The following is a 144,179-nucleotide window of genomic DNA, read 5'->3' as shown; positions in this document are numbered from 1 at the left end:
ATTAACCGAACACTGGCTATTTAGTCTTAATGAATTATTCCCACAACAATAAACGTTTTTCTGTGGATTTTCCAGACAATTTAGGTAAAGTATTGCACAATTAATGCTCATTTCTTTGTTTAGATAAGATTTAATTAGCTCTGCTTTTCTGAGAACCAGGAACAGATTTATTTTCAGTGATTTAAACACTTTCTATAGCCAAACTACAGGAAAAAAAAAAAAAAATAGAAGAACTGATCCCCCTTGAAAGAAAAAAAAACCCTATCTACAGCTTTTACCAATTTATACAGACAGTAAAATAAAAAAATAAATAAAATAGATGAACTGAACACGTTTTTTTTTACAAAATAACCTCTTTATTTTGATAATCTTTCAAACAGATAGGTATCCATTTAGCTAACAGCCATTTTGTTGTTTTCTGGTAAAATTTCAATAAATTCAATTGAAGTTATTGAATTAATATTGGGTAGATTATGTTTTCACTCTGAGCTAATCCTCTACTATATTGAATTTATTTATTTTGACATTACCATTGAAATAAATAAGCAATTAAACTGGACATGCACGTATCCTTAGTCAATAAAAATATTCTTGAAATTAGAGCAAATTCACTTCAGGGAATGCTGTGGATGGATGAACAAAGATAATAAATGTGATACCAGGGTATTGTTAAGGCTTGGAACCCAAATTAAAAGTTTAAAGTTCAATCATGTTTTAAAATTCATGTTTGCATTGCTTTAGCTTGACATCAAAGTTTATAAGATAATTCCACATAATCATAAAATGTTAATGGTTGATGTTTATTAGATGTAAAGTCAGCTCATACTATAAGTTACAAGTGAAAGGAGGTGTTATAACTAGTGCTCTCTTGCATAGTATCCTACATCACATTTTCTCTTGTGACAGGTGGTTCAGATGGCTATCTTGAAGTATGATATTATGTCAAAACCTCTTCTCTAATCTTGGAGAGTAGGGAAAGATGAGAAACTTTGTTGGATATGAATGCTGTATGGAGACTTTTCCTTACATATGGTCAATAGTTTCATCAGACAGGAAGTGAGGGAAATTCTTTACCAGGGGTAAAATTAGAAATAATGAATCTGACAGGGTTTTTTGCTTTCCTTTATGCCTACTACAATTTTTTAATTTTCACGGTGTGGCTGTTGCAGACTTTCCCTTACTTTTTATTTGATAAAAGCCTTATAACCATAACAGTATTGCCTGGTACACACAGGCTGAATATTGGCAGGGACATTCAGCCCTTGCATACAGCAGTCAGTCCGACAGAAGCCATCCGAACGTCCAGCTTCTGTAGAATGGTCATCCTGGAAAAACATCTGCGGATCGGCCGATGGCTGCGAGCGCTGACTGGTATGGTCTGGTACAGTCCCCTTGTGAGAACACGAAAGCTCACCTGGGAGATCTCTGTACTAAAATCGCATCGTTAGTACAGCAACCTACCCCTTGGCTACTCAGCTTTTTTCGTTCAGCCCAGCAGGCATAGTGTGTACCAGGCATAAGTGCTGGAAAATCTCTCTAGCTAAGACCCAGCAGTAAAAAACTGATAATGGTTCACACCCCTTCTCCAAACTATTAAAAAATAAATTTCAGGACATACGCTTTAATTTGGGACTGAATTAGATCCTATTAGTTTGATAGAGAATCGCATAGCAATCCACCATGCCCATACTGAGTAGCAGTTTGGTGCACTATGTGTAAAATGTTTATGCAAAAAGTTTGGACCATATGTGAATTTTGATTGTGTCAGTGTTTAGGATGCCTCTTCCTGAGCACGTAACATATATGCAGCAGCCGGAAAAGCCCTAATGCCCAGCAGCCGCACATATGCTTTCACAGCACTCTGATGTTGTGTGCTAAGAAAACACTGGGACAGCTTTTGGTCACAGCTTCTGAACATTGAGCCAGTGAGACACACTTCTGAAAGTGCATAGTTTTGAACAGCAGTAGTTTGCAGAAGGAGTTTGGAGACAGACAACTATCTTTGGTTAGTACCTGTGTTTGAATTTAAGTAAATCTTTTTTAAAATGTCTGGTTTAGTTCAGTGCAATACTTCTTTGGCATTTGTTTTTCATAGTACTTTTTGGAAGCTGTGGATGCTGTCCCATTTGTATTCAGGTGGGATGCCATTGCTTGCCTAAATTTCTTGGTTTGTGCCCTGCAGTCTGAGATCAGGAGGTTGTCTAAGTCAATTTGTTCTGTTGAGCTGCCCTGAAAAAATCCACCTCTTCCATAAAGACTGCACATTAGAAGGGCACTGTGGAAAACTGTTGGGTCGGGAAGAGTGAGGCCTGCATGTAGCTTTTAATGTGACACTGCTTAACCCATATAGTGTTCTTTCTGGGTTAGAGGCAGATACAAAGGTTGCAAACATAGCTGCTTGTAAGATTGGCAATACCATATGTAACCATTTAATACAAGGTTGCAAGCATTGTGGATAAGGCTCCTAAAATGAAAAGTTATTTTCTTGTTGTTAATTCAAATGTAAGAGGAGTTTCTTTAGGAAATCATGTGCAAGTGTCAAAGGAAGTTAGATGTTTGCCTGGTCCTACTGTTAGAAGAGATACAAGGTGCATTTTACTACTATATTTTCAGAGGTCTTACCTGTGCATAATGAACAACAAGAGAAAGTACTTCAAACAATTCATTGTTTGGTTAAAGGATTGGTGCAAAGCTAAAGGTTTTTGTTAAGTTAGTCATGATGCTATCAGGTGGCCTGACATGAGAGCTATACAAGAGAGATTGTCTGCATCCCTCACACAAGGGCATTGAGCTTCTTAGTATGGAATTTAGGAGTTTTTTGGGCATGTATTGGGGCCAGATATTTAATAGATGAGAAACATTTCTGTCCCCCGTAGGTTAAAAAAAAATGAGAGGTTTGTATTGCTAAGGACTGGGCTGATGGGGTGGTCACTTCCGTAAATCTTTCTGGTGGTAAAATAAAGCAGTAGATAGCAGTGTTTGTCATGTCATGTGCACTAATGCCGTAGTTTAGGCAACAAGCTTTGTGAGTCGACAGCTCTTATATCTAGGGACAACTTGGACCTTGTTGCAAAAACAGAGACATGGTTCAAGGACCTAAATGACTGAGGAATAAAAATACCAGGGTATATACTATACAGGAATGGCAGAGCAGGGAAGAGGGGAGGTGGAGTTGCCATATATGTCAAAAATAGCATAATGCTAACATTATTTAAAAAAACAAATGAAATACGCCTTCCAACTAGAGAGGGATCTTCCTTTAGCATTTGTGCAGTATTCTGGAAAATTTTCATGCTGACAAAATTTTTTTTTTTCAATCAAAAAGGTTTTTATTTTGTCAAACACAATATAATGCATAAGATCAAACAATCAAGTGGATAGAACCTCAAACCAGTAGAGGTTCGCACTGGCAATTGCAATCAGGTAACAGTCAAGTGAGTCAAAAGTAGAACATACATATAAAACTAATCATGCAGGATAATAAAACCCAGCCATATACCAAGGTGAAAGGGAGAATGGGACAACAGGGTGTGACTTTCATGTAACCATGCAACATTCCCTGCCACATAAAACTCAAACAGTTAAAAACTTGGAGGAAAATGGGAGAAGACCTGCCACTATCCACTCCCCCCCTAAGGGGATTTGGGGATTGTTAAATACCTGGCCAGGACGAGGTCTCCGAGCACCATAAAGGTTGCAAAACATCCGGAGACACCCTCCTGGGTCCAGTTGAGGGGGATTCCCAGACTGATACCCAGGGATCCCACCATTCCTGAGAAATAGTCGACATAGCCCTCAGGGTCCATCTCAAGAGTTAAAACCAGAATTTGCAGATGGAAGGGGGCAACAGTGACAGGCAAACCCAACTATATCGCCGACTGTCATCGGTTGATACATCACAACATACAGACACAACAAGAAAGGGGGAAAGAAGAAGAGTGGGTGGGAATAGACATAGCGTAGGAGAGGAGATAGTCAAAGGAGGTAGTCACCGGGGGAGTCAAAAAGTATGCAGGGAAGGGGAAAAATCAATTTCATACTACAATGTGATCTTGAAATGTAGTGCCCACGGCTCTCTGGCAACATTTTAAAACGTATAAATCAAGTGTCTATAATATCCAATCCAAAGGTGGAGATTATCCAAGAAATAAATAAGTAGGTGTCAGGGAGGAGCCGGGTGACGTCAATTCTGGTTTTTGACCAAGACCGTAAGTACTAGATCGAGATACTGAATATCATCTGTGGACCCCGCGGTCGCCTATTATCTACTGAATGCAGTGTTTTTAAATTGTGAATTACTTTTTAAATAAATAAATGTTGATGTACTACAGGATGGCGTTGCCTATTGTCTTTTCATGAGCGGAGTGCTGTTGATAGAAGCTAGAAGCTACCCATTCCTTGAAAGGATTTAACCATTATCTCTGTGGAGGACTAAGATTACCTTGGGCTCTATCTGATTGTGATTATTACTCTGTATTAAGGTGAGCGCTATTGCACTTATTTGGTAGTTAACGGTTGCCGGCTTTCTGGGACTTTCTCCCTACCTATTCCACAAAGGAGACCTACTTATTTATTTCTTGGGTAATCCCCACCTTTGGATTGGATATTATAGACACTTGATTTATACCTTTTGTTTTTTAATATGTATGGGTCTTTCTCACGGAAGACTTCTTTGGGACTTTACACTTGTTTCCCTATATATATACATTTTTTGTGCACTATGTATACTTTATGACGAAATGACATCTGCATATGACAGTTGATTATGTGCACATAACTTCATTTTTAGATTCATGTTATATATATTTACTATTTCCTGTGTTTTTTTAGTGCTGATTTTATATTCTCTTAAATTTTACTACTGTATGTGCTGACACTGCAAAAATTGGCTGCTATTAAGCTCTGTAACACAGTCATTTTACCTCTGTTCACTCTCTCATTGGTTAGCGCATTGGTTCATTATTTCCATTAACATTTTAAAACAAAAGCTGACATTACTTAATACCTAAACTAAAACAGCCAATATTCACTTCTAGCCCGTAGACGAGAGAGCAGGCAGGAACACCCTAACCCCCCCCCCCCCATCCCCATCCCCATCCCCATCCCCATATCCATACCCATACCCATACATCTGTCTCCTCTTTTTTCTCTTCTCTTTTCTTCTCTACTCTAAATTTGATCCCTTGCCCCCATTCATACATTCCAATCCAACCCCCCTCCACTACATCTCCTTCCATCCCTTCTACCTTTCTTGAAAATCTTTCCCACTTATACCATTGATCCTAATAAAGCCTTAGGGAATCTAACACATACACACTATTATCAAATTCACTCAGTCTTACCAAAACACATTAACTGGCTTCTTCTTCCTGAAGACCTCTAACCCACATAGGGATACATAAACAAAATTCCCTCGCCCACCGATTACTGATGATTATCTCAGGATTCCATCTCCATGCATTGTTAGGTATTTCACTGAGCTTCCATTGTCAATTAGCCAGTTTAAATCTAAGTGTTTGATGTACAAATGCCCACTCATCATGATTGTCATCAAAAGAACCTCAGTGACGAATCCTTCGCTCATCCACGTCTCACTTTGTTAATATCCGACTAGAAAAAGTACAACCAATCTCATTCTCTCTACATACTCTAGTTGACAATAATACTGTTGTTAATGAAGATTTACTTCCCTTCTACGAGTGTTGAAGTCTTTGACATCTACCTTAGGACATGTTAATAAGTTGAGTGTAACTACAAACTTTGTTCAGTTACGATGTGTATACCTTGGTTTATTTATTCTGTCTTTTGTAAAATTCAATAAACATTATTAAAACAAAAAATAATTGGTGTAGTATACAGACCCTCAGGACAGACTGAATATTATGATAACTTGTTGATTGATGAGAACTCAAATGGCAATAATGGGTGAGGTTTTGATTATGGGGGACATTAACATGCCTGACATTAACTTGAATTATCAAACTGCTATTACTTTCAGGAACAGGGATATAATGGGAAGCACTGAATGGGGCTTTTTTAAAACAGTTAGTAAAAATCCCAACCCGAGGTGATCATATTCTAGACCTAATACTGACAAATGGGGATTGACTGTGTAGCAATATTTCCAGGCATTGGGCCTGATATGGTTCTGCCATTGTTACCGGTAACACTTCCAACACATTTAGGTTGAAAACCCTAGTGTGAGAACTGAGACAATGACCATTCTGGCATCTTTAGTTTGTTTTGTTTATTTTGTAATGGGGATGGGAGAAGGGATGAGTGGGATACTCATCTGGCTCAACTAGGTTCAAATGGAACACTATACATAAAAATGCCTGTTAGCGCTGTCTTGATGCCAACTGAATGCTGGCCAACACTCCCTGGCGCTTGAAAATACTGTTCTGTTGAACTGTGCTGAAACTTCGACTTTAATACTCAGATTAACTCAGAAGATCCAGCACTGTAAGACATTTGACTCCTGACACTCTGTTTAGCTCAAAATTCCGGTGAACAGCTCCCTCTAGCACTTCACTGACTGAGGTAGCTCTTGTAACTGCTTGTGCTGCTGCGACTCTTAACACTGTACACTCCACACTGTACACTTAACTCTTCAGGGCCCAACCGCTGGCACCCCCTCTGATACTTCAGGGTCCTCTCACTAGGAACCCCCTCTAACACTTCCGGGTCCTCTCACTAGGCACCCCCTCTAACACTTCAGGGTCCTCTCACTAGGCACCCCCTTGACACAAGCTGGTTGCTGGATCCCTGGGACCTTCAATGGAGTGGTCTCCTCTATACTTCAGGCAGACCCTCAGGGGCAATTCACAGTACTCACAAACTTGGCATGCTTTCCTGGAACTGAACCCCTCTACCTCCACTGGTCCTTGGCACTCCGGATCCTCTCTGCAGCTCAGCTCAGCTCTCTCTCTGAACTCTCAGGCAGCCACCTGAGACATCCGATCCTTCTGACAGGAGGAGAAACAGCCGTACCCTCCCTCCTGGGACTCTGCTTACCGTCAAAGACACTGTGTCATGCTTTCCCCTCAAACTTATACTCACTCCCAGAATCCTCTGCTGCAGAATCTACCTTCTGGGGTAGATACAGGCCTGAATGAACCGCTGATTGGATTTCCTCCACTGCCTAATGAGAATCCTCTCATGAAGCCAAAACACAGAAAGAGGAGGAAATTGTTAAATCTACTAAGAAAGGAGATAAAACCTTGTTTAGGTACATTAGTGATAGAAGGAAAAAATACAATGGGATCACTAAAACAAAAAATGGGCAAATCATTACCAGTGACGTCACTTTGACGCTCCATGCCAACATAACTTTTGTGGGTCACGGAAAAAGTCTCTGCTGTGTGCTCGCCATTATCTGGCCATTTTTTTTCATGAGGGTTAACTTCTGCAGCAGCCACCATGCCCTCATCTACAGGCTGCTCTGCAGCCCCACCTGCTGGCACAGCAGAAACAGTGTCCACCTTAATTTTGTGCATAAAAGCCTATTAGGGTCATTAGGATTAGCTTTTTACCCCAACTATCCCAATTCATTGAATATGCACTCCATTTACTGGCACTCCTTAGCACCAATCCATTTGCCCAAGGAGACACATAACAGATTGGCTTAGTTACATACTCATTACACAAATCATTGTGAATCATGGCAGACTTTGGTAATCCATGACTCCCCACAGCAGGCTGCAATACACTACCCTGCTCAGATGGCGCTTCACAAACCTCACACACCTTGTCATTTTCCACAGGTTGTATTAGTTACCTGCACACTTTCAGTATTAGCAGATTGCACTAACAAATTTACAGTAAAAAGGTGCAGTTCCACCAGAGTGACATCACAGTTGTCCAGGGGAACCTCCGGCTCCAATATATGGAGTTCCCTTGAGATTTCTAGGAACAACTGTGCTGTCTTACCATCAGTTGCTATGGGCTTTTACTCGGCAAGAACCTGGGGTTTTCCCAACAGCAGTACATTTTCTATTATCAACATGGACAGCATTTTTACCTCTTGCAGGCTGTCCTAGCCCACTATCAACTTGAGACAGTCAGACATTAAATACCTCACTATTTCCCTCTTGAGAGCTACACACAGGCGCAGGCTTGACTTTAACCCCTGCATCCCACTGTACAGGGCACTGTATAAGGGAAAAGTCACTCTCAAGGGCACATTCAGTGGTCCCACTAACTGGGGTCACTCTCATTATGGACAGTCTCATAACCAGTCCTTTTTAACATGAAATCAGCGATTCCAGCCATCATTTCATTAAAGGCAGTCTTACCCACCGCAGTAGTAGGGGGTCACCATCTTCATTTGCGTACAACGTCTCATGAACTATTCCTCTGCTGCACTTTCACTAGCCACCCCTCTCTGCTGGGCATGGGATGAAATTACAGTAGGCATCTCCAACTGTTTAGCACCCCCTGCAGACACAACAGGAATCTCCTCCTTGTTGGCAGGGGGGATTGCAAACATATTTGCATGGGAATCTGGGCTTGCAGACAATGACTTTTGCCCAGCAACATTATATCCAGCTGTATTCCATAATGTGGGACAAGAAAAAAATGCCATGCCCAAGTTGACCACATTCCAGGCATGGTACTTGGTAACTTTCTCCTGGTAGATCTGTTGCTCACTCCTGGCACTCAGAGCAGGCTTCCTAAACACAGATGCAGACCTTTGTTTTGTTAGGTTGCTTTGCACTGGAGGCTGGGACGAAGGGCACTTGGAGACAGCATGCCCCCACACACTGCACTGCAAACAGCCTTCTTCCCTCCTTGTCTTATCCAGGCTTCCAACACTGCCTCCTCTTTCCAGATGAGAACACTGCATCTCCATAACTGGTCTATTTGCACCAGTTTTGCTAGGGACAATAGCAGCAACAGCCTTTCTCCTTGGCAAACTGTTCAGGCATGGATGGGGCTCGTTCAGGCAGTAACAACCCCTCTAGCCACAGAGCTCTGTCTCTCATTTCAGCCATTCTTGCTTCTTTCAGGAGCTTTGACTGCCCCATCTTCACAGTCGCACCACAATAACTTTGCACAGTCCAAGAAAAAAAAAAGAAGCGCTGTCCATAAAGCAAGTTGCTTTTCTCTTGCAGGTTCTCCTCACCTGCACACACAGATTATGCAGTCTCTTGCGCCAAAACACAGTTCATATAACAGATGAACTTACTTTATTGTAGGGATCTCAGATTGTGCCCAATGCATTCCTGTACCAGTTGTAGGGTCTTTCTTCAAATGTAGAGCTTTTAAAGGACACCACCACTCGCTTTTCTTCTTTTTAACGGCTTTCCTCGCCCATTTTTATTAAAAAAAAGTTCATCAGGCACAAAATACCAGAGTTTTCCTCGCAGGGGTTTTCAGCATTTCAACTGCTGCTCTGGCCTTAAACCTCAGGCCCTTGTCTGTCTCCTGCAGACTGATAGCTCACCAACTGGGTGCATATACAGTGGTGATCGAAAGTTTGGGCACCCCAGGTTAAAATTTGTATTAATGTGCATAAAATAGCCAAGGAAAGATGTAAAAATCTCCAAAAGGCATCAAATTACAGATTAGACATTCTTATAATATGTTAACAAAAGTTAGATTTTATTTCCATCATTGACACTTTCAAAATTATAGAAAACAAGAAATGGCATCTGCAAACTGCAACTAACGGGCCAAGCCCAACCCCTGTAAAACAACCCCACACCATAATTCCCCCCTCCACCAAATGATTTGGACCATTGCACAAAGCAAGGTCCATAAAGTCTTGGATGAGCGAGTTTGGGGTGGAGGAACATGATTGGCCTGTACAGAGTCCTGAACTCAACCCGACAGGACACCTTTGGGATGAATTAGATTGCAGACTGCGAGCCAGGCCTTCTCATCTAACATCAGTGCCTGAATTCACAAATGCTTTTCTGGAAAAATGGTCAAACATTCCCATAGGCACACACATAAACCTTGTGGACACCCTTCCCAGAAGATTTGAAGCTGTTCTAGTGGCAAAGGGTGGGCCAACTCAATATTGAACCTTATGGACTAAGACTGGGACGCCATTAAAGTTCATGTGCTTGTAAAGGCAGGCATCCCAATGCTTTTGGTAATAAAGTGTGTGTGTGTGTGTATATATATATATATATATATGTATATATATATATATATATGCAATTTTCAACAATATTCTTTTACAAGGTTAATTTTTTTTGTTCTTAGTTATCCAAACTAAATTATTATAGTGAAAAAGAATGTTTTGTGAAGTGCACTGCATTTTTTTCCATCGTCTTTGTTTGCCTGTTGTGCTGGGGACACTGAAAGCTGTTCTTTTAGCCTTGTCAAAAATTCAGTAATCGTGTTTGCACATCAGAGGATACTATGATGCAATTGTTAAAACAGCATGCTTTTTTGGGGATGTGTTGCAGTACACTTCTAAGTTTGTTATGTTAATGAGTTTCATACAAAACCTGTGAAAAATATAATTAGCTTGGCTAAATAAATGTCAAAAAAGAAGTCGAGTAATATGTATTAAAATGACTCAGCAGCTGCAGGGTGGCAAAAAGAAAGCCAGAAAGTGTCCTAGTAATTTAAAATTAGCAGTGTTTAAAAGTATAATTGTCAGTATAATTCATATTTATCAAAAAAAGGAAAACATGCATGCTCAAAATTAAATGTTTATAAAGCACCCTACTTATTTTGGCCATAAAGTCTTCCTCTCGTTCAATATGTTCTTTCCTCATGCAGATCTGTTCATGAAGATGACATCAACCTTTTGGACACTGCCAAGATATCGAATTTACTAGACTGTTACTCACAATATGTCCTCTGCTCACCTAACATATTGAGCACTTGTAAGCCAGTATTTGAAACATTTTTGTTGTGCTTGAGCAGAAAAAACACTCAAACATGTAATGGCAGCTACTATACATGGTTTATGTGATAAAGTGCAACAGAATTGAAAAAGATCTAGTATATTTTACAAGATTTAAACATCTGGTATATCATAGGGAACATTAAGAAATGCTATTTGTGCCTAAGCAATACCCAGAAACATTTACCTTTTCTTTAGAAGTCCTTCTGTAAAATAGCACGGTACTTCCTAGTATTGTGAGGGTGCCTCTAGGCACTCCTGTGGCTATCTCCTCATAGCAGGATATATGCAGTGTAAGATTAAAGGGATTGTAAAGGCAGAAGGTTTTTTTTTATCTTAACCACTTCAGCCCCGGAAGGATTTGCCCCCTTAATGACCAGGCTATTTTTTGCGACTCAGCACTGCGTTATTTTAACGGAAAATTGCGCGGTCATGCAACTCTGCTTTAATTTAATTTAATTAAATTTTTCTTAAGTTTAGGCCAATTTGTATTCTGCTACATATCCCCCCCCCCCCACTACCACAAATTATGCAGTCGAGTTTCCCGTATTTGGGGAAATCACAGGGGTCAGCACAGCCGGAGTGCAATGGCTGAGCCTCGCACTGGGAGAACCACCTTCGTGATCATGGTATCTCCACTGCCAGGTAAGTATATTTTTGGTAAAAATAATCCAAAAAAGTGTATTTTAATTGGTTTGCGCAAAAGTTATAACGTTTACAAACTATGGGATAGTTTTTTAGACTTTTTATTTATCTATTTTTTTTATTAGAAATGGCGGTGATCTGCAATTTTTAGCGGGACTGCGACATTGCGGCGGACAGATCTGAGCCCTAACTGACATTTTTGACACTTTATGGGCACCAGTGACACTAATACAGTAATCGGTGCTAAATAATATGCACTGTTACTGTATAAATGACACTGGCAGGGAAGGGGTTAATACTGGGGGTGATCAAAGCAGTTAAATGTATGCCTCTGTGCTCACTGACTGTGTGTAGGGGGTTCTGTGACAGGCACAGACAGATCGCAGTTTCAGCTTAGCTGAAACTGCTGATCTGTCCCTGCCTGTCTGAGAGAAGATCTGCCTGCTTTGTTTACATAAGCAGGCGGGTCTTCTTTCCATTTCCCAGATGATCGTGGGAGGAAGGCAGCGATCGCCGCCTCTGCTCCCGTGGCCCGCCTCCCGCTGTGGCTAAACACAGTGGGAGAGTGCACTCCAGTCACGTAGTACTACGTGACTGGACGTAGCCGCTGCCACAGTTAAAAGCTGACAGATTGTCAGCAAGTGATTAATGCATTCTGTGTGAAGCAGCCCCCTTCAGCCCCCTTAGCTGGATACATATTTATCCAGTGATGTTTCAGGAGAGTCTAAGCTGCCTGGGACTCCCCTCCTCATTGGCTGAGACAGCAGCACAGCCCGATTGGCTCCCCCTGCTGTGAATCAAAATCATTCAGCCAATCAGGAGAGAGAGGGGGCAGGTTGTGGCTTTTTGTCTGAATGGACACAGGGAGCTGTGAATCAGCTCGGGTGCCTCCATAGCAAGCTGCTTGCTGTGGGGGCACTCAACAGGAGGGAGGGGCCAGGAGAGGGGAAGAAAGATACGAGAAGAGGAGGATCCGGGCTGCTCTGTGAAAAAACCAAGTGCACAGAGGAGGTAAGTATAACATGTTTTTTATAAAAAAAAAAAAAGAAACACTGCTGGATTTATGAAACTTGGAATGAGATTTGCTGATGTCACTACTGTAACTGACGCTCACTGTTGTTCTTGCAGAAAGCTTTAGCATTGGAATACAAAAGTTCTGCCTCTACTAAAATACCTGCCACCATGCAGAGACAAAATAGAGAACAAGACATTGTAAGACAGTAATGGAGAAAAGATTATCGGCAGGGGGACCAAAGGAAATACTGCTGACTATCCCTTTGCCCTCTGCCTGTCTTTTTGGGGCACAGAATCCACAGTTAAGGCCCGTACACACATAGCGATTGTCGGCCGTAAATATTCGGCCGTCGAACGATCGGTCGATTGTCGGCTTGTTAGTATGATGCTTCCGACAACCGACAGTGAATTTTCGGCCGAACAGAATCTGGCGTGCAGACTTTAAAATTTTTGTTGGCCGTCACCAGAACGGCCGATTGTTCGCCAGTCAGTACAGAATTCGGCTGACAAACAGCAGATTAGCAAGACTGGGCATGCTCAGAAAAGAAAAAACAAACGGAAAGTTAACCATCACATGACATCACTTCTGCAGTCGGCTGTTGTTGGCCGACAAAATTCGTGTGCAGTCTTTAGCACTTTTCAGCCGACAAGACAGCACCGGACAAAAGATGGCCGATCGTTGTGCCGACAATAGCTACGTGTGTACGGGGCTTTAGTTCATTTGTAATGCCAAGACTGACATTTCATGCTGACCAACATCTTTGCTCAAGTCTTTGGGAAACTGTCACCCCTGCACGCAGCCCACATCTTATATGTGCACCTTCCAGGCAGTTCCACCCAAATCATACCCACTGTTCGGGCAGTCCTGTTCAAATAATACCCACTTTCTGAGCAGCCTAATTATGCTGGAAATACCCACTTGTGGTCACAATCTCTTTAGCTAATATCATTTTTTGAGTTACTGCACATGCTTTATCAGCACAGAGGACAGAGATGTGAGATTCTCTCAGCAAAAACATAGAAATTTGGTATCTATGTCGCTGAAACTTTACTCTTTTAGTGTAGAGGCCATTTATTGGCACTCACCCATGCTATGAAAGTTAGAACATAATGAATAAACTGCTCTAATCAAACAAGCCACCCATATGTCACAAGAAGAAGGTGCAGCTTCACACCAAGGGACAGAATATAACCTCACCAGGGGTACCCTTAAAGGGGTATAGACTGAACTACATAAAACTTCCATGGTGACAGCTGGAGAATTGACAGAAAACCAGGCAAATTGACAAACAGTTATATAAATTCATAATGTATGAAGGGTTCAGGTTAGAGCACCTAGCAGACAGGTATAGTCATTGTACAGAAGTAAAGTCAGGGCTGGCAATACCAATAGGAAGTGTCTTGCATTGGCCAAGAATAAGAAGTACAGTGTGAAGAAAGTGGATAGAGTTTAAAAGTAACAATGACCTGGAATTCTAGTAAATGTAACTGACTGAATATTGCAGATGTGCTAACTTGCATAGTTTTTAACTCACTTTTTTTTCTTTTTTTTTTATGAATTTCCCATAATGTTCTTTGGTTTGATCCAATCACAGATGGGAGCTTCTCTGATGTGCAAGTAATACTGGAACTTTTACTGGATTGTGTACAGTTACTGCTTTCTGTTGGTTGGTTCTTTTTCTCTATTTACAGTAGGAAGTGGCATACATATCCTTAGTAAAAACATAACAATCATAAGTCACATTTATCATATGATTATGGCAACACAAGGGAAAGCCAGTGCAGGAGTGATCATTCTGCTGTTCCTATAATCCACAAGATAGGATCTTGTAAGGTTTAAGGGCAGAAAATGATTTCACTGTTTCAAATTTCAAAAACAAATTGCTGTTAAAATGTGTTGTACATACAGTATGAACCCTACATCATATACACCTCTCTGTACATACCTCTTAATTCCATTAAATTGAAACTTTCAGTACTTTACAAGTATGCAAAAATAAATTCCTGGCATGTCAGAATATACAAAGACAATAACATGTCTCAAAAAAGTTGTAAGTTCTATAATTAAAACAATTCTTGAGTTCCATTCAAGTGACTTTGCCTAAGCTAGAATGATGTCATCTGTTTGTGGCAGGCAGAAAGACACATTTTTTTCTGTCTTCTATTCAACATCAATTAGACTTTACCATTATGACTCTGTAGCAAGTACAAAAGTAAGAGAGTGCAGCATACTGCATAAGTATGTCTATCCTGTGTTCATTGTGAGCCCAGTCTAGATCTGCACAGACACCAGAATCTACATGGCTGTGTTATTTCTGAGTCAGCATTTTAAGCCAAGAAGTAGATGTATACCCTATGATGACTGCTCAAAGAAGGCCCTGTGTTTCTTAAGAGAAGGGAAGATAAATGCATCATTGCAGAGATCAGGGATTTCTGTCAGAGATAATAAAATTTTTTAAAAAAATCAATCTCATCACTGAGCAATGAGAGTCATCACTATTTATTTACCACCTATTATTCTTATTCACACAATTCATCTCACCTATTTTGCTATTTGAATTTTAGGTACTGCTTTTAACTTGAGTAGATAACTATACAGACCAGTAAATGTTTTTGTAATGTGAAAATAAGTAGTACATCAAACATTCAATAGCTGATGATAATTTCATCTTTTTTGCAAGAAATAAAAATTCAGTTTTAAGTACCGATACGGGTTTACACACCTCTGAATATTATATAATTTGTATCATCAAAGTTTTTAAATCAAGCATGCATTTCAAAAATGAATTTCCATAATATGCAGACATATTTAAATTTCTGCTTCAGGTACCAGTTCTTTAATTCTAGCCCAAATGTTCCATGCTGATATCCTTTCTTTTTAGATTTGTCCTTAGAGGTACATATAAATTGCATTACACATGGGCCGAATGTTGGCCGACTTTTAGCCCGTGTGTACGGCAGCCGGTCTGACAGAAGCCAGCTGTTTGGCTGGCTTCTGCTGAAGGGTCATGATCAAAAAAGGTCTGGAGTGTTTTGGCAGGGGAGCTGTCCCCCTGTCAGGACACAATACCACAGCAGTGGAGATCGCTGTACTAACTTTGCATGGTTAGCACAGTGGCTCCAACCTGAGCTGTCAGTTTTTTTTCGTTCAACCCAATCGGTTGAACGAAAAAAAAAAAAAATACTGGAAGTGTGTACGAGGCTTAAAGGTATATAAGCACACTGCAACTTCACTGCAACCCCTGAGTATTCCTGGGTTTGTACATTACAAGTTGAATGCTATTGTTTTCCTTGAAATGAGGCAAAACTAGGAGTGTCCCCTTACTCCTCCCAATTTTATCAATTAGGATAAACACACACATATAATACAGCTTAGCATATTTGTTAATGAAAAGAGTTTTCTTGTAAAAAGAAAATGAAGAGGTGCTCACAGTGTGCCTGTCTGTCTTGCCCACCTCTGCTCCCTTTCCCAGGGGAAGCATTAGAGTTTCTGATCTGGTCTGTGATGATTGGAGCAAAAAGCATGAATCCATGGACCCAATTTTAAACTTTTAGACCTCACCAGGCTTAATAAGTAGTTTAATAAAAATATATTTTTACTTATAAGGTTGATTTATACCTTTACTTTCATTAATTTTTATTCATTTCAAAAGAGTAGTACAAGTGTACAAAATTACATAAAAAATAAGCCTGTTAGGAGCCTACATAGATATAACAGGAAAACATTTCCAGGTTTTAGAACATCATGTAAATAACATAGAAAAACATAGAAATACAATCAAACAGTTCAACAAACTTTAGGTCTGACAGTGTGTATTATACACATAATAGTGACATTGGAAATCTATACGGTATCAAACATAAATACAGAGCTTTCAGCTCTTCCACAGTTTTTGGTGTAAGTCAAATATCTTTTGTCTTCCTTGTTTATTACCCAGCAGATTCTCATACCTGTGGTATTGTTGTACTATCTCTATAATTTCTGATACACTGGGCGATAGATTCGATCTCCATTGTCATGTTATAGGTAACCTAGCAGATAACAAGATATGAGTCACGATTTTGAGACAATTAGATGGAAAAAAAATCCACTCCCAAATTCAAGATTGCTAGGTGGTGTAAAGATACCAATGATATCAGAGATTATATAATATTCCAGAAACTAGCTAGGTGTTTACAAGTCCAGAAAATATGCATGAGATGTTCTGTATAGCCACATCCTCTCCAGCATTGTGTAGAATGAGTAGGAAAAAATTTGGAGATTCTGTACGGTGTAAGATACCACCGCAAAGCAATCTTTTGGGACAATTACCAATAGTTGACACATTTAAAAGCCTACTATATTGGTCTGAAAGCTAGCTGCCATTGTTTAGCATTGTGAGATTCCCCTAGTTCAGTTGACTTGCAAAAGAAAAGTTTTTCTTGGAGAAGGTTGCAAAAGAGGGGGATACCTTTAGTGGGTAGCAGAAAAGGGTTATAGTATTGCCATGCCTGTTTTAGTAGAAGAATCTCAGAAGATTTGGCTGAGTGGACAAAGTAAGATATGCAAAGGTATGTGTAGTGGGCCTTCAGAGGCAGTTGAAATTCATGCTCAAGCTAATCAAGGTTTTTAATGCATGATTAAAGTATTAAAGGTAGTAACACCTTTGTTGCACCAATCTCCCAAGGCTATGTTTGGAATGAGGGACTTGAGAGTGGTTAAAGGGATAGGAATTGATGTGTTGTTAGAAAGGAGGTAGGTTGAAGTGTAAAGGGCAAACAGTATGTATCCTTGGGTAATACAAACCACTATTGTTAATAACAGTGGATGTGCTCCACCCATAATTTCCCATACCATACGGTTTTTCAACCAGGGAGCCACGCAACTTTACAATGATACTCAAAAAGTAGAAGCAGAAAGAGTGGTAAAGAAATGGCTCAACACAGGTTTTTTGAAAAATGGAGTAAATGAAAAAACTTTATTGAAAATATATCACATAAAATCCAACATATCTTTGAATAGGTACATATGGATAGCCTGTGAGATCTCTCCCATAATAACCTACCAGAATAAGAAAAAGCTGGGAGGGGGGGTTTTCTCACTGCTATATACAAAATGCAAAAGGTATTTTCTTGACTCTCTGTTGATCTCTCGTTCAGCTATTTCTTGAATTTTTTTTTTTTGAAAAAGATGTTTTCTTGTGTTTCTTTTTCCCCTTACTAATATTCCTCACTCAGTGCTGGGTGTTCTCTCTAGGATTGAGGTTTAGTTTATATTTTTGATGCATTGCAGTACTTCTCTCTGACCGCATGATGTCCCTGCTCTGACGCCTTTACCATGCCCATGCCTCCTGCATATCTGTGTTGATTAAGTTGGGGTGAGAACATCTAGGTTTAGTAGCTTTCATGCAAAATTTTTTATCAGGGAGTTTCAGGGTTGTTAAGTTCCCACATTTAAGAGGAATGGGTAGAGTTCTAAAAAGATATAATATTTTGGGTAAAATTAACATGTTAAAGGAGGCAAGATGTCCCGACCAGGAAAGCTTGCTTCATTGGTTCATTTATCTATAAGTGGGAGATTGTTAATGTCTGCCAATTGTGATGTATCTGCTACAAGTAGTATTTCCAGATAGGGAATGCCTTCATCACTCCAGGTGTAGGAAAAGGACTGGAGCCTATGCTTAAAATTGAAATCAAGGCCTCAGTCCAAGTGGAGTGATTTTGTAAAAATGTACTTTGTAGTAGGGGATTGGACAAAAGGCTGTGAGAATTTTATGAGCTGATGCTAGAGAGGTGGCAGGATTTGTCATTAAGACAATAACAATGTCTGTGAATAAGTTTAGAGAATAGTATTTATGGTTAAAGGTAAACCCTGAAATGTCTGGATGTGATCTGATGGCTTTGGCAAGCAATTCTATCAAGAGGTTGAAAATGGATGGAGACAAAGAGCATCCCTGGTGTGCACAATCTGAGAACAAGAGGGGCTGTGAAAGAATATTTGATGTGTAATAGGGTGGTGGAGTACAATTCCAGAATGGCAGACAGTATAGGACCCACAAAGCCAGATTTTTGGAGCCTCTTAAGCATGTTGTGCCAATGGATTCTATTAAATGCCTTTTCTGCATCCAGGGAGAGGAGCAGAGAAGGAACTCACTGGGCTTTAGCATGGTGTATAATGTTGATAACCCTATGTGTAGAGTCAGAGGCTTCTCATCCAGAGATGAAGCCTGTTCGGTCAGGCTTGATCAATGCCGCTAATATAGGTAATGATCTATAATGATCTATAATGATGATAATAATAATGAGCTATAATTTTAGTGTAAAGTCAGTATTGAGCATTGAATTTGGCCTAAATTTAGTTGGGGAAGTAGGTTCTTTACCAGGTTTGGGTATGGTGACCATATATGCTTGAAGCGTTTCAGTAGGGAATGAGGCCGAGGACATTGCAGCGACAAAGACCAGAGACCAGAGACAGAGCAGGAAATAAGATAGACTGATACTGTTTGTAATAATCAGATTATACAAGCTATCGGGCCCAGTGGATTTGCCTTGTGGGAGAGTTTGGATAACTTTAACAATTTCAATAGGAGTGATTGATGCATTAAGTGTCTGCAAGTGAGAAGATGAAAGAGAGGGTAAATTAGGTGAAGCGAGAAAAGCATCTATGTGCTCATCAGTGGGCTGTGGTGTAGCAGGGTCGTTCTATAAATTATAGAAGGAGTAGTAGTAAATGGCAAACGAGTCTGTTTTTTCTTTTGGGTTAACTATTTTATGCTTAAGATGTTGGTGTATTAAGTAGTTGATTTTCATTTGCGTTTTCCTTGCCTTCAGGTGTTGTGCTAGAAATTTTCCACCATTATTGCCCATGAAGTAGTGCGCCAATTTTATAAATGTAAAATTCTTGCCATATTGTTCAACTAGCATGAGGCGCAGTTCAGCGTGCACTTTTGAGAGAGTTTGAGACAGTAATTGGGAAGGGTTGGATTCTAGATTACAAATCTCCTTGAGTAAGTGGTCTACTTGCATGGTCCTCTGCCTCTTAACTCGCAAAGACTTTTGTAAAAGGATTACTCTAATAAAGGCCTTATGGGCACACTAGAGGGTAAATGGATCTGAAAAAGACGGACTATTAAGTGCAAAGTACTCTCATAGATGCTTTTCAATTTCAGAAGCATGTTGGGGAGAACTTAGCAACCCTCCATACAAGCATCAGACCAGGAATGTGGGTTTCTGTCACAGATATAGAAAATGAAGTGTGGTCTGACCACTATATATCGTGAATGACGGAAGAAGACACTGATTGCAATAACAGCTTAGTTATCAATATCATGTCAATTCTATAGTAAGAATTATGCCTCAAGGAGTGGAAAGTATAGTCATGTTCATCGGCGTAGTGACCCCGCCAAACTTTAAACATGTCTTCTGCAAGTGACTGTAATGCTGGTGGGGGTCGTTTAGGGCTAGACCACATGTCAAGTTGGGGGGTCCACTGTTAAGTTGAAATCTCTGCAGATAATGAGGGAGCCCTACTTAATTTTGGAAATCTTGTAGAGCAGTTTCTTCAGGAAGTGAGGTTGATGTGAATTGGGTACATACAGGTTAACTATAGTTAAGGGTTAATTGTTAAGCTCGCACAAAATAATTCTATATCTTCCATCTGGGTCAGAGATTAATTCATGAAGAGTAAAGGCCCCTGACTTTTTGATTGGGATAAGGACATATTTTTGTTTGGTTGGGGCAGAAGCCAAGAATATATAAGGAAAGTTCTTAAGCAAAAAGGTAGGAGTTGTTGAAAACTGAAAATGTGTCTCTTGGACACAATGTACATCAGAGCTCAATTTTAGGGCCTCTTTCCATAGTGTTGCAGTTTTTGTGGGGCGATTTAGCCCATGAGCATTAAAGGCTACCATTTTAATCACCATGTTACTGAATGAGGAGAGTCCGACCATGTCTGGATCTGTGTGGTGTGGTTCCCTCCCAATGCGTGATGTGGAGGCCATGCAGGCATCTCATTAGGGGGCCTCCTAAAGAGGTATATGTTTGAGATGCACAATATATCTGCTGAGATGTTTAAATTCTACATGTGTTCTATTGTTTGCTCATTGAGGCGCTTGTTGTGATGCACCTTGGGGGGTTATGCTGGGTTTTTCTCGCACTCTGATCTCTGATACAATGGATGTATTTATGGAGTCCCTGTGGGACTGTTGTGTGTTCTGCATTTTGTTTGCGTTCCACCTTACAGCTCATTTACGGGTTTAGGGGCCACCCTGGTACGCATTTTCAGTCCGGGGGCAATCTTCGACAATGTGGGCGTACATCACTTCCGCTGTTTGGGTGGAGGTCAGGGGAGATCTTGACATCCATTCAGGTACAGGGGAGGTCTTGACATCCATTTGGGTACCAGCATCGTGTGTGTTGATATGTTTCCACAAACATCTTGATAAGGTTTATGTTTACCGATAGCTGCTGTTTGAATACCTAATGCTCTCCAGCGTTGGCTGTAAATTTTTGTAATTTATTTTTTAATTAGCTTGGATTGAAAATCCTTGTATGTTCTCACTGACTATTTCAAGTCCCTGGAGCACTTATTCTAGCATCCTATGATATAAAGTTCAGTTGTAAGCTGGTATGTGAATCATACCATTACTTTGATTATCTTGTTATCACTGGCCCTTATCATATACTGGAGCTGGGTTAACAGCTTGTATATATATATATATATATATATATAATTTTGTTTTCCTTCTCTTCCTTTTACCCACAGTATATTAGCATGTTATTGTTTGGTATTAATCCACACCTTTTGTTTTTCTCTGCAGAGTGAGTTTGACATCTGATGTGGCTATTTGTTCTATCCCAGTTTGATGGGCTGCTGTCCTTAAGTTAGGTGTCTGTTAATGGTCTCCACTTAACCTGAACGCACCTGATTTGCTTGTAAGGTCATTTATAATATATATTTATGTTTTTTGTTTTGTTACTGACATGTGTTTATTTCCTTTTTTTGTCATCGGACAGGGTAAGTTATTCTATCTATCTATCTATCTATCTATCTATCTATCTATCTATCTATCTATCTATCTATCTATCTATCTATCTATCTATCTATCTATCTATCTATCTATCTATCTATCTATCTATCTATCTATCTATCTATCTATCTATCTATCTATCTATCTATCTATCTATCTATCTATCTATCTATCTATCTATCTATCTATCTATCTCATGAATGTTGTATATATTTACTGTACTTACTTTGTCTGTAAATACTACGTATGTCCAGTCAGTTGATCAGATTAAAGCCCTGAAGAAGCGGGCTATACCGTGAAACATGTAGGCAAGCTCTACGCTAAACCTGACTGTTCTCTTAATACCTGATTTCATATAAGGGCCTGTATTTGCCCTGTGGATGTAATGCCTTTTTGTAAGCATTTTTTTGTAATAAAAAAATTATTTCATATGAAAAGGTTTTATATATTTGATGACTGTGTACATATCAGGAGGCCACTGCTAAACACCCATTCTTTGTGCATCTTCTAGTCTTTATTACTGGGATGGTGATCTACTGATATAAGGCTGTTCTGGCATCTTGGCCACGCCCCTCTTTTATACCATATCTCTTACATAGCAAATAAAATAATTGTTGCATTAGGATGCCTCAAATTACTGGCTGCTTACTTTTCCTATTTCTACAGGTTAGAGTGTATGGAAGCCGCTTACAGCTTGTGCACCAAGACCTCACCTCCCTTGGCAATCCGGAAAATCATTGCTTTCTCGTTGTATGGCCATAAAAGGAAGTACCGAACAAAGATTTTCATGCCAGAATTACTAGGTATTGTTTTAATGACAGCTGTAGAAAAATTTACATTTGCAATAAAAAGATGAATGTTAAAATGTGTAATGTCGAGTAGCAGCAATTGTAGTAATCTTGTTTAGATCTACTTTCAATTAGTGTTAAAGATATGATAAAGTAGAATTCAAACCTGACATGCCTAAAATATTTCCAACCCTCCTCGTACCTATCCTGTATACCGGACTTCTTTTAGTCTGCTCAGGTCACATGATCCTGCAGCTCTGACTCCCCTGTGTCAATGAGTGGTGACTGCAGTGGAGAGGTGGGAGCCCCAACAACAACAACTGGGCCCTGGAAGCCTTTCGGGTGACATCACGACTCTAGGAATTCTCAGCCATTGTTGAGAGCTCCATGAAACGGGGTAGCCAGAGCTGCATGAATGAGGGACTAGAAATAGTAAGTGTTAGAGGTTAGCGGTTAGGTTTTATAATGGGTTTTAGGTAAAGGCATTTTATTTTTTAAAGGCAAAAGAGTTTGTGTAATAAAAAGTAACATGAAGCATAGAGCAACAACCAGTGATAGAGGGTCTTTAAAATCAATAGATCCAAATAAATCCATTTTTGTTTTACAAAGAATATTTTACAGCAAAAGATGCAAGCACAATTAAAGCTGAACTCAGAGTTACTGTGAAACATAATCCTCCAGTGCCGCTTCCCCTCTCCCTACCCCCATCCCCCCCGCTGTGCCAGAGTGCTAAACGGTTGGTTTTATCTAAGGGGATTGGAGTAAGGATGATACTTACACTATCTCTTGCATTCCCAGCAGCCAATGTTTTTTTTTATTTACTCTTTAATGCTCTTGGATGTCGGTGGGCCCTTGTGTCTTCATGTACCATGCAGGACAGCTGCTAAGAATGGAAACTGCTATAATTTATAACTATCTTTTAGCAACCCTTTGACTTGACTAATCAATTGGATATTTACAAATGAATTCCAGCTATAGATAGTTTTACATAATTACATTACTCAAGCTTGGAATGTAACTATGCATAAACCATACCCAAGGTATCCTTGTAGAATCTGGAAATCACTGTAGTAGGCGCCACTTCTACAATGATTTCCACTAGCTTCCAGGACCTCTATGATTGCAAAGCATTTTCTATTTGTACATGGTGGACATCATGAAATCAAAGCCCCGCCTCCCCATGTCATCCAATCAGAGAAAGCTTTACATTCATTAGGAAAATGCAAAGCTTTCAATGAATGGCACCCATGCAAAGAGGGCAACCTCCTGTGTTCACATTGCAACAGGACAGCAGCTTGGCACAGGACCCAGAAGCCAATGGGATCATGGTAGTAGAAGTGCCTACTACAGGGATTTCCATCTTCTAAGGAGATTTAACAGGTATGGTATATGCATATTTACATTGGTCCAAGTTGGACCAGTGTAACTATGTAAAAATATCCCTACCAGAAATTAATCTTTAATGTTTTAATGTTTCTCATAAACTCTAGGTTCAGGTAAAAGCAATTTTATCACCTACCCCCCCATCCTTCTTCCAATCCTTCAAGCAAATCATTTTCTTTTGCTTAACTCTTTTATTGAAGGTGTGTGATTCATTTCTCAGGACAGACAATGCAGGTTCTATGTCCCCTATCCCAGGAAACCCAGGATTCCCAAGAATAAACTTTTCAAGATATTTCATCAAGCCTGCCTGAGTTACACAGTAGACTATGTACCGTGGGATAGCACTGCTGCCCATCCCCCCATGCACTGACTAATGCTGAATCAGCATTAATTAGCAGCAGCACCACATGGTAAGTTGACTTTATTCATTCCTGAGAGTGAGAGATATCCCTGTTAACACTGGAAGTCCCTTTGTTGCTAGTGCTATCTCAGACTACATAATAAGAGACCAAATTTTGTCCCCTGGACTCTATCGCTGGGTATCCTGTCTACTTTTACAGGAAGCCTGCTGACAGCTGATGACTCATCTGTTGTTAAGGATGCAGCTTCTTAGCTCACTCCTTAACAACCAGCAGCCATTCACTATGCGCTCAGCGAAGCGCTCAGCGGGTGAACATCATGCGAGCTCCCAGAAAATGCAGGTGAACAGCCGAACCCGAACAGATGCTTTTCAGGGCTGAACTGATCTCTATCTGCCTCATTCAATATGCTTGACTGTTTGACAATGACAGAGCTATAAGACATACTCCATAACTCACCTGGAAAAAAGCATCTGCCAAGAAAAGCAGATCCTCCTCCTCCTTCCAGGCAGTCATTAGCCTCCCTTCATACATGGATAAATGGATGAGGCACAATATTAGATCTAGGAAATAGATGTGGTTTATTTTTTGTATAGTTGAGATGATAAAAGCATAGCATTGGAATGGTAACAGAAAAGGGAGTGCTGGCTGGAGCCCGGGCAGAGGTTGTCATAAAACTCCTCACAAGATTTTGCTGTGATGTGCTACTTTTAGGACTTAATTTTGCCACTTGATGTTTTGAGCTGGGACAAGCTTTGTCCTTGTTGGCATTCCTAGCGGTTTGCCATGCCAGAGGAGTCTTGACTCTTGAGCAGAACCAGTATTTTTAAATGTGTTGAAAAATATCTTAGCAAGCACAATCTTATCCTTCATTATTCAATGGAGAACAGGGAAGAATCAAAGTACCACCTGTGTGTTATCATCACTGGCCAAACCTCTTGGTTTTAGAAATCCAGCAACTCATTCAAGGACAGTCACATACTTTTTCACAAATGATTATTGAAGCTCACTGTCTATAGGCAGATTTTGGCATATTGAGAAAGAAGAGTGATTCCAAAAAGTAGGTGTTTGTCCAGCAGGGAAATCAACCAGACATAACAAATTGGATATACTGTATGCTGAACAGATTGTTTTTCCAATAATGCCTTGAACTTATTCTTTATGAGATAAAATTACTTCTCAAAGAGGAGAGAATGATGAGAAAATACTTGGATGTGCACAAGTGCCAGTTCCTGAAAGTATTAGAAATGTGTAAAGAAGTGGCTGTAACAACCAATTTACCACAGTTGATTACCCCACAAAGGGAAGACTAAATGTAAAAAGGAAAAGCAATTTGTGTAGTGTCTAATTTTGTTGTACAAAGCTGTTATTTTACGTCATGTGACACATCCACTTTAATTAGACAAAACGGAAAACTCTCTTAAATACATTTTAGTTACTCATTTTGAAATTTATTCTGCAATTTACTGAGTTGTGTTTATGCTTTTAAGGGTTTTAAGTGTTAAGAGTTCTATTTGCACTAAGCAAAAAAGTGATTTTTTTTGCTGGGGAACGTAGCAAGAGGAAAACAATTACACACAAAATACTTTTAGACAGTAACATCAGAAATAGGGAAGAACCATAAAAAAATGGTCTTCTGATTTGCATACAGCACACAAAACGAACAAAACAAGCTATATATTATTTAATTGAACGTCATGATTACTCATATCCTCTCTTTTACCAATTAAGATACTTTTTGTGCTTTAAGAACCACAATAGTAATTACCCTGCTTATATATACTTATGGAGTGACTAAATGTTTGTTTTCTAACCTACTTTTATGTTAGATAATATTCATTTACCTAAACTAGTTGAATGATTTTAATTTTACTATGTAAATGTAGTTAAAAAGATCAGTAATGTGACATAGTAACTGTCTAAAAAATACATTTTAACGATCTAATAAATAGATTAAAACTTACAATGCTTTGTTAGAATTTGAAGCATTCTAATATAGTTTAATGCAAGTTATAATTCTGCATTATGATTATTTTTGTAAAGGTGGGAATGTAATCTTGGCATACTCATTTAATGACTCTAATAAACTGTTAGCTAAAAATTATACATGATGCTCTGTTCTTAATTTAGTACCCTTTCTTATATTAAAATGGTATTTTACATAGTTACATAGCTAGTCAAGTTGAAAAAAGACACGTCCATCTAGTTAAACCAATAGAAAACAAATATTTAGAATAAATAAATAGAAAACCTCCATATACAGAATCCTATATTCACAGTTGATCTAGAAGAAAGCACAAAACCCTATAAAGCATGGTCAATTTGCTCCAGTGGGAGGAAAATAAATTCATTTCTCATCACCCAGAAGGCAATCAGCTATTCCCTGTATAAATATTCTCTGGTGTTATTAGCTATGCTGTAAATGTTAATATCCAGTTATATTGTCTGCATTTAGGAATGCATCTTCCAGCTCTTCTTTAAAACAATCTTCTGAGCTGTCTACAACTATTTTTTGAGGAAGTCTATTCCATATTTGCACAGCTCTTATTGTAAAGAAGCCTTTTTATATGTGAGGTTTCCTCCAGACTTAAAAAGCGCTGACTTGTCCTTTATAATGACCTTTAACTTTAAGCTAAGTTAACTGAATAGGCCACTTATGTATTTATACTGGTTATCGCCTCTTCTGTAGAGAAAATAAAATCAGCTCAGCTAATCTTTCCTCATAGTTGAGCTTCTCCATACCTCTTATCAGTTTGGTTGCCCTTCTCTGCACTCTCTCCAGTTCTTCATTATCCTTTTTGGGAACTGGTACCCAAAACTGAACTTCAGACTCCAGATCAGGTCTTCTTTTTGATTTGCACTTGGGCAAAATTATGTTTCTGTCTTTGGAGTCTATACCTCTTTTAATACAATAAAGTATTTTGAAATCTTTAGAAGCTTCAGCTTGGTATTATATGCTATGATTAAGTCTATGATCTACCAGAACATCCAGATCCTTCTCAATCATTTACTCCTCCAGTGGTTATGTTCTTGGACTATATGATGCATGCATATTTTTAGCTCCCAAGTGCATAAATGTACATTTGTCACCATTAAACTTAATTTGCTACATTTTGAATAATTAAATGGTGCATTAAAACTTTGTAAAATGTGCAGGCATGTTATGAGTTAGGTCCAAAGATGTGCATGCCACCTCCTGTACTAAATTCTATTATTTACATCAGACAGGTTTATGGTGCTACCAGAGTAGACACTTAAGGCTCAGAGAGGAGAGAAGCACACACAGCAGCTTTGCCTGTCCCTCTCCTCTGCTGACCATTCATAGAAGTATTTGTAATTTGTGAATTGGTTCACATAACATAAAAGTTTCTGTGATTGGGCAGGGGGAAGGGAGGGGTGGGTATAGCAGAAATATTGACTCACTTGCTTAAGGAGCAGAGACCAAAATGTCCAGTATGAATGTCCCTAGAGCTTTAAATAGCAATAGCTGTCGACCAGGAACTCCATTATCCTCCCACATGGAAATCATAAACATAAGTCCAGCAGGTGGCATGCACCTCGTTGGACTTAAATCATGCACTTTTTACAAAGTAGCTGATTTACAGGAGTTTAGCTTTAGGCTGGGTTCACACTATTGCAAATTGGATGTGGGTTTCTCTGCATCCAATTTGCATGTCAGGTGATTGTGACTGGCTCACTATGGAGCCGGTTCACATATCTCTGGAGCGGCTCCGGTGCAAATTGCACAGGAGTCCTGTGTGTCTTCTGGTCCATTTCAGGTCTGAATTTAGCCCATAATTTGGACTGAAATTGGACCTGAAACAGTGAACAGGGATGCACCAGACCCCTGCTGCGAGCCACTCCATGAGGCAGTGTGAACCCAGCCTTAAGGTATGTAATTTTGTTTAAAAATGTATTGTTACCCTGACTCTGAAGAGGTTTGTTAGGTAGTAGGATTGAAATGCAGATATTGATATTGTGGTACATTTTAGCTGGCAAGTTTGTTGCTGTCTGTGGTTTCAGTGATATTTAGCAAAAATAGAGGTCATCAGCACTGGTTTTGAGTTTTATATAAAATCCTCAAATGAATCAATTAATCAATATAAGAACAAAAGTTTCTATAATATTATCCCCTACTTCTTCCTCAATGAAGGAATCTATTTTGTAAATACCCCTTGAGTTATTTACAATGCTTTGTGAAACTCAGTCTGGAGAACTTCTTTAGGATTGAATATTATCTTACAGTTTGTACTGTAGAAAATGAGGAAGTAACTGTAAGCTTAGCTCTGACCACAAGATTGCATCTCAGAACATTTACTTAACTGTAAAAGTGAGTTGTTTTTGTATAACTAAAATTATATATATATATATATATTGGAGAATTAGCTATTGTGGTCACTGAACACACCTTAGGTGAAAGGGAACCTGCCCTTATATGGAGGTAAACCATAGGCGGAGAGTCTCGTGTCTTAAGGTAATTAAGGTAATTCAATAGAAAGTAGTAAAGGTGATAATAAGTAGCAGAAGTATAGGGAAATAGAGTTACTAACAGTTAATGGTGTCAGAAATTTTGGTTAGGTAGGACCACCTTATTGGTTAACCCCTATAACGGATTTACAGTGGGTTAGTATGTTAAGTGTTTATGAAAGAGAACCAGATGGCAGCTGCTTCAATGTGTATGTCCTCTCTGATTGCTCAAACATATATTGTTGCATTGCCTGTGATTTTAGTTTAGTATTTTGGGGTGGGGCGTGGCTGCCCAAGGTGGCTAAATTCTTTAACTACTAAATTGCACCTGGGTTGTCTCCTTAGGTAGCGCTAAGAGACGCACTTGTGATAGTGCTGGGAACCATTGGAAGCCCAGGGGAGGGAGGCAAGGAGGGGCCCAGTGCTGGGTTTCTTTCTATGGTGTCCTGTGAGCGGGGGCATGTCGGTGTCGCTTACTGACGTGACGTCGTCGTGCCCCGCATCCACACGCCGCGAGTAACGGTAACGGACGGTCCTCACCTCACCGCACCAGAGACGAGTTTCTGCTTGTTCTCTTCTCCCCTCTTCAGATGCCCTGTTTCTTGTCAGTAGTTTTTGTGTGTCATATTCATATGATACATTCATTTCTTGAGAGGAGCTGGATTTCAAATAGAGGCTTTGTCGATTGTCGATTTACGTCGAGCCATACATTTATATAAAAACAGGTGCAGCATGACTTATAAGTGTAATAAGATGTATATTTATAATGCACCATTTTATTAAAACTACATTCTGGACCAGAAGATATTCCCCCTTAATGACCATGCCATATTTTGTGATTCGGCACTGTGTTAATTTAATGGACAATTGTGCGGTCGTGCAATGCTGTACCCAAATAAAATCGATGTCCTTTTTTTCCCACAAATAGAGCTTTCTTTTGGTGGTATTAGATAACCTGTGCGATTTTTCTTTTTGGCGCTATAAACAAAAAAAAGAGCAACAATTTTGAAAAAAAAAAACACTATTTATCACATTCTGCTATATAACATTCTCAAAAAAAAAAAAAAAAAAATCTACATTTTTTAACATTCTAGGCCACCAATTTGTTTTGTGATCCTTACCTTAACTTCCCCTGTGAAGTCCTTGCACTACTTACAACAACAGCTAGACAGGTTTGGGGCAGTTTCCTATTACAAACTCAATGTAACTAAGTCTATGTGCTTGCCGCTCCCCTTGTCTCCTCCGGTAATGAAGTCCCTGAAATTGAAATATCCCTTTCAATGGACCACTAAGTCCCTCCCGTACTTGGGAATCTCTTTGGTGGCGCCTGCGTCTCTAACCTATCAGACTAACTTCTCTAAATTGCAGTCAATTGTCGCAGGGGATCTGCAGCACATTGCATCCTATGAGCTTTCCTGGCTGGGACGCATTGCTGCTCTCAAGATGTTGGCGCTTCCAAAGATATCGTATTATTTTAGGACGCTCCTTATAGCGCTGCCGGAGTCCTTTTTCCGCTGCATGGATAAGCTGTTTAGGAAATTCCTCTGGGGGGGCAAGGTACCCAAGATTCCATACTCTACGCTGCTTAAATCTAGGTCCAAGGGGGGAGTTGGCTTCCCACGCCTTAAGTCCTACCACTCAGCCGCCCTATTGGATCAGGCGAAGGCTTGGTTCGACCCGGCTTTGGACAAATTGTGGGTGCTGCTAGAGAGGGCAATGGTGGCGCAGAGACATCTACCGTCTTTGCTCCTTGCTGCTTTGATGAAGAGGGAAGTGTATACCCCCACCTGTCCTCCTTGCAGGCTACACTGGGCGCCTGGGGGGAGGTGCAGAACTTAGTAGGAACCCCGAAAATTAAGAGAGAATTGACACTGGCTGCCTATGAATTCCTCCTTCCCTCTTTGAGAGTTCCGTGAAAAACTTTCCCGGACTCCTTCACATACTATGATGTCCGCAAGCAGGTTTGAACCCCATCTTCTTTCTTCCATGCACAACTACACCATTATCATATTAAGTACCCTAACCCAACTATTGAGGTGCCCTCTGAAATCTGAGATTACTTGCATACAGAGTACCGTAAAACGAAAGGGTTGTCCTGGTTTTACCATAGCCTACACCTCCAGCGTGGGTGGAGTAAGTCGGCTAGCGTGTTGGCTTGGGAGAGCGACCTCTTAGTGACATTCTCGGAGCGGGACTGGCGGCTGACCATTCGCTCCTTCTATAAATTTATGCATTGCACTAATCATTGGGAGGTGGCTCTCAAAATCCTCCACCGTAGTTACCTGACACCAGTGAAGATGGCAAAGATTTTTAAAGACGCATCCACCACATGCTGGAGGGGTTGCAGGGAGAAGGGTACACTATTCCATCTATTGTGGCAGTGTAGGAAGATAAGAGGGTATTGGGCAGCGGTGTTTGCACTAATTATCTCCGTAACTGGAATATCGTTGTCCATGTCCCCAGCCCTCACTTTATTGAACTTGGGTATAAATGAGTTCCCTCGTCCACTTCGTTGTATAACCTCGCATATACTCACAGCTGCTAGGGCGACTGTCACCGTGGCGTGGCGGTCGGCTCTTGCACCCACGGTGGTAGAGGTTACTAATAGGGTTAAAACCTATTACTCTTATGAAAAGTTCTTTGCCAATTCCAATAATAGGAGCCTGCTGTTTGATCAAGACTGGAATCCTTGGTTACTAAAGTACCCGAGTTGAGGGATTTGCCTTCAATTCGGGTTTAACCTTCAACTGATGATATTGCTAACCTCCCTGGCAGTATGATTCTTTTGGATTTTAGGTGCTGAAAGCGGTACCATTATTTTGCATGTAATTCTTGTGAATGAGCAGCCCAAACCAACTGTATACATTTATTATATATATATATATATGAATGTATACATATATTATGTATATATATAGATATATATATATATACATATATACATGTATATATATATATATATATATATATATAATGTATACAGTTGGTTTGGGCTGCTCATTCACAAGAATTACCTATATATATATATATATATATATATATTTACATAAAAAGTGGTGTGTTTTACATTTGAATTTGCCGCTGGTTCCACCCCCCGGCGGACGTCACGTCGCCGGAGACGGAAGCCGGGGCTCGCAGACGATCGGGAGGGAGCTCCGCCGCCGCATACCGCCCGCATACTTCGCTGGATCCCAGAGAAAAGGTAAGTAAAACCTCTACCAGGATCCAGCGATCTTCCTAGCGCTACCCCGAGTGTAGCTCGGGGTTACCGCTTTTGGCTCTAAAATCTAACCCCGAGTCACGCTCGGCAATACCGCTAGGAAGGTTAATGATGACACATGCTTATATCTGAGGCTGTTGTTTAGACTGTCCGGTTGATAGTCTTTATGTCAAATCGTATGATTATCTCATGCGTAATGAGCTATATTGCACTATAGTTACTGTTACTTCTGGGTGCACCCCTTGCTAGTCTATGAGTAGATAAGGGGTACCCTGGGGGCTGGGTCCCGGTTCCTGCGGAGAGGGGGGGGGTGCCTGGCCACAGTATTGTTCCCTCTTGGAGTGGTCTGGGTGGCCCAGCCCTCCTGCTCGAAGTGGGGGATTCTGGCCTGGGTTCGGTCTCCGGGGGGCCCCGCCATTGAGGTTTTGGGGGGCACTTGGTTCATTTTCATACAGCATTGTATGGCGCATCTTTGTGTTTTTATTGTTTTTGTTCATTGCTGTATTGCCATTTCGTACAAGTGTACTGTGTTTAATGTTTGGTGTTTTGAAAACTTAATAAAAAACACAGTTTTGTGGTGCTATTTTGGTGCCAGTTCTCCTGGACATAGAATAGTTGCACTCTCAAAGATACATAGGTCTGCTCGCATAATTTGCTTTTTGTCCTTACAGGATGCATAAACAGGAAGTGTTTTTTTTGGAATTAAAACTAGCTTTAAATTGTTAGTTAAAATACTTTTACAATAAGAGAGAGAAAATAAAAAGAGTACAGCTCATAAAGAGGTTCAGAATTCAGGGAGTATTAAAAGTAAAGATATAATAACAAACAAAATTTGGAACTCTTTGCCCAGTGTGCAGAATACTTTGATATTAGATGCCCTCAACCCATTTACAAATGTGCCCCATGCTAGTACACCCATGTTGGGGATTATTGTAACCACTTCATTAAATTTAGATGGCTGTGAGTTAGGGAATACTGCGTATTTCCCTCTTCAGCGGAGAATACCAGAAGCTGTTTAGGATAATGGGTGTTTTTTATCTTACTTTAAGTAGAATGTTGTCCCCAAATGCCAGTGCTCTGGAGTATGATGGAACAATTAGTGCCATACCTCAAGAGTCCATGTTCCTTGACAGAGTGACACATCCTGAACCCCAAATTTTAGTGGATTTGGGTTACTTACATGTACAAGTGTGTCTATTAAACCCCTGCCTTCGAGAATAGATTTGACAAATATGGTTGAACAGCTCCTTGAGAGTTTATAACAGACAGGACATTTTTGCAAAGCAGGGCCAAGTCTCTTACTTACTTAATAGGGGAGATAAAAAAGGGAAGGTGCCAATTTTTTTCTGTAGAGATGTCTCTTTATTGCCTTGAGGAGGGACACCTATGTTACGATATGATGCTGTTGTTAGAGATAAATTTGGTTTTAATACAAGTTGCCTGGAAATGAATTGGTTTAGGTTGCAGAGCTTACGGCTATAAAACAGGTTTGTATAATAGGGAAAAGTTTATATATATATATATATATATATATATATATATATATATATATATATATATATATATATATATATATATATAGGTTTATAGATTTACAGTATGTTTTTATTACATGTTATAATTTGTCTGGTTTTTGATTGTGGCTGATTGTTGAGAGGTTTCCAACAACTATTGGTAAGTTTATGGAATGTGTTGGGCACATTATTAAGCCCATGACAAAGGCACCGTTAAATTGGAATTTTATATGGTAAACATAATGTCACTACTAAATTACATGTATTTAATGGTACCAAAATTCCTCTCCTGAGGAACCTAATCAGATAGATTTTAATCTTAAGAAAAATTAAATTGTAAATTCATGGAGAAGTTAAGTGTAAAATAATGTTTTAATGAAGGTGTAGAGTTCTGAATTAAAAAAATAATGTCTTTCTTTGTTTAACATTTTTCGTAAAATTGCAGAAGTTAGTTTACTTCAGTCGGTCTGAAACCACAAGTGAGAAGGTGGGATATATATAAAAAAGGTGTGAAGAGCTGAATTTTCTGCAAAATTCCTAAAGAAAAAGAATTATAGGAATACTGTCCTGAAATAAAACAGTTTTAGCTTATGGCTGGTATTTACAGTCATACTTCAATTGTCTCATTTACATTTAAGCCCCTAATAAATAACTTTTTGTTGAAAGTGCCTGTGGTCGCATGGATGCAGATTGGGAGGGCATTTTGTGCATCAGAATAATATAATTGCCCTGAACTTATTCCAATGTGTACACTAAATGGCATTAGGGTATTTTCTTTTTGTATTTAAAGAAACCTGAAATGAAAAAATGATGATGAGATTTTTTTTTTCTTTTTTCCATAAGATTTTATTGAAAGGGTTAAAACATACATGGAATAAGTATCACATGCCTAATAATAATATAACAATGAACAAAAAGAAAATGTTGTACATTATGAGCGATCATAAGACAGAACATATTTTAGCATGTTTACATGATATATAGAGATTTATTTTTTTTAAAAGATGGGGGGGGGGGGGAGTAAGTAAGGACTTCACTTTGTTGTAAAATTTGCTTATTACTATTGCTCTTCCGCCGACCTAAGGTAATATTAGTAACGGTACTGAAGTGGAATCTTGGGGTGTGAGAGGAAAGATTAGAATAGAAATGTGAAGGAGAGAAGAAAAAAAAATAAAGGGGTAGAGATATGGGAGAGGGAGAGGAGCTAGGTGGGATGGAGAAGAAAGGGAAGGGGCACCCACACCCCCTCTCTCTCCGTACTTGAGGAATCTTATAAGCTAGCATTACGTTATATGTATTATGCTTATTTTTTGTACTGAGTTTATGATCTTGTTATGAATAATTTTCCTATATGGAGCCAGAAGGGAGATGTTTAAAATGAAAAAGACTATAATAGACTAATGGATAAATGGTTTATATGGGTCTATGAATAACCCACTATCTGATTAGGTCGATGTTGTCTTAAAGCACTGTCAGCTATACCAGGTTTGTGTAAATTTGGAGATTTTTTCTTGTGATATACTGGTGATGAGTTCTTCTATTTTTTCCATATTGTTAAGTCTCTGAATCCATTCCTCTTTCATTGGGATGGTCCCAGAGCGCCAATGGCATGGTATACAGTGTCTCACCATATTTATCATAAATATCGCTAGTGATGTTAACTTACCTGTAAAAGTGAGTTGTTTTTGTATAACTAAAAATGGCATATATATAAGTTGGAGAAAATTCTCTTGTGGTCACTGAACACAAACTAAAAAATGAAAAAAAAAAGGGTAAAAGGGAGGCTGTCCTTGTATGGTAGTAAACCACATGCAGAGAGTCTCATGTCATATCCTGTTTTGTATACCATATAATACTGTATGAAAATAAACAAGCAATGCTTTTATGACACATGGGGTTTGGGTCTAAGTGCATTACTTCAAAGGCATTGTAAATATCTGGGCATGGCGGAACAGAGAAATGCCGGCAATTTATGCAATTAAATAGCAAGTAGTAAAAGTGATAATTAGTAGCAGAAGTATAGGGAAATAGAGTTACTAACACTTGGTTATCAAAAAAATCTGTAATAGTTCATGATACCTTCTAGGGTATTGTGGGATCTTTAAACTGAAATCCAATATGGACATTAAATATAGCTATTCAAAAAAAGCTGCAACACAATTGTTTTTTTTTTTCTTTAATGTTCTTTTATACAAATAACACCTACTGCAGATTAAAATGTTTGTTTGTTGGAGCAGAAACAGCTCCAGACACTGACCAGAAAGGAATCATTGTATATACACCCAAAATTATTAAAAGAGCTTAGTGGTGAGCTGGCAAAACCATTAACAGATTTATTTAACCAATCATTAGTAACAGGAGTCGTCCCGGAAGATTGGAAATTGGCAAATGTCGTGCCCATTCACAAGAAAGGTAGTAGGGAGGAATCGAGCAACTATAGACCAGTGAGTCTGACATCAATAGTAGGCAAATTAATGGAAACCTTATTAAAGGATAGAATTGTGGAACATCTTAAATCCCATGGATTGCAAGATGAAAAACAACATCGGTTTACTTCATGGAGATCATGTCAAACAAATCTTATAGATTTTTTTGACTGGGTGACTAAAATAATAGACGGTGGAGGTGCAGTAGACATTGCATATCTAGATTTTAGTAAGGCTTTTGACACTGTCCCACATAGAAGACTTATCAATAAACTACAGTCATTGAGCATGGACTCCCATATTGTTGAGTGGATTAGGCAGTGGCTGAGTGACAGACAACAGAGGGTTGTAGTCAATGGAGAACATTCAGTACAAGGTCATGTTACCAGTGGGGTACCTCAGGGCTCTGTACTGGGACCAATTTTGTTTAATATCTTCATAAGTGATATTGCAAAAGGCCTCGATGGTTAGGTTTGTCTTTTTGCTGATGACACAAAGATATGTAACAGGGTTGATGTTCCTGGAGGGAAACGCCAAATGGAAAAGGATTTAGGAAAACTAGAAGAATGGTCAGAACTCTGGCAATTGAAATTTAATGTGGATAAGTGCAAGATAATGCACCTGGGGCGTAAAAACCCAAGGGCAGAATATAGAATATTTGACACAGTCCTGACCTCAGTATCTGAGGAAAGGGATTTAGGAGTAATTATTTCAGAAGACTTAAAGGTGGGAGGACAATGTAATAGAGCAGCATGAAATGCCAGCAGAATGCTTGGATGTATAGGGAGAGGTATAAGCAGTAGAAAGAGAGAATTGCTTATGCCGCTGTACAGAACACTGGTGAGACCTCACTTGGAGTATTGTGCGCAGTACTGGAGGCCATATCTCCAGAAGGATATAGATACTCTAGAGAGAGTTCAGAGAAGAGCTACTAAACTAGTACATGGATTGCAGGAAAAAACTTACCAGGAAAGGTTAAAGGACCTTAACCTGTATAGCTTGGAAGAAAGAAGAGACAGAGGGGATATGATAGAAACTTTTAAATACATAAAGGGTATCAACTCGGTAAAGGAGGAGAGCATATTTAAAAGAAGAAAAACTACCACAAGAGGACACCGTTTTAAACTAGAGGGGCAAAGGTTTAAAAGTAATATGAGGAAGTATTACTTTACTGAGAGAGTAGTGGATGCATGGAATAACCTTCCTGCAGAAGTGGTAGCTGCAAATACAGTGAAGGAGTTTAAGCATGCATGGGATAGGCATAAGGCTATCCTTCATATAAGATAGGGCCAGGGACTATTTATAGGATTCAGATATATTGGGCAGACTAGATGGGCCAAATGGTTCTTATCTGCCGACACATTCTATGTTTCTATGTTTCTATAAGGGCATCCTTATTATAGAAAAAAAATATTGAAAATTCTATATTCTGCACTATGTGAGAATCAGTATGCTTTTGTGAGTCTGCAGGATATGGCTGCAATTGCAGGTGTGGCTGTGTTTTATGGATTAGAGTGTGTAAAAAGTTGTATTAAGCATTAAAGGCAGATGTCCCTTTCTTCTTGTGCATCATGTGATATGTCACATGATATGGGGAGACAGGAAGAAGATTTTTCCTTGTAGGTGCACATCTAAATTGAGAGCCAGATGGGTTGGGATGCAGCAATATATGTTTCAGGATGCAGAGTCCTTCAGTGCCCACTCGGTGATGCTAGCACTGTCTTGGAGACAAAGGGATTGATTTACAAAAGACAAATACAATGTTCACTTTGCACAGAAAGTTGCACTTTGCAAGAGAATTCACCCCGGAGTTTAGTGAATGAGTTGAAGCTCTGCTGTCTTTCATCATCCAATCATGTTTAAGTAAAAATGCTGGGTTTTTTTGCACATTTTTAAAGTTCTGGTATAAATTCCCTTGCAAAATGCAACCTCCCTTGCAACTTGACAAGCCTTTTGTCCTTAATATATCAACCTCAAAGCCTTTTAAATCTGAGCTACAGACAGATACAGAGAACACAACAGAATACCCAATATATTTATTAAACATTATTGTAAGTTTAATTTTTCTAGTTCAAGTACCTTGGTATCAGCCTTCAATGGTCCCCTGTAAAATAGTATTCAGATGAGTCAGGGTCAGCATAAGGAGCAAATAGGATGTGATGTATGCACATGTGCTAATCAAGAACATAACAGGAGGATCAGTTTATCTGCTGCTCTTACACTCAATCACAGGTTGAGCAGAAAATGTGACCAAGCTGTTTTGCTTACTAGCAGGAGAGAAAAATCCGCTTGCCAACATTGATGGGTTGACTGGTATGGACATTTAAATTCCAGGACTAAATAGAGTTATAGGAATACAACCTTTTGGCAGATAAAACAGCTCCCTTGCTTGAAGTCCAGTTTTAATGCAAATATTTACTATGCAGAAATGTAATAATATATTAGATTAACAATGCTGGTCAATTTTCTATCTTCCCTCGAAATAGTGATATCTGCTTTGTAGTATCACAATGAAATGAATGATGCGGTTTCAATAACAAATACATGTTTATCAGTGTCTGAATTCTTCACAATATAATTTCCAGCTGGTTTGTTCTAATGCAAGCAAAATGATCCTGCATGTTACATCATTAATTGAGGTAAATGAGTACAACTCTTTGCCTGACTTTGCAATGGACTCTGTGTAATAACCCACCCAATGAACTATAGCTTGTGGTGCTTAATGATTCAATTCCTGATTATTAAGTCCTAACTATCACGACACTAAGGCATAATTGACAGGAATATGTAATTGATGCACTTTTTAATCACCTTATATCTCTTTACTTAGGGTTAATGACTCTAGTTTACTGTGGTTTAAGGGATTAGTTCAATGGGAAAAAATTAATGAATCCATTTGTTCATGCTAATTGCATGGAACGCTCAGATCTTAAATACTATTTATTGGTTATTTTTCAAGGGCTGCAATATCTTTAAATCTGAAATAGAAATTAAAGCATTTTTTCTTAATTTTACACTAATCACACAACTTTAAAATTGAAATAAATTGAAATATATATATACATGACTTTTAGTACACATGGCAGGAGCAAGGGCCATTCTGTATCAGCGAGAAACCGTGGCTTGTCCAGATTTCCTAACAGGTCCCTGCTAATTCTTTGCCAAAACTAGCTGTGGATGTCTTCCTTTTAATCTCCCATAATGCCTTATTCGATTATTGTCAATGCTCTCCAAGCGTGTACTGTCCCTTCAAACATCTAATTCCCTGAGCTAAACAAGTCAGTTGAGTCTTAACCGTGATACGGAAATCAAACAGCAAAAAGGGGGGAGATTTTCCATCTGCACCATATACTTCTGCACTGAATTTTAACTGGATTAGTGAGAAAAAGCATAAAAAAAATGATGATGACATGTGAAACTTAACACGGGTAATTGGGTAAAAAGATTTCACTGGTCATTTTAACTGCACAGAGACATGGCTTGGATGATCTTTTGGTTATGCTACTTCAATTTAAGGTAAGTTAATATTACTAATTATAATATTCATGCTATTGTATTATAACTGTATTCATTTTTTTATTTCATTTATAATACTGTATGATGCTACAGTATCACTATGTGTCAGTGTATTGTAGTACATATGCATACATTATCGTATGTCATTTTTGTGTACTGAAATTGATTGCAATTTAACTGACTTAAGAAGTTTAAAACAATTGCTTTCCAATATCGTAGGGCAAGCACAGGTCTTGGAGAATACACAGTTCATGACAATATTTACTCTGAAAATATAACTCGTATCTTGGATAGGCTACTAGATGGTTATGATAACAGACTCCGTCCTGGATTTGGAGGTAAATTTTGTGAGCAAACAACTTTCAGTTAAACTATGAAAAATATTAAACTGCAGTGCCTAGTTTAACAGTAGTTATTTTTGGACCTTATATATAATTGATATGTTTAGTTATTTTATATTTTATTTGATAAAAACTAGTACATTTCTGTAATCATTATTATAATTTCTTGACATGTCTATCAGGTCCTGTAACTGAAGTCAAAACTGATATCTACGTGACTAGCTTTGGTCCAGTTTCAGATGTTGAAATGGTAAGGGTTATTTGGCTGTTTTTCCTTAAAAACTATTGGCAGTATATGTTTGATTTTAGTGTTTATATTTGTTACATTACTAGGGTGCTTACATTACATTATGTTGGTACAGTATACAAGCAAAGTGATTAGAGCAGATTACATTGTATAATCTTCTTGTCAATACATAGCATGTCACAGAAGGTACTAGTGTCCTATATACGTACTTAGTAGTTCTTTCTACAGATGTCTCTTAAAAACTGTTGGATTTAATATAAATCCTGAACTATGACAAAGTAAAATACATTCAAATAGTTAAACAAGTTTAAGATCTAATATCAGTGCCAGCATCAAAAATTAAAAGTAAGGAAACATTGGAGTTGATTTACTAAATGCAAATAGGCCGTGCACTTTGCAAGGGGGCTGCACTCATTTTCCCAGAAGCTTAGGAAATGTGGCAATGCTTCACTTTGTAAAGGATACTCAATCAGGTGCAAGAAAAATGTAAAAAAAAGTTTCACAATTCCTAAGCTCTGGGTAAATCGATTGCAACTGGACTTGCACAGTGCACAGTCTATTTGCCAGTTGGAGAGAAGAGGACTGATTTACAGTTCTCTCAGGTTTGATAAGTACTCATTTGGGACCTGTATTACATGGACTTTGGCCCTGAAGGGTTTCACATGCAAGGGAGTCTTGAAAAGCATCAGGAAGCAAGCAGCATTTGATAATGAGGTAGTGTGCAGTGGTTCAAAGCTGTGAACAAGTGTGGACTCTCTGGAGACTGGGACTCTGTGTTGTTGGGCTATTGTAGCTTGTCCTGTGACCTGAAACAGATGGGAATCCTAAACCCTAGTTTGGGACATAGATACTGGCGGTAAGCTGTGTTGTGTGGTTTTGTTTATAACTGGACAATGAACAGTTTGCTTCACTTTTACTGAAAAAAAAGCTGTTTTTGCGAGACCAATAAGGGGCTTTTTACTTTTACAAGCAGCTGGCTGGTGAACCTAAGTTTGGACATTACATGTTGTCATGCTGATCCTTTGACTTCACATGTTCTTTTTTTTAAATCTCTTTATTATTAAAAAACATTATTCATATTACATCCACATTCATAAAAAGAAAGAAACATACAAAACCGGTATACCTTAAATACTACTTTGAACCTAATCCTTTCCCCTCCCCTGCCCTTACTCCTACCCCCCCCCCCCCCAAGCCTCGCACCTCCCCTCCCCTCCCCTCCCCTCCCCTCCCCTTTCCTTTCCCTCTTTTATTCTCCTTCTTCTTCCTTTCTCCTCAGCTCTGTATATCCCCTTGTTTTTTTTAACTCTTTCCAACTATCCCAGATATCTTTACATTCCCCTCTCTCCTCTTCTCTACTACATCTTAGGTATTCTAAATTTCTTATTTTTTCTCATTTTTAATTCATTCACTAATAGTCGGTGCTTCTTCTTTTTGCCAGTGGAGAGGTATTAGACTTTTCGCTGCATTCATCAAATATGGGATTAAAGTTATTTTATATTGTTTTACTGAGCCTTTTATAGCATGGAATAAGCAGTACCACGGTTTTTATGGTACCTCTATATTTGTAATATTCTTAATTTGTACTAACACTCCCTTCCAGTACTTTTTTATTTTCAGGCATTCCCGCCATAAATGTGACATTGTTCCCAATACCTTACACCCACGCCAACAGTATGGTGACTTCCCAGTCTGGTATTTATGTGCTTTATCTAGTGTAAGATACCATCTAGACATGCATTTATAGTTAATTTTTGCTGTAATAATATCTAAAGCAGAGCCATGTACCATCTTCATACTTTTTTCTAATTGGTAATCTCCCCCCCTGTATTCCCAATTCCTTTTCCCACTTTTCTATGTATGGCTGTACTGCCGGTTCCATCATTGCCACCAGAATTTTATATATATTAGAAATACTATTCTTTGTGCCCTCTGACAAACAAATGTGTTCAAAAGGGAGCAGTTCTTTCTCTGATCTTAATGGTTGTGGCTATAATGCAACAACATGCATTAGCTGGCAGTATCTCCATTCATCCATCTTCCAATTCTTTTTTTTTTTTGCTTTAATTCTTATAGTGTACACACTTTTTGACTTCACATGTTCTAAGCCACTGACTAACACTTTTTTTCTTTTGGATAGAGTAATTGGGGTTATAACTTCATTTGGTATATTTCTCTTTAATACCTGCCCCATGTGATCATTGTTTTATTGAATCAGTACTATATAAGATGGAAAAGCAACCAAATGGGTCTGTTATGTTTTTTTTTTTAAAAACAATACTAGATATTATGCAAAGTATCAAAATGAACTTTACACTAATATTCCATGTTCTAAATGTCAAATTTCATTCCATCACCAAATACATTCTGTGATTAGATAACTACTCTTCTAGCATTAAAATAAAAAAGGCCTTAAAAAGTCAACTAAACTTTAAAAAGAGCTCAAGCTTTTTTTTTTTTTTTTTTTTTTTTTTAGAGTGGTTGTTGATACCCTGTGAAAATACTCTAAACTTGATTTTACAAATCAAAAAAAAAAAAAAAAATGTGAAGGGATTTAACGGTACTCTGTCTTGAAGGAGTGCAGTCATGAACAAGTGCCATGAAGAAGTGCCAAAGCTGCCCATACTGACCTGTTAAAGAAAATGATAGCTGCCTGGCTGTGTCTGTCAAGTACAAAAAATGAAAATTGAAATGTTTGGATCAAAGGTTGTCACCATGCATCGACAAAGAAATCAATGATGGCCATTAACATGTAAAAGGAAGCACAGATATCCTCAAATGGTTAAGTAACCAAATATTTTCAGAATTTATTAAAAACACACTTAAAATCCACTCACATGTAACATCAGGTGATTTTCTCTTTAGTGATAGAGTATAAATGTCTCACCATCTCCAGACACTACGGACTCAGCAAATCTTCCGGGTACCCTGTGACGAAGTCGGCGGTGACGAAATGCGTAGTGGTGTGGTTACACGGCGACCACTGGTGAAGTCAGGACAGAAGGAGGAATGAGACACAGAGACTTGCTCTGTAGTTTCCAGAGGTGATAAAACATTCCTAATCAATCAATAAAGAGAAAATCACCTGATGTCACAGCATATCATTTTAACCAATGCAAGTTTTTATTTGTTACATGCGAGTCGATATTTAGCATGTTTTAATACGTTTTGAAGATATTTGGTTACTGTACCATTGGAGGATATTTGTGCTTCCTTTTACATGTTAATGGTCATCATTCATTCTTATGGTGACAACCTTTGATCCAAACAGCAGGATATTTCACAAAAGTGTGTTGTGCCAACCATGAGAGTGGGAGGCAGTGAATTGGGGTTAATACATCTTCTGCTGGGGAAAGGGATTACCAGTACATGTGAGGCGGTGTGGGGCTGATATAATTTCAAGAAGAAGAAGATTTACTATTGTTGGACTTTTTTCATTTTGTTTTATTTTATGAAGGATGTTTCGTTTCAATTTTCATTTTTGAAAAGTTGGAGGGTTAGAAGTGAAAATCTATAATGAATTTCTAATCACAGCGCTACCATTTAGAGTGATAATCGATTCCTTTTACATTTTAAACTACTTGTATATTTGCATTTCTTTGAAGGTGGCAGCAGTGAACACCATATATACACCTAAAGCACATTTATTGTTGGATAAACACAGTTTTACACATAATTGTTGATTTTACTCATTTGAAATCAGAAAATCTAGTCTTGAAAATTATTTTTTAACTTATGGAGGGGATCATGAGGGAAGGCCTGTATTCAGAAATTGATGTTATCTGATGTACAAAACATGGCTGATCTATGTATCATCTGAACACTAAAGGAGCATAGCCTGTTCACTAAGTAATGTGAATGTTCACTCAGCTTAGTGAATAATGTGAAGCTATGCTAACTTCAATCATTCAATCATGTGTGAACAAACATCTAGTTTTTTGATTTTTTAATGTTTGCATAATATTCTATACTCTTTGCAAATTTTCTCTTTGCTCTTTGCTTTACAGCATTCACTAAGCTATGTAAAAATTAACTTTGAAAAGTGAATTTTATCTTTGCAAGGTAACTATGTCCTACGTCTATACTACGTGGCTTGGTCAGCGCGGCGGATGGCAGCACATTGAGAGAGCTCTGTGAACCTGCAGCCCTATTAAGCTTCCCGGTCTCCATATTTGCGGCGATGGGCAGAATTCTCCGCCACGGATCACAGAGCAGACAAACCTGGTCCACACCGGCATCCTCCAGCAAAAGTATCTCGGCTTTATTCAAGGCTCAAGCGGTGGCAAGATCCCTCAACCTGGTCAACAAGATGGCGCAGCTCCACCATGAGGCCGACTTCAGTGAGGAATCGCTCTCTGCCTCGGAGGACATGGTAAGAGAAGAACACTCTCCCGACCTCCCCCTCACCCATGCAGCCATGACCGTCATAGCAGCAGACATCAAGCAATCTTTTGCTGCTGCAATAGCCACCTTAACTGCCAATGTCATGGTTATCTCTGACAAACTGGACAGGACTGAGAGAGAGGGGAGGGCCAGGCACACCGCCATTAAGCGATTAGAAACCACGGCTGAGGCACACGCCGCGCATCTAATCGATGTCAATAGGCAGATCGAGGATCTGGATAACAGGGGTAGACGTTGTAATATCAGGGTCCGGGGGGTCCCGGAGTCTGTACCCCCTGAGGACACTAAACTGGCTTTAACCAAAATCTTTAATGACCTGCTGGAACGGCCTGATGAGTCACCAATAGACTTTGTAAGGGCACATAGGGCTCTCCGACCTAAAGGACCGGATAATTTACCCCCGAGAGACATTATTTGTTGCCTACAAAATTTTCCCCTCAAAGATGAAATTCTGGCTAAAGCGCGCCAAAACGATCAAGTGCTGTTTAATGGGGAACCTATTCTCCTCTTTCAAGATCTATCGCCCATCACACTCAATAACAGGCGCGCCCTGCGCCCCCTGCTGGATGCCTTGAGACTTAAAGGACATTCCTACCATTGGAAATTCCCCTTTGCTCTCAGCGTGACCTTTCATGGAAAAACGTACCTTCTACGGACCCCATCGGACCTGCCTGCATTCTGTGAAGCTCTCCAAATCCCTCTTACGGAAGAACCCGATTGGTACGCGGACTTCAGACTCCCTGATATGCCCACTGCTTCTCCTTCTTCCCCTGGTGCCGCTCTCACTCCATCCAGCAGCAAAAAATCGAAGCTGATTAAGCATCCAGAGGGCACCCCGAGACGATCCCATACCACACCGAAAACTCCCAAGACCCCAGGACTCAGAGCCCACTTCTGACATCGGAAGCGCACTCATCGGACGACCTGATGATCCTCCTCCTTCTGTTGACATGCCTGTCATGCATCTTGACCTCCAGCTGACTTTTTGTTTGGATCCGATCTTCATATTGTGCCTAGTTCCATTGATAGCATAATTCCTGCCTTAAACTGCCTATCTGCCGCAGCATTTTTTCAGTAATTTTTACAGTAATTTTTTCTGTTAGGCGTTCATACCTATTGTTACAAAACGTTTACTGCATAGTGCATTAGATTGTTTGTTGTCTCACACGTGATCTTATCTCAGGTTTCTTCTCTTACTATCTGCTGCTACTGTACCCCTTCCACTCTTCTCCCCCTTCCCCCTTCCTTCCCATCCCATTCTCTCTAGCCGACTCGGGGATCCCCACAGAAGTCTGGTTGGGACGCATACGGACACACCTCCTTGGGTGGACGGCTCCCTGCGATTGACTGAGACCGCCTTTCCTGGGTCGGTAAGTGTTCTGACTCTCCTTTGCCGCACCGTACATAAACTGACATACGGCCACCATGTTTTCTGCACTTGGCAGGAGTCCCACGGTACTCTCTTTCAACTGCAGGGGACTTAACATCCCAGAAAAAAGATCATCTGTTCTCAGGGCCCTGGCGAAGGTGAAGCCTGCTTTTGTTTTCTTCCAGGAAACACATTTTAGAGCTAGATCCATACCTCTCATAAATACCAGACATTTCCCCAGAGCCTTACACGCGACATCACCCGTGAACAAGGCCAAAGGAGTATCAATTTTGATACATAAAGACACTGCTTTTGACCTCACACACCAACTGGCAGATCCTGAAGGTTGCTATTTACTACTAAAGGGTACCCTGGCTGGTAAGCCAGTGACCCTTGCTAATGTTTATTTCCCAAATTCCGCACATCTGTCCTTCTGCCAAAAGGTGATAGATGAGCTGAAGTGGTTTGGGGAAGGATGCATTATACTGGGAGGGGATTTCAATGTACCCCTGAATCCACTCCTAGACACTTCCAATGGTCACTCTTGCATCAAATACAGGACTCTGAAAAGAATTAAAACTCTATTGGGGTCACTCACTTTAGTGGACTCTTGGAGAGCTCTCCACACGGACGATAAGGACTTTACTTATTACTCCCCGATGCACTCCAAATATTCACGCATCGACTTCCTTTATATCTCCCAACGGGACCTGCCGGAACTGACCGCGTCACGCATAGGCAACCAGACCATATCGGATCATGCCCCTATCTCTTTAACCCTTACCAGCAGACCTAGAGACACAGGAAAAGTCTTTAATTGGCGCTTGAACCCCACACTGTTGACCGACCCCCAAATTCGAGAACACGTCTCTAAAGAGCTGGACATGTTCTTTGAGGTTCACTCACGGTCTACGGTGCTTCCTATGAATGTCTGGGAGGCTCATAAATGCACTATAAGAGGGGCGCTCATAATGTGGGGTGCCAGGCGCAAAAAACAAACAGAAAAACAAATGACCGACCTCCTTTCGCGCATTGCGACTCTAGAGGCTACACATAAACAATCTTTGGCGATGGATACTCTCCAGGCTCTCATATCGGCTAGGAAAGATCTGAGACAGCTTCTGGATGCCAAAGCCAGACGTCTGCTCTTCTACCGGAAACACATTTACTATGAACAGGGTGATAAGGCGGGGAAGTTTTTAGCCAGATCTTTGAAAGAGGCTCAGTTGTCCACAAACATCCCAGCCATAAAAAACAAACAAGGTCAGTTGGACAGAGATTCCCGTCTCATAGCTCAACATTTCCATGATTTTTATTCCAATCTTTACAACATACCGGCGCGCCACAAACCACCCACACTAAATGGAGATAGACCGTCCCTTATCAAAGAATTCCTCCATAATAGCAAACTTCCTAGGCTATCTGTTTCAGATGCGGAGTCATTGGAACAGCCCTTCACGCACTCCGAACTTTTGGCAGCAATTAAATCGCTCAAATCCATCAAAAGCCCAGGCCCAGATGGCTTCACCGGTCACTACTATAAAACCTTCACTGAACAGATCTCTACCCCTCTTCTCGCGGCACTGAACTCTCTCCTATCTGCTGATACAATCCCTCCCTCTTTCTCGCGAGCACACATCACGGTCATCCCTAAACCCAATAAGGACCCCACTGAATGCCCTAACTATAGACCAATCTCCCTTTTAAACCTGGATCTCAAACTGCTAGCCAAACTCATTGCCACTCGTCTCAGGTCTTTGCTTCCACAAGTGATAGGCCCAGAGCAAGCAGGCTTCATGCCAGGGCGTGAGGCGCGCGATAATGTTCTAAAATCAACCAGTTTGATTCACAGATTCCACCTGGATGATGTCGGAGGTCTTCTCCTGTCTACGGACGTGGAGAAGGCCTTCGACAGGGTGGCCTGGGACTTTATGTTCGCGACCTGCAGACACGTGGGAATGGGGGACCACATGCTCGCTTGGATAAAGGCCCTATACACGAACCCTTCGGCTCAAGTTAAAGTGAACGGTACCCTGTCTGAGCCGATTTACATCCGTAACGGCACCCGTCAGGGCTGCCCACTCTCACCCCTCCTGTTCATCCTCTCCCTCGAGCCCTTTATCCGTACAATCAACCTACACCATTCCATTGGGGGAATCGTGGTGGGGGGCAGAGAACACAAGATTGCAGCCTACGCGGATGATCTTTTGTTTTTTGTATCTCTCCCATCTATATCGATCCCTAACTTGCTGGCCATGTTTGAAATTTATGGTTTTATGTCTAATATGCTGATCAATTACCACAAATCTGAAGCCCTAAATCTCACCTTATCCACACAACAGGCGAGTAATGTCCAACAGAATTGCACGTTTAAGTGGACCACGTCTAGCATACAGTATCTAGGCGTGCGACTCACCCAGCATCCCAAAAATTTATTCGAACACAACTACCCCCCTCTCCTTGCCTCCATCACGAAGGAACTACAAGGCTGGATGCCCCGTTTTTTCTCCTGGTTCGGCCGGGCCGCCATCATCAAAATGGTAACCCTGCCGAAGCTCCTCTATCTCATGCAGGCGCTCCCTATTGCGATTCACTCCTATTTCTTTCGTAAGCTACGCTCGCTCCAGATTCAATTTATCTGGAATGGCAAACATCCCCGGGTACATTTTGATACAATGTCCAAATCCAAATCCTATGGTGGTATGGGACTACCCAATTTCAGGCAATACTACTGGGCTGTCCATCTATCTAGAATTATAGATTGGAATTGCCATGGCCAGTCAAAAGATTGGATACAAGTCGAAAACTCGTTTTTCACAGGTCCATTGGCGTGTGCCCCCTGGATTCCGGCCGCGTCTTGCCCCAAAACTTTGATGGCTCACCCCCTCATAGGCTCCACACTGAGAACATTTCACGCTATTGCTCTTAACTGTGACATCTCTTCCTCTCCCGGCCCTTTGACACCATTAGCACACAATCCAGAGTTCGCACCGGGCCTAGACAATCCCCTACTCCTGAAGGACTCACGAGACCCTGTGCTAGCCAAAGACTGCTTTGTAGATGGTGTTTTTAAACAATTATCTGACTTCACACAAATCACATCTGACCAGAAAATGTCCCTATGGTCCTACTTTCAAGCTCGCAGCTACCTTACCTCACGCAACAGGAGGCCCCTAGTGAGTAGGCCTCTGAGTGACTTTGAACAGTGTTGTTACCTGGGGGAGCGGGTTGAGAAATCTATCTCCCAGACCTATGCTTGGCTACAGAAACCCGCTGATACAGGGCAGGACAGGTTCAGGGGGAGGTGGAGCTCCTCGTTAAACACTTCTATTTCGGAGACCCAATGGAAACGAGCTTGCACTCTTGCACGCTAGTGCTCACTAAGCACGAAACTTCAGGAAACCGCCTACAAACTTCTCACACAGTGGTATGCTACACCTGATAAAATTAAGAGATGGTATCCTGCCTCCGATGATACCTGTTGGAGATGTGGTCTCGAGAAAGGTACTTCAATCCACATATGGTGGTCCTGTCCGCACATCTCCGCCTTCTGGCAACAAATTCAATCCTTGTGCTTGTCCATTGTAGATAAGGGGGTCACCCTCTCTCCTGAACTCTGCCTACTGCACCTCAGTCCAACACCACTCCTACAATACAAGAATTCATTGCTCATTCATCTGATCAATGCAGCCAGATCCCTCATACCCGTGCATTGGAAATCCGCCAATATTCCATCGACCTCAGATTGGCTTAGGAAGGTTTCAGAAATCTGTGAAATGGAAAGAGTAAGCGCACTTGCCAACGACAGAATTCCTGGGTTTCTCTCTCGTTGGGACCCTTGGCTTAAATTCCAGTCTTCTCAACAACCCGATCAGCCTTCCCCGGCGCCTCCCTGAGTCGGCCGAACCCCCCCACCACCCCCTCTTTCCTCTTACTCTTCCTGATCTCTTTCTTATCCATCTGCTACTACTTTATTTCCAACTACTATTCTCCTCTAGTATCTCAACTCTGATGTACCTCCTCAGCCCAGCTTCTAGCTGGTCTGGTGCTGCTCCTCGATCTTTGCGTACGAGGATTTCTCCGTCTGCTAATCCGCTGACCTTGCATGATTATCTGACGAAGAACTTGTGTCCTGAGGATAATTATTCTTGAGAAATTGTTTTCTATTAGTAAGTTTTTTTTTTTTTTTTTTTTATTACTCATGGTCCAGATCCGATATCACAAGAACCTATACTAGATACTCTGTCCGCCCATAGGATCTCTTGACCTATATGTGAAGTTTTTCTAATTTGCTGATGCACTATTCTGTTATGTCATTAAGTTGTACATTTGTTTATTGATTGCTCTATCTCTAAGCATCGTTAGCATATCCAAGCTGTATGTTGCAATAACTTCTGCACTATCATGACATGTGTGTCCCTCAATTACAGTATGTTTTCTTCATTGTTATGTACCACATGTTTTCAATAAACTTGATTGTTAAAAAAAAAAAAAAAAAATATATATTGTAGTTCAAATATGTATTCCTTACATTAAATGTTATGTTTTTTTTTATCTGCTAGGCTAATTAGCTGAATTGTTTCTTTTAATTCTGCTATTACAATTACATGAAATCTATCTGTACTATGGCCTAATCACTGTGAGCATTAACAAGTGGCTGTGTAAAGACATAATCCCTGACATTATTACTTGCTGCCTGGACAGAAAAGCCTCCATCTTCCTCTTACAAAGATTATGTACTAAGAGAAATATTTAGGTTGATGTTGCTGATTTTTCTTCTTTGTCTGCTTGCCACATTAACTTACCGGCTATAACAATTTTTCTGTCATTGACTTGGGTCAGTTCTGAGTTCACTTTTGTTGCATATTATTCCTGGTTTAGTGATTTTATAAATATTGAATCAAGAGACAAAATAGCAGAATGTAGTTTGCAGTAGCAGCTAATATATCTCTCCCAAGACAGAGTTCCCCCAACTGTGGTGGCTAATACCAGCATTAGTTTTATTAATTACAAAACAAAAATGTGGTTTAGTCTGATTCCACCTGAAAATGTCTTGTAACGCGCAAATACATGTAAGATGTATATGAAGTATTTTTTTTTATTCTGGTTAGAGAGTATGAGATGGTTGAGGTTAAGGTTAACATTTGGGTCTGTGTACCATTGAGGAGTATTCCTCTTACTTCCTGTCCCAGAGAGATGGAGGCTATGCCCTCCTAGACTTTTAGTAGTAGAACAGGTTTCCCCCTTTGAAGATTTCCCCTTTACTTTCTGAAATCCAAAAAGGTTGGATTTCACCTTACATTCTGTATCAAAAACAATGGTTAATGGCACCAATAGTGTGGGTGAATCTCCCAAACAGCAATAAAAGCCATATAGAAGTTCTAATCCTTCCACATTCTAAGCAAAAAAAAAAAAAAGGTTTGAGGCTTACAATATTAATAATCATAATAATAACATACCATTTCATTTATTTGTTACTTTTTATCAAAGTGATAAAGAAATTTGATTTAATTAAATTTAATAAATTTGATTTAAGGTCCACATAGGATAATAACAGTAGCATGTTAGACCATTTTAAACATTATCAGCATGTAACACTGCATATCATTACATGTTCAATATTTACTAAGACATTAACCTATAAAATGATCACATCGTAAAGTTGACCTAATGTCAGAAAGTGGCTTTCCCACTTTGCTGCCCCTTTTTTTACTACTTGTGACCTGGAGTATTCAACTGCTTGATTTTTGTTGTACAAAAATTTTCTTAGGCTTTCCAAGTTTTACAGTAGAAAAAAAGGCGTAAAATGCAGTCAAAGGTACAGGCAATGGGCACAAATACTGGGAAAAGAAAGGCACACTGTATCAATGGTTGCAAGGGAATGATTGCCCATATTAATGAGGTTGGAGGTAAAAATAATACTGTACCCAACAGTTTGTATAAGAATCTCAGTTGAGAAAATCAGTATGATGCATCAGGAGAAGGGGGCTGCTCTCCACTGACAATAGTCAAAAACACAATGTGCCACAATGTGCAAGAAAATGGGGGACCACCCCCCCCCCAAAAAAAAATGGGGGGATTAGAAGAGGTGAGAGTAGTTAAAGAGGAGACTTGCCTGGGAAGAAGGAGGAAAGAGGAAGAAAGAGGATAACAGAAGGAGGGGAAGGGTCTCTCCCACAAGGTTCAGCCAGAGCATTGTGCCAGCAAGTTGCTAAACAAGGTAAAATTGAGAGCAAGGACCTGTTTTTGGCCACCTGGGTATTATAGATGATTTAAGGATGCCAAACTTTGTGACAGTTGACGTAGGTATACTGTAGAATGGAGGTGAGCTTCTTGTGCACCATCCTGCCCATGAGCCTCTGCTGAACGTCATCAAAATTCAGAAATGGTTGTTTCCATGCTCTAGCCAGGGTTTGCTGGGCAGCTAGGAATACAAACTCCACCAGCTTCCTCTGGTTCCTAGCCATTGAGGGATAGGGTCAACTGCTTGATTTTTGTTCAGCACAATGCTAGTGAAAGCACATTTTTATAGCAGCTTTTAAGAATCTGCTTGCTTACGCCTATATACTGTACTTTATACTGTATATACAGTACATATAACAAGTTGATTTTACTCTGCAAACAAATAGTAAAAATACATACCATTAAATTCAGCAAGAGTTTGCAAAGCATTATCATGACTTCTGAAAATGTTGTGAATGCCAATGAAAACAACAATGGGCTTTTCCACTATTTGCCTCTATTGAAGTTAGCCTATTCTGTTCTACTATTTTAAAATATGACAAGCAAACTCATTACATATCAATCTGTTTATACTAGTAAATATGATTGTTTATATTTAACATGAAAATAGTTTCAGAATTTAGTTATGAACCTAGGGGGCTTTACAGACTCTGAGAAGTTAATTTACTAAAACTACAGGGGGTGAATTCTTGTGCAGCTCTGCACCAATCAGCTGCTAGTTTTTTTTTTTTTTTTTTTTTTTATCAAAGCTTAATTAAACAAGCTAAAGTTAGAAATTGATTGGCTACCATGCACACCTGCACCAGATTTTGCACTTTCCAGTTTTAGTAAATCAACCCCTGATAGTCAAATCAGGAGCACTGCAAATTATCTGTAGAATGAGCAAATCTTCTTGGACTATAAAAAATTGCAGTTTGCCAATTCACCAATTTGTATGCTTTTATACTGATCGGATCACTAGCTGTTTTCAGAAAATTACAGGTACAGGTTTGTAAATATTTTACCTCTTAAGCCCTGTTTAGACCTGAGCGTTTTTCAGCTTGTAAAACGCTCATCTTCAAAGTTCCAAAATGGCCAACAAACAAAATCCCATTTATTTCAATGGCCCCTGTTCACATTGTCACCTGAAGCAAAACACTTGAAGCTCAAAAAAGTACATGAGCTTCTTTTTTGGCAGATTACAAGCATTTTTGGTCAGATGTCAATGCCTGCCTCCAAACACCTGCAAAAAACGCCTCCAAAAAAGCCAGAAAAAAACGCCAGAAAATGATACGCTCAGGTTTGAATAGAGCCTTAGTTCAAATAGCATGCTATAGCAACCATTCAGCAACCATATCTATTTTTTTTTTTAAACAGCTGATTTTGGATTGGTTTCTATATAAAAAAAATATAACTGTTCCTTATACTTACTGGTTACACCAAACACTCATTTTATTATCCATAAATGGCCAACTACATTAGCTGCAACATTTTGATCCAAAAGAAAGCACCTGAACACATGACTGCTCTATATGCAAACATGTGAGTAATCAAGTAGAAGCATGGAGTAGGTCACTGCACATACATAAGTCAAATCTATGAAAATGCCATGAATGTTATCATATAGCATAATAGCTAATTAGAATATGCCCATTTATACAAATCTTCCCACATGGAATTAAAAAATGTCAGGATGATAGCTTTTCTGAAAATTCTATTTTACAGTGACCTCAAACTTTCTTACCTTAGTGTCAAAGTCTTGAAGAAATATTACTATAGCAGTAACTTTCAGTAATTTCACACTATGTTGTAATAAGAAAAACAACTAATTTTGCACAGAACTAATTAAACTTACACTAAATTAGCATTGCGATTCTGTTCCAAAGATAGTGTTTGATATTAGTGCTTTCAATCCATTTCTTACATTTTTTTTATTTTAAGTATTATATATTTGCATATAATTATTTTACAGGTTTTCAGGTAATTTGCCTTAGAACATTCAAGCTATTTTATACTGCTTGATTAAGTTTTTGTTCAGCGAGACGTTAAGTAAAAGCACATTCCCCCTCCCCCTATAGTAGCTTTTTTAAGTAACTGCTTAATGGTAATAGGATTAAAATCATTAAGCAGTGACAGAAGTGTGGCTAACATGCTAGTTAAGTTGTCTATTAAATTACTTGGTCTGGTGTTTTGCCCTGAAACCTTTAATGGTCTTAATTTTCCTACAGGAATACACAATGGATGTTTTTTTCCGGCAGACATGGATTGACGAACGGCTAAAATTTGATGGTCCTACAGAAATACTTAGGTTAAATAATTTAATGGTCAGTAAGATTTGGACACCAGATACTTTTTTCAGAAATGGGAAAAGGTCAATCTCTCATAATATGACGACACCCAATAAACTGTTCCGAATTATGCAGAATGGAACAATCCTCTATACTATGAGGTAAGAGAGGGTATTACCCTAAACATTAAATGTGTTATAGAACTTGGTTACAAATTGCCAAGTACCTAAAACCCATCAAATGCTTGCACATTTTTTTTGACATTATCACATTCAACATACCAAATCACCCTTAAATGTCATCACAGTCTCTCATGTCTTTAAACTTCAGTTGACCTTGATAATTAGTGTAATAAGCCAGAGCAAAAATAGGTCAGCTGGAATGACTTTGGATATTATGGACCTCCCATTTAATTAATATTCCAAAGTAGAGTGTTTGTGCACTTTGTGAGTCTAAATAATACTGATAGTTGGCTTAGACTTAATCACAAAGTGATATAACCCCATAGGGACTTTGCAATGCAGCCTGCAATTAAAATGTAATCTGATGCAGAAAAAAAAAAAAAAACTGTATGCAACATTATTTAACATTCAGTCCAGTGTGACATCATCCAAAAACTTTTTAAAAATGTATCAAATGCAGTTTAGTGCAATTAACTTGTCTGTCTGGATACAATTGGTATAAATAACCTACTATTAATTTATCTGTGTGCTGAAATACAAGTATCTCTAACTCAGTTTTTAATCTGAAGAAAATACTGTACCTCTAGCTAATCCCTAGTTGCTTTACCCAATTTTAGGGCTCTTTCACACGGAGCGGACCGTATTGCGATCCGCTCCGGCACTTTTTTTTTTTTTTTCACAGACACAGGTGACAGTTGTGTCATCCGCTCCGTATGTCCGCATATCATCCCATCCATTTGCGGATGATATACGGACATAATGTATGTCTATGGGCATTGAGGATGTCAGCGGATGACACCGCTGACATCCGATTTTTCATCCGTTCCGTTTTTTAAACAGAAAAAAATAGGGTTCTGTTCCGTTCCAAAAAATGGAACAGAACTGAAAGGACGAAAATCGTATGTCAGCAGATGGTCATCTGCTGACATCCGCAATCCCATAGACATTCATTATGTCTATATATCACCCGCAAACGGATGGGGTGATTTACGGACATACGGAACGTCCGTGTGAAAGAGCCCTTACTGTTATCTTTCAATACTATTAGGCCAGTAGCACAGAAGCATAAAAATTTACTGATGTTTACTCAGTAACTTGTTGACAGAAAGTCCATGAGTTAATGAAAACTGTGTTTAACTGCTTCTGGGCCACCCACTGCAGTTTTACTGTGGCAGGCAGCCCCTCCTGCGCGAACCAATGTAGATATATGTCGGTAGCACGCCTGCAGCTAGGGGGTGAGCATGCGCCGCCGGCGGGAGCATGCCGGCGTGCTCCCGTCTCCACTCATCAGTGGAGGCTCTGATTGCCGCCTGCCACCCATGATCGATCCCCGCTGAGAGAGAAGAACAGTCAGCTGTTGTAAATGTAAATCTCTTGCATGTACTGTGCTGCTAGACTTAAAGGCTAAGTTCATCTTTTTTTTTTTCAAAATTCCAGCCTCCCTATGTTCCAATATACCAATAATGACAATAATAGTGCTGAGGCAATTAAGTAGGTGTGAACATGAACAGGTTTGTCATGTCCATATTACATATTCAAAAAAGATTGTGAGCAATAGTGCATTAACACCCCTCATGGAATATGATGACAGACCCATACAGTAAAAAAATATATATTTTTTAGAATACAGTTTTGATAAAAATGAATAAAAGGATATGGACATACAAAGTTTAGTAAAATACATATTGTTAACAAATAACTTTTACATCAATATACGATATGGATAACATACGACTATTGAAAGCATGCCAGTATGTCTACTAACATACATATGTGAAAACACCTGACATGTTTCGGACTGTTAATGTATTAATTGATTTTGCAATGGCTAAACTTATTTATCTTTTTTTGGCCCTTCCTCAAGTGGTATTGGTACCCTTAAGGGGCCACCTATACCTACTGTTAAAGAATATAGAGACTAAAAATATATATATATATATATATATATATATATATATATATTATTTTTTTTTTTTTCATTATTTAAGCATACTGACAACCATTTCGCCTGTTTAGGCAAAGTTTGGGCATTAGAATGCCTAATATACTTAACATTTATTTTCAAATATTCAAGTTTTGGATTTTTTTCTGAATTCTCTTTTCTATTACCGTATATATTTTTTGTACCATAGATAATATTCTTGCCTGATGGTTTTGTGGTTGTGTGGATGTATCATCCACCCCATGTCCTTGTGATTGTGACCCTGCTCTCCCTGGTGCCTGTTGGCCGGTGACTGTGGGTGACTCCTCAGCATGTAAACCCCCTTTGGCATCAATGATCATACATTTAGCCTCAATGTGCAAATCTAGGTTTTTGATTATGTAAATACAATGCAGCCTGTATAATTTATATGTTTATACATTTATGACTAATATAAAATGTTTGTTTAATATACTCATTGTATAACATAATTGGGCTGCAATTCTGCAACTGATGGGTTATATTCCTATGTTTTAGAAGATACCATTACGCAGTTTCTCACCTCAGAAGAATAACTCTACATTAATAGTCCAAAACATGTCAGGTGTTTTCACATATGTATGGTACTAGACATAACGGCACTCTTTCAATAGTCGTATGTTATCCATATTGTGTATTGATGAAACGGTTATTTGTTAACATTATATAGTGGACCAACTAAACTTTGTTTGTCCATATCCTTTTATCTTTTTTTACCAACTTTGATTAGACTGTATTCTAATCAAAATATGTTTTTTACTGTACGGGTCTGTCGTCATAGTCCATGAGGGGTGTTGGTGCACTATTGCTCACAATCTGATTCCCATATACAAATAATGTACCTCTGTTGCCAAAAAGAAAAAGATTTCCCTGTATTCAAGGGCAAGCCTTACCTCAGCCTTTACTTTTTCCAATAAAAAAATCTTGATTACTTCCTTCTATCTGCCCCTTAGGACAAGGAAGTTCCTGCTATCTGCCCCTTAGGACAAGGAAGTTGTTGAGCAGCTAACCTTATTAACAAACTGCCATTGACTGTTTTGTACCTTCTTCTTGCATAGAATGTTCATTTGGCAGCATGTGCAGGAGCTTAGCGATCACAGAACAGCCGTTGTTGGACAGAGCTTGAGTATTGAAAACAGGAGAAGTGTGTCCCTGTTCTATGGATGCATCATACATACTAGGGGAGTAAAACTGAGGGAATCCATAGCGGAGAAGTATCTGGGTGTTCTGGTAGATCATAAGCTTATTAATGGTATGCAATGGCAAGCTGCAGTTTCCAAAGCAACAAAAAACTTTTCTTGCATTAACAGAGGCATGGACTCCAGAGAGAGTGATATCATTTTGACCCTGTACAAATCATTAGTAAGACCTCATCTGGAATATGCATTTCAGTTTTGGGCACCAGTTCTCAAAAAGGATATCAGGGAACCGGAGAAAGTGCAGAGAAGGGCAACCAAATTGATAAGAGGCATGGAGGAGCTCAGCTATGAGAAAAGATCATAGGAACTGAATTTATTCTCTCCTGAGAAGAGGAAATTAAGGGGATATGTATAAATACATAAGGGGTCCATATAGTGAACTTGGGGTTGAGTTATTCACTTTAAGGTCCACACAGAGGACGGGGGGGCTCTTTACGTCTAGAGGAAAACAGATTTCATCTCCAAATATGGGAAGGTATATTTACCAAAAGAGCTGTGAAAATGTGGAATAGACTCCCTCCAGAGGTGGTTCTGGCTTGTTCACTAGATTGCTTTAAAAAAGAGGCCTGGATTCTTTCCTAGGTGTACATATTATAAATGGGTACTAATATTTATAGGTAAAGTTGATCCATGGAATATCCAATTGCCTCTCGGGGGAATGGAAGGAATTTTTTTCCTTTTCCCCTGCTGTAGCAAACTGGATCAACTGCGGGTATAGGATTGTGTATATGGGATTGTATGGTTGGTTTTTTTATATACTGTTTTTTGTTTTTTATTGGTTGAGCCAGATGGTCTTTTTTGAACCTGACTAACTATGTAACTATGTTCCTGAATGTCTGTAAATCTCACTATACACTATAGAATCTGACAATACAATCTCCTTTAGATCTACCCTCATCTATGTGGTGCAAAGGCATGCCTGATTGGATACAGAGTGATTAGTTGAGTCCACTTAATATATAGTTTTGGTAAATCTAAAGGATATTGCATAGAGTTTGTACAATCAGATTGTATGGTGTATGGCCACTTATATACACATACAATTAACTAATTGTACTTTTGGTGCCATTATTTGTTAACGGCACCCCAAATATGGTAGCAAATGCGAGTGAAAAAATGTGCAACAAATGTAAGGCAAAAAAATCTGCAAACCGCAACACACCAAAATGTCCCATGAGCTACTTTGCTGCATTTGTTATCAGTAGGGCAGCCCCTTAAAGCCCATTGTGTATTTACACACTCCTATTCTCTGAGCTGGTCCTGGATTACTAGAACATTGACAGCTGAATGTCTCCCTCCCATGTACTTGTAAAAATCGGGCTGTACACTATACAATCTGATTGTACATTCTCTGTACAATTTCTTTTAGATTTACAACAACTGTGTAATAAGAGAACCCACTTAAACAAACCATTCGATTGTTATCAAATCAGGCAGGCCCTTGCACTACATAGTTGAAGATAGATATAAATTAGATTTTACATCCAGATTGTATGATGTATGGCCACCTTAAAGGAAGAAGTAGGAAAGCAAGTGGCAACAAAAAGAGTTGGTGATAACGGAGTTGTGGTCCAGAGTAGTAAACATGCTTTATTCTGTGATGCATAGGGTAGTGAATGATGGGATATGAAGTTTCCCAGAAGGTCACATTATAAGCCAGCTCCCAGAAAGCATTTTTAAAAAGTTGAACAGAGAGGAGAAAATTCAAAGATTCCATGGACAAGGTAAGTGAGAGATAAGCACACTGGGATGGTTTGGGCAGAAAAGACATAAGCAAAGGCTTCAATTTATTATGAGAAGTGAAATTCTGCGTGAGAAGGTGAACTTGGCCTTTAATTCACCTTACTTTCCCCATATGTAGACACTGAACCGGCCATAAGAAAGCACATTTTGCAACTAATATGTAAGGTGGCACACTGTAATTAACACATTTCTGACATCAAATGAATGCAACTGTTTCAATCTAAGTCTTTAAAATGTTTGATTGTACATAAATTTGCATTGGCAAAAAAAAACAAAAACTTCAATGCATAATTTAATATTTGCAGAACACAAAACAATGTAAAACATAATATAAAGTGTTACTGTGATATAGTGTGTTAAAATGTGTATAGTGTGCATACAATGATATACTGTGTTAAAATGCCATAGTATCTTTATTTCAGATTGACAATTAAAGCAGAGTGTCCTATGAGGTTAATGAATTTTCCTATGGATGGACATGCATGCCCGCTGAAGTTTGGCAGCTGTATGTAGAATTAATTTACTATATTTTTTATGGAAACATATCATGATGTGAATGTTTGTTAATAAACATTAGTTGCTTTATTGGATTACATGGTAATAGTTTTATGTGAGTAGTCATGTTGCTGTTCTGAAGAAGTTAGTACATGTAGCTGTAGGCATCTTTCAGGGAATGTTTAGAACACAGTGATTTCCTTACTGTCTTACAAGCTAATGAACTAGGCCATTCCTCTGTAATAGCAGATGTCTTGTAAGAAGGTTATGCCAACTTTGCCTGCCATTTCTGTCACTGTACAAATACTTTTGCGCAAACCAATCAAAATATGCTTATTGTGATTTTTTTTTTACCAAAAATATGTAGCAGAAAACAAATTGGCCTAAAATTTAAAAAAAATGTATTTTTATTTTATTTTTTTGAGAATGTTATATAGCAGAACGTGAAAAATATTATTATTTTTTTTTAAAATTGTCGCACTTTTTTTGTTTATAGCGCAAAAATAAAAATCACACAGGTTATCAAATACCACCAAAAGAAAGCTCTATTTGTGGGAAAAAAATACATCAACTTTATTTGGATGCAGTGTCGTAGGACCGTGCAATTGTCGGTTAAAGTAATGCAGTGCCAAATCGCAAAATAGGGCCTGGCCAGGAAGGGGGAAAATCCTTCCGGGCTTAAAGTGGTTAAAGGCGTTATTCATTTTGTTTGCATGTGGATGGATGCATATCACATTTTTTAAAACAAATGTATCTTCAACTGTCCTTATCCGCTATATCAGTTTTACTGCTACTGGGTGGCCGTGCTGTGCAGGATCACAAATATATATATATATATATATACATGATCCTGCACTTCCTGTTATTGGGTGTTAGTGTGCGCTGCCGTCGGCTCGCTCCAGACTTTATTCCGTATAGCGGGAGCGGATCAGCAGGTCCCGCGGACCCAATGTCCTTCGGCACCCTCTAATCATTCTGTACACAGGCAGAACTGCAATCAACAAAAAAAGTAAACAAAAAAAGGTGTCTCTGCGCTATAGATGATCAAAAACCCAAAGTGCTGCTGCTCAAAAATTCTAATATTTTAAATGATAAAGGTGATATTTCACAGCACAAAAAGGGTATGGAATAACAAATGTACAATAATAAATATACTGATAAAACTGAGTAAAAAATAACTAAATAAAACACTCCTACTAATATATCATTCACCCCTAAGGTGCATACAAAAAAGTGCCATTGGAGTGTGCATAAAATACATAGTGCAAATGTGCTTTTAAATGTGCAAATATGCTTAATCACATGCGCATTAAAGCAATATAATATAATAATACTGACGAATACCCAAATAAAGTCCAAAAAAATAATAAAGTCCACAAAAATGAATAATAATATTAACAGCAAGTAGCCAGTGAAAGTGTCCAAAAGTGCTTGAGTGCTAAAAATTAAAAAAAAGACAAATCCGTGCCAACAATCAGGTGCAGTTTTGGGAAGATCCACCCCCTTTGAATGTTCCACTTACTAGACTAATTGGACCCCTTAGCAGTACTGCATGAGGGTCAGACAAGTTAAATCCGGTGTGGATGTGGAATTTGTGCGCCTCCCACTGTCCGAGGGGGCTGGAATCCGGGGTATCGTTTTCCGAAAAGTAAAGAGACAGTACATTGCGAAGCTTTGCTGTCACCGCCTGGTCCTTCAGCAAAGAGGGGTTCATACGCCAAGATTTGCGTCTGGTGTCCAAAAGCGGGAATGTGATGGTCATTGTAATGGGATTGTGGTCCAAAAGAACCCACAGTTCGATGGTGGCCGAGGTCAGCATCGGTATGTCAGCCTGAGAAAGGAAGAAATAATCAATTCTGGAGAATTTGCCATGTGGCACAGAGAAAAACGTGTAATCTCTCGCCTCAGGGTTCAACAACCTCCAGGAATCATGAAGTCTCAAAGCCTGTAACTGGATAGCAATTTGGCGCAGTGCCCGCCAGTGCGCCAGTGGAGGAGTCCAGGAGGGGTTGCAGGGGGGCATTGAAATCTCCCCCAAGTATCAGCAACCCAGAAGCAAATTCGAGCAGCTCTTTGCAAAAAGACCTGAAGAAAGGTACCTGTTTGCTGTTAGGGGCATATATATTTGCAAAGGTGACCGGACGGGAATTCAAGCTTCCCCACTAGGTAGGCCAGTACCACCAAACCTGCCTAAGAGCTATGTGTGGGGGGGAAAGTATACAATTGTATAAGGGGTCAACAGTAACCAAAGGATACTGTTGTGGTGGAGAGTAGGTAAGACGAACGGTCCCAAAACATTTAGAGACCCATGCACTATAGGGGGGAGGGCAAATGAAGCCAAAGTAACATAGGGTGGCAACATCAAGCTGGCTAAAACTTACCAGAACCGGAAGATAGGGCCACAACTGTAAATCCTGAAAATAACATTCTGTAATAAAGAAAAAGAATCATGAAAAACAATAATAAAGACACACACCCGCCCCTGATAGCAAATGCTAGCCAACACATAAACAGGGCAGGTCCCCAATGTTAGCTCTGTAAGGAGCCTCGTAAGGCACCATCAGTAGGTTAAGCAAACATGACATATAAAGCCCATAGAGCATAAAGCGTAACCCGCATATAAAGCATCTCGAAGAGGGAGAAAATTACTGAGGGTGTACTTGAGCATGAGAACGCTCGCTTAGGTCTGCCTCGAGCCAAAGCAGGCCGAGGGCAGTCAGCCTACCCAAGTCCGCCCCCCACCCCCACCCCAAAAACCTAGATAGCCAAGGGCCCATGCATGTTTACATAAAGGGGTCATAAGACGCAGGAGGGAAAGGAAGAGGGGGAGAAGAGGGGGGGGGGGAGAGGGGGGGGAGGAGGGGGGAAAGGAGGAGGGGGAGGAGGAGGGGGGATAGGAAGAGGGGGCAGAGAAGGAGGGGGAAGGAGGGAGGGAAAGGAGAGGGGGGAAGGGAAGGGGAGAGGGGAAAATATATTTACACAAGGACAGATAGACAAGCAGGGGGGAGGAAGGAACAGGAAGAGGAACAGGCATTTATGAATAACCTACAGTACTCCCCTCACAGGGAACAGTTTGTATGCTGAGAAATCAACAGTAAATCCACTTTACCTCCGGACCCACCCCCCCCCCCTCCCCAGACCAAGCATAATATGCCAAAGGCACTCAAGTGAGCATGCAAAAAAAACCAAAAATAACATAAAACAACAGAAGAGTATCATCCAACACAGCTACTAAGACCCACTGCCCCCCCCCAGCCCCCCGGAGGGCAGCATAACTGCAAGCAAGTCATCAAGGTGCTTATGTGGAGCAGATGCCAAGCCAGAGGCCGCTTGGTAGACGACCATGTCCTTCGACTTAGGAAGCAGGCAGGAGAATAAGGCCCGTAGATTTAGATAGCCGTAGATTTCTCTGCATCGCTCAGCCTGGACATGACCGATCTGAGCTCGGCTGTGAGCTCAGTGATTGCGGCTCCCAAAGTGAGCTTTATGTGCGCTGCTACATTTTGGTGGTCCTGTAGGCTTGGGAGAGGAGTCGCCAGCGTGGATGTGGAGGCGGCAGGCGTTGGAAATTCGGTGCAGTCGGCGGTGGGGCCTAGCGCGGGAGAGGGGGAAGCCGCGCGGCGCTCCGACACCTGTGTCTGGAACAGAGCTGGGATGTTGCCAGAAAGTTGGGTTCCCGGGTCAGGCAGTGCCCGGCTTGCTGAGGCACTGCGGCCGGTCCGAACCATGTTGAGATAGCCAGAAGTTGCCAAAAAAGCAAGTTTTTGTCCCCCAGTGCAACTTGATCAAGCGGCCATCTTGATCCGGTGCCTGACCAAGCCCCCAAGATTTTAGGATCATTTTATGTTCTAGTCTTATGATGGCTTATGCAGCTATTAACAACTTTTTTTTTATTTTTTTTTATTTTCCACACTCCTGTGTTTGGAGTCACTTTTAGCTGCAGCAAACCAGATAATTTATATTTTAATTTTATCAATATTTGTTGTGCCGGTGACACCTATACAATATAATAAAATGTTCTATTTTAGCAATCCTAAGATGTGGTAGATTATTTTTTTTTCCCCTTTCAGGCTTTATTTCCTTTGTGTTCACCAGCTGATTCTGCCAGTAACATTCTTCCTGCATTAGGTTGACAATGCACACGTATTGTTCTGTATATATGGAGTAGTAGCATTGCTATCCTAGGAAAGAACACAAAGTCCTCTCCTTCGCCTTCCCTCTCCATAGCATAGGGTGTGTGTTAGTCCACAGGAATAGCTGGAATCAATGTAATAGATTAAAATGCAGCACATACAAAAAGCACAGGATGTTATCAGCTGACAAGATTTCTGACATTTCTATAACATTGAATTGAGAATGCAGGTTATTGCCTTATGATACAGCAAGGCCAGCTCATTGCAAAAATCTTGAAACTGTAACTGAATTACATTTTTCTGTTATTCAGTTGTAATGCTTTTCTTAGCACCCCCTCCCCCCCATACACACACCTTATCTTCCCTCTTCCCCTTCAGGAATTGGAATATGAGGAAGAAATATAGTTTAGCATTGCTACTCATTTGCCAGGGTAATGTTTTATGTTTATTCTTTTTCTCTGTTCTGACTTAAATTAAACAGATGCATATCCAAAAAGTGAAATTGTTTATACGTGGAAGAAAGGACCTTTATACTCAGTTGAGGTACCAGAAGAATCTTCAAGTCTTCTCCAATATGATCTTGTTGGGCAAACAGTTTCAAGTGAAACAATGAAATCTAATACAGGTAATCCACTATATTTTTTTTTAGAGTTGTGTGGCCATTTTATTTAAAAAATTATTTTTATAGACAGATTTCTTATATGAATGGATCTATTTGATTTCCTTTAAGGCATGTTTACTTTGTTTCTAAACATGATTTAATTTTAAAGAGGTTTATTTACTAAAGGCATATAAACTTTGTTGCACTCTGCAAGAGCAGTTGCTCCAGTGCTTAGTAAATGAGCAGAGGCTAAGTTCCATCATCCAAACTTGTGCAAGTAAAAATGCTGTTTTTTTTTTTTTTTTTTTCTTGCACGTGATTGATATTCTTTACAAAGTAAGGCTTCACCTAATTTTCTAAGCTCTGGAACAACTGCACTTTGCAAACTTGCACAGTCCATTTGAGTTTACATGATCAACCCCAAAATGTTCATTCTTACTAGAAACCACATTTAGTGCCCGTTAACATACGAGCGAAGCTACTTCGCACCGCGACCTCGGAGCGGCCGCCACGGACTTCATAACATTGAAGTCTATGGCGGTCGCCTCCTGGTCTCCCCAAAGAAGCTTCGGACCCTTTTTCTAAGTGTCGCTCCTATTAGAACGGGTCCGCAGCTTCCCTATGGGAGGCGACCTACGGCGCCTCACAGGTCGCCTTAGTGTGAACGGGGGCTTATTCTTGTATATTATCTATACATATATCATGTTAGAATGTTACCATAATATTTATGTCACTTGATATTTCCACTGTGCATAACATACGAATGTCATAAGGATAAATTACTAATGTAGTTGTTGAGGTATAGGAAGTTGATTCTTGGGTAGAGTTGAGCGGACACCTGGATGTCCGTGTTCGGCGGGTTCGGCCGAACTTTAAAAAAAAGTCCGGGTCCGTGTCCCGGACTTTTGCCGAACTTTTCCCGGACACCGAACCCCATTGAAGTCAATGGGGACCCGAACTTTCAGGCACTAAAATGGCTCTAAAACACCAATGGAAAGGGCTAGAGTGCTGCAAATGGCAGCAAAACGTTGTTAAGAGCATGGCAAGCGCTCTGCAAACAAATGTGGATAGGGAAATAACTTAAAACAAAAAAAAAAACAGAAAAATAAAACAATGTTCTTCATCTCTGAAGGACGAGGCCCATATGGAGTAGGAGGGAGGTTGAGGTGGTGGTGGATGTGGCGGTGTCATAGGCATGCGCACAGGGTGTGCCGGGTGTACCTGGGCACACCCTAATCACCTAGGGCACATTAGCATTATCGCTCTGTTTGCCAGTGAGGAGATGGGAAAGATCTCCCTCGGACCTGCTCTGCTCTATTTCACTTTGCCAGCAGGGAGAGTAATGTATCAGGGACATGTACATGTAGGCAAACACATGCATGTGTATTTAAACTTTGGGGTGCACACCCTAATGCAATAGGCTGCGCACACCTATGGGCGGTGTAGGTGGAAGCGGCGGTGGAGGAGGACCAGGGCCAGATTAAGAGCATCATGGGCTTGGTGCTGAGGATTTTGAAGGGCCTTAAGGGCCGTGCCTTGGCATGCACCCAGAGGAGGAAGGGTGCAGCCATGCATGCCTAATTCAACATGGGATGCTGTCTCTGAAGCTCATAAACACATCCATGCATCGGCAACTGTCCCTCCTTGTCCGGCCTTCGTGCTGTGGGGGGAGGTTCTGAGGGAGCTGCCTGGGGAAGCGAGCATAGAAGCCAGACTTCTGTGTTTACAAGTGACAGAAGAGCGGTAACAGTGAATATGGCCAACCCGGGGCCTATATAAAGGTAGGGGCCTGGAGCTGCAGCTCCAATAGCCCCTACCTTAATCTGGCCCTGAGGAGGACGAGGTAGCCAACACTGCTTCTTTTCACAAATTTTAAATGAGGGTACACCCCAAAAGAGTGAGAAAGAGCAAAAATGGAACAATGGGTGGGTAAGGTCGGTATCCATCGCTATTCTGCACAAGGTACGGAAAAGTCCCGTGGGATCCATGCCTGGTTCATTTTAATGAACGTGAGCTTGTCCACATTGTCTCTGGACAGGCGGCTGCGCTTGTCTGTGAAAACACCCCCAGCCGTGCTAAATACCCGTTCAGATAATACACTGGCTGCAGGGCACGCCAGCACCTCCAAGGTGTAAAGGGCAAGCTCAGGCCATGTGCCCAACTTGGAGACCCAGAAGTTGAAGGGGGCAGACCCCTCATTCAGTACGTCTAGGCGTGTGCACACATACTGCTCCACCATATTGGTGAAATGCTGCCTCCTGCTAAGACGTTCCATATGAGCTGCTGGTGCTGCTGCTGTTTGTTGTGGCGTGCTGACAAAGCTTTTCCACATTTCGGCCATGCTAACTCTGCCTTCTGAGGTGCTGGCGGTGCCCTGGTTGCGTTGGCGACCTCTTCCTCCTTCTCCTCCTCCTCCTCCTCCTCTGCCTTGTGCTTCCACTGTGGCCCCGCTGTCAGGTGGGAATGCCAGCAGCATGGCGTCTACCAGCGTGCGCTTGTACTCGCGCATCTTGCGATCGCGCTCCAGTGAGTGAATTAAGGACGGTACGTTGTCCTTGTAACGGGGATCCAGCAGCGTGGCCACCCAGTAATCAGCACAAGTTAGAATGTGGGCAACTCGGCGGTCGTTGTGGAGACACTGCAGCATGTAATCGCTCATGTGTGCCAGGCTGCCTAGAGGCAACGAAAGGCTGTCCTCTGTGGGAGGTGTATCGTCCGTGTCCTCTGTATCTCCCCAGCCACGCACCAGTGATGGCCATGAGCTGGCCTGGGTGCCACCCTGCTGTGAACATGGTTCCATCTCCTCCTCCAGCTCCTCCTCCTCATCCTCCAGAACTGTGCCCCTGCTGGACAATTGTGTCCCTGGCGTTTGTGTGTGCAGGAACCCACCCTCGGAGCCCCTTGCAAATGACTGCCCTGAAAGCCTTGGAAATGTTACCTCTTCATCCTCCTCCTCCTCCTCCTCCTCATCCTGTGCCACATCCTCTTCCATCATCGCCCGAATTGTTTTTTCAAGGAGGCATAGAAGTGGGATAGTTAAGCTGAGAACGGCGTCATCGGCACTGGCCATGTTGGCGGAGTACTCAAAACAGCGCAACAAGGCACACAGGTCTCGCATGGAGGCCCAGTTATTGGTGGTGAAGTGGTGCTGTTCCGCAGAGCGACTCATGCGTGCGTGCTGCAGCTGAAACTCCACTATGGCCTGCTGCTGCTCGCACAGTCTTTCCAGCATGTGCAAGTTGGAGTTCCACCTTGTGGGCACGTCACATATGAGGTGGTGAGCGGGAAGGCCGAAGTTACGCTGCAGCGCTGACAGGCGAGCAGCAGCAGGGTGAGAACGCCGAAAGTGCGCACAGACGGCCCGCACTTTCTGCAGCAGCTCTGACATATTGGGGTAGTTTTTAAGGAACCTCTGCACCACCAAATTCAGCACATGGGCCAGGCGAGGGATATGCGTCAAACCGGCTAGGCCCAGAGCTGCTATGAGATTTTGCCCGTTATCGCACACCACCAGGCCGGGCTTGAGGCTCGCTGGCAGCAACCACTCATTTGTCTGCTGTTCCATGCTCCTCCACAACTCCTGCGCGTTGTGTGGTTTGTCCCCCAAACAGGCAAGTTGTAAAACTGCCTGCTGTCGTTTACCCCTGGCCGTGCTGAAGTTGGTGGTGAAGGTGTTACGCTGTCCGGATGAGGAGGCGGTAGAGGATGAGGAAGTGGAGTAGGAGGAGTTAGGAACAGGAGGCAAACTGAAGCGCCCTGCAATCCTCGGTGGTGAAAGGACATGCGCCAAATTGCTATCCGCCTCAGGCCCATCCGCCACTGCATTTACCCAGTGTGCCGTTAGGGAGATATAACGCCCCTGACCGTGCTTACTGGTCCACGTATAGGTAGTTAGGTGGACCTTGCCAGAGATGGCGTTGCGCAGTGCACACCTGATTTTTTCCCCCATTTGGTTGTGCAGGGAAGGGATTGCTTGCCTGGAAAAGTAGTGGCGGCTGGGCACGACGTACTGTGGGACAGCCACCGACATAAGGTTTTTAAAACTGTGCGTCTCCACCAGACGGAATGACAGCATTTCAAAGGCCAAGAATTTTGAAATGCTGGCATTCAGGGCCAGGGATCGCGGGTGGGTAGGGGGGTACTTCCTCTTCCTCTCAAGTGTTTGGGAGATGGAAAGCTGAACGCTTCCACGGGACATTGTGGAGATGGTTGGTGACCCAGGTGGTGGTGTTGTTGACAGATCCTCTGTTTGCGGTGTGGCAGGTGCCGGTATCACTACAGATGAGGCTGGAGCGGCCGAGACTGCAGCAGAAGAGGAAGCAGGATGAGCCAGAGATGTTTCTTGGTTTTGAAGGTGTCTACTCCACTGCAGCTCGTGCTTTGCACTTAGATGCCTGATCATGCAGGTTGTGCTCAGGTTGAGAAGGTTTATGCCTTGCTTCAGGCTCTGATTGCACAGGGTGCAAACCACTCGTGTCCTGTCATCAGCACATTTTCTAAAGAACTTCCACGCTAGAGAACTCCTTTGAGCTGACTTTGGTGCGCTCGTTCCCTTGCTGCATTGGGCAGTAGCAGGCGTAGTGTCTAGGGCACGGGCGCTCCGCTTCTGCACCCTGCTCCCTCTTCTGCTGTGCTGGTGGCTCTGTGCGACCACCGCCTCTTCCTCCAAACTACTCAGGTCACCTGCATGACGTTCATTCCATGTGGGGTCGAGGACCTCATCATCCTCCACATCATCTTCCACCCCTGCCCTCCTTGTCGGTCTCCACAATGCTGAACGCCGCAGCAGTTGGCACCTGTGTTTCGTCATCATCGGAGACGTGCTGCGATGGTCCTTGCATGTACTCATCTTGAGAAATGAGTGGTTGGGCATCGCTGCACAGAGTCCTCAAAAAGAACAAGAGACTGCTGTATGGCTTGGGGCTCAGACTGCTTGCCTGATTTGCAAGGGGGTGAGGTGAAAGACGGTTGGACATCGGCTGCAGGTGCCAACTCTGACCTTTCTGCAGTAGACTGGGTGGGAGACAATGTGAAGCAACTGGAGGCACTGTCAGCAGCAAACCAATCTACTATCGCCTCTCTGTGTTCTGGCCTCATCACTTCTAGAGGCTTATGATGCCCTACCAAATACTGATGCAGGTTCTGTCGCCTACTAACACTTGAGGAAGGTGTTTCACTTGTGCGTGTAGCTGGTACAGATTGACCACGTCCTCTCCTTGCAACAGGAGCTCTACTAGCAGCACCATGACCCAGGCCACGGCCCCTATTTGACGGTCTCCTCATATTTCTGTAATTTATGATCTTGCCCTAGAAACGTGTTTATTGAATAGCGGAACAAAACAACAACAGTATCGCACGGGTGTATCTGACAGTCAAATATGCAAACTATGCCGCAATTTAATGTTTTTTACCCCAAAAGGGTGTATATTGAATAGCGGAATAGGAAAAAGGATAAAAAATCGGTGTATCTCACACGTACAAACACAGACTAGGCCCCGATTAAAATTTTTTGTACCCTAAAGGGAGGATGAGGAAGAGGAGTAGGGGGAGTTGGCAACAGGAGGCAAACTGAAGCGCCCTGCAATCCTTGGCGGTGGAAGGAGATGCGCCAAACAAATTTAAAAGGTGTATCTAACACGTACCGATACAGACTATGCCGTAATTAAATTTTCTTACACTCCAAAAGGGTGTATATTGAATAGCGGAATAGGAAAAATTTTATAATACGGTGTATCTCACACGTACAAACACAGACTAGGCCCCGATTACAATTTTTTGTACCCTAAAGGCAGGATGAGGAAGAGGAGTAGGAGGAGTTGGGAACAGGAGGCAAACTGAAGCACCCTGCAATCCTCGGCGGTAGAAGGAGATGCGCCAAACAAATTTAAAAAGGTGTATCTCACATGTACTGATACAGACTATCCCGCAATTTAATTTTTTACACTCAAACAGGGTGTATATTGAATAGCGGAATAGGACAAATTTTACAAAACGGTGTATCTCACACGTACAAACACCAACTAGGCCCCAATTACAATTTTTTGTACCCTAAAGGCAGGATGAGGAAGAGGAGTAGGAGGAGTTGGGAACAGGAGGCAAACTGAAGCGCCCTGCAATCCTCGGCGGTAGAAGGAGATGCGCCAAACAAATTTAAAAAGGTGTATCTCACATGTACCGATACAGACTATCCCGCACTTTAATTTTTTACACTCAAACAGGGTGTATATTGAATAGCGGAATAGGACAAATTTTACAAAACTGTGTATCTCACACGTACAAACACAATCTAGGCCCCGATTACAATTTTTTGTACCCTAAAGGCAGGATGAGGAGTAGGAAAAGTTCGAAACAGGCAGGAGGCAGACTGAAGCACCCTCAAATCCTCGGCAGTATGAGATGCGCCCCAAAAATTGGAAGGGTGTATCTCGCACGTACCGACACAGACTATCCCGCAATTTAATTGATCCCCAAAGGTTTTTATTGAATAGCGGAATAGGAAATATGATCAAAAAAAGTGTATGTATCTCACACGTACAGAAGCACACTAGGCCCCAATTACTATTGTTTGTACCCCTAAAAGGCTGAATGAGGAGTAGGAGGAGTATGGAACAGGCAGCACCCTCAAATCTTCAGAAGTATGAGATGAACCCCAAAAACTTGGAAAGGTGGATCTCACACGTACCAACACAAACTATCCCGCAATTGAATTGATCCCCAAAGGTTTTTATTGAATAGCGGAATAGGAAATATGATCAAAAAAAGTGTATGTATCTCACACGTACAGAAGCACACTAGGCCCCAATTACTATTGTTTGTACCCCTAAAAGGCTGAATGAGGAGTAGGAGGAGTATGGAACAGGCAGCACCCTCAAATCTTCAGAAGTATGAGATGAACCCCAAAAACTTGGAAAGGTGGATCTCACACGCACTAACCCAAACTATCCCACAATTTAATTGATCCCCAAAGGTTTTTATTGAATAGCCGAATAGGAAATATGATCAAAAAAAGTGTATGTATCTCACACGTACAGAAGAACACTAGGCCCCAATTACTATTGTTTGTACCCCTAAAAGGCTGAATGAGGAGTAGGAGGAGTATGGAACAGGCAGCACCCTCAAATCTTCAGAAGTATGAGATGAACCCCAAAAACTTGGAAAGGTGGATCTCACACGTACCAACACAAACTATCCCGCAATTCAATTGATCCCCAAAGGTTTTTATTGAATAGCGGAATAGGAAATATGATCAAAAAAAGTGTATGTATCTCACACGTACAGAAGCACACTAGGCCCCAATTACTATTGTTTGTACCCCTAAAAGGCTGAATGAGGAGTAGGAGGAGTATGGAACAGGCAGCACCCTCAAATCTTCAGAAGTATGAGATGAACCCCAAAAACTTGGAAAGGTGGATCTCACACGTACCAACACAAACTATCCCGCAATTTAATTGATCCCCAAAGGTTTTTATTGAATAGCGGAATAGGAAATATGATCAAAAAAAGTGTATGTATCTCACACGTACAAAACCACACTAGGCCCCAATTACTATTGTTTGTACCCCTAAAAGGCTGAATGAGGAGTAGGAGGAGTATGGAACAGGCAGCACCCTCAAATCTTCAGAAGTATGAGATGAACCCCAAAAACTTGGAAAGGTGGATCTCACACGTACCAACACAAACTATCCCGCAATTTAATTGATCCCCAAAGGTTTTTATTGAATAGCGGAATAGGAAATATGATCAAAAAAAGTGTATGTATCTCACACGTACAAAACCACACTAGGCCCCAATTACTATTGTTTGTACCCCTAAAAAGCTGAATGAGGAGTAGGAGGAGTATGGAACAGGCAGCACCCTCAAATCTTCAGAAGTATGAGATGAACCCCAAAAACTTGGAAAGGTGGATCTCACACGTACCAACACAAACTATCCCGCAATTTAATTGATCCCCAAAGGTTTTTATTGAATAGCGGAATAGGAAATATGATCAAAAAAAGTGTATGTATCTCACACGTACAAAACCACACTAGGCCCCAATTACTATTGTTTGTACCCCTAAAAGGCTGAATGAGGAGTAGGAGGAGTATGGAACAGGCAGCACCCTCAAATCTTCAGAAGTATGAGATGAACCCCAAAAACCCCAAATATCATTCAGCTCTGCTGCAGGCCACAATTTATTTTTTTTTAACCCAAGGCTGTATATTGAATAGTGGAATAGAAAAAAAGTGTATGATTTCTGAAACCACTCAATATTAGCACATGTGAACTGAACACAGCAGTGTATGATCAGTCACTCAGCACAGCACAGCTGAAGGAAAAATGCTGCACACAGTGCCTGATAGAAAAATACTTTTCTCCCTCCTCCTCAGTGGGCAAAAAAGATTGTGTTCACTGCACCCCAAAAAGATTGTGTTCACTGCACCCCAAAAAGATTGTGTTCACTGCAGCCCACACACAGCAAAATGGATGTGGACCACTGACACCTGCCTATCTCCTATCCCACACCACACAGCAATATCGATTGTAGTTTGTAGAACACACTGACCCTAAAAATCAGCAGACTCTCTCCCTAAAAGGATTGATAAGATCGTAGATAGGTCACTGCAAACCCCACCCCACACAGCAATATTGATTGTAGTTTGTAGAACACACTGTCTGACCCTAAAAATCTGCAGACTCTGTCCCTAAAAGGATTGCTAAGATCGTAGATCGGTCACTGCAAACCCCACCCCACACAGCAATATCAATTGTAGTTTGTAGAACACACTGACCCTAAAAATCAGCAGACTCTCTCCCTAAAAGGATTGATAAGATCGTAGATCGGTCACTGCAAACCCCACCCCACACAGCAATATCGATTGTAGTTTGTAGAACACACTGACCCTAAAAATCAGCAGACTCTCTCCCTAAAAGGATTGCTAAGATCATAGATCGGTCACTGCAAACCCCACCCCACACAGCAATATCGATTGTAGTTTGTAGAACACACTGACCCTAAAAATCAGCAGACTCTCTCCCTAAAATGCATACAATTCGCCCTGCCTAACACACTCCGACCTGTCCCTCAATTCTATCCGGACACAAATGTTTTTTTTTCCTGTCTGTCCCTAATCAGCAGGCAGCACGTTGATGTGTGCTCTCTCCCTGAACTAAACAGCAGAATGACGCTGCAGCGGCGCTGCCTCGAACTTATAAAGACTTGGTCACATGCTTCAGGCAGCCAATCACAGCTACTGATACATTTTTAGGCATGGCTGGGATGGCTTAGGCACACCAGTTAAACGCTTGTTGATTGGCTGTTGAAAGCCCGCCATGAAAAGCGCGCCAAAGCATGCAAAACCCGGAAATAAAACGACCGAACACGGATTTTTACCCGAATATACAGTAAAGTTTTCGGGTCTGTGTTCGGGTAACAAAAATCCAATTATTCGGTACGAACACGAATAATACAGTCCGTGTTCGCTCAACCCTATTCTTGGGTTGAGATCTCCACAGAAACCTTCAAGCAATAAATTACATAGGCCCACATTTCCCCAGTTGGTTTACCAGTACGCCATTGGTAATGTGCTTCTTTGCAGATTTTCTTCAATATGCTACACGGTCACATGTCTCCAATGTTTTCTCCATGTCTTACATATGAGAAAATACCAGCATCCTTGTTATGCTGGAGCTGTGAGGGGCTTGGTTAGACTACCACTGCACAAAGCTGGCAGAAAACATTGTCCCTAAATGACTTATAAGAAAATGAAAATAGCTAGATCCATGGTATCATTTGGAAAATAAAACATAAAGGAATACATGTGTTATTATAAAGGATACAGTGGGACACAACTCTGGTATGACTATAAAGAAGAGTATGCCGTAGCTATCAGCATTGGGCAAAATGTGAAGCTAAGTTCCTGAAAACTCTGGTCTAGGGTTTTGGTGTAGCAAAGGGGGCCCTACTGCTAATCACAGTGGAAGCACTCCCAGAGCGTTTCCTCCTGCCGTTGCCTTTTGTTACTATTACAAAGCTAATGTTTATTATAGTCACATTTGTCTCTTTGTGTTACCGTTTCATAGCATTTCTGTTATGTACTATTGTTAAAGTGAAACTTATTATACATCCTTGTCAATATCTGAATTCATGGTCTGATTCATATGCTGTAAGTTTAGCCACTTGAAGACCAACCTTTTCTGTCACTTTTTGTTTACAAGTTTAAATCAGTATTTTTTGCTAGAAAATTACTTATAACCCCCAAACATAATATTTTTTTTAACAGAGACCCTAGGGAATAAAATGGTGATCGTTGCAAATCTTTTTATGTCACACGGTATTTGCATAGCATTTTTTCAAACACAATTTTTTTGGAAACAATACATTTAAATGAATAATAAAACACAATAAATACCCAATTTTCTGTATAATATAGAAAAGTTACAGAGGTGGTCTAGTGCTAGAATTATTGCTCCCACTGTAACGATGCCTCACATGTGTGGTGCCAAAATATATACTTATGCATTCACTTCTGTACGTGAGCACAGAAGGATGGGGCACTTTACGTTTATTTATTTTTTTTTTGGTTTTTTTTTTGGATGACAGGTTCTTTTTATGGAGAGGTTTGGGGTCAAAAAGACCCCAATCTCTCATTTAGGGATTATGCACACAGGACATTTTTGACACTGCTTTTAGGGAAATCTGGCATTTTTTTATTGTCTCTGATCTCTCCTCTATGTTAGACTATGTGTCAATGTACACATAAACTTTCAAAGGAGTTTGGAGGCATAGGCGTTTAGGAGCAGTAAAAAAAAAAAAAAAAAAAATGATTGCTAGTGCGTCCTGGAGCTGAGGCTATTTGACTGCAAAAATGCCAAAAAGCACTGATAAATGCTGTTAAACACTGCTAAACCACTTGGAAACCACACTGTATATATTCCTATTGCAGTCGGCAAGTGGTTTTAATGACTCCAATTAAAGCACTAATTGCTATCACAATGGCAGTGATTAGCCAGAAACAACACAAACTTACCAAGAAAATTGTAGTTCTTAAGGATAAAATCAAAGTGCTGAAACTCCAGCAAGAAGAATATGAACTCATAAACATCCAACATAACATTAAAAAAACAAATCAATAACGATATTCTTTTGCACAGAGCAGCCCAGATCCTCCTCTTCTTGGGTCCCCCGCTGGCACTCCTGGCCTCTTGATAATGCCTAATACCCCCCAAAGCCCAAAGCAAGCAGCTTGCTATAGGGGGACTTGAGCAGGCTCACTCTCGAGCAGCTGCTCTGTGTGTCCATTCACACACAGCATGGCTCAACCCCACCTGGACTCTCTCTTCATTTGCTCACTGGCTGTGAATGACAGTAGTGGCAGCCAATGAGGAGGACGAGACCTAAGGGAGATGCTGTTTTATGCACATCTCTGTTGGGGCTCAGGTAAGGATGGGGGGGGGCTGCTGCACCCAGACGATTTTTTTACCTTCATGCATAGAATTAATGAAGGTAAAAACCTTGAGCCTATACAACCACTTTAACCACTTCAATACTTGGCACTTTCACCAAGTATTGCGGCCAGCAAGTGGTTTTAATGACTCCAATTCAAGCACTATTTACTAGCATAATGGCAGTGATTAGCCAGAAATAACACAAACTTATCAAGGACATTGTAGTACTCAAAGATAAAATCAAAGTGCTGAAACTCCAGTAAGAAGACCATAAACATCCAATATAACATTCAATAAACAAACCAATAAGGATAATCTTTTGCACAAAGAAGCCCCGATTCTGCTATTCTTGGGTCCCCCACTTGCACTCCTGGCCTCTCAATCCTGCCGAGTGCCCCCTTAGCAAGCAGCTTGCTATAGGGACACTGGAGCAGGCTCACTCCTGAGTATGTGTGTCGACCCCGGCTCTCTTATCATTTGCTCACTAGCTGTGATTGACAGTAGTGGCAGCTAATGAGGAGGAAGAGACCTGAGAGACAGGCTATTCTTGTGCACATCTTTGGATTAGGATGGGGCTCAGATAAGTATTAGGAGGGGTTGCTGCACACAAAAGATTTTTTTACTTTCATGCATAGAATGCATGAAGGTAAAAAATAGTGATGGGCCGAACACCCCCGAACAGGGAAAAAGTTCTAGCGAACATGCGAACTCTATTATGGGACATGAACATGAAAAATCAAATGTTCCTATTTTAAAGGCTTATATGGCAGTTATTGCCATAAAAAGTGTATGGGGACCCAGGTACTGCCCTGGGGGACATGTATCAATGCAAAAACATTTTTTTAAATGATAGTTTTTACAGGAGTAGTGATTTTAATAATGCTTAAGGCGAAACAATAAAAATAAAAAAAATCCTTTAAATATCCCCCCTTAATGTGCCTGTAAAGTGGCACATCTGTACAATTTATGGAGCCTGCTGCAGAAATACTGACATTTCTAGGAAAAAGGAAAAAAAATCTCATTTAAACTTGCTCGCGGCTGTAATGTATTGCCGGCTCCCGGCAATACAGATAAAAAATGGCGTAGGGTCCCCCCAATCCCAGTCACGTGACATCAGATGGGGATGGTGCCACCGGGTGACGTAACTGGATGGCTCCACCCCTTGCCTATAAACGAGCTGTTTAACCTGAAGCGCAGCATACGGCGGGTAACCTCAGAAGAGGTGAAGAGTTTTTTGGGTCGGCCGGCATCGTGATTGACGTTAAATTTACATCGAGGGACACTATTTTTTTATTACTTTTAATAAAGAACTTGTCAAAAACTGTGTTCTGTGGTTTTTCCTTTTTTAAACTTTTTTGGTGAATGGGTAGAGGTACGAGGAAGGAGGCAGGAGGGGACTGCTCGCTCATCCCTCTCTTTTCCTGGCCTGCTAGGCTGCATGCTCGGATAAGGGTCTGGTATGGATTTTGGGGGGGGGGGGGCACGTCATTTTTTTTTTTACATTTTGGCGTGGAGTTCCCCTTAAAATCTGTACCAGATCCAAAGGGCCTGCTAGGGATCTTGGGGGGGACCCTAAGCCATTTTATTTTTAAATTTTGGCGTGGAGTTCCACTTAAAATCTATACTAGACCCAATGAGCCTGGTATAAATTTTGGGGGGGGATCCCATGCCTCTTTTATTTTTAACGTCTGTCAAAGGGTTCCCCTTAACCACTTAAATACAGGGCACTTTCACCCCTTTCCTGCCTAGACCAATTTTCAGCTTTCAGTGCTCATTGACATCTATCAGAAATATTGGTAAGCTTGGCATGGCACTGCTCCCCATCTCTAACATTGGCGTCTATGGTAAAGCTTGACATGGCATCACTGCCTGTCTTTAACGGTCAGCTTGGCATGGCACTGCTCACGAACTATAAGTGACAGGATCACAAAACTTGGGTAGCACCGAGAGGGGATCCAAGACTACAACATATCTATACATTTTAAAAGTGGGGTATGCCTGTACACTACACTGACTGCACTAAACTGACTCAACACACTATCCACTAACTACCTGCCTAATTTCTATTGTCACACACTATACATTGTATACATTATATATTGTGGGGCGTGCACCCTGCCTTTGTCGAATCATGGCTCTGACAGGACATTGTGCTGCGATTGGCTAAAGCATACAGGTCAGGTGCATGCTTTGGCAAATCATCAGCAATCAATGCACTGCAACAGCGCAGTCCATTATGGGGCTCTCATCGTCAGGCAAACTTCCCGCCGAGTGCCCCATTTCTTCATGTGTTCAGAGAACACATGAACAGCTAAAGGTTGAGTCAAACTTACATTCGACATAGACCCCATCCCTAGTAAAAAACCTTGAGCCTATGCAACCACTTTAATACTTGGCCCTTTCTGCCCAGGCCAATTTTTAGCTTTCAGTGCTGTCACACTTTGAATGACAATTGCGCAGTCATGCAACAATGTATCCATATGACATTTTTATAACTTTTTTGAGAAAGATAGATCTTTCTTTTGGTGGTATTTTATCATCACTGGATTTTTTTTTTCTACTAAATAAACCAAAATATCTAGAAATTACATTTTGAAAAAAAAATTTTTTTATTAGTTTCTCTTATAAAATTTTGCAAATAAGTAATTTTTTTTTCTTTGCTTATGTGCACTGACGAGGCTGCACTCATGGGCACTGATAAGGAGGCACTGATTAGGAGGCAATGATAAGGTAGAACTGAAAGGCACTGATAGGCAGCACTGAAGGGTACTGATAAGCTGTACTGATGGTCACTGATTTGCCCTTATGGGGCTGCACTGATAATCAGGACACTTCCAGGCTTTCCAGTTATTTGCACTCCTTTCCTCACACAGAGACTTGTGAGGAATATCCTGCCGTTAACCAGCAAATCTGTTTACATGTGACCAGCTGTGATTGGACACAGCTGATCACATGGTAAAGGCCACTGTGATTGGCCCTTTACCAAAAGACACAATGGTGAGAGTGCATGTTCTGGGAAGATGTGCATGGACGCCCTCCCAGAACTGGAGAACTGTGCTGTAGACATCTTTTAGCTAAAGCACAGATGGGAAGGGGTTCATTTACAGAGATTTCCCAATGCATACAAGTTGAAAAAGACTGTGTTGAATGTTAACAGGAAATATATCTAAGGTACACGTAAAGCAGATTTCTAAAATCTCAAATATCTCAAAAATAAGTCAATTGTTTTTCACAAGTTAACCTATAATATCATTTCAATTTTGCAGCAAAATTGGGATATATATTGTATACATGCTCCTATTCACACCTCGTACATTAACCACTTCAGCTCCGGAAGGTTTTACCCGTTAATGACCAGGCCATTTTTTGCGATTCGGCACTGCTTTACTTTAACGAAAAATTGCGTGGTCATGCGACGCTGTACCCAAATACAATTGATTTCCTTTTTTTCCCACAAACAGAGCTTTCTTTTGGTGGTATTTGATCACCTGTGCCGTTTTTAGATTCTGTGCTATAAACAAAGAAATAGCGACAATTTTGAAAAAAACGCCATATTTTTTACTTTCTGCTATAAAACATTCCCAATAAAAAAAATAAAATTCACATTTTTTTTATCAGTTTAGGCCAATTTGTATTCTGCTACAAATTTTTGGTATAAAAAAACCCCAAAAAGCGTATTGGAATTGGTTTGTGCAAAAGATATAGCGTTTACATACTACGGGATAGATTTTTGGAATTTTTATTTATTTTTTTGGTTTTTATCAGTAATGGTGGCATTCAGCGTATTTTAGCGTGACTGCGACATTGCGGCGGACTGTCTGACAGAAGACTCGCCTGCTTTGTTTACATAAGCAGGAGGGTCTTCTGTCATTTTCTCTGACGATTGCAGGAGGCCAACGGCAATTGCCTCCGATCCTCCCGTGGCCCGCCTTCTGCTGTGTCTAAACACAGCGGGAGTGCGGCTCCAGCGGCGCGTGTGCTCCGCCGAGACGTTGTGCACAAAATCACATAGTACTACGTGATTTTGCGCAGCCGAGCCGCTCTGCCACAGTAATACTACGGTGGGCGATCCGCAAGAGGTTAAAAAAAATATTTAAAACTTTCTAACATTTTTCTTCAGTTTTGTCATATACAGGGATGGAGATGCAGAGCAATACCTGCTGGTGTCTCATTTAAAGTCCCAAAACTGCCCATATTTTATATTTAACAGGTCTCTATGGTCATTAAAAAAGCCCAACCCTCCACAGTTAGTAATCACTCCCCTACACTTACATTTAACCCCCTGATCACCCACTAGGTTAACCCCTTCCCTGCCAATGTCATTATTACAGTAACAGTTGCATATTTTTAGCACTAATTACTGTAGTAATGTCACTGGCCCCCCCCAAAAGTGTCAAAAATGTCAGTTAGGGGTCTGATCTGTCCGCCACAATGTCGCAGTCCCGCAAAAAATCGCATATGGCTGCCATTACTAGTAAAAAAATTAATTACATAAATCTTTCCCCTAGTTTGTAGACACAATAACTTTTGTGCAAAACAATCAAAATACACTTATGTACACATGTAGCAGAATACAAACTGGCCTAAAAGAATGAAAAAATTAGATTTTTAAATTTTTTCTTTTTTATGGAAATGTTATATAGCAGAATGTGAATTTTTTTTTTTTTCAGGATTGTATTTTTGTTTATAGTGCAAAAAATAAAAATCACAGAGGTGATCAAATACCACCAAAAGAAAGCTATATTTGTGGGAAAAAAAGGACATTTGTTTTTTTTTTTTTTTTTTGGTACAGCGTCACAGTGCCGAATCGCAAAAAATGGCCTGGTCATTAAGGGGGCAAATCCTTCCGGTCCAGAACTAGTTAAACATTTCTGCAGTAATTGTTCAACTATTGGAAAGCAAATCAATAATAAAAAAATACAATTTCATGCTGATTAATACTAAGCAAACCTGTCTTTACTTTCCTCTTGATTGCATTATAAGGTATAGATCCTATAAAGGTCAATCCTTCATAAACTGTCCAGATTTCTGGAGTCCCAGAAAGAGGGAAATTATTAGTATGTTTAACGCAAAACTTTTTAAAGTCTGGGCAGAATATTGGCTGGACCAGCTGACATTTGGTCGGTGTGTACAGCTGTCTTTCAGACAGATGCCGTTCTTTCAGAATGTTAAGCTTTTGTCAAAAGGACATGCTGGAAAACCAGCATCTGATCAGTGCACACAACTAATCAGTATATTCCAATCAGAGCGCTGATCAGTGTGTTCTGGTGGGGACGCAGCCCCCCTGACAGAATACAAAGGCACTGTGGTTTAATTACTAACATTGGAGAGTGCAAAATCTGGTGTAGCTGTTCATGGTATCCAATCAGCTTCTAACTTCAGCTTGTTCAATTACACTTTGACCAGTGGCAGCTGGTGAAGTTTTAAAATGGTGGGGCGCAAGACCCCGCCCTTCCATTTGGACCCCTCCCAGAAACCCCACCCCTTATAGACTCCACCTATTTTGTCCCCTGTATTTTGCTTGCGTGAACAAATTATCCCAATATATCACATATTAAGGGGTCCATCAGTACTAGTATATCCCATAATAGGGAGCAGGGGCCCTATTATGGGATATACTGTGAGAGACACCCTATTATGGGATATATTGACTGAGAGTGGCACAAACCCCACAGTACAGACCCCCCCCAGCACAAACCCCTGAAGCACAAACACCTCAAGCACAAACCCCCTAGCACAAACCCCACAGTACAGACCCCCTAGCACAAACCCCACAGTACCGGCCCCCTAGCACAAACCCCACAGTACAGGCCCCCTAGCACAAACCCCACAGTACAGACCCCCTAGCACTAATCCCGCAGTACAGGCCCCCTAGCACAAACCCCACAGTACAGCCCCCCCAGCACAAACCCCACAGTACAGCCCCCCTAACACAAACCCCACAGTACAGACCCCCTAGCACTAATCCCACAGTACAGGCACTAATCCCACAGTACAGACCCCCTAGCACTAATCGCACAGTACAGACCCCCTAGCACAAACCCCACAGTACAGGCACTAATCCCACAGTACAGACCCCCTAGCACTAATCCCACAGTACAGACCCCCTAGCACAAACCCCACAGTACAGACCCCCTAGCACTAATCCCACAGTACAGGCACTAATCCCACAGTAAAGACCCCCTAGCACTAATCCCACAGTACAGACCCCCTAGCACAAACCCCACAGTACAGGCACTAATCCCACAGTACAGACCCCCTAGCACTAATCCCACAGTACAGACCCCCTAGCACAAACCCCACAGTACAGGCCCCCTAGCACAAACCCCACAGTACAGGCACTAATCCCACAGTACAGACCCCCTAGCACAAACCCCACAGTACAGGCCCCCTTGCACAAACCCCACAGTACAGACCCCCTAGCACTAATTCCACAGTACAGGCCCCCTAGCACAAACCCCACAGTACAGGCCCCCTAGCACAAACCCCACAGTACAGGCCCCCTAGCACAAACCCCACAGTACAGGCACTAATCCCACAGTACAGACCCCCTAGCACAAACCCCACAGTACAGGCCCCCTTGCACAAACCCCACAGTACAGACCCCCTAGCACTAATTCCACAGTACAGGCCCCCTAGCACAAACCCCACAGTAAAGACCCCCTAGCACAAACCGCACAGTACAGGCCCCCTAGCACAAACCCCACAGTACAGGCCCCCTAGCACTAATCCCACAGTACAGACCCCCTAGCACTAATCCCACAGTACAGACCCCCTAGCACAAACCCCACAGTACAGGCACTAATCCCACAGTACAGACCCCCTAGCACTAATCCCACAGTACAGACCCCCTAGCACAAACTCCACAGTACAGACCCCCTAGCACTAATCCCACAGTACAGGCACTAATCCCACAGTACAGACCCCCTAGCACTAATCCTACAGTACAGACCCCCTAGCACAAACCCCACAGTACAGGCACTAATCCCACAGTACAGACCCCCTAGCACTAATCCCACAGTAAAGACCCCCTAGCACAAACCGCACAGTACAGGCCCCCTAGCACAAACCCCACAGTACAGGCCCCCTAGCACTAATCCCACAGTACAGACCCCCTAGCACAAACCCCACACTACAGGCCTCCTAGCACAAACCCCACAGTACAGGCCCCCTAGCACAAACCCCACAGTACAGGCACTAATCCCACAGTACAGACCCCTTAGCACTAATCCCACAGTACAGACCCCCTAGCACAAATCCCACAGTACAGACCCCCTAGCACAAACCCCACAGTACAGGTCCCCTAGCACAAACCCCACAGTACAGGCCCCCTAGCAGTAATCCCACAGTACAGACCCCATAGCACTAATCTAACAGTGCAGGCCCCCTAGCACAAACCCCACAGTACAGACCCCCTAGCACTAATCCCACAGTACAGGCCCCCTAGCACAAACCCCACAGTACAGGCCCCCTTTCAATGCAGTGACCAGCGTACATGCCCCTTTCAATGCAGTGACCAGCATACATGCCCCCTTTCAATGCAGTGATCAGCGTACATGCCCCCTTTCAATGCAGTGACCCGCGTAAATGCCCCCTTTCAATGCAGTGACCAGCGTACATGCTCCCTTTCCAGTGTACAGCTGGTGATCGCTTCAGCAACCAATATATATGTGCCCCTATATACCAGGAAGGTGTGCGATAGGAATATGAACTTTACTGGATTTTTATGTAAACGCACACAACCCGCCAAACGAAAACCCCTGTCGATCCACATAGATCAGCGTCGCTCAACGCAGATAACGTGAATGCGCCCCTAAAAGTGGGCAGAGAGGAATGCTGTGCGAAATGCGTTATCCTGTAGCAATCAATCAGATTTGAGCATAGTGAAAGGTGAATTGTGATTGGCTGTTTTTGGTGAGTGCACCTTGGCTTAATAAACATCCTATATTTCTATCAGTGATAATAGATGTGGAGGACAAGGACAAGAAAGGCTGAGTGTGGGAGGCAGGTAGTGTCCTTTCCCCTCCATGTCCTTCACCAGCGTCCTGTTGCTCTCCATGAAATTGATTCCCCCAGAACACGTAACATGTGACGCCATACACACCATCTGTGTCCATCACTCTGCTCTCTATACAGTCGCTTCCATATTTCACAATCCCAGCCTTGCTGGGCGAAAGTTGGCCGCTGTAGTGGACAGGCTGTGGTCTCTGCTTCCTCTGCAGGATAGCATTTATGAAGGGACTAAAGCCCCGTACACACGTAGTGATCGTCGGCCGAACGATCGGCCGTCTTTTGTCCAGGGCTGTCCTGTCGGCTGAAAAGTGCAAAAGACTGCACACGAATTTTGTCGGCCAACAACAGCCGACTGCAGAAGTGATGTCATGTGATGGTTAACTTTCCGTGTCTTTTTTCTTTTCTGAGAATGCCCAGTCTTGCAAATCTGCTGATTGTCAGCCGAATTCTGTACTGACTGGCGAACAATCGGCCGTTCTAGTGACGGCCAACAAAAATTTTAAAGTGTGCACAACAGATTCTGTTCAGCCGAAAATGCGCTGTCGGCTGTCGGAAGCATCATACTAACAAGCCTACAATCGGCCGATCGGTCGGCGGCCGAATATTTACGGTCGACAATCGGTACGTGTGTACGGGGCTTGAGGTCCATCGGAGACTGCGAAAGCCGTGCGTGGATGGGACCCGATCTGCCACTAGCAGCACGGCTCACCCGGCATAGCAGGTACTCGGGAAAGGTAAACATGGAGATTAGTGATGTCGCGAACATAAAATTCGCCGTTCGCGAACGGCGAACGCGAACATCCGCGAATGTTCGCGAACCGGCGAACATTGCGAACCGCCATAGACTTTAATAGGCAGGCGAATTTTAAAACCCACAGGGACTCTTTCTGGCCACAATAGTAATGGAAAAGTTGTTTCAAGGGGACAAACACCTGGACTGTGGCATGCCGGAGGGGGATCCATGGCAAAACTCCCATGGAAAATTACGTAGTTGACGCAGAGTCGGGTTTTATTCCATAAAGGGCATAAATCACCTAACATTCCTAAATTGTTTGGAATAACGTGCTTTAAAACATCCAGTGTGTGTATACGATCAGGTATGATGTTGTATCGATCAGGTTGTGTAAGGGTTACGCCCGCTTCACAGTGACAGACCAAACTCTGACAGACCAAACTCCCCGTTTAACGCACCGCAAACAACCGCAAACAGACCAGAACCGACCAAAATGGGACAGGAACTGGGCTTTAAGGGTTAGGGTTAGGTTTAGTGTTAGGGGCTAGGGTTAGGGTTATGGTGAGATACTTAGGGTTAGAGTTAGTAACCCTACCCCTACGCCTCTAACACTAACCGTCTAACCCTAAGCACTAAAAATAACCCTAACCCTAGCCCTAACCCTAACCCTAGCCCTAACCCTAATTCTATTTTTTTTTCTGGTTCTGGACATGCTACAGAGCTGAAACTTCACAGGTACACTTTTTAGACCCCCAGACACTGAATCACACAAAAAAAAGTTCTTAAAAATTGTAATTTTTTGTTAGAGAGCCAATTATTGGAAAAATTAAAAAAAATAAAAAAATAAAAAAATTCTTTGGATTTAGCATCAGGGGGGTCTAAAAAGTGTACCTGTGACCCTAAAATATGAATTAGGGTTAGGGCTAGGGTTAGGCTTAGGGTTAGGGTTAGGGTTAGGGCTAGGGTTAGGTTTAGGGTTAGGGTTATTTTTATGGCTAGGCTTAGAGGGTTAGGGTTAAGGTTAGAGGGTTAGGGTTATGGTTAGAGTGTTAGGGTTAGGTTTAGTGTTAGGGGCTAGGGTTAGGGTTATGGTGAGATACTTAGGGTTAGAGTTAGTAACCCTACCCCTACGCCTCTAACACTAACCATCTAACCCTAAGCACTAAAAATAACCCTAACCCTAGCCCTAACCCTAACCCTAACCCTAGCCCTAACCCTAATTCTATTTTTTTTTCTGGTTCTGGACATGCTACAGAGCTGAAACTTCACAGGTACACTTTTTAGACCCCCAGACACTGAATCACACAAAAAAAAGTTCTTAAAAATTGTAATTTTTTGTTAGAGAGCCAATTATTGGAAAAATTAAAAAAAATAAAAAAATAAAAAAATTCTTTGGATTTAGCATCAGGGGGGTCTAAAAAGTGTACCTGTGACCCTAAAATACGAATTAGGGTTAGGGCTAGGGTTAGGCTTAGGGTTAGGGTTAGGGTTAGGGTTAGGGCTAGGGTTAGGTTTAGGGTTAGGGTTATTTTTATGGCTAGGCTTAGAGGGTTAGGGTTAAGGTTAGAGGGTTAGGGTTATGGTTAGAGGGTTAGGGTTAGGTTTAGTGTTAGGGGCTAGGGTTAGGGTTACGGTGAGATACTTAGGGTTAGAGTTAGTAGCCCTACCCCTACCCCTCTAACTCTAACCCTCTAACCCTAAGCACTAAAAATAACCCTAACCTTAGCCCTGACCCTAACCCTAGCCCTAACCCTAACCCTAACCCTAACCCTAACCCTAGCCCTAACCCTAATTCTATTTTTTTTCTGGTTCTGGACATGCAACAGAGCTGAAACTTCACAGGTACACTTTTTAGACCCCCCAGACAATAAATAAAAAATAAAGTTTTTTGTTTTTTTTTTAAAGTTTTCCAATAATTGGCTCTCTATCAAAAATGACAATTTTTAAGAACTTTTTTGTACCAAAAACATACCACCATCTGACCCTTAACAGAAGGATTACACCGCTGCCTGCAGTTCACTGCGGCCAAAAGCAGACTCCTCCTGGGTCCAAACATCCACTCTATAGAAATGAGTGAACGTATGCACCGTTCACTTCTGGACCAGGTCGCGGCCTTGCAAATCTGAGCCATAGAGGCTTGATGGCGATGTGCCCAAGAGGCACCTACTCCTCTGGTAGAATGTGCCTATACAGGAGAAGGTGGAACCTTTCCTACTAAACCATACGCCTGGGTAATAACCTGGCGAATTCCTGCTTCCTGGAGCCTTCTGGCAGCACGAACAAGCTCTTGGTTTTATGAATATGAGCTGTTTTCTCTATCAAAAATGACAATTTTTAAGAACTTTTTTGTGTGATTTAGTGTCTAGGGGGTCTAAAAAGTGTACCTGTGAAGTTTCAGCTCTGTAGCATGTCCAGAACTAGAAAAAAAGATCATTTTTCAGTAGAGCAGGGATGGTGGGAACCCCTTTTACACCTATATGATCTTTTTTTCTGGTTCTGGACATGCTACAGAGCTGAAACTTCACAGGTACGCTTTTTAGACCCCCCAGACAATAAATACAAAGAATTTTTTTTTTTTAAGTTTTTTTTTTTTTTTTAATTTTTCCAATAATTGGCTCTCTATCAGAAATGACAATTTTTAAGAACTTTTTTGTGTGATTTAGTGTCTAGGGGGTCTAAAAAGTGTACCTGTGAAGTTGCAGCTCTGTAGCATGTCCAGAACCAGAAAAAAAGATAATTTTTCAGTAGAGCAGGGATGGTGGGAACCCCTTTTTTCTGGTTCTGGACATGCTACAGAGCTGAAACTTCACAGGTACGCTTTTTAGACCCCCCCCGACACTAATCCAAAAAAAGTCATGCCTGCCACCGTATATATCAGTGGTGGGTGGGCAGTGGCACTGCAGTGGGCACAGTACACTCTGTGGACCTGACAGTCACTGGCACCCAGGCAACTGCAATTATAAAAAAAATATATATATTTTTACTTTGCAAGCTGCTGTGCCACCGTATATATATCAGTGGTGGGTGGGCACGCAGTGGCACTACAGTGGGCACAGTACACTCTGTGGACCTGACAGTCACTGGCAGCCCAGGCAACTGCAATAATAAAAAATATTTTTTTTTTCAATTTGCAACAAGATGCTGTGCCACCGTATATATATCAGTGGTGGGCAGTGCACTGCAGTGGGTACAGTGCACTCTGTGGACCTGACACAGCACTCACTGCAATTATGACAGAGGAAAAAAAAAAATTTTAAAATGCAAGGTACTGTGCCTGTGCCACCCGAAATGAGTGTGGTGTGCACACAGTACAGTCTGTGGTGGGTCTGTGGCCTCTCACACACAGCGGGCATTCAACTGCAGTGTACAATAGAGATATATATATATATATATATATATATATATATATATATAAAATAAAATACTCAATTACCAGCCCTAAAAAGTGTTTTTGGGGACACTATATATATATATATATATATATATATATATATATATATATATATATATATATATATATATAAAAAAGAAAAACTCAATTACCAGCCCTTAAAAGGGCTTTTGGGGACACTAGATATATATATAAAAAATTACACAAATACCAGCCCTTAGAAGGGCTTTTTGGGGTGCTGTCAGGATGCTGTCCTTACAGCAGTAGTGGACCAAGAACACTGACTAGCAAGACCAGGAACACTGACTAACAACTGTCCCTAGCTATTAACAGCAGCAGCAGCAGCAACACTCTCCCTGCTCTCACTAACACACTGCTTCAGAATGATCTAAGATGGATGCTGCCCTTGCTTATTTATAGGAGGTGGGAGGGTGTGGGAGGGAGGTATGCTGATTGGCTGGAAATGTGCCTGCTGACTGTGAAGTTCAGGGTCAAAGTTTGCCTCAATGATGTATTATAGGGGGCGGACCGAACATCGCATATGTTCGCCCGCAGCGGCGAACGCGAACATGCTAAGTTCGCCGGGAACTGTCCGCCGGCGAACAGTTCGGTACATCTCTAATGGAGATATGATGTCAATGATTGCTAGGATGGGACTAGGATTAGGAAGATGCACATAGACATTGGAATCACAGCAATGCAAATCTCAGCTTTGTATTCACTATAATCATTCATACATGTGATTCCCTTGGCATTGGCTGGATGTGTGATATAATATTGAGGTGGGGGGGAATAGTAAAGTGCAGTGTATATAGAGAAGGAAAGTAGTTTGTAATACTTTTGCGATTCGGGTCTGTGTTACTCTAACAGACAATTGTGTGGTCATGCGACGCTGTACCTAAATAACATTTATGTCCTTTTTTCCCACAAATAGAGCTTTCTTTTGGTGATATTTGATCACCTGTGTGATTTTTATTTATTGCGCTATAAACAAAAAAAGGCGACAATTCTGAAAAAAAAATGGATTTTTAATTCATACTTACCTGTAAAATCCATTTCTTGAAGTACATCACGGGACAAAGAACCATGAATCATAACATATGGGTTATAAAGGCCACCTATAGGTGAAGGACATTGGCAGAATTGATGACCCCCTATATAACCCCTCTCACACAGGAAGTACCTCAGTTTTGTAGCAAGCAATAAAAGACCCTATAGAAGAGGGGAGGGACCTCTGTGTCCTGTGATGTACTTCAAGAAATGGATTTTACAGGTAAGTATAAATTAAAAATCCATTTTTCTTTTCATACATGACGGGACACAGAGCCATAAATCATAACATATGGGACATCCCAAAGCAATGCATCTGAGGGGAGGGGGACACCAAAAACATACCACCATCTGACCCTTAACAGAAGGATTACACCGCTGCCTGCAGTTCACTGCGGCCAAAAGCAGACTCCTCCTGGGTCCAAACATCCACTCTATAGAAATGAGTGAACGTATGCACCGTTCGCTTCTGGACCAGGTCGCGGCCTTGCAAATCTGAGCCATAGAGGCTTGATGGCGATGTGCCCAAGAGGCACCTACTCCTCTGGTAGAATGTGCCTATACAGGAGAAGGTGGAACCTTTCCTACTAAACCATACGCCTGGGTAATAACCTGGCGAATTCCTGCTTCCTGGAGCCTTCTGGCAGCACGAACAAGCTCTTGGTTTTATGAATATGAGCTGTTTTCTGTAAATAAAATTTAGGTGCACGCATTACATCAAGGGAATGCAATAACTCTTCCTCCTCTGAGTGAGGATCTGGAAAAAATAAAGGTAGAATAATGTCCTGATTCAAATGAAAGGCGGACACTACCTTTGAAAACGTCACCGGATGTGACGAAACGCGCCAGTACGTGGACCGCACAGCGTGACGTAGACACTGGAGCGCAAGCCGGAATTACCTCCGCTCGCCACTCTGCACAGTTGTACATTACAGTCACCGGGATTTTAAATTCTTTTGCCAATCATTGCTATTTATCTTGAATGGAACCTTATTTATCTATGGCAATAAAACCCTTTTAAAATGATATCACGCTATCTGGAGCTTTTATCTTTTTTTACAAACAACATTGTATGCTGTCCTATGGAGCAGTGAGGAGGGAATCACCACCAGCACACCCAGGAGGCACCACAAGGGGACCTACCGTGGCCCTGAGGGCCTACAAGCGTGATTGGTCTCAATATCGTATAGTATATGAGACCCATCACATCTGGTAAGTCACCCACCTTCTAAATTATATCACAAGAAAAGGAAATCAGCACCTGCACTTTATAAGAAAAGTCACTATAAAAACTGTGGAAAATATCACTGAGCACCTTCACTTTATTATCCAGTTACTTGAAGCAAGGAAAAAAACTACAAAAAACTGTAACTTTCACCACCACTTATTTATTTATATCATGAGATGAACTTTTAAATATATACAAATGTTTTATGTTTTTTTATGTTACATTTTGATACAGCTTTACATGATTTATTTATTCTCAATATATATGTACATTTTTATCAAATATTGGGATCACATTTGCCATATATTGTTTGCACAATATTTTTTGCACAATTTGCACATTTATTTTATACTAGCAAGCACTGTAGATAGCTCCTACTAGAACAATTCTTTCCGGACACTACCTTGGGCAAAAAATCTGGGTGAGGACGTAAAATCACCCTATCTTGATAAAATATCAAGAATGGGTCTTTACAAGAAAGAGCTGCTAGTTACAATACTCTTCTAGCCAAAGTTATCACAATAAAAAAGACCAGTTTCTTGGTCAAAAGAACCAGGGGAACCTGCCCCAGAGGCTGTTTTTGCAACACTGCCAACACCAAATTTAAGTCCCAAGGACACAACGGTGGCTTCACTGGAGGAAGCAAACGCAATATTCCCCACTGAAGGTTTGAACCAACGAATGGGAAGTGATCGTTTCCTGGAAAAAGACTGATAAATCTGCCCTTTAATTGTGCTCAGGGATAATTTCGTATCTACTCCTGCTTGCAGGAAGGATAGAATTCTCCCAATTATATATGTGCGGGGAGGCCATTTCCAGGCTTCACACCAGGCAATGTAGGATTTCCAGACCCTTTAATAAATATTTCTAGAGACTGGCTTCCTGGCGTTTATCAGTATATGAACTGCTGCGCCAGACACACCCTGCTCTTCCAAGATTAAGGCTTCAATAGCCAAGCCGTCAAATTTAGAGACTGTATAGCAGGGTGGAATATCGGACCTTGAGAGAGCAAGTCCAGACTCAGTGGAAGAACCCTGGGCCTCATCACTGCCAACTTCTGGATTTGTGCATACCAAATCCTCCTCCGCCAAGCCAAAGCTACCAGCATTACTGGTTTCTCTTTCAGCTGGATCCTGCGCAACAGACATGATATCAGCTGTACCAGAGGAAAGGCATAGATCAGGGAATACTCCTCCCAAGGAGTAACTAAAGCATCCACTCCGACTGCAAGTGGATCCCTGGTCCTGGACACAAATCTCTCCAATTTGTTGTTGAACCTGGATGCCAACAGATCTACGTCTGGGACCACCCAGCATAGGCAAATCAATTGAAAAATCTTGGGATGTAAGGACCATTCCCCCGGAAACATCTGTTGATGGCTCAAGTAATCTGCCTGCCAGTTCTCTATTCCTGGAATGAATACTGCTGTCAGGCATGGCACAAACTTCTCTGCCCAGGACAGGATGATATTCTTCTCTTTCTGGTCTGATAGACTCCTTATGCCTCCTTGATGGTTGACATAAGCCACAGCTATGGCATTGTTGGATTGCACCCTGACAGGGTGACCCCGAAGTCTGGGCATCCAGAACTTCAGCGCCCGACTGACTGTATACATGTATATATATATATATATATATATATATATATATATATATATATATATATATATATATATATATGTATATATGTATATATATATATATATATATATATATATATATATATATATATATATATATATATACACATATATATATATATATATATATATATACATATATATATATAATAAATGTATACAGTTGCTTTGGGCTGCTCATTCACAAGAATTACATGCAAAATAATGGTACCGCTTTCAGCACCTAAAATCCGAAAGAATCATAACGCCAGGGAGGTAAAGGGGAAGCTAGCCAGTGATTTTTTACATGGTAATTCCGCAGACCAGCTCTTTAACCACAGGATTCTGCGCATATGCACAAACCGTGACATTTGCCTTATGGAGTCCGTAAGAGCATCTACTGCGAAACACAAAGTGTGAGGTAGATCTGACAGATCTTCCACAGACTCTCCTTGAGAAGGAACTGTCTTGGATACTCGCTTTATGCGGTCTTTCAAAGACTGACACACTCCTATGGCTGCTACTGCTGGTTGTACTGCAGAACCTGCAACCGCAAAGGAGGCCTTCAATAAAGATTCCAACTTTTTATCCACTGGATCTTTAAAAACCTGGGCATTATCCACAGGACAGGTTAAATTCTTGTTAACCAAAGAAATGGCTGCATCCACAGTGGGAATATTCCATTTCTTACAAAACATATCCTCCATAGGATATAACAATGAAAACCTTTTAGGAGGAACAAACATCCTATCTGGATGATCCCAGTCATTTTACACTTCTTGTTCCAAGAGTGGATGCATGGGAAATGGCCGAGAACTCTGAGGAGGGCGCAGTGAGCCAAGGGAGGAAAACGAGTTTTCAGTTGACTCCAGGGGTGGGAGTTTAAACTCAGCCCAGACCATCTCAGCAAGAGACTGGATAAACAATCTCTGGGATTGAGAGGCTAATAGAGATTCCTCTGACTCCCCAGAAGTGGAAGTTTCCGCTTGACCTTCTATAGGGTCATCTTCAGCTACATCTTTCACATCCTCCGTATCTTCTGCCCAATCCTGAACTGATTAAGGGGGTGGCTCAGGAGAGGGGGATCAAACTTGCTTCTTTCCTCCATCTGGTGCTGAAATCATGTCAGCAATCCTACCCTCTAGGCTGGCTAATGCCAATGCCAAATCGTCCTTGGTAATAGGTTGTGGCAGAAGTACACGGAATAGCTACTATGCCTAACAACCGTAATGGCTCAGTTTGACTATTTCCTTCTGGCTTACCAGGAGGAGTAGACACAGTGGAAGCACGACTAGGGCTTTCAGGGCCTGATGGTGGCATCACAGTGTCTTTTCCAACTGTGCTCCCTCCAGCCCTTTTTCAGGCAGACATTGCTTTATAGCAAGACAAACTTGAGGTACTACCTTTAGAGTGTACTCAAAGTCTGAGCTAAGCTTATATAGCCTAATGCACACAAAACTGATTTACCAAAGATACAGGACCTATTAGTGCCAGTAACATACACCCACAGTGACTCACGCAACCCAGTTGCTGCTGCTCTGTGTCCCCTTTCAGCCTGGCAGAGGCTAGTGTGTTGTGTTCTTCGCAAAACGCGCCCTTTTATGCATGCGTGGCGTTCGCTCCCGTGCCAAACCACGTTAGAACACGCCCACTACGTGGCAAATGCCTATATTTAAATGCAGATTTTTCCCCGCGCACGCGTGAATGGGCAAATTCCATAGACATGTGGCACGCGATGCAGCAGAGGCTACCATGCGAACGCTTATGGGCCGGGGCTAACCCAAACAAATGAGGAAAGAGAGCAGTTTAGGCTGAATCCTGTTTGCCACAGTTGAAACCTTTCAGATACTCAGCACAGGGTAAGAACATAGAGTAACAATATGCTTTAAACATACTTTAAACATACCCTGCATAAACCTGCTACAATATCCAGCAGCTTTTCAGATAATCAGCACAGAGTAAGTACATAGTGTAATATTATGCTTTAAACATACTTTTAACATACTCTGCAAAAACCTGCTATAATGTCCAGCAGAGGCGACCATGCGAAAGTTTATGTGCCAGGGCTAACACAAACAAATGAGGAGAGAGCAGTTTAGGCTGAGTTTTGTTTGTCACATGTGAAGCTTTTCAGATAATCAGCCCAGGGTAAAAGTGTAAACATATGGTTTAAGCAAACTTTAAAGCGGAGTTCCACCCTGGAATACTTTTTTTTAATAAAAATACCCCCGGGACAGTCAGGGCTAGTACATTCCACAATGGCTAGCCTCTGATCTGTCCCGGGTTGCACTTACCTTTTAGGACAAATACTTACCTTGAAAAAGTATTGTCCAGCGCTGCCATCTCAGGTGTGGGCAGCTTGAAGCGAGCGCGATCCTCTTCTGTGTCCTCTTCCGTCTTCTTCGGTCCCACGATGCACTGCACCGGCCCCGCCGTCACTTCCGGTGCGCGCGCGTCATCCCTCCACAGCTTCTGGGCATGCCCAGAAGCTGTTTAGAAGGGAATGACGTCGGGGCCGGTGCAGGCGCAATGATTCCTGGGAGCGACGACGTTCAGCTCCCAGGAATCATTGCAAACCTGGAAGTGACGACGGGCCGTGGCCGCCGAGGGGAGGAAAAAGGAAGTAAGGTAAGTATATTTTCTTCTCTACGAGGTAAGTAAAAAAAAAAAAATGTGATTATCCATTTGTTTTTCAGGTGACCCGGAGCGAGAAGATGGAGGTAAGTATCATTTTAGTGTGGAACTCCACTTTAAACCTACTCTGCATAATCTGCTACAATGTGAATACAAGCAGTAATACACTTGGCACAAGTCTCTGTAATCTTAATAAAGGTAACAGTGCATAAAATATTTACATCTTTGCAATTTTTAACCCTTGAAGGTTTTTTAGTTTGCTGTGTAAATATTTAAAATGGACTCAACAGTCCTGCTGCAGGAAACTGCTATAAGCCAGATTCCAATCTTCACTACTCACGGTGAGCATAGCCTTAAAGACCTTCAAGGACAGGGTCCCTATATCAGAGGGGCCACGGCTTTGGACCTGTAGAGCGCCCTGCATGGAGCGCCTTTGGGGTTCCAAGAGTCCGGATCCCAGGGTCCAGCGCCTAAAAAGGACAGTGTTACAGACAAAACCTCGTATCTGCTTCCTGAGGCTTGGGTACCATCTATTTTAGTCCATTAAATGTTTTTAATAGGATCCAATAGCTAACCCCTTAGATTCAATGATCTTTGATTGGGGTATGATAGCATAATCTTCTTTCTTCTTCTTTGAAACATAACAAACATGTGGAGCACCTCTCCACAGCGATCTTCACCTTTTAGACACTGGCGAAAAAAACTGAGGTTCTTCCTGTTTGGGAGGGGTTATATAGGGGGGTCATCAATTCTGATTTTTTGCCAGTGTCCTTCACCTATAGGTGGCCTATATAACCCATATGTTATGATTTATGGTTCAGTTTCCCGTGATGTACAAAAAGAAACAATATTTTTCACTTTCTGCTATATAATATTCCCCCCCCCCCCCCCAAAAATAAAAAAAATGTTCATCCTTTTAGGCCAATTTGTATTCTGCTACATATTTTTGGTAAAAAAAAGTCCCAATCAGCGTATTTTGATTGGTTTGCACAAAAGTTGTCATGTCTACAAACTAGGGGAAAGATTTATGTCATTTTTTATTATTTTTCTTTTTTTTTTACTAGTAATGGCGGCGATCTGCTATTTTTAGTGGGACTGTGACATTGTAGTTCGAACCCCTAACTGACATTTTTGACACTTTTCAGGGGGACCAGTGACAATACCACAGTAATAATTGCTAAAAATATGCACTGTTACTGTGCTAATGACACTGGCAGGGAAGTGGTTAACCCAGGGGTGATCAAAGGGTTAAGTGTGAGCCTAGGGGAATGTTTTTTAACTGTACGGACTTGTGAAATGAACACAGAGACCTCTGTTCCTATATAGAAGGATCACAGGCACTCTGTGATAATTTCAGAGAGAACAAAGGTCTGCTGTGTTTACAATAACACACCGTCATTCTCTCTCAGCGGGGATCGATCGCGGGTGCCCCGCGGCAGTGGTTAAATTAAGTGTTAATTTCCTCAGTGTTGACACAGATGGCAAAAACTTGACAAGGAAATCCATCCAAAAACATTTTTTTTTAACTTTAACTATTTCTATGTGTGGATGATTTCATTCTTTCTCTATCAGTATCATATAAGAAATGGTCCCCCCATACAAGTCCATATGAGTTCATTACACCTCCCCTCCTTCTATACTAAGCTAAGGGAAAATATTCTTGCAAGGTGACCTCTCTATTTGCCTTTAGTAACTCAACATCATGGTTTATTGTTAAGCAATCCCTCAAACTGCTTACCAGCTTGCTTTCTAATTGAAAATTCCTTCTTTCATCACAAAACATGCACCTTCATTCTATGACTGGAGGTCAAAATGTGAGCTACATAACCAACACTGAGTAGCTATTTACCACAGTCTTAAGTGTGCTTCAACGTCATTTAGAAAAGCTTCTCCTAGCAAGTACCCCATACTGGGATCATTTTTATAAGTGTTAAATGTTTGCAGTTGTAGCACCTTTACTGAAGTCCACTCTAAAGTCAAGGAAGGAAATACAGACTGCTGTGGGGAGGACACAAGATTTAATCAGTATCCATACTGCTGCAATCCTGACTTTTTTTTAACATTTTCACTGCCACCACAGCCATCTTGGCTAGTTTGCTTTCTTTTGAAATGCAGCATTCAGTGTACTACAGAAGTGATAGTGGGTTGCTCTACAGTCCTTCCCATGTGTCCCCATGCTGCTCAGTCCCCCGACCTCCTTGGCTTATTGGTGAGCGCAGGACCATTGGAAGCATGAACAGAATGGCAAAGCAGTTGGGAGGAGGAAAAAATATTCCGGACCTGCTCTAGCTGAGATTGAACCAGTCTGGGTCAAAGCTACCGAACTCCTGGCACAGATGTGGGTTGAGAAGGCAGATCTGGGATTCCTGACCCCCAGATGACACCATAGAGAAGACCTGCCATAAATATTACATAGGGGCTTATACATTACACACCCCTACGCACACAAGCAGTAGAAGAATAGGATCATTATTTTAGTTTAACTCTAAACTTATGGACTGTATAAAAAAGGTTTTGTGTGCGCTTCCATTTTACATTTGTATGTATCTTTTTTTTTTCACTGATTTGCAAGCGCATATCATTTTTAACCTATGAATATATTTTATATAATAAACCAATACAGTCTCATCTTTTCTATGTCATCTGTGTGCAATTGCCCTGCTGTATGTTAATGTTGTACCAGGATGCTCGTTGAATTGTAACTATTGTGCTGTATTTAAAGCATAACATCTAGAAATCTAAATTATACGCATGTGTTATTAACCATACAGTGCTGACATATGTATCAAAGTCTACACATATTTCAGCTCATCCTACTTGGGATAAATACAAGAAAATTAGGTAACATTTTTGAAGTAATCAAATTGAAACTGCATTTGTTTAACATTTAATTAAAAACCTTATTTGTCCCCTAAAAAATGTGTATTACTTGTATTCTGGTAGGCAAAATAGTCACAGTGTTATTGTGAGGATACCCTGTGCATACTGAAACTGATACATTTTACCTAGGTATCAATGTTTCAGTGACACCTGATTATGAAAGAGGTAATATAATTGCTCATTTTTGGACATTGCTAGCTTTTTGGGAAATAGCATATGTCAGGGGTTATCAAATTAATATTGAATTCATGGAGTCTGGTCAGAAAACTTTTCTTCCAGCAGAGGTCTGAATTACATGTTTGTGGGATGACTCAGATCCTTCAAATTACAGCCCATCTCCTCTTATATCTCAACCCTCATTTCACATCACAGTTCTCCCTTCACAGTAGTGTCCTCATCACCCTTCACATCACCTCCCCACCCCCTTCACAGTAATCTTCTTAATCCCTTTTCACATCTCACCCACCTTCATTCGCAGCAGTGTCCCCAACCCCTCTTCTCATAAACAATCCCACCCAACAGTAATGTCCTCTGCCCCTTTCACATCAACCCCCCCCAGAGTAATGTCATCCTCTTCCCTCTTCGCCTCCTCACAATAATGTCTTCCTTGATCCCCCTCCACCCCCCACATCAGTGTCCTCCCCTGTCCTCTTACCCCCCACGTTAATATCCTCTTAGTATCCCCTTAACCTCCTACATCACCATTCTCCTCTATCAACCTTCCAATCCCCACACAGCCTTCTCTGCCCCCCCTTTATCCCCCCAATCAGTTTTCTCCTACGCCCCCCTTTCACCCCCTAGTAATGTTCTCCTGTGCCTTCCTTCACCCACATATCAGTGTCCTTCTCTGCCGCTTAACCCCCCCTCCACATCGGTGTCCTCCTTTGCTCCCCTTCACCCCCCAGTAATGTCCTTTTAAGCCCCCTTCACCCCCCCCCACATCAGCATCCTCCTTTGCTCTCCTTCACCACCCACATCAGTGTCTTCCTCTTCCCCACTTCACCCACATGGTAATGCCCTCCTTATCCCTCTTCACCCTCCCCACATCTGTGTCCTCCTATGCCCCACTTACCCCCCCCCCCCCCACAGTAATGTCCTCCTTAGCTCCCTGTTCCCCACAGTAATTTCCTCGTTGCCCCTTCCCCTCAGTATTAGGGTCATTCTTTGCCCAATTCACCCCCAGTAAAGTCCTCCTCTGCCCCCTTCACCCCACACATCATTGCCCTCCCCTGTTCCTTTCATCCCCTCATATAATATACACGCTGGGAAAGGTATCCCAAATAGTAAACCCACAGTCAGAACCTGAGGTGCACAGGAAGGTACTGGGGTGAGAAAAAGAGGGGGGGGGGGAAAGAAGAAAAAGGAAAAAAAGAAAAAAGAAAGAGGAAAGGGAGGGAACAAGAAGTGAAGGATAAAAGGAAGGAAAGGGAAAAGAAAGAGGGGGGGGAAGGGGAAAAGGGGGGAAAAAAGAAGGGGGGTGGAGAAAATTGGAAACAAGGGGGAGAGCCGAAGAGGACAAAAAATGAGGCGACCCGGAGGTCAGAAAGAAGATGGGAGGGCTGGTGGGACTTTAAAGGTACCAGGTAATTCAGAGTAATAACAATGATTTTAAAAACATGAAATATTTATTGACATAACATCTTAAAAACAAAGACAGACAGTACAACAATGGTACATGAGAATCAGATATGTACAAATTGAATATGTAAGGCCATAGGAGACACAAGGCAAGAGGTATTAAAGATATATAGGTCCAATGGTGAACCTCAAACCAATCCCGACATGTTTCGCGGGCAAAACTGCACCGCTTCTTTAAGGGAATAGGATCACATAAATTGTGCAATGCCTTTGAATATCCTGTGCAATATAGCAACAACAAAAATTGTTATTAGTTCACATACATATATGTAAAACATCAGATTTAAAGTGCATGCAATTGTGGAACATCAAGGTGCATCCGAAACCGCCACCGCAGAAAGACCCACCACCAGCCAGATCGGAAGAGGGTGCTCCCCAAGGAAACGTCTCCCCAGCGGATGTGGAGGGGCATATGAGGCAGGGGGTATATATATGATGAAACTGGAAACCCGCCACCACCAAGCGAGGGGGGGGGGGGGAAGGGATAATACACCTATATGAAAGGCTAATATATGTACCTTGTTGAGTGTCTGCAGTAGACACACTCACATAACCAAGCTAGAAAGATTTAAGAACAGGAGGGCTCCTGCAAAGCGGCCGTATTTAAACCCCAACATGGGATGTTAATCTGTTGAGACGGAGGTAAGAGGTATAAGCTTACAACCAAAGGTCTGTGAGATGTCTCTTCAACAGAGATTTGGGAAGGGAGGCTTTACCTGCGGAATGGTGGATCATGAGTAAACTCTTTTTAGGAAATCTGTATAAAGATGGTAACTTAAAGCATACTGGGACCCGGAGGTAAGATCTTGGATTAATGCCACAGAGTCAGAGGAAATGATACCATCCATTACACGCTTCTAAGAGGTATAATCAGGGAAAATAAGAATTAGTAAGCGTATGTATTTCGGAATACCATTTAAACAATGGTGTAATCCGGAGTTCTTACCCACGTGGAACCGCCATACAGGTGAACGCCATCTCCTGAATGAAAGGTACGTGTGATCCCGCCTGATTTGGCCCTCAACCCGACGCCAGGTTGCGCATGACGTCATGGGCAACGTGGGCGGGTCAGGTCCTCAACTGCCCCCCAGGCGCGCGCGCGCAGTGTCGTTCTGAAAGCGGGCCACAAACGGCAGCCCCGAACGACCACAACACCGCCGGCCTGACTGTGACATCCGGTCAGTGATGTGCGAGGGGACCACACATCCGCTGGGAAGTCCGGGAAGCACGCCACCAACCGGGCAGAGGGGAAACTGCAGCGGAGGACAACAAGCGGATGCAGATAGATGTCCACAAAGACATGACATGCAATTGCATAAGAATAGAAAAACAGAGACAATTTTGTTTAATAGAGAGAAAACACCTCATAAACATGAATTTTAGATACTGGGTTTTAGTAACATGTACATACTATAATGACAATGAAAACCTAGAGGGAACATAAAGTTCCACGCAGGTTCTGCATAAGGGTACCCTGTTGGGGAATACATAGACCCCCCAAAAAACAAGGGGAAAAACCCATCAACACAACGAATCCATACAATGATAATGTTTCTGGATGCTACAGCTATATAAGGTATTGGATCTTGGAGAGACAAAAAAATGCTCATAAAATGTTAAGGACAGATTTAAAGAAAAAGCAGTTTTTCCAATAGTTGGAATAACTGAGAACTTACCAATCTCCAGAGCCGAAGCTGCGGTACCGTGGGGAGCGGATGGTCAATGTGGACAATGTGGTGCACAAGGAGGCATGGATGCCAGGCAGGTCACATGGATCAGACTCCATGACATTTTGGATGAAGTGGTTTAAGAGGATGGAAAGGAAGAAAAACCAAATTTTACCCTAGAAATGGTTTATAGGTTAAAACCTCGTTGATCCCGGGAGGTATAGTAGCCTCTAGGGATTCTATCCAGTAGGATTCCCTTTGTAGGATACGTTTGTCCCAGTTCCCCCCACGGGGGTCCTGGGGAATAACCTCCAAGACGAAAAACGAGACCACAGAGTTGTCATACTTATGACGAAATCCTATGTGACGTGTAACGCTGGTTTGTATGGTACCCCCCTCAGAATGGTAGATGTGATCACCTATACGTTTGCTCAGTTTTCTAATGGTTTTGCCGACATAAAATGCCCCGCAACAGCAGGTCATGAGGTAGATCAATCCCCGAGTGTTGCAGTCGGCATGATGTCTGGAATGGAACCATTTCCCACTGGGCAAACGGATGCCTGTTCCGGTTCTGACCCAGGGACATTTGTCACAAGATCCGCAACGGTAAGTACCTTTTTTGAGACCTTTGTTGGTCGTTTCACTGGTGTAATGACTTTTAGTGAGGCAATCACGAAGGGAGGTGGCTCGTCTAAATACCAGACTAGGTCTGGCACTTAGATATTTATTCAGGGTATAGTCCTGGGTGAGAATCGGCCAATGGCGTTTCAAAATGTCTCGTAGAGTATCATCATGTGCAGAATAGGTTGTAATAAACCTGACATTTTTATCATCCTTTTTGGGGGTCATTTTGTATAACAGATCGGCTCTGGAATGGGTTTTAGCCCTATTGTAGGCTTTCCTAAGCAACGTTTTGGAACTTATACTCAGCGCAGCAAGTGCCCATCCCGCCCCCTTGATCGCAAGTATTCCTTATGCCCAATATCTCAGGCTCCACAGGAATTGTTCCGCGGAAGCGAATTTTTGTATCCAAGCTGGCCAGTTGCGTGAGCGACTCCTTGCCAGAGGATATTTCAAAACGTTGCTTAGGAAAGCCTACAATAGGGCTAAAACCCATTCCAGAGCCGATCTGTTATACAAAATGACCCCCAAAAAGGATGATAAAAATGTCAGGTTTATTACAACCTATTCTGCACATGATGATACTCTACGAAACATTTTGAAACGCCATTGGCCGATTCTCACCCAGGACTATACCCTGAATAAATATCTAAGTGCCAGACCTAGTCTGGTATTTAGACGAGCCACCTCCCTTCGTGATTGCCTCACTAAAAGTCATTACACCAGTGAAACGACCAACGAAGGTCTCAAAAAAGGTACTTAGCATTGCGGATCTTGTGACAAATGTCCCTGGGTCAGAACCGGAACAGGCATCCGTTTGCCCAGTGGGAAATGGTTCCATTCCAGACATCATGCCGACTGCAACACTCGGGGATTGATCTACCTCATGACCTGCTGTTGCGGGGCATTTTATGTCGGCAAAACCATAGGGCAAACGTATAGGTGATCACATCTACCATTCTGAGGGGGGTACCATACAAACCAGCCTTACACGTCACATAGGATTTCGTCATAAGTATGACAACTCTGTGGTCTCGTTTTTCGTCTTGGAGGTTATTCCCCAGGACCCCCGTGGGGGGAACTGGGACAAACGTATCCTACAAAGGGAATCCTACTGGATAGAATCCCTAGAGGCTACTATACCTCCCGGGATCAACAAGGTTTTAACCTATAAACCATTTCTAGGGTAAAATTTGGTTTTTCTTCCTTTCCATCCTCTTAAACCACTTCATCCAAAATGTCATGGAGTCTGATCCATGTGACCTGCCTGACATCCATGCCTCCTTGTGCACCACATTGTCCACATTGACCATCCACTCCCCGCGGTACCGCAGCTTCGGCTCTGGAGATTGGTAAGTTCTCAGTTATTCCAACTATTGGAAAAACTGCCTTTTCTTTAAATCTGTCCTTAACATTTTATGAGCATTTTTGTCTCTCCAAGATCCAATACCTTATATAGCTGTAGCATCCAGAAACATTATCATTGTATGGATTCGTTGTGTTGATGGGTTTTTCCCCTTGTTTTTTGGGGGGTCTATGTATTCCCCAACAGGGTACCCTTATACAGAACCTGCGTGGAACTTTATGTTCCCTCTAGGTTTTCATTGTCATTATAGTATGTACATGTTACTAAAACCCAGTATCTAAAATTCATGTTTATGAGGTGTTTTCTCTCTATTAAACAAAATTGTCTCTGTTTTTCTATTCTTATGCAATTGCATGTCATGTCTTTGTGGACATCTATCTGCATCCGCTTGTTGTCCTCCGCTGCAGTTTCCCCTCCGCCCGGTTGGTGGCGTGCTTCCCGGACTTCCCAGCGGATGTGTGGTCCCCTCGCACATCGCTGACCGGATGTCACAGTCAGGCCGGCGGTGTTGTGGCCGTTCAGGGCTGCCGTTTGTGGCCCGCTTTCAGAACGACACTGCGCACGCGCCCCCAGGCGCGCGCGCAGTTGAGGACCTGACCCGCCCACGTTGCGCATGACATCATGCGCAACCTGGCGTCGGGTTGAGGGCCATATCAGGCGGGATCACACGTACCTTTCATTCAGGAGATGGCGTTCACCTGTATGGCGGTTCCACGTGGGTAAGAACTCCGGATTACACCATTGTTTAAATGGTATTCCGAAATACATACGCTTACTAATTCTTATTTTCCCTGATTATACCTCTTAGAAGCGTGTAATGGATGGTATCATTTACTCTGACTCTGTGGCATTAATCCAAGATCTTACCTCCGGGTCCCAGTATGCTTTAAGTTACCATCTTTATACAGATTTCCTAAAAAGAGTTTACTCATGATCCACCATTCCGCAGGTAAAGCCTCCCTTCCCAAATCTCTGTTGAAGAGACATCTCATAGACCTTTGGTTGTAAGCTTATACCTCTTACCTCCGTCTCAACAGATTAACATCCCATGTTGGGGTTTAAATACGGCCGCTTTGCAGGAGCCCTCCTGTTCTTAAATCTTTCTAGCTTGGTTATGTGAGTGTGTCTACTGCAGACACTCAACAAGGTACATATATTAGCCTTTCATATAGGTGTATTATCCCTTTCCCCCCCCCCTCGCTTGGTGGTGGCGGGTTTCTAGTTTCATCATATATATACCCCCTGCCTCATATGCCCCTCCACATCCGCTGGGGAGACGTTTCCTTGGGGAGCACCCTCTTCCGATCTGGCTGGTGGTGGGTCTTTCTGCGGTGGCGGTTTCGGATGCACCTTGATGTTCCACAATTGCATGCACTTTAAATCTGATGTTTTACATATATGTATGTGAACTAATAACAATTTTTGTTGTTGCCATATTGCACAGGATATTCAAAGGCATTGCACAATTTATGTGATCCTATTCCCCTGAAGAAGCGGTGCAGTTTTGCCCGCAAAATATGTCGGGATTGGTTTGAGGTTCACCATTGGACCTATATATCTTTAATACCTCTTGCCTTGTGTCTCCTATGGCCTTACATATTCAATTTGTACATATCTGATTCTCATGTACCATTGTTGTACTGTCTGTCTTTGTTTTTAAGATGTTATGTCAATAAATATTTCATGTTTTTAAAATCATTGTTATTACTCTGAATTACCTGGTACCTTTAAAGTCCCACCAGCCCTCCCATCTTCTTTCTGACCTCCGGGTCGCCTCATTTTTTGTCCTCTTCGGCTCTCCCCCTTGTTTCCAATTTTCTCCACCCCCCCTTCTTTTTTCCCCCCTTTTCCCCTTCCCCCCCCTCTTTCTTTTCCCTTTCCTTCCTTTTATCCTTCACTTCTTGTTCCCTCCCTTTCCTCTTTCTTTTTTTCCTTTTTCTTCTTCCCCCCCCCCTCTTTTTCTCACCCCAGTACCTTCCTGTGCACCTCAGGTGCTGACTGTGGGTTTACTATTTGGGATACCTTTCCCAGCGTATATACTATACAATTTAGGGATGTGGTACCTTCTGTTTATAGTTTTTGATACAAACACACTATTTATCCCCTCATATAAGTATCCTCCTCTGCCCCCCTTCACCCCCCACTGTAATGTTCTCCTTGGCCCCCTTCACCCCCCCCCCCCCCACAGTAGTGTACTACTTGACCCCTTCACCCCCAGCAATGTCCTTCTAAACTCCCATATCATTGTCATCCCTTGGCCCTTCATCCTCCCATATCAATGTCCTCCTCTGCCCCACCACAGTAATGTCCTCCTCTGCCCCCTTCATCCCTCCACATCAGTGTCTTCCTCTGCCCCTTCACCTCCACAGTAATGTTCTCCTCAGCCCCCCTTCACCCTCCCACGGTAGTGTCCTTCTCTACTCACTTTCACCCTTTTGTCCCCTTTACTTCACCCCCGCTGTCCTTCACAGCCATGTACTAGCCCCTTAACTCACAGGGACACACAGCAGAGTGGAAGGTGGGAGCCACAGCAGCACTGGAGACCTGCTGGAGCTAACTTTTCATATAAACAAGCTGGTGAATGGTTGCTTTGACTGCACTTCCTCCTGGCAAACAATCACTTGCCAGTTAACTTGAATCATTAACTTGGACAGCTCCTGCTCTTACCTTCCATCCAGTGCTGCTGTGCCTCCAACCCTCCACTCTCCTGTGAAAATTACAGTAGCAATGGGTAAGGTAAAGAGCCAGCTCCTAAGTGGTGACCACTGGTCCAGATGAGACAGTGACTTGGTCAGGATCCAGGCCGCAGCAAATTAATGATGTAGAGCACCAATTAGGGCTCTCATGAGTGTACCATGCCGCCTTAAAAAATGTGGAGCACATTCCAGAGTGTGAACTACAAAGTGGTTGGTGGTTGGCATTAAGTGGTGGTCTGTAGCATTTTATTGAACTAATCAAAGGGACTCAATAATAACATAATCAGTTGGACATGTGGGTGATTTACTAAAGGCAAAAAGGTTGTGCACTTTACAAGGGAACCTCCCTTATGCTCCGGCAGGCTTCCATCACCCAATCATGTGCAAGCAAAAATACCTTTTTTTTATTTCCTTGCATGCAACTGAGTACTTTTATTGCATTCATTAAGCTAATGTAAAATTGCAATGCAAAGTGAAAATTCCCTTTAAAGAAACAGCTTATTTGTCTTTAGCAAATCAGCCCCATTAATTTCAAAATATTTTCATAATTATGCCTTTAATAGCTACACCCAATTCACTTTGAACCAAGTTCTGATGAATCATTTCACTCATCATCACTTAACAAGACTTCCAGCAGATCTAAATGTAATTGGCCTTTTCTTCAGTTTTACCGGCACTAAAATTTTCAATGTTTATTTTTTTTACCATTTTTTAAAACAACCTTTACTTTTACTATTAATAAATTCCATGAAAATTATTTTTTTTTTATTAATTTAGTCTAGCCACAACACTAGCAGTGTGGTCCCACTGTAAAATAAAACAGTATCAATAATGGTGATGTTCATTACATTTATTTGTATTCTTTGAGTTAATTATATGTTTGTTTTTTTAATTAACAGGTGAATACATTGTAATGACAGTGCATTTCCACCTGCAAAGGAAAATGGGATATTTTGTTATACAGACATATATCCCTTGCATAATGACCGTCATTCTTTCTCAGGTGTCTTTTTGGATCAACAAGGAATCTGTTCCAGCTAGAACAGTTTTTGGTATGCCTTGGAACTGATGCACCCATTACCTCCCATTTCATTATTCATTTATCATTTCATTGTCTATTTGTCACAGGTGAATATTCACAGCAAATTGTCCTGTTTTACCTACGAAGGAAAATAGGCTATTACATCATCCATACATACATTCCATGCAGCATGACTGTTGTGTTGTCTCAAGTTGTGTTTTGGATCAACAAAGAATCAGTTCCAGCAAGGACTGTTGCGGGTATGGATCTAGCTTATTTTCAGTACCTATATATAGCTAAATAAATATGTGCCTTATGTTGCTGGAGAGTTATACCCAGGAAATGTCAGTCACATCATCTGTGAGTTTCTGTAAACAGAGAGATAAAAAAAAAAAGTTACAGCTTTAACAGCTACACCTTTTTGAATTTCTAACACTGAACACTTCATAGGTTTTTACATAATTTAAAAAGACAGTAAAATGTGAAGATGATGATGGTGTAAGGTGCAGTAATACATTGGATGGTGGAAGGTGCTTTGCACATTGTGATTGTTATGAACTGAATATCCAATGTTATGGTCACCTATGAAGTTTATTTCTAAGTTTTGAGTATACCATAATAAAGATATGATTAATTGGAATTTTAATAAAACTAGAGAGTACAAAATCTGGTGTACCTCTGCACTGAAACCAATCAGCTTCCCGGTGTTTTTTTTTTTTGTCAAAGCTTAATTTAATAAGCTGATTGGCTACCATGTACACCTGCACCAGATTTCGCACTGTCCAGTTTTAGTAAATCAACCTATATGAGTCTTTTAGACCCCCAATGTTTCTCCTGCCTTTCACCGCAGCTAATCAAGTACAGGTCAAGCTTAATAATAAGCAGCTTCCTTGGCTACAATAGTCAGAAAAGTACAGCTCTGAAATTAGAGCTTACAAAAATTCTTATCATGAAGTAGATCAGGTAATAGATATTCCTTGTTCTCCTATGAATCTAACCCTTGGGGCAGTTACCATGGTCCTAGGCTCCCTGCAGAAATGGAAGAGCCTTGGAACCACCATTGGTGGTGGTGGGACCTGCCCAGATAATTGAAAAATAATAATAATTGAAAAAAAAAAGCTGCAAAAAATGACTCTAGCTGCAGCCATGAGTTTTTTTTAATCACTTTAAGTCCTGAAAATTTTAAAATGGCTTAAGGATGTGAAGTTGAAATTATTAGGACATGACTTAATATGTCAGGGAATTATTTTCCGGTATAGATTCTACTACTTTTTGAAAATCATCACATACAAATAAAAGTCTATTTATGTTCATCAGATTACACTCAGATACACTTACTCATGAGCTTTTTTTTTCAAAATAGGTGTTTATATTTATTGGTAAACATGCACCTTTCTTTAGTGAACAGATCTTACCCAATATTTATGTAGATTGGACAGTAGCTAGTCCAAAAACAGTTATACACAGTTAAACCTTACCCTGTTGGTCTAGGCAATGTTAATGAGAAAACAACTACAATATTTATAGGTTTCTTACATTTCAATACGGCACTGGAAATTAAGAGCAGAACATTTTGGGTGAAGGGCTTTTAGTTTAAAAAATAAACAGGAATTTCATTCTAAAGTATGCTGTTCCCCTGCACTAAACTCTATCCCTGCATTGTCTTTGCCACATTTCACCTTTTCTGATCTACAACATTAACACTTAATCTACCCTAAGTTTAAACTTTTACCCTTACCTGCCACATAGTACTGAAAGGCATACTATAACTCAGCACTGCATTGAAGCTTTACAAAATGTAACACTTAATTCCTTAACATTAATCTAAAAATGTATCTTCTAACACCTAAACTATTACTGCAAATCAACCCTCAATAGTTATTCCTATCCCTTTCCCAACATCACTCTATAACCTAACTCTTAAAGAAGTAAAAAAGTAAACTATTCTATGAATTATTTAGTCAATGCTTATGAAAGTATCAGAAGCCAAGCATACCAGTCCTTCAATGATTTGTATTAGTGCCAAAATTAGACAGTTAAAACTCCCAAAACACTTGCATCAGCTGGAGGAGATAAAATATGCATTGGAGCACTATATTAATTGCACATCAAATGACACAGTGCGCTAGGTCACTTGTCTGTTTAATATATTATGTTTTTTAAACCTAATCTGCATTTCCATATGCTTTTGAATCTATGTTCAATTTAGATTTTTTTTTTTTTTTTAATAGAATCTGTTTTTGAGCAGAAAGGCACAAATGTATCTCAACGTGTTTAATTGAATTGTATTTGTTTTTTTCGTATTTTGTATCTGTGTACCTAAATGTAAGATCTGTAGCTTCCCCTTCCTATCTATCACAGGTGTGAGTTTAGTATTATTTAATGACTGCATGGATATAGTAAGAGTGGGGTACTGTATGTTTTGTTGGGTTTATATTCTACATTTACACATGACTTAATAATTCTCCTGAAAAAAATCTGTTTAATGAGCTTTTGATGTAATAAAATAAAGGCTAATATTATTGTTGTCACAATGGAAGAATCCTGAGTGGTGCTTGTTTCTAACTTTCACAACATCTCACAGCAGCCCTTTATTAATCTACTACAGTAGATTAAAATATGATTGGTTGCTATGGCTTACTGAACTTTGCACTTATTAAACAAACCTTGGTGTGATAATTATTTATCCAACACAATATCTAGCACATCCAAAAGTTATCAGGCCATTTAATTTTATATGTAGATATTGCTGATTGGTAATTATTATTATATTACCTTTGTGCAATCCTCTTTGCCTTAATCAATTAGCTAAAAAAAAAAAAAAGATTGGCTTGTTACCATACCAGTGAAAAAAATAAATAAATAAAACATTAATTGTATTGAATACCAAGCAATTGCACAGAAGACACTTAATTTCCTATTTCTTTTTGATTAGCAATGAATGCATTAGGTGTTGCTTGACAAATGGTCAGCAAATCTTGCAGTGACATTATAATAATTCTAAAGGTAGCAGAGACATGACATGGCAACCTAAAGATCTTGGCATAAATATGTATGCTGCTATCAGCTATTTACCTCATAGATGACTATGTTGTTAGGCTTATCCTAAAGAAACAACAGTAATCTGCTGAGAATTGATTCTCCTACCCAGTAATTTGATTGGCTGTGGGGTGTTTGAAGAGATTGAATGATTTTTTCCAATATAACCATAAATGGTAAATATATAATTCACTTTTCCCGTATAGGGCCAATTGTCACAGTTACTGGTGGAAAGGTAATTTCAGATGCCAGCAATAATAAATCAGCTAATTCTGAGATATTTGAAATTGGAGCACTCACGCCATTTCCCAGAAGTGGGGAAGGGTACCTGTCAAAAACAAGTACCCATTCCCCCCCTCCCCCCTGAAAAGTGCCAAATGTGGCACCGGAGGGGGGGGGGGGAAGCAAATGAGCGGAAATTCCACTTTTGGGAGGAACTCTGCTTTAATCTCCATGTGCCAAGATAATGGTTTACATATTAGCATTAGGAGACTTTATTTTTGTGTGTGTGTGTGTGTGTGTGTGTGTACAAGTAGCATAATAAAAAGTGGCTAATATTATTTATTTCTTATTTATTTTAAAGGGATCACAACAGTTCTTACAATGACCACTTTAAGCATCAGTGCAAGGCATTCTTTCCCAAAAGTATCATATGCAACTGCAATGGACTGGTTTATAGCTGTCTGTTTTGCCTTCGTATTCTCTGCACTTATTGAGTTTGCTGCAGTGAATTATTTTACCAATCTTCAGACTCAAAAAGCTATGATGAAGCTGGCTAAAGAATCAGCTGCCTTAACAACAGTGGCCGTGACAGCGGCAGCAGAGGATGAGATTGTCACAGTAAGTTATTTAGTAAAATCTATTATATATACATGGAGACTATATATATTTTTACAACTGATTTTAGTAACATTTTGCTGCAGTTCAATAGTCTTTTGATGTGTAAAGCTAAAGAAGTGGAAAAGGGCAAGTGTCCATGCAACCAATACGACTTATTTATTTATTTATTTTTGCTTCATCTTTTATTATGTACAATAGGAAAGAGTTTAGCATTTAATTTACACTAGCTTTTTTTTTTATCAGCCCCAATGTATTTTTTAATGCAGCTTCACATCCTGTAGGTTAAAAACCCCCAAAAAAATAGAATGACAAAATGTGTTATTATATTAAGATCATTATATTTTATCAGCTATTTGAAATTAAACCTATAAAGTTGCAAAAGTATGGCAGTCTTACATACCACAGTGAACCTGTAGGTTAGCATAAAACATATTATATATATATATATATATATATATATATATATATATATATATATATATATATATATATATATATATATATATATATATATATTCCAAACAGGGATTGCTGCACTTCCAATTTATGGAAGGTACAAAATAGACAAAAGTTGTCTAAGTACAGAACGTCCTTCTTCAGGCTAGAACACACACATTACACACACATACATACACACATAAACACACACATTTATATATATATAAGTGTGTATAAGTATATATATATATATATATATATATATATATATATGTATATTATATATATATATATATATATATATATATATATATATATATATATATGTATATGTATATATATATATATATATGTGTATACATATATATATATATATATATATATATATATATATATATATATATATATAATCTATATATATATATATATATATATAGATAGATAGATATAGATAGATATATATATATATATCTGTATAATGTGTATGTTATTTTGAATTTCTCTGCAGTATATATGACCAATGGGATGTTCTGATTCCTTTGCACTTTGCTTTAATTCATTGTGCTGTGATAAATATATCAACAAAAAGTCATTGTAAATGTTCCTAAAGTATTGTCTATGTGTGTTTGTTCTAAAATTATATTTCCATACTATTTAAATTGTAAATTCAAAAAATTTTACCGGAGAGGGTCAAGCCTTTTCAGTACAAAAAGCATGATCTGTTACTTTTTCTAGTAGTCTCTAGTAGTAAAGTTTACATATTACAGCAAAAAAAAAAAAAGACTACTTTCAGGTTCTTTTGTGTTTCATTGGCCCCTATGCTCCAATTGGAAATGGTAAAGTTTACCTGATGTCTCTGCACTGTATTGTTTTCTAAATATGAATTTAAAAAATATAAACAGCAACAATAATCAATGATTTGTAATAAATAACAGGAAAATTCAGATAGAGGTCAACCCATGTGTATAAAAAGTTGCAATGCAGTTGCCACCTAGTGGGTAGGAACAACATTACAATTCTTCAACTGTTTAACCACTTCCCGCCCGCCCTATAGGCGATTGACGGCAGGAATGTGGTTGCATTATCCTGACCAGACGTCATATGATGGCGGCAGGATAATGCGCTCTGCGCACCCCCGGGGGGGCGCGCAGAGTGGCAATCGGTGATGCGCCGTGTCAGTCTGACTCCCCGCATCTCCGATCTCGGTAAAGAGCCTACTGACGTAGGCTCTTTACCATGTGACCAGCCGTGTCCAATCACGGCTGGTCACATAGTACACAGGATGAGCCGTTGATCGTCAGTGCCACCCGTCAGTGCCAATCAGTGCCGCCTATCAGTGCCCATCAGTGCCGCCTATCGGTGCCCATTAGTGCCCATCAGTGCCCATCAATGCTGCCTATCAGTGCCCAGCAGTGCCGCCTATCAGTGCCCAGCAGTGCTGCCTATCAGTGTCCACCAATGCTGCATATCAGTGCTACCTATCAGTGCCCATCAGTTCCACCTATCAGTGCCGCATATCAGTGCCACCCCATCAGTGCCACCCCATCAGTGCCACCCCATAAGTGCCTCCTCATCAGTGCCTGTCAGTGCAGCCTCATCAGTGCTCATCAGTGCAGGAAAAACATATTTATTTACAAAATTGTATAGCATAAACAAAAAAACTTTTTTTTTTCAAACTTTTTGGTCTTTTTTTTATTTGTTTAGCAAAAAAGAAAAAACCTTGTGGTGATCAAATACCACCAAAAGAAATCTCTATTTGTGGGGGGGAAATGACATAAATTTGGTTTAGGTACAGTGTTGCATGACCGCAAAAATTGTCATTCAAAATGCAACAGCGCTAAAAGCTGAAAATTGGCCTGGGCAGGAAGGGGGTGAAAGTGCCCTGCATTGAAGTTACTTAAACTCATGTAGTGGTCTTTATGGTCTGGATTGTGCCATTATATCCAAAGTTTTAAAATTTACATCATTTTTAGTTACTTGTTACCATTGACTTTGTGATTTTCATGCTTTTCTACTATCCTCAGTACTGCTCTATTCTTTCACCAAAGGTGATCTGGAGGAGTTAGTCATTGTTGTGTCTTTGGTGGGAAGCAGAGTCCCAGGAGGACTGTCAGTGTGAGGAAAGGTGTCCTTGGCGGTCGGCCTAGAGGACAAAAGGTTGAGCTGAGCTGCAGAGAGGGATCCAGAGTGCTGAGGACCAAGTGGAGCTGCTGGGGCAGGAGTTTCCAGGAAAGCAGTGTCGTGAGTACTGTAAACTGCCCAGGGGTCTGCCTAGGATAGGGGACCACACCGAAAGGTCAGAGGGATCCAGGAGTCTACCCGGGAGAGAGGGCTTAGAGAAGGGGGTGCCAGAGTCTAAGCCCTGAAGAGAAGTCTGTGAGAGAGGATGCCAGTGTGGACCCTGAAGAGTTAAGAGTTGCAGCAGTGTTTACAAGTAGCTACCTCAGCCAGGAGGGCTAAAGGCAGCAGTACAAAGGAATTTGTGCCAACGGGGAGTGATAAAGTCAGTTTGGAGTTAATGGACAGAAAGTCAGCGTTAACCAGCGCCAACCGGTGTTGACCAGCATTCAACTAGTGTCAAGTCAGCGTCCATAGGCATTTTTCCCAGTTGTCCCATTACCTTGTGAATAGTTGAGCCAGAGGAGGATCCCATTCATTCCCTTCTCCCATCCAAGTTCCTAAATAAATACAAAACCCAAAGATGCTGGACTGTTTCCTGTCTCAGTACTCTTGGAGAAAATACTTAAATGTGCTGTTGTTGCTAGAGGTAACCCTGGCAGAACCACATCCAGCACAATGGTTGGGAATCCTGCTACACATACAAAGAAACCAAAACAAATAAGTTCAGAAATGAAGTTATGTATAATAAAACAGAATGACACAGGGAAAAAAGTATTGAACAACACGCTAACTGAAATTTATTTAATACTTTGTACAAAATCCTTTGTTGGTAATGATAGCTTCAAGACTCCTCCTGTATGGAGAAACTAGTCACATGCATTGATACGTATGGTTTTGGCCCATTCTTCCACACAAACAGTCTTCAAATCTTGAAGGTTCCATGGGCCTCTTCTATGAACTCTGATCTTTAGTTCTTTCCATAGATTTTTTATTGGATTCAAGTCAGGTGATTGGCTGGGCCATTCTAGCAGCTTTAGTTTCTTTCTTTGAAACCAACTGAGAGTTTATTTGGCTTTGCTTTTAGGCTCATTGTCTTGATGAAATGTTCAGCCTCATTTCATCTTCATCATCCCAGTAGATGGAGGCAGCTGTTTATAAAGAATGTCTTGAAACATTTTTCTTTTCATCCTTCCTTTAATGACATGAAGTTTGCCAGTTCCGTATGCTGAAAAACAACCCCACACCATGATGTTCCCACCTCCAAACTTCACTGTTGGTATGGTGTTTTTGGGGTGATGTGCAGTGCCATTTGACCACCAAACATGGTGTGTATTATGGCATCCAAAGAGTTTGATTTTGGTCTCATCAGACCAGACTATATTCTCCCAGTATTTTACAGACTTGTCAAAATGTTGTGCAGCAAACTTTAAGCGAGCTTCAACATGCTTTTTCTTCAGCAATGAGTCTTGCGTGCTAAGCGTGCATACAGGCCATCGCGGTTAAGTGCATTACTTATTGTTTTCTGCTAATTCCAGGTCTTTTTGAAGCTCTCCACAAGTAGCCCTTGGATTTTGGACAACTCTTCTGAAAATTCTTTTATCTCCTCTGTCAGAAAACTTGCGAGGAGCACCTGGTTGTGTCTGATTTATGGTGAAATTATGTTCTTTCCACTTCCGGATTATAGCGCCAACAGTGCTAACTGGAACATTTAGAAGTTTAGAAATCCTTCTTTAACCAATGTCATCAGTATGTTTTGCAAAAATAAGGTTGCAAAGGTCTTGAGAGAGCTTTGTGTGACACCTTGGTAACGAGACACTATTTATAGGCCATCAGTTGAAAATGAACCAGCTGATATTAACTTACAATGACAAGGTGCAGGATTGCTTTCTAACTACTGATAGATTTCAGCTGGTGTCTTGGCTTTCTGTGCCTTTTTGCATCTCCCTTTCTTAATGCATCCAATACTTTTCCTCTGTGTCATTCCATTTTATTACACATAACTTCATTTGTGAATGCATTTGTTTCGGTTTCTTTGTATGTATGGATTGCATGGGTTGTTACCAACATGTGGTGAAAATTTCACATCAATAGCACCTTTAGAAATATATTTACCTAGAAAAATTGTGACGTGTTCAATACTTATTTCACCCGCTATATCTGTATCCTAAATATTTGGCTTTCAGGTCAAAGTGGTAAAATTTTTCTTAACAGTTTTGGTATTGTCCCGTGAAGTGTTATAATTATCATTATTTGTGTGAAAGTTATAGCATCTACAAACTATGGTATAGATCAGTGTTTCTCAACTCCGGTCCTCAGGGCACACTAACAGGCCAGATTTTCAGTATTACCTTGGGGAGATGCAGACTAGAATACTGCAATCACTGAGCAGCAAATGAGATCACCTGTGATGTATTTGAGTTTTCTTGCAAACCTGGCCTGTTAGTGTGCCCTGAGGACCAGAGTTGAGAAACACTGGTATAGATACTGGAATCTGACACTAACTGACACTGAGACAGAACTGACTATCTGCCAATGATATCACCAGTGACACTAATACAGTGATTGGTGATAGTACTATGCACTGTCACTGTACTAATGACACTGGCTGGGAAGGTATTAACATCCGAGGTAATCAAGAGGTTAAATTTGTGCCTAACAATGTGTAATGTGTGATAATTTTTACTAGATCATTTACAAGATATTTTTGTTTCGTATCCCTGTTTTGCGGGGGTAAGAAACAGAAAGATTCCCTCTGTACAGAGTCTTGTGTTGATTGTCTGCAAGTGGTTAAAAAGAACAGGGATGTCTGAAGTTGCTGTATTGTTTTTTAATTTAAAAATACGTTATGGATATTTTGCTGCAACCCCCTTGTATTATATTTTACCTATTTCGGTTGTTTAATTGGGTACACACCTAGTTGCCTGCAAATATAACTGTTTTATATATGGCTTATGTATATATTTGTACATGTTATAGGGATATTGTATGCTAATTAATGATCAGCTCAGCCTGATCTTTTGTCTTCCATAAAAATTCCATATGTCCTTAAAAAGAACAGTTTTTGCTGAGCCAGTGATTCAGATGAAACTGGTAAAAATCCCATTCCACTGAATCAACTTACCAATCATGCCGAAGGCTCCATTGCCATGACAGTCTATAAAGGAGTAATAAAGCTATAGACTACAGATGGTTGTCGGACCAAGCATGGCAAATCATAGTAAAAAATAATGAGGTTCGAGAAACACTATCTTGGTCTGCCAAACAACTCAATTAATCATCAACGATCACATTAGAACATTGAAGTTAGACCTGGAACAAACACAGTCACATCATTAGAGAGACATTTTGTTTTTCATCGAACATTTTATTGGTAACTATGATTTGGCTTAAAATATGTGTTAGCAGTAAAAGTAATGCTTTCTATTAGCATGCATTAAAATATATAAAACAGATTTTGTTCCTATAATAATCCACCAAAACAGTGTAGGCTGATGTACATAGCTTGCATCTAAGGTTTTTTTTTACTACTGTACTGTATTTTATGCATTGCTCTAAAATGCTGCATATGGAAAAAAAAATCATAAAAAAGAAAAGCATAACCCTAGCGCAGATAAACCTTATATTATATATTGAAAAAGGAATCTGGCTCCTAGGTTGTCAATGGTTACCCAAATTTTTTTTTTTTTTATGTTTATGATCACTGCTAACTATCTGTAGGTATACCCAACTTCAGACTAATGAGAAAATCAGTCAGCGCAGATCTACACTCCCCTAATTATTAAAGCGGGGATAACTGAATAAATTATCACCTGTTTCCGCAAAAACAATTTTTTTGTGCTCTATCCTAAAGTGCTAGCGCAATTATTGTAAACAACTATTGTAAACAATTACTCTCACATAAACAAATCAGTGGCACACACAAAAATGCATGTAAAAATACAATCATGAAACTTCACATTCAGGTGCATAACATATACAGTGAATCCAAAATTAAGTATCATATTAAAGTAATCCAAAAAAATCAAAAACCAAAAAAATTGTCCCATATTTCATAAAGTCCCAGAAAAAGAGTAAAACATTTTGTACATGTAGTAATGTGCAAAATCAGCAAAAAAGCAAATCTGTGCAAACACCCTGCACAATCCTTCCACCGATCACCCCAAACTGACTCACCAGATAGAGTGGCCAGTAAGATTATAAACCAGCTTCAACACCTTGTTATAAAATATCCAGCAGACTGGCTCATTACCCTGTAGTTGGTATCCCCGTCTTTGTAATCAGGCTCTCTAATAGAGATGTAAGGTGGTATATCATTTTAAGAAGAAAGGAGAATCATTGATCCTTAGCGTCGGGCATACACTTTTAAAATGTGGGTGATGCTTTTGTGGTTTTTAATAAACTGATACAGTTTTACGGATTTATGCTATGTGGATTCTCCTTTCCTCTTAAATATATTTAATTTACAGGAGGTAAATATTCTTTTTTTGTCATAGCACAGATGATGCCAATCTGGACCTTCAACCTGCACAGACAAATTAACAAGTACAGAGCTAGTGCAGGGCATCTATGCCCAGCATCTTCTGCATATACTGTAAAATGCATGCACTTTGCATTAAATGTTTGTCTGTAAAATTAAATGATTTTTACAAATAATAAAAATGCATAAAATATCAATTTAACCTTCCTAGCGGTATTCCCGAGTGTGGCTCGGGGTTAAATTTTAGTGCCAAAAGTGGTAACCCCGAGGAAGATCGCTGAATCCTGGTAGAGGGGTTACTTACCTTTTCCCCGGGATGCAGCGATGTATGCGGGCGGTGAGCGGCGGTGGAGCTTCCTCCCGATCCTCTGTGTGCCCCGGCTTCTGTCTCCTGCGACGTGACGTTTGCAGGGGGGTGGAATCGGCGGCAAATTCAAAAAGTAAATGCACAAACACACTGATACATTGTAATCCTATTGGATTACATTACTAAAATAAAATAAATTGACCTCAGCTTGCCCCCCAGTGCTTTCTCCATTGCAATTCCTGCATTTTTCCTGTACCTTGTGTCTGGATACTGCAGAGCGACCATGGCATCAAACAAGCACGCCGCCATCTCAAAAGCGGTATATGACCTGCTGGGCGACAGCGAAAGTGATACAGAATCGCTTGCAGAATGGAGTGATAGCAATTGGTGGGGAAGTTCGTCATCAGACGCAGAAAGCGATTTCAGCGATGAGCCTGCGACTGTGCCCAGCGATGTGCGGACTTGGTGCTGGATCGACTGCGGTACGGAGCACGTAGCGCCCCCAAGGTTCCCGTTTACCGGAGCACCTGGTATCAAAGTGGATGTTGAGGATGACAACCCCTTGGCTTGTTGTGGAAACCAATCGGTACCAGGAGCAACAAGCTGCAGCGCATCGGCGGTTTTCAAGGAGCAGAATGTGGGAACCCGTGACCAAAGCGGACATCTGTAAGTTTCTGAGCCTAATTATTCTGCATGGAGTAGTGGGGAAACCCCTGCAGAAGTGGAATTGGACCACCAACAAATTACTGGCCACTCCTTTTTTTGGCACGGTTATGTCGGAGTACAAATTTTGGCTCATTATGAAGTATTTGCACTTTACAAATAATGACGAATTTGACAAGACTTCTCATCCAGCTCCAAAGCTCAAAAAGATTTGGGACGTTTATCAAATAATTTTGAAAAATTTCCAGCAGTCCTATGTCCCGGAAAGAGACATTTGTATAGACGAAAGTCTAATGGCCTATAAAGGGAGACTCAGCTGGATACAGTATATTGTGTCCAAGAGAGCACGCTTTGGCATAAAGTAATTTATGCTATGTGAATCCAGCTCTGGATACATTTGGAATTCGGTCCTATACACAGGGAGAGGAACCAAATTCAACGAAAGGTTCATCAGCTACGGAATGGAAAATGCTTCAGTTCTTACGCTGATTGAGCCTCTGCTGAATCAGGGGTACTGTGTCACCACAGACAATTTTTATACATCCCCAGAACTGTATGAGTTCCTTCTACACAACAAGATGGATGCTTATGGAACCGTTAGAGATAACCGGCATGACATGCCCCCCACCTTTGCCAACAAAAAGCTCAAGCCCGGAGAAATAGTTGCCTGGCAGAAAGGTAAAATGTTGGCACTGAGATGGCGTGACAAAAAAGATGTGTGCCTGATGAGTACCATCCACAACACCTCTACTGTCCTGGTACACACAAAAGGTGGAAAAGATTTCATGAAACCACAACTGGTCTTGGATTATAACAACACCATGGGAGGTGTGGACAGAGCTGACCAGGCCATGACTTTTTATCCGGCAATGCGGAAACAACAAAAAAAATTATAAAAAAATATTCTGGCATCTCCTTGAAAGTGTTTGTGGAATGCATTCAATCTCCTAAAAAAGAAGAGTGACAGGCCTGTGGTTCATGCGGACTTTGTGTGGAAAATTGCTGAGCTAATATTTCTCAGGCACCAAACACCAAAGGCTGTAAGTAGATCTGGACGCCGTGCTGCTGGTGTTGTGAACCCCCGAACGCCTGACCGGTCGTCACTTTATGGACCACATTCAACCAACGGAAAAGAAGTCTGCACCCACAAGGATGTGTGTGGTTTGCTGTTCCAAACGTGACGACACTGGATGGAAAATCAGAAAAGAAACGCGGTACTACTGTCCAGACTGTGACGTTGGACTTTGTGCTGTACCCTGTTTCAAATTTTTCCACACCCGGGACGTTTATTGAAGCAACATGACCACTAATATTGCATCCTTTTTGTAAAAAAAAATAAAAATATTGCATCCTTGTTTGACGAAAAAAAAAAAAATGTCAGAGTTTTTTATTACATTATTTACTATAATTTATTGAATAAAAAGTGTTATTATTATTATAATTTTGTTTGTTATTATTTTATAGTTATTTATTATATTATAATTTAGGATTTTGTGTTTCAAACTTTATCATACCTGGGATGTTATAAAGAAGAACGCACAGTAAAAAGAAATCATATATAAATAGTTGGTTTGGGCTGCTCATCCTTAAGAATTACCGTATTTATCGGCATATAACACGCACCTAAATTTTAGGAGAGAAATTTCAGGGAAAAAGCTGAAATTTAAAATAAACAGCTTTCTACATACAGAACATTTTTTTTAATCAAATGCAGTCTCACCAGTGCCCACGAATGCAGCCTCGCCAGCGTAGTGTCCATCTTTGCAGCCTCGCCAGCGCAGTGTCCATCATTGTAGCCTCGCCAGCACGGTGTCCATCATTGCAGCCTCGCCAGGGCAGTGTCCATCGTTGCAGCCTCACCAGCGCAGTGCCCATACATGCAGCCTCACCAGCGCAATACTCATAATTACAGCCTCGCCAGCGCAGTGCCCATACATGCAGCCTTGCTAGCGCAGTACACATAATTGCAGCCTCGCCAGCGCAGTGCCCATAATTGCGGCCTCGCCAGCGCAGTGCCCAAATTTGCAGCCTCGCCAGTGCAGTGCCAGTAATTGCAGCCTCGCCAGCGCAGTGCCAGTAGTTGCAGCCTCGCCAGCGCAGTGCCAGTAGTTGCAGCCTCGAAAGCGCAGTGCCAGTAATTGCAGCCTCGCCAGCGCAGTGCCAGTAATTGCAGCCTCGCCAGCGCCATTGATTCTATCTATGGTTTCACTTTTTAAAAAGTCCAGGAAGCAGCGCTGAGAGGTAGAAGGGGGCGGGCCGGGCAGAGGAGAAGGAAGGACGCATGCGCTGTCATCGGATAGACGTCGGCATAGGAGGCGGGACTTCCGATGACAGCGCATTCTTCCTTCTCCTCGGCCCCACCCGCCCCCTTCTACCTCTCGGTGCTGCTTCCTGGGCATTTTTTTTCATATCGGCGTATAACACGCACTGCTGCTTTTTCCTCCATTTTTAGGAGGAAAAAGTGCGTGTTATACGCCGATAAATACGGTACTAGCAAAATAATGGTACCGCTTTCAGCACCTAAAATCCGAAATAATCATACCACCAGGGAGGTTAAGAAACATGTAAGATTTGGAAAATAAGAAATGTAATTTATATGCATTTGTATCTCAAGTTTCAAAGTTAGTTATACTTGTTTAAAACTATTTTGTGTTTGCAGCATTCTGATTCCAACTGCAACTTAAAGAAAAGAATTAACTCAATGGTCTCTCAAGGCGATGTATCACTTGAAGACAATGTACCACCCTATGGAGCACCATATTGTCAACAGACTGATGTTCCTGCTGCAGATCTTACACAACTTGGAATCTCATCAAGTCCTCATAGTGGAACTAGTAAAATAGACCAGTATGCCAGAATACTATTTCCATTAGCATTTGCAGGATTTAATTTAGTATACTGGGTGGTCTATCTCTCCAAAGACACAATGGAGTTAAATCGCAGTGTTTGAAATTTTAAACACAAGAAAATAAGTGAGTAACTCTTATGTAACTCTTATGTGTAATTGGCATTTCAAAGATAAAAAACGGTATCATTATTATAGGAACTATAATAGCAGTTCTTATTTTATTGTCATTAGCTAAATTAATTAGTGTGCAATGCAGAATGCATATCTATACTAAATAATCAAACTTAAAATTATATTAGATTGCATACAATATTTCTTCGGTGCTGGTTCATAACTTTACATTATTTCAGTACTCCTTTTAGACTTGTAAGTAAAACAAAGCTTATTAATGCTACCACTCAGGAAACCTAAAATAGGCTGCTTGAAAACACTTAAGTGCTGCAACCATATGCAGTAGCAAAGACTGGCCCATAAACTAGGCTTGTTTCACACTGTGGTGCTGTGGTTTTGCCACAATGTGGGTGTATCTGCGGTTTTCATGCAGTTTACCTGCAATTTTAGCCATGGTCCCATAGACTTTCTATTATGTTACCCAATTTTGCCGTGTTTCATTTTACATTCTGAAAGTGGGATTTTTATGTGTACTGGATTTGCTTCACATGTAAATATTGCTGGGTGTTGAATCCTAAGCAAAGATCAATTATAGAAATTAAAAGAAAATGTAAAAAAATTGCTTCACTGACAAATTGTCCAGATGATCCAATTAAATATAGTCCAAGTTATTATTTTTTTTAAATGTTATTTTCCAACATTTTATATAAAAACGTATATACTTCTCACACTATCCATATTAGACATGTGCAGAAGGGCAAAATTAGTTTCGTTTTGTTTCAGATAGATTTGTTATGTTACTAATTTTGTTTTGTTGATTCGTTTGGAATTTAGTTTTGTTTCATTTTCATTTAATTTAATTTTGTTTATTAATTTTTCAACAAATTCCAAACTTTTAAAACAATTCAAATTTGGATCAGTTGAAAAAACAATTCAAACTATGTGTGAGGAATAAGCACATCCCCTCAACATGGGGGATGCTTTGGGGAGGGGGCTCTGCCCCCCTACCCCAAAAAAAACATTGTACCCATGTTGATAGGGACAAGGGTCTCTTTCCCACAACCCTGGGCTTTGGTTGTGGGCATCTGCTAGTGGGGGCTTATTAAAATCTAAAAGCCCCCTTTAACAAGGAGGCCCCCAGATCCCGCCCCCCCATGTGAATAAGTATGGGGTGCATAGTATCCCTACTCATTCACCAAAAAAGTATAAAAAGTGAATAAAGACACAACACAAGTTTTTGACAATTCCTATATTAAAAAATAATTTAAAAAATGTCCCCCGACCTCGTTGAACAATCCTGCCAGGTGCCTGCTCCTCCATCTGACATTTCTTTTATAGCTAAGGGGCAGAGTCACGCGAAGATGTCAGCGGGTGACCCCACTCCCTTGCAATATCACTGTCTGGGGCATGCTGGGTCGAAGATGACACACAGGGGCAGGGTCACCCGCTGACACCATCAGGTGACTCAGACCCTTAGCTATTTAAGAATTGTGAGACAGAGGAGCAGGTAGTCGGCGGAAAGCCTTTAAATGAGACTGGAGGTTTTTTTTTATTTTTTTGGGTCTGGCGGTGGCAGCGTGCATTGTGATTGACAATGGATCTACATCAAGGGACATTGCTTTTTTTATTTGGGGTACTATACACAGGATAGATTCCTATAAGCCCCTGCCCACAGACCCCCACAACCACCACCCAGGGTTGTGGGGAAGAGGCCCTTTTTACTATAAACATGATGACAGAGCAGAGCCCCCCTGCCTCAAAGCACCCTCTATGTTAAGGGCATGTGGCTTGGTATGGTTCAGGAGAGGGGGTGCTCACTCACCCCCTCCCCCACTTTCCTGGCCAGGCTCCATGCTCCGATAAAGGTCTGATATGAATTTTGATGACCACAGGCCATTGTTTCTTTTCAATTTTGGTGTGGAGTTCCCCTTAGAATCCATACCAAGACCGAAAGGGCCTGGTAAGGATTGGGTAGACCCCACGCTGTTTTTTTTCCCAGAATTTTCTGTTGACAGCACTCTTTTGTTTACATTTTAGCTGTCAGTGGGAAAGCCGCTGACAGCTGATGAGTCATCAGTTATTATGGACGCAAAAGTCATTTCTATTTTTATTTCGATATTTGGATACATAGTTTTTACAATATTTATACTTGAATGTTCTAAACAAAAATGTAAAAAAACTCACAAAATCACAAAACCATAAAAATCATTAATGGGCATTATTACCAGTCCAGATTTTAATACTCTGTTGTTTTTAAATTGTACTGCACTGCTTACCAGATTCTTCAACTCCACATATTATAGGAAATCTAATCATCCATAAGCAGCACCATCCTGGTATCTACCACACAATCAAAATTAGCCAAGATGATGGTGTAATCCTAGAGGTCTGGCACTCGACGGAAAACATTAGCGGGTCCCAATTAAACAGGCGACAGACCTTCCCCCAGCAGCGGCGGCTTAGCTTCCCCTCACCTCCAGCATCATGCCCAGGAAACACAAGGAGGACCATTGGCCCCAGAAGTTGACGGCATACTTCACCCAGCCACAGCAGCGGCATGGGCAAGATGGCCCCGGCCTCTCTCTCTCTCTTCTCCAGCGGTCTCTAAATCTCCACAGCACAGTTAGAATTCTACATACAGGAATGAACACCGGTCCACAAGGACATCACAATCCTCTACCCCAGTGTTTAGAAGCCCTGAAAAGGTAAGATTCCGGATGGAAGATTCTGGCATGCAGCAATGTGAGGTGAGATCTAATCCTGATTCACAAGATGATACCAGAGAACTGCCCGACTCCATTACAGTTTTCACCACAACAAACCAGCCAGTTCTGGATACCACTCTCAAACATATGTTGATATCTCTCAGGAGCACTATCCACGCTGACCTGATGGCTTGTATGAAATTTAGCTCTATTCTCACTGCTGTGGGAGATAGAGTAAGATCATATTGAGACAAAAATGGGGAAATATGCAACAACAATTGATTACTTAATTGATGCCCTTGACGCCACGGAGGAGGAACAAAATTGGCTGAAAGCAAAGATAGAAGATCTAGAATATAGGTCTAGAAGAAATTATGTTTCAATAAGGGTAATTTCAGAGCTAGTCCAACCTTCTGAGCTTCGCTCATTTGTCACACTAATGATCTCTACTTTCATGCCTGATCTCTCCCACCTGCAAATGTCCATAGACAGAATCCACCGCATTGTGAAGCCTGCGCATGTTCCAGAGCATGCCCCCTAGAGATTTTGAAATTTTACTTTGCATACATTTCTACCATGTTAAAGAGTGTTTGATGCAGCTAATTCATAAAGGGGAGCACTATTCTACTACCTACTCAGATCTCCAATTTTGTATGCTGATTTATCACAATATACACTACAACTCTGCAAGAATTTAAATAACATCAAGAAAGCCTTGCTGAACCACAATATAGGGTACAAGTGGAGGTACCCAACCAAGCTGTTAATCAACAAAGATGATTCCACAGCAAGGATCTTTCTTACTGTGCAGTGACTTCAACATCACACCTGACCCGCAAATAGATTCTATATCAATTACTTCTAAAAGGACTCCATCCTTATTGTCTTTTCTAAGTCCAGATGACTTATATGATGCATAGCATTGTACTCATGCAACAGAGAAGGACTTTACCTTCTTCTCTCATAGACACTGTACCTATACCAGGATAGATTTATTTTTGATGGACAGGTGGCTACTTCAAAAAATTACCCAGACAAAAATAAACAACATCATCTGGTCAGGTCATGCATCTGTCCTCCTCACAGATGGCGATACATACCCTGTGTGGCGCTCTAACTCACAGATTTTGCAAAACTCTTTCACTAAAAATGTTTTGGAGAGCCACCTGTCTGAATATTTTACCATCAATTCGTCTTCTAAAGAGAACCCTTTTGTATTATGAAATGCACACTAGGCATATATTCATGGTATCTTTACTCAGCTAGGTGCAACACTAAAAGGCAAAGTCAGCAGAAATTCAACACTCTATTGCCTGATATTCAAACCCTAGAAGCCCAAAACAAGACAAACCCTACCCCTTTTATCAGTACTAAGCTCTCTAAACTCTCTCTCTATAACGGCATTAACTTAAGTTAACCTTGCTTTATACCTTTGAACAGCAAACAAAAAGGCTAAAAATGACCTTTTACTCCACTGGCAAAAAGGCAGAGAAAGCTCCAGCATGCAGACTGCAAGGTCAACTATTTAAAGGGTAACTCCACTTTTGTGGGGAAAATAATAGCAAATAAAGAAAAAACAATATAGCATATACAATTGCGACACAAATCATATTGCAATTGAATGTTATTAAAAATGACCTTTCCTTTTCAATCTGCAGCCACTGTACTTTTCTGAAAATGCAATGCAATATGGCTACCTGGAGTTGTTCTGTACACAGAATGTGCACTGATCACACCCCATAAACATAATTTCCTGCTTGTGTGATTGGCTCACCAATGTTCCCAGAAGTCTGCACTAAGATATAAGTCAGGTTTCTGGCATCCCCTGCAACACAAATGTCATTTTTGGTGAGATACTCCCACTAGGAACACATCTAAAGGGATGCAGGCCCAGAAGCTTTTCTCATTAGAGCCCCGCAGCTGCCACAGCTGACAGATAATTACGAAACCACTCTCATTAGATCCACTTAGCACAGAGGCAAAGAGTAACAAACATGGATTTCTTCAGAATAACAAAAGATAGGAATCTGCAGTAAAATTTGTTAGAAACCTTGTAATATACATAGATCACCCGGGGGGGGGGGGGTTGTTTCTCAACAAAAGTGGAGTTACACTTTAAAACTAGGATTCCATATTTAATTAATCCCATTTCTAAACAAAAGGTATTTGACCCACAAAGGAGCACTGACACCTTCAGCAAATATTATATCTTCCTCTATAACTTGAGGCATGACACTCACACACCCCATGCATCCCAAACTGACATAGATACATTTTTAGAAGATCTACAACTGCCACAGCTTTCTCTAATGCAACTTCAAGAACTGAATGCTTCTTTTTCATTGCCAAAAATTCTTAAAGCCATAGACACCTTGCCTAACGACAAGTCTCCTAGACCCGATGGGCTCATTGGGAAGTATTACAAAAAATTCAAATTAGCTTTGGAACCATATCTCCATAGAATGTATGATTGAGCATCTGCTTCGGCCTCCTTTTCCTCAGAAATGTTAGAAGTGTTAATTTTTACATTACTAAAGCCAGGAAAGACACCGGATGCCCGTTAAAATTTCAGGTCTGTCTCTCTATTGAATAATGACTTAAAAATGTATGCCAAACAACTAGCACTCAAATTGATGAACATTTTACTCACATTGATTGACCCTGATCAATCTGCATTTACCAAGGACAGACAGACATTGGATGCTACCAGGTGACTCATTGACATCATCCACCTAACTAGGAGACAACAGGCGCTTCTCTGCTTCTTGCTTTAAATGCAGAGAAGGCATTCGATAGAGTGCATTGGCTGTACATACCAAGGGTGCTTTATAAGTTTAGTTTTCAGGGTCATATTATGTCTGCCATATTGGCTCTCTATATCTCTCCATCAGCCCTGGTGTACACATGTTATCCAAATGTTTCCCAATAACAAATGGTACATGCCAAGGCTGTCCTCTACTTTGATATTTAACCTTTTGATGGAACCCTTGGCTACTAGCATTAGGCAAAACCCTGACATTTCTGGTTTCTTAATTAATGGCCGCAAACGTGTCATAAGTCTTTTCATGTTATCCTAATGCTTTTCAATCTGGTGACCTCCCTGGAATTTGATTTTACCTACTCCAACAATATGGTATAGTATCGTATCACAAGGTAAATAATACTAAGTCTTATATCCTAGACTTAGGAGTATCTCTACAAGATAAGTTAGAACAACAACCAAATTCCCTTACATTTGGAAAGACTCCAGAATATCTTACCTGGGGATTGCTCTTACTCCCTATCCTGAGCAGCTATTCAAAGCCAACAATCACTCTTTGGAGAATAAATTACAGAGGGACTAAAATTCATAAGTAAGCATACTTTATCCTTGTCCGGAAGGTTGATGGCCTTTAAGATGCAACTATTGTCCCAACTACTTTAGGTGTTCAGATCAGTATCCTTTCCTGTGAACAAAAATGTTTCTATACTCTGCAGTCCATGTTATCTATATACTTGTGAGAAGGCAAGAAAGCTCAAAGTGCCTTTACCAAACCAAGCAAAACTAGAAAGGCAGGGGGCTTAGGGATGACCGACTTCTTTGACTACCACTCGGCCATGATGCTGTCATAGCTTGGAGGCTGTTTTCCAAACTCACCCATTCCTTTGTGTGGGGAAATCTAATAATCTTTAGTACATGGTGATAGCTTATATAGTTATGTATTAGCTTCTTATCTCCCTTATCTTGCATCCATCCCAAAATTACTGCCTCTCTACAGTCCTAGCGACTTTGGGTACTGGGAAAATTCTAGCATTATTCAGTGTACATTCCTCTCCTAGCTTTTAATTATCCATATCCCTCTCTAATCTTCTCCCTACTGATCCCTGAATTACCAAGGGATCATTGGACAACCTGGGGAATTAAATATCCGTCTGACTTATACTCAGGTTCCACAAGACCTTTGTTTCACAAAAAGCAGACTATAATCTACCTAGCTCTGACTACTTTACATATCTCCACATTACATCCTATATCAAATGCCACACTTTTCCCTGCTACAAGGTGTTTTGGCAGGTTAAAAAATATTTCACTTCTGATACTAACCTCAAGGGAGGCATTTACATATTCTATAATTTCCTGAAAGAAAAATCCCTATTTATGAAAATGCCTTCTGCGCTGGCCTGGGAAAGAGACCTTAAACCTCCTTCTCAGATATACAATGGTGTAAAGTTTTACTATACATATACATCTCCACCAAATGCACTAACCTTTGGGAATTTTCTGGTAAAGTCATGTTAAGATGGTATCTGACCCCCATATAGGCTTACTAAATTCAGTTATTCTGTATCCCCATTATATTGGAGAAACTGAACACAAACTGGTACAATTTTCCATATACTATGGTCCTGTAGTAAACTTGCAAACTTCTGGTCTAAAATATTTACAATTCTCCACCAGGTCACGGGCCCACCGATATCACTATGCCCCTCACTAGCTATATTGAACTTGGGGATAGAAGATAAACCACCCTCCTTTAGACAATTTACTAATCACCTTTTTTTTTGGCATCTAAACTAACCATACTCCAATTAAGGAGATCCCCTTCTATTTCAAATGTAAATGACACTATTCACACACTTTCTACCCACTATACCTATGAGAGTATGGTAACTTTGGCAAAAACTGGCTATCAAGGATAGACTGATATACATCTCATATGACTCTAAAAGGACTTCTCCACACCTTATATGCTTCCACTTACTCGTCCTCTTAGAGCGTTGATAATTTGAGACCCTTGAGCTTCCGAGTAACTCTTTTTCGAGCCCTGACCTGTTGTGTCTTATTGAGTCTTTTTTGTTTTCTTTCTATTTTAAGTTCTATGTAATTTCTGGTTTGACCTCAAATCACATTCTTCTGCTCTGTTAAACCTTATAGAGGGCATGGATGGTATTATGATAATTTGCAGTAACACTAGTCTGTAATATACATTTCAAAATATATTAACATTTGCATTGTCTACTGTTTTATTTCCAAATGTATGGAAATGGAAAGACTATTTCTTCATCCTGATGCTCCATTATTTGTGTTTTTATGGTGTTATTTCTATTTATTTCTTATTTGTACCTGTTACTCTTTACTTAAATAAAAATTATTGAAATTAAAAAAGCATGTAAAACATCTTCAATGTAGTATCCCCTGCAGCCCAGCAGTCACAACTTGGCCCAGCAGTCACAACTTGTAGCACAGGAAAATAAAACTCCAGATAGTGCAGAACCTTAAAGGTAACTCCACTTTAGCGGGGAAAAACAAATAGCAAATAAAGAAAAAACAATATAGCATATACAATTCACAAGTCATATTGTACAGTATTGGATGTTATTAAAAATTACCTTTCATTTTCAAACTGTAGCCATTGTAATTTTCTGAAAATCTATCTGAAATATGGCTACCTGGAGTTGTTCTGTACACAGAATGTATACAGAACACCCCCAGAAACATAATTTTCTGCTTGTGTGATTGGCTCACCGATTTTCCCAGAAGTCTGCCTAAGATACAAGTCAGATTTCTGGCATCCCCTGGAACAAAAAAAATAAATAATTTTTGGTGAGATACTCCCAATAGGAACACATCTAAAGGGATGCAGGCCAAGCAGCTTTCCTCATTAGCGTCCTGCAGGTGCACAGCAGATAGAAAATTATGAAATCACTCCCATTAGACCCACTCAGCACAGAGGCACAGAGGAAAAAACTGTGATTTCTTCAGAATAATAAAAGATAAGAATCTGCAACAAAAGTTATTATAATCCTTGCAAAGTACATAGATCACCCAGAGGGAAATGTTTTTTTCCCAACAAAAGTGAAGTTTCGCTTTGAGCATCAATTAATAATAAAAACCCATATAAATCACTTTTCAGTTTGTTTTACATTGCACCTCTAGTCTGTAGGAGCATTTGATATCACTTTTCAGCTCTGTCCAATGCATTCCCTGACGATGATCAGTTGGTTGAAATTATTTTTTTAGTCAGTAAGCATGCAGTACTATGCCCTTTCACCTTCTTTTGCAGCGGACATTACACTCTATTGACATTCTGTTCTCATTAGAAAAAAAATACATAGAAATGTATAGAGGTGCTACATTTTGGAGCTCTAACAACTCCCATAGATTTTCATTTATTGAAGTCTAAGAATTGTAAACGAAAACCAATAAATGGTGCTATTTACTGTAAACTTAGGGGGTACTGTACAGCATCAAGCCATTATCTCCATGACTTCCTAAAATTGCTGTATACATGTCCTACAAGCTTTCAAACAGCATTATGTATATTCCACCATATGCAGCAAGAAAGATTAAACAGAAAAATAAAGTACTTGTATCCTCCTTTGCAAATTAGAGAGCTTTGTATCGATTTGTCCTTATCATTTAGGAGAATTACAAAAAATGTATGTGAGCATTAAGGTAAATGTATTTAAGCAACCCAAGACTCCATTAAAGCTCAGGGTATATATTGTGGTTTTCCATGCAAATCTAGTATAGAACAAACTTATTAATAATTGAACTCCCAATGTAGGTTGAAAGTACCATTTACATGGGTCCAGGTCTTTAATGTCAAAGATTTCCTACAAAGACAGATAAAGAGTTATGGCCAGAAAGGTTTAGAACTTTTACTGTGTATGTCTGTAACTGTATTTAACTGTCAGTTTTACATACGAGGTATACAAATGTATTGTCCGGTGCTATATTGTAGACAGATGGTAAGACTGATATACTAAAATAGTTTAGAGTCTCAATTAATTGAACAAGGATTTATTTAACTTTTCCAATCATGTGAAAAGTAAGTTCCTGTTTTTTTTGTTTTTTGTTTTTTTATCTGCACATCATTGGGTATTCAAAGTAAACACAACTACAATTTAGTAAGATATTAACCACTTTACCACCGGAGGATTTTGCTGTCTTCCGTCCAGGCCACTTTTTGCGATTCTGCTCTGTGCGACTTTAACTGACAATTGCGCGGTCGTGCGACACCGTACCCAAACAAAATTTACGTCCTTTTTTTCCCACAAACAGAGCTTTCTTTTGGTGGTATTTGATCACCTGTGCGATTTTTACTTTTTGCGCTATAAACAAAAAAAGAGCGTTTATTTTGAAAAAATAACAATATTTTTAACATTTTTTTATATGAAATTCCCCCGCAAAAAAATGTAAAAACCAATTTTTTAAAAAAATTTTGTCCAATTTGTTTTCTGCTACCTATGTTTGGTAAAAAAAAAATCACAATAAGCGTATTTTGATTGGTTTGCGCAAAAGTTATTGCGTTTACTAACAAAGGGAAAGATTTCTGTCATTTTTGGTGTTTTTTTTTTAACGCGTAATGGCGGCGATCTGCGATTTTTTTTGCGGGACTGCGACATTGCGGCGGACAGATCGGACCCTTGACTGACATTTTTGACACTTTTGGGGGTACCAGTGACATTACTACAGTAATCAGTGCTATATATATGCACTGTTACTGTAAAAATGACACTGGCAGGGAAGGGGTTAATTTTATTGGAGAGGGAGGGGTTAATGTATGCCTGGTGCTTACTGACGTGTGGGGGGGGAGGGGACTGAGTGAGTCATGGACAGATCGGATGTCCAGCTATGCTGAACAGTCCGATCTGTCACTCCCTGTCACTATGGAGATCCGCCCGCTTGTGTTTACACAGGCGGGCGGATCTCCACACTAGATCCCCGACGATCGGGGGAAGAGCGGCGGCGATCGCCGCTGCTCCTCCCCTGGCCCGACTCCCGCTGTGACTGAAAACAGCGGGAGCGAGCCTCCGGCGGCGCGCCGCCCAGAAGGGGGAGTGTCTGACGACGTAGTACTACTTCGTCAGACGATAACGAGCCACTCTGCCGCAGTAATATTACTGTGGGCGGTGGTAAAGTGGTTAAATAACAGGGAGGCAGATAGTAAATCTGCCACCCTGCAAGTTTCACTTTAGTTTCACTTTATTTAGCTGGGTTTCATGGAACTGGAGGTAAATAGGAAAATGGAAACCTGCTGTTAGATAAAAATCTGATCTAATGTTTAAAAGTTCATACATATATATATATATATATATATATATATATATATATATATATATATATACTGTATATTTATAATTAAATATATATATATATATATATATATATATATATATATATATATGGTTAATTTCAGACTTTACTATAAACAAAACAAATTAAGGAATTTTCCCGAGAACAACGAATCATGGCCGAATCATGTTTGAAATACACCAAACCTAAACTTAGCTGCAAACTCTATAGAAGTAAATTAGAGACACATTTGTTAGTAAGTTCTAGCTTTTAATAGGGATTTATAGGCAAACTACTTTATAAAAATAAGCATAAGGATATGGGAACTGCATTTGTGGAATATAGCATACAGCGGTGAGAGGGTTTTTCTTGCCGTTTCAAAGGTAACATTGAAAATACACAGATATTTAAGTAACATGCCTGGGGAGTGCCCTAAAGCTAAACCTAGTGTTACAAAAAGTACAATTTTCATAGACATCCTGAGAGAGGGCTGCAGATTTTTTTTTTCTTTATAATTAGCTTGGCTACTATAGAACAGCAACATCCCAGTATCAACTTTGAATAAAATGTTTTTTTGCAAGTATTTTATCAGCAATACATCATTTTTTATAAAGCAGTAATAGGCCTCTCTTTGACCGGTAGATAGAATGTGGTTAGCAGTTTGTTGAGGATGTTCCTATTCTTGCTGATGCAAAACCGTTCTGTCATTGGCTAATTTTTAACAAACTCCCATTTGGAGACTGCAGTTGATATACCAGCATAAAATTGGCCAGCATTAGGATTTTTTTTTAATGAGGTATAACTGTCTGAATTGTACAAGAGGCAAGCTGCTTAACTTACTAAAGACAAATGGACTGTTTACTTTGCAAGGGAAGTTTCATTTTGCAGAGGGATTTTTCTAATTATGTGCAGCTCTGCTGATTTTCATCATTCAGTCATGTGCAAGCAACAACACTTTTTATTATTTTCCTTGCACATGATTGGGTGTTCTTTTCAAATTTCACCACAATTACTAAGCTCTGGGTCAAATTTTCTTGCAAAGCGAACAGCCTATTTGCCTTTAGTATGACAACAGTGTAAATTTGGAAAGCAGCCATACAATTGTGATAAGCAAGGCTAGGCCCAAATTCACTAAAGACAAAGGGTTGATTTACTAAAGGAAAAAAAGCTATTCACTTTGCAACAGAATTTTCCCTTGTTTTACAAATATAAAATATATTTTCCCTTTTTTGCAAATATAAAATATATCTTGCAAAGTGAACAACCTTCTTCTTTATTTTTTTAGTAGTTAGGTTCAAACAGAATAAGGACTCTTCAGAAGATACATCAGTGTAAATGTGGCCATTGGTCAATAGCAAGGCAGTTTAATAAGGTAAAATAAGGCTAACAATCATAACTTTTATTTTACTATGGGGATAGTGGTAATGTCAGTAATATAAAGTATGATGGTTTGGGTGCACATTGTTTTGCACTTTTATTTTTCTTTCAATTGATATAACTGCATGCTGCAAACAAAAGGCACTTTCAAGGACAGATGGTAAGAAACAAGTTAATATAGCATTTTAAGCACCCAAAAAGGCACAATCAACATAAAATAAAACTAAGAAACCCCCAAAACAAATGAAAACCCTAAATACCACTGCTGAAACAAAAGGGACACTTTTTAGGAGAAGCCTTGTTCGAAAAATAAAATCAGCTTAACCAAAAACAATAGTTTCTGTCAACATAAAATTAAAAATATAACATTTCAAAAATAGCAACATACCACCCTCTAGAAACATAAAGTTACATTTTTGAAGGCAAGTCTTACAGAAAAAAAAGTTTGCTCTGGATGGGTAACCACTGATATCAAATCAACCACAAAATAAAATTAAAGTCAAAAAGCCCTCCCTCTGCTTTCCCTACAGCAGCCTTCAGTACAATGACACCCCAATGGATGTAAATCCATAGTAATAAACATCCCTGATAAATACATTTAAGTAAAAGGAAACAAATGTAATGGTGGTTTGTCACACCTTTTTCTGATTCCTAGCCTAGACGGGGAGGACCTTAGAATCAGCCAGACATGGCCTTCTTGGATTTCCAAGTCACACACCCCAAAAGTGGTTAGGACCTGGCAGTGTGTCTGTACATCCAAAAAACCTCACAGCGCACATGCACATGAAAATCTTGAAGCAACAGAAACAGGAGTTTTGGGATGTGCCTTCATAGAAAAGAAAAGGGTTCAATAGGCTGCACTTCCAAAATCACCTTATTGTACAAGCCACAGCAGAGGGAAACAGGGAAACTAAGCTAACGTGTTTCCTAATGGTTAAGCACTAGACTTTTTTTTAGGGCCTGTACACCATAAAGAGCCATTTGTTTATGTTTCCTGAAACAGGGTTGAACTGTGTGCAGATAGCCACAGAGTTGCAGTGGCTGTACAGACTGCAGTAGTGATAGGCCAAACACCCCTTGGTTCAGTTCTCACCAGAACTCCTTAATATATGTAAAAAGTTTGGACCCGAGCAGCAAACTCTATTAAAGTCTATGGGAGTCTAATTTGAAAAATCAAAAGTCCCTATTTAGAAGGCTTATATGTAAGTTATTGGGCAAAAAAAGGGTATGGGGGCCCAGGTACTGCCCTAGGGGGACATGAATCAATGCAAATTTTTTTAAAGGAGCAGTGATTTTAATGATGCTTAAAGTGAAACAATAAAAATTAGAAATTCATTTAAATATAGTGCCTCGGGGTCCCCTTCGTCTGCCTGTAAAGTGGTGCATCTGTACCATGTGAAGAACCTGCTGCAGCAAAACTGACATATGTAAAGAAAAAAAATTACATTTAAATTTATTTTCCCATCTGCAAGCTATTGCTGCCAATAGAAAAAAAATGAAAAAAAAAAAAAACGATGTGGAGTCCCCCCATGCATTTCCTTTGCCCAATCAGGGCTTAGAATGCACTGTGCAGTGTGCAGTGAATTGTGGGTAGCTCAGCGCCCCACAAATTCGGGTGTTCGCCAAAGGGGCGATGTTCAGGCTGAACTTATGCTCGGTCCCAACCAGTAGACCAACAATAACAGTCACACTGACATACCTGAGTTTGACAGGGAAGCAGGGATGGCTGAAAGGCCAAAACTCTGACAGTGTTCATTTATTTCATGAACCTGTCCCTGCTAAGCTGTCGATCATGGATGTATGAGTGAGTCCTTACAGCTGGTGCATCTCTATTGGCTGACACAGGCTGCCTGCACGCAGCTCCATGCTTCTTTGGAAACATAAAAAATGGCTCTTCATGCTCTATAGGCCTCTGCACCCATGTGAATGAGCCCTTAAGTAAATGGAAAATGCTGCTCCTTGTACCTACAATAATTATTTCCTTTCTATGATCAACAGCCTAAAGACACTTACGCAATACTGAAGAAAACAAAAGTCAAGATTATTCAGCTGCTTGAGTTTTGATATCCAGGTGAAAAAAGTACTCCAAATATGGATGTTCTTGAAATTCGTCTCAATTGGATTTGGATGATGATTGCATTGATCAGCATTGCGTGCAATGGCTCCTATTTCTTGGATAACAATAAAATATTTTAAATGTACCTAACATATTGAAAAACACATTATGTTTAGGTTTGTTAATTATTTTTATTACTATTATTATTTTAATATCATTATTATTATTATTATTTGGGATATTAAAATTTCTATTATAAGGATAGTCTGCCCTCAAAAAGAGTGAAGGAAACCTTTGTTGTAGAAGAATAGAGTCAGCCATACAATGTTGACTTGACTTTGAAAATCATAGTTTACTGGTTTTCTTGTTGAATCAACGACGTTTACTTTCTAAGTCAATAGAATAGGCATAGAGATACAGAGGTTCTGCTTGCACACATACTTTTATGATCTAAACACTAGTCCTGGGTCAAGGACTCAGAAAGCATTGAAGACATACAGTGCCTTGCAAAAGTATTCGGCCCCCTTGAACTTTGCGACCTTTTGCCACATTTCAGGTTCAAACATAAAGATATAAAACTGTATTTTTTTGTGAAGAATCAACAACAAGTGGGACACAATCATGAAGTGGAACGAAATTTATTGGACATTTCAAACTTTTTTAACAAATAAAAAAATTAAAAATTGGGCGTGCAAAATTATTCAGCCCCCTTAAGTTAATACTTTGTAGCGCCACCTTTTACTGCGATTACAGCTGTAAGTCGCTTGGGGTATGTCTCTATCAGTTTTGCACATCGAGAGACTGAAATTTTTGCCCATTCCTCCTTGCAAAACAGCTCAAGCTCAGTGAGGTTGGATGGAGAGCGTTTGTGAACAGCAGTTTTCAGTTCTTTCCACAGATTCTCGATTGGATTCAGGTCTGGACTTTGACTTGGCCATTCTAATACCTGGATATGTTTATTTGTGAACCATTCCATTGTAGATTTTGCTTTATGTTTTGGATCATTGTCTTGTTGGAAGACAAATCTCCGTCCCAGTCTCAGGTCTTTTGTAGACTCCATCAGGTTTTCTTCCAGAATGGTCCTGTATTTGGCTCCATCCATCTTCCCATCAATTTTAACCATCTTCCCTGTCCCTGCTGAAAAAAAGCAGACCCAAACCATGATGCTGCCACCACCATGTTTGACAGTGGGGATGGAGTGTTCAGGGTGATGAGCTGTGTTGCTTTTACGCCAAATATAACGTTTTGAATTGTTGCCAAAAATTTCGATTTTGGTTTCATCTGACAAGAGCACCTTCTTCCACATGTTTGGTGTGTCTCCCAGGTGGCTTGGGGCAAACTTTAAACAATACTTTTTTTGGATATCTTTAAGAAATGGCTTTCTTCTTGCCACTCTTCCATAAAGGCCAGATTTGTGCAGTATACGACTGATTGTTGTCCTATAGACAGAGTCTCCCACCTCAGCTGTAGATCTCTGCAGTTCATCCAGAGTGATCATGGGCCTCTTGGCTGCATCTCTGATCAGTCTTCTCCTTGTATGAGCTGAAAGTTTAGAGGGACGGCCAGGTCTTCGTAGATTTGCAGTGGTCTGATACTCCTTCCATTTCAATATTATCGCTTGCACAGTGCTCCTTGGGATGTTTAAAGCTTGGGAAATCTTTTTGTATCCAAATCCGGCTTTAAACTTCTCCACAACAGTATCTCGGACCTGCCTGGTGTGTTCTTTGTTCTTCATGATGCTCTCTGCGCTTTAAACGGACCTCTGAGACTATCACAGTGCAGGTGCATTTATACGGAGACTTGATTACACACAGGTGGATTCTATTTATCATCATTAGTCATTTAGGTCAACATTGGATCATTCAGAGATCCTTACTGAACTTCTGGAGAGAGTTTGCTGCACTGCAAGTAAAGGGGCTGAATAATTTTGCACGCCCAATTTTTTTAGTTTTTTATTTGTTAACAAAGTTTGAAATATCCAATAAATTTTGTTCCACTTCATGATTGTGTCCCACTTGTTGTTGATTCTTCACAAAAAATTACAGTTTTATATCTTTATGTTTGAAGCCTGAAATGTGGCAAAAGGTCGCAAAGTTCAAGGGGGCCGAATACTTTCGCAAGGCACTGTAGATAATCGGCCAACTAGCATTTCCACAAGGAGATCAACAATGGCAGCCTCCATATTTCTCACAGTACCATTTTCTTAAAGCTGATCTTTACTGCATCTGAGAACCACAAACCTAAAACACTTTTTTATTTCATTTTTATTATTTAAAGCAAATCCTCCCATTCATCCGTGTTTCCATGCTTTATTTTGTTGAGAAATCACTATCTACCAAAACAAACTCAAGCATTTCTGGCCGTGTCCATCTTGATTAAGGTCAAATAATTTATATAACATTTACTTCCTGGAATCTATCTGACCATAGCTCAAGCATGCATGCAGGAAAGTGTGCTTAGCTGAGAAAACCCCTACCCCCCCTCCTGAAGACTCCTGGGATGTATGCCATCAGTTGCCTAGGCAGGAAACTGGGAAGTAACTACAGAAATGTAGAATAAAGTTTAAAACAAGTAAATAGTATATACTTTACTATCTGATTACTAATGCTAGCAGCATGAGGATTAAGATTAATCAACGTTGATTGAGAAAGTGAAGTTCCACTTTTAAAAATCCCCAAAAATCTATTTACCTTCTAGTCGCACCTAATAACATGAATATAAATATCACAATGAAATATCACAATCAGAGATATGTAATTTGACATTAGGAATATTCCTGTAGTGGATGAGACTGTTCAGAAACCTATAGTTTACACATACATTAGTACATACAACTATGACTATGAGTATATAAAATGTATGAGTATATAAAATAATGCAATCTTTAAATCCTATCATGTACCAGTAATAACATATACTGTAAACTATAAAAATATCCTAATATAAAATTAAATCACATAGTATATACATGAAAAACCTTGGGTGTCATGACTTATTTTTTAGATCATTTATTAATTTAAGCTTAAACCATGCAATAAATAAAATCCCAGTAAGAAATCAATCTTATTTGTGTTATTCTTTGTTAAGTGAACTTACAAATAAAACCCAATATCAATAACAGAACATGTATGTGGTAAATTCATTCGATCCCCGCAATAAAACCTTTTGCGAAAATAATATAATATTATTTTATTATTAATATATTCTAGTTGTAAATAACAGAATAATGCATTACAATATTGTATATGTTATGCTGTTGCTGCTACCTTCCCCATGACATCAGCATACTTTGATAGCATGCTCAACCTTACAGAACTGTTTTGACAGTGTTTGACTGAGTAAGAGTGATGGAGCCTACTGGGGTTTATTTACTAAAGCTAGAGAGTGCAAAATCAGGCTCACTTCTGCATAAAACCCAACCAGCTTCTAACCTCAGCTTGCTCAGTTAGGCTTTGGCAATAAAACCTGGACGCCGATTGGTTTCTATGCAGAAGTGAGCCTGACTTTGTACTCCCCATTTTTAGTAAATAAACCCCACTGTTTTGTTTCTCTTAGTTAACCACTTAAGCCCCGGAAGATTTTACCCCCTTCCTGACCAAGCCCTATTTTGCGATTTGGCACTGCGTGACTTGCAAAAGTGCACAGTCTATTTGCCTTCAGTAAAGCAACTTGAGTGTGTGTATCTGAATAAGTCCCCATTCCCAGGTCTGACAGCAGCTATACATGGCTTCAATCTTAAAAGGGTGGAACGTTTTTAGCTGAAAAGGACTGCATCCTATCAGATTCAGTCACTGTTCCATTATTCGGGCAGCTGTGGATACTGCATCAGTCTAAATACAATAGCCAGCAGTGCAGATTCCCCCATCCACCCTGTACATATAAATATATTCTTATATATTTTTACTGGTAACTGGGTTAAATGAAGCAATTTTAATCTGGGGATAAATATCACAAAGTCCCCATGACAATGCCACCATTGGCATTTCTTTCCAAAAGGATAACACCATCTTTTGTTGGGCGCAATCCGAAGACAGCATCTCCTTCCTGGACAGAAATAGTGGAGTTGATTTACTAAAGGAACACATAGAATGTGCACTTTAAAAGTGCAGTTGCTCCAGAGCTTAGTAAATGAGGTGAAGCTTCACTTTGCAAAGAATACCCAATCATCACCTGCAAGGAAAAAAAAAATGCATTTTTGCCTGCACATGATTGGATGGCAGAAGTCAGCAGAACTCCCCCCCCCCCCCCCCCCCATTTACTAAGCTCTGGAGAAAATGCACTTGGAAAGTGCACAGTCTATTTGCCTTTAATATATCAATTCCAATGGCTCAGAGATAATGCAGTCCTATAAATGATAGTTCTTGTGCAGCTTGTGGTTTTGTAAATGGCTCAATTATATTGTTGCAGTCTTATCACTGGGGGAAAAAGACTAAGAAAATGCTCATATCTGTCTGCAGCAACTTTCCTGGTTTACTAAATAGAAGCAGGAGTCACCTCCAATGATTTGTGTAGAAATTCACTTTTTCAAAGAGTAAAAAGTATTCTTAAAAGCACTTTTTAATGCAAAATATATCAGAGTTGGCAGTTAAATTGTCAAAGAATTATTCCGGCAGCCTGGAGTACAGTACTTCATTTTCTTTTTTGACTGATTTGCTGAAGTGCCACAAATTGTAGCAGCACCTGGGGATTTTACAGTGGAGCCTGTGATGAGCCCCTCACCTAGATCAGTATACATATCTCCTTGTGGAAGTTAAATTCACTGGACTATAGCTTGAGGACATGTAATAAAAAGGATAGATTTTTTTTTAATTACTGTGATATGTTAGAAGTGTATTACTGACACCTTGTAAAGTTGCCTAATAGGTCTACCAGAAAATGTAGGTTAACCCTGAGTGTAACTCAGGCTCAGAATGCTATGTAAAAATGGATAATACTTGGGGGAATGATTTCACTACCCTGAGTAATGCTCAGATTTAATAATAAGGAGGTCCAATTTCAGGTTATCAAAGCAGACAGAGGTTTGGCAGACATTATTTCACTATCCTCTGATTTTGCTGTGATCCTATAAATGCATTACTCTGTTCTGGTTCCAGAGATGCCATACTTTGTCTGGCCAATGCAGCCACGAATGCCAACAGAGCACAGTTTGTACCCTATTTGCTTGCAAGCAGTGCAAGGGAGGCATCAGGGATCTTGTCCTGTAAAATATTCCATCGCATGGTGGCTTTTCAATCCCTTTGTGATAATAACTAAATAAAAATGAAATCTAATAAAACAAATATTAAAAAAAAATATTTGAAGGACTCTACTCCCCATGAACATACATATGCCCACCCAAGCACCTAGGACATTCAGGTAAACAGTGATCAAGTAAAACATATGCAGTGTGAGCCATAATTTATAGTTAACTGGTTTATGGTGTACTGTAAAGGTTTTTAAAGTTTCACCTTTGGGCGAGTTTGAGCATCATCATTTTTGTGAGTTTCTAAGATGCACAGGCTTGGCATAACTCCGTTATGTATTTACCCAACACATTCTTGTCTTTTATTTTTAAGTGAATTATTTTGTGGATGAGTGCATTAAATTAGTTTTAGTGTATTTTTAACTGAAAATATAGAGTTGAAAAACAATTGTATATCATGCAACATAAACATTTGTAGCTAATTAATATATATTCTAGGGAGTCTCTATTTACAGAAAAAAAAATTAATGCTTTAGGATTATTTTCAGGTCCTTAAAGCGGAGTTCCACCCTCAAAATGAACTTTTCCCCATCTGCTTGCTCTAAATTACCAGAAAAAGAACCGGATAATTAAATTTTTTTTTGATTCAGTTACCTTGTTTTTAAAGAAAATATACTTACCTTCCTTCCTCTTCCTCCCTCTGCCCACGCCGTCACTTCCTGCTTGCATTAACTCCTGGGAGATGAGCGCCATCGATCCCAGGAGTCAATGCGCCTGCACCGGCCCTGCTCGTCACTTCCAGCGCAGGCGCTTCATTCCCTGCTTAACAGCTTCTGGGCATGCCCAGAAGCTGTGTAGGGATGACGCGCCTGCACCGGAAGTGACGAGCAGGGCCAGTGCAGGGCATTCTGGGACTCCGACTTCACCGAAGAGGACACAGAAGAGGACGCTCCAGCTTCAGCTGCCCACACCTGAGATGGCAGCGCTGGACAAGATATTTTCAAGGTAAGTGTTTCTTCTAAAAAGGTAAGTGAAACAGGGGACAGCTCAGAGGCTATCGTTGCTTAAATGCACTAGCCCTGATTGTCCCGGGGGTATTTTTATCTAAACATTTTTTTTCAGGATGGAACTCCTCTTTAAATGCTCATTTTAAATGTAACAATTTCATGGATTTCCATGAGGAAATGTAAAGCTGAGGGTTATTATAGTGTTATTACCTTTTAAAATATGTAATGCTTATGTATTGATAACCAATGAATTCAAGCAAAATTCACAAGAGAAATGTGTCGTCAGAACCACGTTGCTCCCTGTACACTATGCTGCAGAAGAATAAAACTGCCTGGTCTTGAAGCCACCCATGTAAGTGACCGATTAAAGGTGGAACAAAACTCTTAAAGCTTTATATGAACAGATCAATGCAGAATAGCCCCTTCCAGCTTGCAGTAATTCCACTATAACTATGAGTACTGCTGTACACCAGTCTACTATGGGCCCTGCTGGTTTTTGCAGAATGGTAAAATCAACATAAGTTCTGGTCCTTTTTTGAGCTCTATTTAAAAATATATTTAATGATTTTTTTTTTCTTCAAACTGGTAACAGATGTTTACTGTTACTGACATCAGATACAGGCAAGGTACTTTTCCTAAAATGAAGGGCTGAAGTAGACTTGTCTTTATTAGCTGCCAGTAAATACAGTATCTCACAAAAGTGAGTACACCCCTCATATTTTTGTAAATATTTTATTGTACCTTTTCATGTGACAACACTGAAAAAATGACACTTTGATACAATGTAAAGTAGTGAGTGTACAGCTTGTATAACAGTGTCAATTTGCTGTCCCCTCAAAATAACTCAACACACAGCCATTATTGTCTAAACCACTGGCAACAAAAGTGAGTACACCCTTATGTGAAAATATCTGAATTGGGCCTAATTAGTCCTTTTACCTCCCATGTGACTCGTTAGTATTACAATGTCTCAGGTGTGAATGGGGAGCAGGTGTGTTAAATTTGGTGTTATTGCTCTCACTCTCTCATACTGGTCACTGGAAGTTCAACAAGGCACCTCATGGCGAAGAACTCTCTGAGGATTTGAAAAAAAGAATTGTTGCCCTACATAAAGATGGCCTAGGCTATAAGAAGATTGCAAAGACCCTGAAACGGAGCTGCAGCACGGTAGCCAAGACCATTCAGATGTTTAAAAGGGCAGGTTCCACTCAGAAAAGGCCTCGCCATGGTCAACCAAAGAGGTTGAGTGCACATGCTCAGCGTCATATCCAGAAGTTATCTTTGGGAAATAGACGTATAAGTGCTGCCAACATTGCTGCAGAGGTTGAAGGGGTGGGGGGGTCAGCCTGTCAGTGCTCAGACCATACGCCGCACACTGCATCAAATTGGTCTGCATGGCTGTCGTCCCAGAAGGAAGCCTCTTCTAAATATGATGCACAAGAAAGCCCACAGTTTGCTGAAGACAAGCAAACTAAGGACATAGATTACTAAAACCATGTCCTGTGGTCTAATAAGACCAAGATAAACGTATTTGGTTCAGATGGTGTCAAATGTGTGTGGTGGCAACCAGGTGAGGAGTACAAAAACAAGTGTGTCTTGCCTACAGTCAAGCATGGTGGTGGGAGTTTCATGGTCTGGGGCTGCATGAGTGCTGCCGGCAATGGGGACCTACAGTTCATTGAGGGAACCATGAATGCCAACATGTACTGTGACATATTGAAGCAAAGCATCATCCCCTCTCTTCAGAGACTGGAGGCAGGGCAACATTCCAACATGATAACGACCCAAAACTCACCTCCAGGATGACCACTGCCTTGTTGAGGGTAAAGGTGATGGACTGGCCAAGCATGTCTCCAGAACTAAACCCTATTGAGCTTCTGTGGGGCATCCTCAAATAGAAGGTGGAAGAGAGTAAGGTCTCTAACATCCACCAGCTCAGCGATGTCATCATGGAGGAGTGGAAGAAGACTCCAGTGGCAACCTGTGAAGCTCAGGTGAGCTCCATGCCCAAGAGGGTTAAGGCAGTGCTGGAAAATAATGGTGGTCACGCAAAATATTGACACTTTGGGCCCAATTTGGACATTTTAACTTAGGGGTGTACTAACTTTTGTTGCCAACGGTTTAGACATTAATGGCTGTGTGTTGAGTTATTTTGAGGGGACAGCAAATTTACACTGTTAGAGCCGGTTCACATAGAGGCGACACGACTCCTTACTACTTCGGGGGCGACTTGTGCATTACGGTGCACCACGACTTCGAATCGACTTGCAGAGACTTCACATAATGGAAGTCTATGCAAGTTGCTCCGAGGTCACCCCAAAATAGTACAGGACCATTTTTCTAAGTCAGAGCGACTTGTGTCGCTCCTATTAGAACGGGTCCTGTAGCGGTCAATGGACAAGTCGACTGACAAGTCGTGCTAGTGTGAATTGGCTCTTATACAATCTGTAAACTCACTACTTTACACTGTAGCAAAGTGTAATTTCTTCAGTGTTGTCACATGAAAAGGTATAATACACGTTTTACAAAAATGCAAGGGTTGTACTCACTTTTGTGAGATACTGTGCATTCTATCAAT

The 144,179-nt window shown here is 40.8% G+C and overlaps 1 protein-coding gene across 2 annotated transcripts; it reads left to right on the top strand.

Moving 5' to 3' along the window:
• The first annotated feature begins 38,937 nt into the window (after positions 1-38,937).
• GABRA6 (gamma-aminobutyric acid type A receptor subunit alpha6) lies at positions 38,938-121,223 on the top strand. Of its 2 annotated transcripts, XM_082255919.1 has the most exons (9): positions 38,938-39,204; positions 39,424-39,542; positions 39,728-39,795; positions 54,016-54,236; positions 59,582-59,664; positions 64,269-64,412; positions 106,250-106,402; positions 109,994-110,250; positions 120,916-121,223. In XM_082255919.1, exons 1-9 carry the CDS (start codon positions 39,164-39,166, stop codon positions 121,204-121,206), a joined length of 1,377 nt encoding a protein of 458 aa, XP_082112045.1. In that variant the 5' UTR covers positions 38,938-39,163; the 3' UTR covers positions 121,207-121,223. The 2 variants fall into 2 exon arrangements, with proteins under 2 accessions (XP_082112045.1, XP_082112046.1); XM_082255920.1 differs by lacking the exon at positions 106,250-106,402.
• Positions 121,224-144,179: the final 22,956 nt, after the last annotated feature.

Source organism: Pelophylax lessonae (genome assembly GCF_965119305.1).
Source record: "Pelophylax lessonae genome assembly, chromosome: 4".
Classification (NCBI taxonomy): Eukaryota; Metazoa; Chordata; class Amphibia; order Anura; family Ranidae; genus Pelophylax; species Pelophylax lessonae.
Note: the sequence above shows the minus strand (reverse complement) of the source record. Positions and strands in the feature narration are given on the sequence as shown.

What these genes read in the sequence shown, in the direction of transcription:
- GABRA6 (XM_082255919.1), top strand. Translation starts at nt 39,164, where the DNA reads ATGGCTTGGATGATCTTTTGGTTATGCTACTTCAATTTAAG. An exon ending in AACAATGAAATCTAATACAG is followed by an intron (nt 64,413 to 106,249) that starts GTAATCCACTAT and finishes TTTAATTAACAG; the next exon opens with GTGAATACATTGTAATGACA. An exon ending in TCCAGCTAGAACAGTTTTTG is followed by an intron (nt 106,403 to 109,993) that starts GTATGCCTTGGA and finishes TTTATTTTAAAG; the next exon opens with GGATCACAACAGTTCTTACA.